Source organism: Gossypium hirsutum, chromosome D06 (assembly GCF_007990345.1).
Source record: "Gossypium hirsutum isolate 1008001.06 chromosome D06, Gossypium_hirsutum_v2.1, whole genome shotgun sequence".
Taxonomy (NCBI): domain Eukaryota; kingdom Viridiplantae; phylum Streptophyta; class Magnoliopsida; order Malvales; family Malvaceae; genus Gossypium; species Gossypium hirsutum.
The window spans coordinates 63,797,829-63,942,007 of record NC_053442.1 but is presented as its reverse complement, the minus strand read 5'-3'; the positions used below and the strand labels follow the sequence as shown (position 1 = coordinate 63,942,007).

At 31.1% G+C, this 144,179-nt stretch overlaps 6 protein-coding genes across 19 annotated transcripts in view; all 6 read left to right on the top strand.

Moving 5' to 3' along the window:
* LOC121218634 (uncharacterized) overlaps nt 1–2,997 on the top strand; it is a 4,122-nt gene extending 1,125 nt beyond the window's left edge. The window contains exons 2-5 of the mRNA XM_041096173.1: nt 1,111–1,193; nt 1,527–1,638; nt 2,397–2,449; nt 2,679–2,997. Of these exons, the coding sequence (XP_040952107.1) occupies nt 1,111–1,193; nt 1,527–1,638; nt 2,397–2,449; nt 2,679–2,825 (395 nt within the window). The 3' untranslated portion in view covers nt 2,826–2,997. The remainder of the gene's footprint in view (nt 1–1,110; nt 1,194–1,526; nt 1,639–2,396; nt 2,450–2,678) is intronic.
* A 35,447-nt stretch (nt 2,998–38,444) lies between these two features.
* Nucleotides 38,445–46,439, top strand: LOC107944512 (lupeol synthase). Of its 2 annotated transcripts, XM_041096165.1 has the most exons (18): nt 38,445–38,764; nt 40,924–41,109; nt 41,221–41,310; nt 41,455–41,652; nt 41,749–41,833; nt 42,275–42,441; nt 42,526–42,714; nt 42,807–42,920; nt 43,477–43,596; nt 43,692–43,814; nt 43,916–44,014; nt 44,246–44,302; nt 44,393–44,439; nt 44,556–44,699; nt 44,789–44,966; nt 45,681–45,761; nt 45,895–45,978; nt 46,088–46,439. In XM_041096165.1, the coding sequence occupies exons 1-18, from the start codon at nt 38,564–38,566 to the stop codon at nt 46,211–46,213; spliced, it is 2,289 nt and encodes a 762-aa protein (XP_040952099.1). In that variant the 5' UTR covers nt 38,445–38,563; the 3' UTR covers nt 46,214–46,439. The 2 variants fall into 2 exon arrangements, with proteins under 2 accessions (XP_040952099.1, XP_040952100.1); XM_041096166.1 differs by lacking the exon at nt 45,681–45,761.
* A 15,334-nt stretch (nt 46,440–61,773) lies between these two features.
* Nucleotides 61,774–66,301, top strand: LOC121218633 (uncharacterized). Of its 8 annotated transcripts, XR_005915154.1 has the most exons (5): nt 61,783–62,215; nt 62,428–62,505; nt 63,475–63,566; nt 64,117–64,284; nt 65,851–66,301. XR_005915154.1 is itself a non-coding variant. In XM_041096172.1 (3 exons), exons 1-3 carry the CDS (start codon nt 62,196–62,198, stop codon nt 66,080–66,082), a joined length of 330 nt encoding a protein of 109 aa, XP_040952106.1. In that variant the 5' UTR covers nt 61,783–62,195; the 3' UTR covers nt 66,083–66,301. The 8 variants fall into 8 exon arrangements, 1 of the variants encoding a protein (XP_040952106.1); XR_005915155.1 differs by lacking the exon at nt 62,428–62,505 and having other exon boundaries at nt 63,481–63,566; XR_005915151.1 differs by lacking the exon at nt 62,428–62,505.
* Nucleotides 66,302–69,528: 3,227 nt separating this feature from the next.
* LOC107962616 (lupeol synthase) lies at nt 69,529–78,338 on the top strand. 4 transcript variants are annotated; one of them, XM_041096163.1, is made up of 19 exons: nt 69,529–69,833; nt 70,045–70,230; nt 70,344–70,356; nt 73,002–73,078; nt 73,206–73,403; nt 73,495–73,579; nt 73,767–73,933; nt 74,015–74,203; nt 74,297–74,410; nt 74,972–75,091; nt 75,173–75,295; nt 75,397–75,495; nt 75,766–75,822; nt 75,910–75,956; nt 76,071–76,214; nt 76,304–76,481; nt 76,942–77,022; nt 77,586–77,669; nt 78,158–78,338. In XM_041096163.1, the coding sequence occupies exons 1-19, from the start codon at nt 69,633–69,635 to the stop codon at nt 78,284–78,286; spliced, it is 2,292 nt and encodes a 763-aa protein (XP_040952097.1). In that variant the 5' UTR covers nt 69,529–69,632; the 3' UTR covers nt 78,287–78,338. The 4 variants fall into 4 exon arrangements, with proteins under 4 accessions (XP_040952097.1, XP_040952098.1, XP_016754573.1 ...); XM_016899084.2 differs by lacking the exons at nt 69,529–69,833; nt 70,045–70,230; nt 70,344–70,356 and adding exons at nt 71,682–72,307; nt 72,705–72,847 and having other exon boundaries at nt 72,955–73,078; XM_016899073.2 differs by lacking the exons at nt 69,529–69,833; nt 70,045–70,230; nt 70,344–70,356 and adding an exon at nt 71,682–72,307 and having other exon boundaries at nt 72,705–73,078.
* A 20,940-nt stretch (nt 78,339–99,278) lies between these two features.
* On the top strand, nt 99,279–105,976 carry LOC107962417 (beta-amyrin synthase). 2 transcript variants are annotated; one of them, XM_041096167.1, is made up of 17 exons: nt 99,279–99,612; nt 99,701–99,976; nt 100,085–100,282; nt 100,655–100,739; nt 100,812–100,978; nt 101,072–101,260; nt 101,348–101,461; nt 101,595–101,714; nt 101,843–101,965; nt 102,257–102,355; nt 103,536–103,592; nt 103,685–103,731; nt 103,854–103,997; nt 104,659–104,836; nt 104,995–105,075; nt 105,200–105,283; nt 105,710–105,976. In XM_041096167.1, the coding sequence occupies exons 1-17, from the start codon at nt 99,412–99,414 to the stop codon at nt 105,833–105,835; spliced, it is 2,289 nt and encodes a 762-aa protein (XP_040952101.1). In that variant the 5' UTR covers nt 99,279–99,411; the 3' UTR covers nt 105,836–105,976. The 2 variants fall into 2 exon arrangements, with proteins under 2 accessions (XP_040952101.1, XP_040952103.1); XM_041096169.1 differs by lacking the exon at nt 100,655–100,739 and having other exon boundaries at nt 99,350–99,612; nt 100,907–100,978.
* Nucleotides 105,977–125,939: 19,963 nt separating this feature from the next.
* On the top strand, nt 125,940–132,889 carry LOC107962416 (lupeol synthase). 2 transcript variants are annotated; one of them, XM_041096170.1, is made up of 16 exons: nt 125,940–126,165; nt 126,254–126,529; nt 126,629–126,826; nt 127,491–127,562; nt 127,644–127,832; nt 127,920–128,033; nt 128,163–128,282; nt 128,431–128,553; nt 128,832–128,930; nt 130,436–130,492; nt 130,585–130,631; nt 130,752–130,895; nt 131,547–131,723; nt 131,882–131,962; nt 132,087–132,170; nt 132,656–132,889. In XM_041096170.1, exons 1-14 carry the CDS (start codon nt 125,965–125,967, stop codon nt 131,919–131,921), a joined length of 1,857 nt encoding a protein of 618 aa, XP_040952104.1. In that variant the 5' UTR covers nt 125,940–125,964; the 3' UTR covers nt 131,922–131,962; nt 132,087–132,170; nt 132,656–132,889. The 2 variants fall into 2 exon arrangements, with proteins under 2 accessions (XP_040952104.1, XP_040952105.1); XM_041096171.1 differs by lacking the exon at nt 127,644–127,832.
* The last annotated feature ends 11,290 nt before the right edge of the window (nt 132,890–144,179 follow it).

Genomic DNA, 144,179 nt, shown 5'->3' with positions numbered 1-144,179 from the left:
CAATGACTATTAGGTCAAAGTGATAAAGCACCAAGCTTGACTGTGAATTATGTGAATGATTGTCATAAGCTTGAAGTCTGAGTTCTGTTATGAAATAGGGTTAAAAGAATCTTATAATTCCGTAGTCGGTGGCAATTAGGCGAAAAAGGGAACTTGCTAAGTTCGATTGTCAATAATGTGAATGAATGTCAGACTGGAAGTCTGGGATTTGTTATGAAATGGGAGTAGAAAAGAGCATAAGTGGTAAAGCCCCTTTCTTGAATTAAAAGTTCCTAGTGCAGAGAACTCAAAGATGATTCTTGGTGATTTTTAGTTATGAAGCAGACACTAACTCTGTAGACGGTTTTTGTTTTTTTTAAAGGATAAAAACCTATCTGGTTTCACTAACCAAAGTTATTCTATGGTTTTAAACCAGAAGCTGTGGCAACAGTTTCATTGCAACGAGAAACCTTGAGCACAGTGTTTCGAGTTTCTTTCATGTGTGTTTATTTCTTTGGGGGTTCAAAACTAAAAGATATAATGGCAAATCAAATCATCGATATGGTTAAATCAATGGGATTTATTCTACTCTAAGTTCATTTTCTGGTGTGAAATCTGAGTGAAGGAGATAATTTTGTACAATTTAGGAAATTCAGTTCAAGTGTCTTATTGTCTTAAATTTACTGGTTTCTTTCTGAAGGAAAAATCACTTTATATATGCGGTTAAACCACTATTTGGGGCCTGAACTTGGCAACTTTTCTCACATTGGGGTTAGAACTATTTTTTGTCCAAATTAGTCCTTGAACTTGACAATTATTTCCACATTGGGGCCTGAACTTTAGGGTTTTCAAGGGTTAACTTGGACAAAAAAACGTTGAAGCCCATATGTGGAAACAATTGCCAAGTTTGGGGCCTAACTTGGACAAAAAAAAGTTCCAGCCCTAATGTGGGAAAAGTGATTTAACCCTAAATATGCTCTAGTTTTCTGAAGATTTTGTTTTCTCTGGACTGTGGAGTCCGAGATTCAGTGATTGAATATTGCTAGCACTGAGTGGATCGTATCTGACATCCTCTGTGCTCTGAAAGACGACATGTCTAATATCATATAATACGATGATCTCTTGTTTCAGCCCAGAAAGTTGATATATTGGACCTCTTTGGTAGAACTCCAGAGTTTATGTTGCACCCTCCAAAGGAACAGTTAGTTGAAAAGGCAAGTTTAGTCCCTTCTCTTTCCTCCTATGCACATTTCTTGTCGATAGAATTGGAAATATGAAACTTAAGTACTATTTGATGCTTGCTTTCTTTTTTATGCGAACATTTTTTATTCGATACACTTTTCTAAAGTTTTAAGGTGGTTGCCTGCTTCTTGTTCGTTCTGTCTTTTATTTTCTGTTATCATTTAGATGATTGTAGTGATTGACCTCTAAGCAAGACTGTTTTATCAGTTGACCTACCACTATGTTACTAAGATTTAATAGTTTTATTTGTTTCATTCATTAAAACCCAGTATTTAAGCTCTAATACTCTTATAATGCTTTTGCAGTATTTCCATCCAGATAACATGTCTTCTGCTGAAAAAATGAAAATCGAGCTTGCAAAAGTTAGAGATGAGTTTAAGATGTCAGAATCAGATTGTGGATCTGCAAGTGTTCAAGGTAAAGTATTCTAAATATTTTTAATGGTATATTTATCCATCCACGCATGAAGCATTCCCCGATTGTTCCTGTTCCATAGACTATATAACCTTCATTTTTCACTTGCATGCTTGTGGCTAGTATGTACTATTTTACTATGCTACTTGGACTCGGGTGTGAGTGTCAGATACAGGTATGTATTCGACATGTCTATAGTTAGACTCCCAAGGTTTCCATATATTTGGAGGGTCTTAGAGGTCATATCCCCATATCCATGTGTCGGACATGGGTATTTCAAGAAAAATGGAGTGCCAGAGCAACATAGCTATTTTCTAAGTTAAAAAAGCTCTTGTTTATTGTATCTCAAATTGTCCCATTGTAATATTAAATGATGGATAATAAGATAAATTGAAAATAACTTAACATACATATGCTAAGCAAAAAGATATCATCTGGAATGCAAAATTGAATGTTCCGAAAGGATCTTTTTGGAACGGTAGTGTAGACCATGGTTGCTAAGAAGATGGAGAATTTTTGAAATGCTAATGTACATTTGGCAAGTATCATTCAGTATTTTCTCTAGAAGAAAAACTTGGTGTTATTATGAATTTTCATGTGTGATTAGCATTGTTTTTAGATAATTCGTTTCTGTATGGGTAAAGAGTGCAAGATACATGATCATTTTTTGTGTTTTTAGTTTGTCGGTTATTATTACATTAACAGTCATTAATGATCCTTTTGTTTTCGGGCCATAATGCCTTTTGCTTGTTTTCCTGCAGTGGCACAACTCACTACCAAGATCAAACATCTATCATCAGTTCTGCATAAAAAGGTGACATTACAAATGAGATTTTCATTATATACTTGGATGCTTTCATTGCAGTAGCATGTCATTTGATATTATTTACTTGCACTTTTTGTGATTAAAATCAGAATGGATTACGATATGGTTGTGATATTGGTATCCTAGGCATGACAATTGTTCTGGTCTTCACCGACCTATGCCCGATGGGTGATACATTAGGTATATAATATTTAACTTTTGAGTCATTCTTGTTTAGGATAAGCATTCTCGAAAAGGTCTTCTAGCAATGGTGCAGAAGAGGAAGAAGTTGTTGAAGTATCTCCGAAGAACCGACTGGGATTCATACTGTTTGGTTCTGTTGAAGCTTGGTCTCAGGGATACTGCAGATTCGAAGAACTACTAGAACTGGTAAGCTAATGTGGTAGTACATAACCCTGCAACCTGTTTTTTTGAAATTGAAAGAGGTTGCTGGTTCAACTTTGAATGTGTTGTTTTTGTTCCAAAAAAATATTGAATAGAGAAAAATGTGGGAGAAATTGTTTTATTATTTTTCATTAATAAATTCTAGAATCTAATCTATATATAAAAAAAAAATCCCCGAGTGAGAGGAAGATCTCAAGTTGGTGAGTTTTGTTTTAAGGCTTAAGCTGAAGCTATGGGTTGTTTTGAGTATGCATGGAACAACGTGATAACATGCATCTGTTTTCCTTTGAGTTGGCACTTGGGCTTTGATACTATGCATGGAATGAGAAAAAGGGTTATCAAAAACAAGGAAAAAGCTCTTGATCCATCCAAATACGGAACCAACCAAAGAAGATGAGGCAGTGCTACATTTTCAGATTTTAACAAACCTTCTCTTCTTATCTTTCTTTGCTCTTAAAATTTGTTTACTTAGGATAGGTAGAGGTAGATACAGATCTAACTTAATCTTCAAGTGAATGGGAGGACCAACTCTTTTGTATATACATACATTTAGAAAGAAATATATATATTTTTGAACAAATTGAATATAAAGTTAAGCAACATGCAATAGACTTTTGATCCATAAAAGGCTAATTCTTTTAAAGTTTATGACTATTCTTCGTAATAATATTGTCATCAAGTTTTTATTAAAGTTGGATGTATTTTACCATTAGTTACTATACTCAACACTTGTTGGAATGGATCTAACTACTTTAGAGTCAAATATATATATAGCAGAGTAATAGTCATATATATATAAAGCAGAGTAAAAATAATTAGGTTAGGTAGATAAAATTTAACTTTCACAAATTTCATAGCGGTGGCAGAGCAGTGTAGTATACATAAAAGAAGGATATAAAACTAGTGTTATTATAGGATTTAGTGATCATTTCAATTTATAAAACCAAACAAGAAAAGCAATGTGAGAATTATAAAATCCAAAATCCAAGCCAAACAAAAGTATAAACACATCTAAATCTTGGAATTTAATTTGGGGCTTAACTAAAATTTTAAAATATATTTAGAGTTTTAGTGAAAGTTTTGGAATTTCTAATTAAATTTTTTTAAAAAATTTAAAATATAGGGATACAATTTTGTCCAAGTCTACTTATATTTATAAACGGTTAATTCAAGTTCGTTATTATTTTTAAAAAAAATAAAAAAAAATATTTATGTTACTTTTAATTTGGTATTTAATATTTTTTTATATTTTTTATCATTAAAATTATTGAATAAATAAATAAACATATTTTGTAATGCTTACATTATAATGGTATATATTATTTTAGAATTAAATTTTATATGATATAAATTACATAATATATAAAATAAAATAAAATAAAATAAAATAGTATATTTCAATATTAAAAAAGGGTCGGGTTGGAATGAGCTCTAGCATTAAATATTGGAATCTAAGCTTGACTCGTATTTTTAATCAAACTCAGTTTTTAATTTTAATGATTTTGTCCTGACTCTCTTAAATATCATCAAACTTATTTTTTTAATTTTAATATTTTTGTCCAAACTCTCTTAAATATCAAGTCCAACTTCTAATTTAGATGAATAACGAACAATTAACCCTATGAAATTTACTATACATGTAAATTTAGATAAGAGTTGAATGTCAAATTAACTTTCCCACTAAAAGTTAATCAAAGTTTTCATTCTGTGCATTCGATTTGTATTTAATTATTGTATTTCATTCCCAATAATAAATAAGGTTCAATTTTGTTATTAGTCTTTATATTTTATAAAACTTATGTATTTAATTATTGTATTTTAATTTGACTAAATTTAGTCTCCGTACTTTTCAAATTAGTTAATTTTAGTCTAGACCCAAACAATAGAAGTTAAATGTTTTTGGTTAAATTCAATTATTAATCTTGTACTATGCGTACAATTCTAGATTTAGTCCATATTCTCCAATTAGATTATTCTAAGTACTTATATCACCAAAATTTTGAAATTTCAATCTTGACAGTAATGATTGTCATTAATCCATTAACTGAATTTTTAGAGAGTAATTTGTGAAAAAAACATCCTGGCATGGCATTACACATTTGGTAATATGTTTCCCACATCAGATTTTGGAAATGACAAAACTTAACTGAATGAATTTAATAGTTATCATTAGGTGAGGACCGAAATTTTTAATTTTAAAAAAATTCAAGGACTAAAAATGGTAAATTAAAGTATAGGGATTAAATCCACAAATTTCACAAAGTACAGGGACTGATGATAGAATTTAACCTATAATCTATTACCAAAAAGAATATCAATATAATCAATTTTATTAGTATATTGGGGATATAAGCATCAAAGCTAATTATAGGCTAATAATGAATATAAATATAATCTCTTTCATTAGTATATTGTATATGAATATACAACCCAACATTTGATTCAATATTTACCATAGTTCGAAGTTTATACGATCAATACATAAGGTTGGCATGTTTAGTAACTCACCTAGTTATATCACTAATCTTTTAGACAAATCTTTTAAAGAATTAGAGGTTCTAGTATATTGCGATGTGTAATTTGATCGAAATTATTATTTTACAAATTAAGAATGAGAAATTGTCATTCCATTTAATCGAGTTGAGATGCTCTGAATCTGACATATCTTTTGAGATAAAAAGGAAATTGATCTATGATCGAGTAAGTAAAAATAAATAACTAAGAAATTTTAATTGTATTAAAACTCTAATGCATTGTATTTTGCCTGTATTAAAACTCTAATGCATTGTATTTTGCCTAACTCCATGAATGGCTTGTAACCGTTTTTTGTTTCCAGGAGGCAAGCATTCTTCCTCGATGTAACAGTTAATAGAGGAAAGAGGGAATGCATGTTTTCTATTATTGAATGAATCAATATTCTTATTCTCTTCTTCTTAATTCTTCATTTCTGGGAATTAGTTTCTACCACCCTCCCCATAGCTATGGCACTCCTTCTTGCCACATCCAAACTCAGATCCCTCGCCAACCCTTCACTCCTCCACCTTTTCTCCACTTCTTTAAATGACCCGAACAACCAAAACGTCACCACGAACGACGACCACTCTTCCAATGTCAAAATCGACCAACGCTAACAAAGACCTAGAAACCCCACAAATCCTTCGATTCCCAATTCCAAACCTATGTCAGGAAGCGCTTCCTTACTGAAAATCAGTAAGAATCTCTCCGAGTTCCACCGACGTTTCCCGGTGCTATCTCCTTCTGAATCTATCCCTACACCATCACAATCACAACCACCTATTTTGTTGCAAGAATTATACAAACGAAATGCCTTAGCAAAACAAGGGGAGTCCAACGAAAGTCCTGATGGTTTTGGTACTCTTGGGAAAGGGTCGATGGAAAATATAAAGAAAAACATATATCAGGATTCAAGGGAGACCTTGCACAGGTTGAAGATGTCTCAAGATGAAGATGAAGAACATAAAAATAAATCAGGTAACTTTTCGACTTAACAGTTGACATCAGGTATCTTGTGTTTGTTTTAATGACTATTAGGTCAAAGTGATAAAGCACCAAGTTCAATTGTGAATAATGTGAATGAATGTCATAAGCTTAAAGTTTGAGTTTTGTTATGAAATGGGGTTAAAAGAATCTTATAATTCGGTATTCAGTGGTAATTAGGTGAAAAAGGGAACTTGCTAAGTTCGATTGTCAATAATGTGAAGGAATGTTAGACTGGAAGTCAGGGATTTGTTATGAAATGAGAGTAAAAAAGAGCATAAATGGTAAAACCCCTTTCTTGAATTAAAAGTTCCTGGTGCAGAGGACTCAAAGGTGATTCTTGGTTATTTTTAGTCATGAGGTAGCAAAGAACTTGACAATTGTTTCCATAGTCTGAAGTTTAGGTTTTCAAGGGTTAATTTGGTCGAAAATAAGTTGAAGTATTGGCAATCATCCATATTTATGGAAAGTCAAAGATATGGGTATCAATTAATGGAAAGTCAAAGATATGGGTATCAAAAATTGGAAAGTAAAAGATATGGGTATCGAGATATTGGCATAAGAAATCTGAGATATTTGCAATATTTGGTCTCTAATTGTAAAGTGACTTTGCAAATTGATCCCTGAACCTTAACTATAAATAGGTATAACCATATCTCATTCTGTATCTCATATTTGCCATTCTCTACTTAAGGCATTATTCTCTCTCTCTCTCTCTCTCTCTCTTTGTAAATTCTCACTTGTATTTTGGAGTAAAATATATTTGGTAGTGCCCGAGGACGTAGGAAAAATTGTTAAACCTCATTAAATTCTTGTGTTCTTTATTATATTATTTTGCATGAATTGTGAGTGTGATTGTAGTGATTTATTAAATTACGATTGAGGGATATTCTAGCTAGGAAAGACCTGATACTTAAGCGATCCTTGTGATCCACCTCTCTTTTCTGGGAATTGAACTTAGTGTGATTTTTTAGTACAATAATTTTACTTTTTTACACTCTTTCGCATAATAATTGGTATCAGAGCTAGATTCGTACTTGGGGAATACGATCGTTCACGGTACTGTTCACATACAATAGTTGGGATTGAGGAGAAAAATGGAAAATGTATCGTCATTAGCAAAGACTACTGTGACCACTGCAAAATTTGAAGTAGAGAAATTTGATGGTACCAATAATTTTGGTATGTGGCAATGTGAGATCTTGGATGTCTTATGTCAGCAAGAGCTAGATATAGCCCTTGAAGAAAAACCTGTCAAGATGGATGATAAGGAGTAGGCTAAGATCAATAGATAGACATGTGGAACAATTCGCCTAAGTTTGGCTAAAGAGCAGAAGTACTCTGTCATGAGGGAGACATCAGCGAAGAAGTTGTGGAATACACTGGAAGAAAAGTTTTTAACAAAATGTCTTGAAAATAGGCTTTATATAAAAAATAAACTTTATCGATTCACGTATGCACCCGATACGTCGATGAATGACCATGTGAACTCATTCAATAAAATTTTAGTAGACTTGCTAAATTTGGATTAGAAATTTGAAGATGAAGACAAGGCATTACTGTTATTGAATTCTCTTCCTGATGAATATGATCATCTTACCACCACATTGCTTCATGGGAAGGATACAATCACATTTGATGCAGTCTGTAGTGCGTTGTATAGATCTGAGACTCGAAAGAAAGATAAAAAAGATCACACAGATACAACTACAGAAGTCTTAATAGTAAGAGGTCGTTCACACAGCAACAAATCTGGTAGAAGGAGTAAGTCCAAAAAGAGACATGCCAAAGATGAATGTGCTTTTTGTCGTGAGAAAGGGCATTGGAAAAAGAATTGTCCTAAGTTACAAAAGGGCAAGGCTATTTCTGATGAATGTATAGCGGAGCATGATGAAGAGTAAGACTTTAGCTTGGTTGGCATGGCAATGGCATGTCATACAGATGAGTGGATTTTGGATTCGGGATGTACTTACCATATGTGTCTTAATAAGGATTGATTTTCTAGTCTTAAAGAACTAGCAGGTGGAGTTGTTTTTATGGGCAATGACAGCGCTTGTAAGACAATGTGAGTAGGTACAATCCAATTGAAGAATCACGACGGCTCAATTCAAGTCTTGACAGATGTTCGCTACATACCTAGCTTGAAGAAAAATCTCATCTCATTAGGGGTCCTAGAATCTAAAGGGCTCACAATCACTTTGAGAGATGGATTACTAAAGGTAGTAGCTAGGGTATTGACGGTGATGAAAGGCACAAGAAAGAATAACCTGTACTATTTAAATGAAAGTACAGTTATTGGATCAACATCAACAACTTCTGCGAAAGATGCAGATTCAGAGGCTACCAGGTTATGGTGAAGCAAGGCTTGTTGAAAGGTGCAAATTCTTACAAATTGGAATTCTATGAACATTGTGTTCTGGGCAAGCAGAGGAGGATAAAATTTGGTTCAGCAATTCACAATACAAAAGGAATTCTGGACTACATTCACAGTGATGTGTGGGGACCTACTAAAGTGGCTTCTTTGGGAGGTATGCACTATTTTGCTACTTTTGTTGATGATTATTCAAGAAAAGTATGAGTGTATCTAATGAAAAGAAAAACTAAAGTTTTGGATGCAATTCTGAAATGGAAGAAGATGGTGGAGACCCACACTGGTCGAAAAGTCAAACGACTTCGACCAGACAATGGTACTGAGTACAAGAATGATCAATTTCTACAAGTATGTCAAGATGAGGGCATTGTGCGACACTTCACTGTTTGAGATACACCACAACAGAATGGGGTGGCAGAACGTATGAATCGGACTATATTGGAAAAAGTTCGATTTATGTTGTCCAGTGCTGGATTGGGCAAGACATTTTGGGTTGAGGCAGTTACATATGCGTGCCATCTAATTAACCGGTTGCCATCAGCTACAAAAAATGGAAAACTCTTATGGAGAGGTGGGCTGGTAAACCTGCTACTGATTATGATTCTTTACATGTTTTTGGTTCCACTGCATATTATCATGTAAAAGAATCTAAGTTAGACCCAAGAGTAAAGAAAACATTATTCATGGGTATAACTGGTGGAGTAAAAGGATACCGTCTCTAGTGTCTTGATACAAGGAAGATTGTTTTCAGTAGAGATGTGACTTTTGATGAATCAGCCATGATAAAGAACAAGAATTCATTAAAGGATAACAAAACCAGTGGCACTTTGCAGCAGGTGGAGCTTGAAAAGGTTAATGATGATCCAGCTAATATTGAAGGAACAAATGATGAAGAAGTTTCGACCCAAGAACTTCTACAACAACATGATTCAATTGCATATAGAAGGCCAAGAAGAGAGATTTGTATGCCTGCTCGCTTTGATGATATGGTGGCCTATGCACTTCCAATTGCAGATGATGATGTTCCTTCTACTTACACAGAAGCAAGAAGTAACCCTGATGGTGTAAAGTGGAAGCAAGCTATGAATGAAGAAATACAGTCTCTTCAAAAAAATAGGACTTGAGAGTTGGTGACACTACCCAAAGGAAAGAAGGCAATTGGATGCAAATGGGTGTATGCAAAGAAGGAAGGATTTTCTGGTAAAAATGAAGTTCGATACAAGGCTAGATTAGTAGCAAAAGGTTACGCTCAGAAAGAAGGAATAGTGTAAGAAGGAATAGTGTAACACCCCCTAACCCCAAACTGTCACCGAAATAGGGTTACGAGGCATTACCGGACCTATCAGACAACTTACGAATAATTCACAATTAAAATAACATTCATAGTATAATTTAATAACAAAATCCATATAATGGACTCTCGAAGTCCAAAACATATATATAAAAAAAACGGAACTTGTTCGAGTATTCCAAAATTTTTTATTATTTTTTTTGAAAAATTTTGACAGCATTTCTGCTTATTTTTACATAAAACCCCCTGCAAATTTAAAACAAAAAACAACCAATACCAATGTTTCAATCAAAGATTTTATTCCTTAGAACACTACTAAATCATGCTAAATAAATTAATTTACTACTTTAATTATATAGGTTTAAGTTAATATGAAAAAAAAAACAAACTAATTCATATCTTTCAATCCATTTCAAGATTTAATACCAAGTTTACTAATTTATAACTTTAAACTATATTTATCATAAAAAAAGATTGTAACCATTTACTTACAACCAAGATCATTTAACATTTATATTTACATATATATATATACATAAATATATGACTCGTGTACAGTCACCTAGTACATGCCACTTAAACAAAAGGAAGAAATACATCACCAAACTTTTCTTGTTGGAGTCGAGATCTTTCTGGATGCTGAATTGAACTTTGAACTCTAATGACCTGCACACGGAAACAACCGTACGCTGAGTATTTCATACTTAATGGTATTACTATAAATTAAACTATTTAATAATAATAAAATTTCAAATATCGACCATAATCTTTATAAATCACTTAAACTAAATATACATATTTATATATCACTTCATAAATCTTAAATTCATATATATATACATTTTTTTACATACTAATTCAATTTATAATTTAACTCATACATTCGTTTCCGTACTTTTCAATAGTGTCAAATCAACCAATCTCATTTTCAAATTTTCATTTAAGTTATTTACCCTATTAACAAGGCTCGGACTTTGATAGATACATGGATTCCATCCAAACACACCGGAATATCCAACCTAAACACACCCGGAATAATATAAATCCTCCATAACACACTAGTATATCATATCCTCCCAAACACACCAATAAGGCATTAAATGCCTCTTCGGATAAACAGAACCATATAATAACATTATCGTCTTCTCGGTCGAACTACAAATCTCCTCATCATATCACAAATCTGATGGCATGCCATTTGTATCCAATCTAGTCCGATAAGTTAATAGGGTATTATTTTACTTTTCAAATTTCAAATTCATTTCCACAACAATTTCAAATATTCAATCAATTCAAAACATCTATTATTTTAATTCACATATAATTCAATATTCACACATATTCTTACTTAATTTCAAATGTTATTACTTACCTTACCTTAAATGTCCCATGAATACAATTTCAATATAGCATTTATTAAATAGATTAAGTTATAGCAATACAAACCTGGAATACGCGTTTACTCCTCAACGATCTTTTCTTTTCCATTGGATGCCGATGCCTCGTTTTCCTTGTTAGCTACGAAAATGATAATTATTTTCACTATTAATTACAACATTAAAAAAATAATAATTAAATTTTATTCAATTCCTACTTATTCTCAATTTAATTCTAACTAAGCTTACTTACTTTTCTATCTTAATTCATACTTCTTTTCTACTTAATTTCTTGACATAATTAACTCAACTATTCAATATTCATAATTAAACCCTAATTTAAGGCTTTTTATAACTTAATCCCAACTATGTAAAACTTATAACTTAGTTTACAATTCAATCTTTTTATCTATTCTAACTAGAAATTCTATCAACTAAACCCCTAATTTAACAACTTGTTCAGCATGAATCATGTTTAAAAACCTATGAACTTCCATAACCTCCACTTAATTTCAATAAAACTTTGTTTTAAAGTTTCTAAAACATCAAAATTAAGAGAAAATGGCTAAATTTAGCTTACCAATTAAACTTGAAGCTTTAAAATCTCAATTTTCCCCCTTTCTTTTCTTTCCCCTTTTTCTTCCCTTGTTTTCGTCTCTTTCTCTGTTTCTTTTCTGTTCTTCTTTTGTTTCTTTTTCTTTTGTTTTACTTACTTACTTTATTTCTTTTATTTTAACTAATAATATCAATAATATATTATTATAAAAAAATCTTTTACTTATTATTTAAGCATATATTTATTTTTATTACAAGTGTACCTATATAATTATTACTATTACACTTGTCTTTAATCTTTACCATACATTTGTCATCTATTTAGTTTATATAATATAATATAATATAATATAATATAATATAATATATAAAACATAAAAATCTAAGATTTTTATCACTTATGCCGCCTCATTCCTTGTTAATGGCTTAATTGTCATTTTAATCCTTTTTATTTTCTATTAATCTATAATTCAAATTTTACCCCTAATTCAATTTAGTCCTTTTTCCTAATTTCTCTTAATTAAACTAAATTCACCCAATTAATACCTAATTAAGCACTCAACTAAACTCATAATTACTTCAAATAAATTTTTTTATGACTCAGTTTACTAAGACGGAGGCTCAATAATTTACTTTTTTGATGCTTGTGAATTTTAGGTCATTACAAATAGACTACAATGAAGTGTTTGCTCCAGTTGTGAAGCATTCGTTTATTCGGATTTTGCTAGCCTTGGTTGCGCAATATGATCTTGAACTAGTTCAGCTCGATGTGAAAACTGTATTTTTACACGATGATTTGGAAAAGGAAATCTATATGACTCAGCCAGATGGATTCAAGGTTGCTGATAAAGAAAAATGATTTTGCAAGCTGACAAATTCGTTTTATGGATTGAAACAATCTTCGAGGCAGCGGTACAAGCGATTTGATTAGTTCATGAAAGGGCAAAGGTACACAATAAGTAAATTTTATCATTGCATGTATTTTCGGAAGCTACAAGAAGGATTTTTCGTATACTTACTCTTATATGTTGATGATATGTTGATAGCATTTAAGAGTAAAGTTGAAATTGAAAGATTGAAGACTCAACTCAACCTTGAGCTTGAGATGAAAGATCTAGGTGAAGCTAAGAAGATCCTTGGCATGAAAATATGTAGGGATAGAGCTCATGGCAGAGTTAGTTTGTCTTAGAAGCAATATTTGAAGAAGGTACTACAGAAGTTTGGTATGAACGAGCAGACAAAAGCTGTAAGTACCTTGTTGGCTTCTCATTTTAATCTTTCTGCACAACTATCTCCTTCGACGAATACGAAACAAGAATACATGTTACAAGTTTCGTATTCTAATGGAATAGGTAGCTTGATGTATGCAATGGTGTGTACAAGACCTAACATTTCACAGGCAGTTAGTATAGTGAGCAGGTATATGCATAATCCTAGAAAAGGACATTGGCAAGCTGTGAAATAGATTCTACGATATATTCAGAAGACCATGGATATTGGATTATCGTTCAAGTAGGATATTACACTTGGTAAATGTGTTATTGGGTATGTTGATTCTGATTATGCCAGTGATTTGGACAAACGAAAATCAACCACTGGTTATGTGTTTACACTTGCTGGAGGACCAATAAGTTGGAAGTCTACACTGCAGTTTATAGTTGCGTTGTCAACCACAGAAGCTGAATACATGGCTGTAACAGAGGCTGTAAAGGAAGCTATTTGGTTACAAGGTATGGTTAAAACCTTGGGATTGGCTCAAGAGCATATTAACATATATTGTGATAGTTAAAGTGCTATTCATTTAGCAAAGAATCAAGTCTATTCACCTTCAGAAGATTAAGACTGCAGATAATCCCGCAGATATGATGAACAAAGTGGTAACAACAATCAAGTTCGAACATTGTTTGAACTTGATCAATATTCTGCATGTTTAATAGTTGAAGAAGGCACTATCAAGTGTTGTTGACAAAGGCAGAGAGAATTTTGTAAAGATAAGATTATTCGAATCAAATCTTCAAGGTGGAGATTATTGGCAATCATCCATATTTATGGAAAGTCAAAGATATGGGTATCAAATAATAGAAAGTCAAAGATATGGGTATCAAAATTTGGAAAGTCAAAGATATGGGTATCGAGATATTGGCATAAGAAATCTGAGATATTTGCAATATTTGGTCCCTAATTGTAAAGTGCCTTTGTAAGTTGATCCCTGAACCTCAACTATAAATAGACATAACCATCTCTCATTCTATATCTCATATTTGCCATTCTCTACTTAAGGCATTGTTCTCTCTTTCTCTCTCTCTTTGTAAATTCTCACTTGTATTTTGGAGTGAAATATATTTGGTAGTGCCCGAGGACGTAGGCAAAATTGTTAAACCTCGTTAAATTATTTTGTTCTTTATTATATTATTTTGCATGAATTGTGAGTGTGATTGTAGTGATTTATTGTGCTATTAAATTACGATTGAGGGATATTCTAGCTAGGAAATACCTGGTACTTAAGCGATCCTTGTGATCCACCTCTCTTTCCTGGGAATTGAACTTAGTGTGATTTTTTAGTACAATAATTTTACTCTTTTACACGCTTCCTCACAACATGAAGCGTAGAAACAATTGTCAAATTCAGATTTTCTTTTCTCTGGACTGTGGAGTTAGAGATTCAGTGATTGAATATTGTTAGCTCTGAGTGGATCATGTCTAACATCCTTTATGCGTTGAAAGACGACACGTCTAATATCATATAATACAATGATCTCTTGTTGTTTCATCAGATCCAATCCATAATTATAAATAGAGTCATGAATACTAAACACTAATCAGCCATTTCATATTAGCATAAATTCTAATATCTATCTATACCTATATACTATGCATGGAACAACGTGATAACATGCATCTGTTTACCTTTATACATGCCCAATATTTTTCCTTTGAGTTGGCAGCACTTAGGTTTTTGACAGTATGGAAACTATCATAAACAAGGAAAAAGCAATAAGCCGCTGTTGATCCATCCAAATAGGCAACCAAAGAAGCAATCAATGTAGACGAGGATGTGTGTGATTGAATACTTGGAAGCTTTTCCAGTTAGGGTTTAGATGCTACATTTTCAAATTTTGAGGTATGCCATCTTTCATATCTTTGTTTGCTCTTAAAACTTGATTACTTGTTATATATCGACCCATCAATTGCTTCATCTCTAAAAATCTAGGATAATGATTTTATGAAAATTTAGATTTTTTAAAATTTTAGAGATTTATGAAAATTTACAAAAAAAAAATGAAGAATCTAATTAAAATTTTTAAATTTTCAATAATAAATTTAAAAAAATTGAAGATTTAATTAAATTTAAAAAATTAAAGGTATAACTAAATTTTTCAAAAGTTTTGAGGCTGTCTAGAGGCCAATAATGAAACAAAGATAATCTTTAAGTTCTTTTATTCAGATAATTTATAATATGAAATGAGGATAACCTTTAAGTTCTTTTATTCAAAGGCCAAGGCACGTCAGGCCTCGGGACAAAAGGCGCTGACGAGGCAGTGGTGCACATGGGATTAGGGTTTTAGTTTTATTGAAAATGTTTAAGCGTTTTGGGGCACTAGGCCTTTAATTTTGGGTTAGGGTTTTTGTTTTGGGATTAATATGTAATTGGACTTTGGGACTGTTAATTTGTATTTTTATTTTTATTCTTGTTTTTTGGTTTCTGTTTAGAGCCCAAAAAAATTGGACCTTTACAGTTGCCCCTCTTTGCTCGTTGTCGTGCAACGGGAATGGAGCAAAGACTTTAAAAAAGACCAATTTTGTCTGGTCCTGTCGAATTTCAAATTTTTTGGTGCTTCTCTTCTTTAAGTAGCCTCGTTCTAATCCATTGCAACTTCAGAGGTATAGGAATTGTAGTTTCAATCTACTCCACTGCTACTTTAGGGAGATAAGACTTGTAACTTCAATCTGCTCCATTGCAACTTCAAGGAGATAAGATTTATAACTTGTATCTTTAATTTGTTCCACTTCAACTTCACGGAAATAAGACTTGTAGCTTTAATCTACTCCACTGAAACTTCAGAGAAATAAGATTTGTAACTTGTAGCTTTAATCTGTTCCACTACAACTTCAGGTCTAGTGCATAATGACACATTAGAATTGGAATAGATAAATGGAGTAAAACATAATTTAAACAAATACACATATCTATATTATTAAAATATTTATATTTTATATATAAAATTTTTATTAAATATTGTTGTTATCGTAAGTTGCTTGTTTGCTTAAAATAACAAATGCAATGGAAGTGTTAGACTATAGTGACCACTGCTGCTTAACACTGCAAAAAACTATGCAAACAAAACAAAAATAAACCAAGGTTTGTTTACATAGTTCGGTTTACTTATGTTTGCGGAGCCTAATTCAGTGAGTAATTCCACTATCTTTTATCACAAATACAATAAGTCACTTATATTCAAAGTCTTGTGAGGTGGGATCTGTTTCTCATCTTATTCTACCATCCTTAACAAATCAGGAGATAGGTTATAATCTCGATCACCTTCAAAGTCCTGAGGTTCCTCTGCTTAAAAGGAGACTCTGAATCAGCGGCAGCGTTGTTTGTATCATTGATATCTGGAGACTCTAAATTAGTTCTAAAAATTATAGGGATCTATTCCGCAGTCCAATTGTTTAGAACACTTCTGGGGATGTAAGGACAAATGCTCGATAGGTTTTCTTCTTCAATTTCTTCTTCAGATATGGCATTGATGCTCAAGTTTGCTAATATTCCTTCCGTAGGTTCTTTTTCTAACATCCTTCAGTGAGGATAAATGGTTTCTCCTGTCACAAATGTTTTAGATATATGGGGAAAAATCATCGGTTCCCATTTGATCTCTCCCCTACTTAGTCGCGCTCTTCTTCTTTCTTGCTTCTTCTCCAGCTCCTCCTTCTTTTGTCTCGCATCTGGCTTGTACCCTAAGCCGAAGCGGTCTTATTTGTCCATCAGCATTGGTGCCTTAACTCTTCCTTGAAGGTATTTTCTGCGTCTTCTTCCAGGTAAGACTCCTTTCCCAACCGTCAACTATAAGCTCATCCTCGTGGTTCTGAATATTTTTGGCACTAGGATCTTGTTTCCTTCAACAATGAAAGTTGTATTAACAAATTCCAATGATCGAAAGGAACATTCTATTGCCTCTTCATCCGCCTATGTATAGTGCATCACTAGTTACGGATGTAATGATATCCTCTTCAGCGTTTATTATTACCAGTCGACCCTCTGTTACTAGTTTTAGTTTTTGGTGCAACGATAACGGCACTGCCCCAACTGGATGAATCCGAGGCCTACCCAACAAGCAGTTATAAGAGGGTTTTGATATCTATTACCAAAAAATCTACCTCATATGTGTTTGGACCAATTAATAAAGGTATTTTATTCCTCCCCATCACCCTCCTTTCTGTACCATTGAATGCTCTCACTATATTTTGGCACGTCTTCATGTGAGAGCTATCCACTGACAATCTATTCAGTGTGGATAGAGACAAGATGTTCAACGCAGATTCACTGTCGATTAAAACTCTTGGCAATGTATATCCTTTGTAGCAGGTAGTGATATGTAGAGCCTTCGTGGATCCTATGCCCCCTGGAGGTATTTCATCATTATTGAAAAAGATGAAATTGTCGGCACTCAGATTGCTAATTAAACGGTCTAGCTTGTTTATAGAGATATCATTAGCGACATAAGTTTCATTTAACACCTTCATCAATGCATCGTAAGTTTCATTTAACACCTTCATCAATGCGCTACGATGTGTCTCTAAGCTCAAGAAAAAAGCTAGTCCTAATATACGAGCTGGTTGTTTGTGTAGCTGTTCTACAACACTATACTTGCTATGCTTCAAGAACTTCAAGAATTCTTCAGCCTCATTCTCAGTTACTAGCTCATTAACAGGTGATTCATGTCTAGCTGTTGATCCATCCAAATAGGCAGCCAAAAAAGCAATCAAAGTAGATGAGGATGTGTGTGATTGAATGTGGGGAAGCTTTTCCAGTTAGGGTTTAGATGCTACATTTTTAGATTTTAAGGTATGTCGTCTCTTCGTATCTTTCTTTGCTCTTAAAACTTGATTACTTTTTATATATCGGCCCATCAATTGCTTCATCTCTAAAGTCTAGGATACTGATTTTATGAAAATTTAGATTTTTTTTTAAATTTTAGAGATTTACGAAAATTTACAAAAAAATGAAGAATCTAATTAAAATTTTTAAATGTTCAATAATAAATTTAAAAAAAAATGAAGATTTAATTAAATTAAAAAAAGTAAAGGTATAATTTAAATTTTCAAAAGTTTTTAAGGCCAATATTGAAACAAAGAAAATCTATAAATTCTTTTATTCAAATAATTTATAAAATGAAATGAGGATAACATTATTCAAATAATGTATGGGCAAAGTCAGAAATTCAGTGTTGGGACCAATATAAAAATTTAAAATATTAAATAATGCGATTTAGATAAGAGTTTGAATGGGAAATGTATGAATTCGTAATTAATATGGGTAGTTATATATATCCATCATCTTCCACTTTTCTCTCAATTCTTCCATTTCATACTTTTCTTATCTGTTAGGGTTTTATTTTATTTGATTTAAAGAGGTTTCACGTTGGAGTTGATTTAAACTCATATGAAAGCTTTGAAAATGGTAGAAGTGAGGTGATTATAGCCCACATGGTTTCCTTTGAAAGCCTCGGTGATGTTAGTAGTTGTAGTGTTTAATGTTTTTTAGTTTTGTTTCGGGGAAGATTCAGAAGAGGATGGGGTAATCTATCATCTATCGATTTAGGTTACGTTTGTTTTAGAGTAGATCATGGCCGTGTCGGACCGAAAAAAAAAATTTAGATCTATTTTTTAGATCTAGGTTCAACTTGAAAAATGAACTTAAAATTTTGCTCAAATTAACCTAGATAGAAATATTAAAACTTGAGTCTTGCTCGCCTGTATTAAAATTTTTATATTATTATTTTTATATAAAAATAAATTTTAAAAAAATATAAAACATCAAATATACTATAAACATTAAAATAAATGTTTCTAAACAAGTTGAAAATAAATCAAAAAAAATTTATACTTAAATAACACTAGGATAGCCGTAAGTTAGCATGCAAATGTCTTTAAAATAGTAGCAAAATTAACAATAAAACATGAGTTATATAATATCCAAACAACAACAACAAGATAGTAACAATATAATAGCAAAATAACAACAAAAGTGTGGCAAAACAAGAGTTTTTTTTCGGGCTAGGCCCGAGCCAAAAAACTTACCCGAAGCTTGATGTATTTGAAAACGGGTCTTGTTTTTTTTTTGTCTCTGCCCATTTTCTAAGCCTATTGTTTTGCCCAAACTCTCACTTTTCGTGCCGGCCGAGTGGCCCGACTCATGACCAAGTCTAGTGCATAATGACACATTAGAATTGGAATAGCTAAATGAAGCAAAGTATAATTTAAACAAATACTCATATCTATATTATTAAAATATTTATATTTTATATATGAATTTTTTATTAAATATTGTTGTTACCGTAAGTTGCTTGTTTGCTTAAAATAACAAATGCAATGGAAGTGTTAGACTGTAGTGACCACTGCTGCTTAACACTGCAAAAAACTATGCAAACAAAAAAAAAATAACACTAAGGTTTGTTTACATAATTCAGTTTCCCTATGTTTGCGGAGCCTAATTCAATGAGTAATTCCACTATCTTTTATCACGAATACAATAAGTCACTTACATTCAAAGTCCTGTGAGGTAGGATCTGTTTCTCATTTTGTTCTACCATCCTTAACAAATCAGGAGATAGGTTATAATCTCGATCACCTTTAAAGTCCTAAGGTTCCTCTGGACACATATCCTGCTCAAAAGGAGACTCTGAGTTAGTGGCAGCGTTTCTTGTATCATCGTTAAAAATTACAATCCGTGGTTATGGCTTTTATAGGCATATATTACATATTAATTATTTTTTATATTTTTTTCTTGTTGCTTCTGTTGTTTCCACTGTTTTCGCTCTCTGTCCTTTTTGTTCTCTCTTTGTAGGTACCCATGGCAAGGTCAACGGCGTTGGAAAGCTGTGCCTTGTCATTTCGGTGAAAGGGCAGACGAGGTGTCAGACCTTGGGCGTCGAGTTCTCTGACGAGGCGGAAGCGGCGGTGTGGGTACCCTAGGGCTTTAGCGTTTCTAAAAACTTTAGGTTAGTTGGGCTTGGGATTGTGTAACACTGGGTTTGAGTTTTGTATTTAGGCCATTATTTTGTAAATGGACTTGGACTTTTTAATTTTTTGGTTTTTTATTTTGTTTATTTATTTCTTTAAGTTCTTTTACTGGAAATTCGTAAGAATCTTTAAGTTCTTTTATTCAGATAATTTATAAAATGAAATGAGGATAACATTAAAACAAAAGAAATTGAATAAAAGTAAAATAGAGCTTAATATATATGAAAGCTTTGTAAAAAGCCACATGAGTTTATTATTTATCAAGTTTAGCAAATGACTGATACAAAAATAATAGATAAATATTCCTATTGGTGGGATATATGCATCATAATTACTTATAGGCCAATAATGAATATTTATCTAACTACTTTGATACATTGTTTTAGATTACAAGATTGAAATCAAAAGATTGTTGTTTTTTTTGTAATCTTTAAAATATAACCTAATTCATATCTAATATTTATGGGCAAAACCAGAAATTCAGTGTTGGGGACCAATATAAAAATTTAAATATTAAAGGGGTGAAAGATAAAAATTTTGTTCTACAAAATGCTTAAATTGAATATTAAAGAATTGGAGAATGATTAAAACTCAAAATATTCCATTTAAGTTTAACCAAGGGGCAAGGGCCTGCTATGCCTATGCTAATATTATTTTTAAAATTTATGGATTCCATTTAATATAAAAAAGTCTTTATGTGTCCAAATCTAGCTCTACTTGAAATATTGGGTTTAAATTTTGTTTAAGTTTAGTTATATTTGTAAATAGTTAACTCGAGTTCGTTTTAAGTTTATTCATTATTTTTTTAAAAGTATTTAAAAAATATTTTATGCTATTTTTAATTTGATATTTAATATTTTTTTAAATTTTTATTTCATTAATAAACAATTTACATTATAGTAGTATATATTATTTTAGAATGAAATTTTATGTGATATAAATTACATAATATATAAAATAAGATATTTCGATATTAAAAATGGGTCGGTTGGAATGAACTCTAGCATTAAATATTAGAATCCAAGCTTGACCCGTAGTTTTGAACAAGCTTAAATTTTTTTATTATCAAAACTCATTTTTTTGACACAATTTAGGCATAATCTCTCCCCAACCCCCCATAAATAGGAGGATAATGCGCTTTAGCACATTTGAACCCATGTCTCGAGCTAAGGCTCAATCGACTATTAAACTCATTTTTTTGGTGAATTACAATAACAGGGCAAAACTCAAACAACATATGCAACTTGTGTGATTTGGACTTAGGACACACCTGGAACAGTGAACACCCTTAACCATCAGGTCATGATATTCCTATCAAACTCATTTTTTAAGTTTACCATTATTTTACTAACTCTCTTAAATATGAAATCTAACTTCTAACGAACACTTAATCGGTGGAATTTACTATAAATGTAAATTTAGATAAGAGTTGAATGGCAGATGTATGAATTTGACAAATCCTTTGTAATTAATATGGGTAGTTATATATATCCAGCATCTTCACTTTCCTCTCAATTATTCCATTTGGTACTTTTCGTATCTGTTAGGGTTTTATTTTATTTTATTTCTTTTGTTTTTATTTGATTTGATAATTCGTGAAATTTAAAGAGGTTTCACATTGGAATTGATTTAAACTCATATGAAAGCTTTGAAAATGGTAGAAGTGAGGTGATTATAGCCCACATGGTTTCCTTTGAAAGCCGCGGTGATATTAGTAGTTGTAGTGTTTAATGTTTTTTAGTTTTGTTTCGGGAAAGATTCAGAAGAGGTTAATCTATCATCTATCGATTTAGGTTACGTTTGTTTTAGAGTAGATCATGGCGGTGTCGGACCGAAAAAAATTTAGACCTATTTTTTAGACTTAGGTTTAACTTGAAAAATAAATTTAAAATTTTGCCTAAATTTAACCCAGATCGTGGTTTTGGATACTTTTGGCACTGAGATCTTGTTTCTTTCAACAATGAAAGTTGTATTAATAAATTCCAGTGATCGAAAGGAACATTCTATTGCCTCTTCATCCTCTCCTATGTATGGTGCATCACTAATTACGGATGTAATGATATCCTTTTCAACGTTTATTGTTACTAGTCGACCCTCTGTTACTAGTTTTAGTTTTTGGTGCAATGACGATGACATTGCCTTAGCCGAATGAATCCAAGGCCTACCCAACAAGCAGTTATAAGAGGGTTTTGATATCTATTACCATAAAATCTACCTCATATGTGTTCGGACCAATTAATAGAGGTATTTCAATCCTCTCCATCACCCTCCTTTCTGTACCATCAAATGTTCTCAATATATTTTGGCACGTCTTCATATGAGAGCTGTCGAAACCATTTTCTGATAAAACGAAAATTTAGTTGTCGACTTTAAAAAACAAATACTGGAGTCGCCACCGATCCTTTATTGAGGTGTGATCGGCTCACCTTAAAAACGATTCTGGTCTACGAAATTTGATAAAATGGGTTCGGGAGTCAGTTATGCACGAGGAAGGGTTAGCACCCTCGTAACTCCCAAAAATCGGTACCAAATTGATTATTTGATGTCTTAATGTCGAGGGTTAAAAAGATTTTTAAAATTCAAATGATGAAACTTGAAAAGGATAATCAATTGTTCAAGTCATGCGAAGAAATTGAGAACCAATACGTTAGGGTACAATTTCTCAAAATCCCCGAATTTTGAATATCACTTTTACTTTATAAGTAAATCTTCATTTCGAGGAAGCAATTATGTCATGCCCAATACGTTAGGACATAACAAATTAAGTTCCCAAAAATGATTTTTACATATATATTTTAAATAACGAATATTCTCGGTTATTTGGAATTAACAAAGAAAATCGGAACCCAATACGTTAGGGCTCAATTTTCCTCGAAAATCCCTAACTTTGAATATCGTTTTTATTTTAAAAACCTTTGAATCATAAAAAATGATTTTAATGTTTTGACAAAATCAAAATGTATTTGAAAAATATGTTAAAAATGTAAATGCGATATGAAACAAATATTTTAATTTTAATTATATGTATACATAAGTATGATATATGAATGAATTTTGCAAATATGTATATGTACTAATATGCATATACGCCTATATAAGTAAGCATAATAATAATACAATAATTAAACTAATAATAATGCAATAATAATAATAATATAAACAGTATTAACAATATAATAAAAAACTAAAAAACAAATTAAGGATTAAGTTAAAAAAACAAACAGAATTTGAGAGCTAAATTTGAAAATCAAAATAAGAGAGGGAGTAATTTAAACACGCGCAACTAGGGGGAGGACCAAAAAACAATTTACCCAAACCACTCAAAGCATTGTGCAACATTGGATTAAATCAAAACATTAACAATGCTTCATGGAAAACTCTGAAAAGATAAAAAAGGAAAACAGTGATTTTGAAAACCATAAAAAAATAAAGGGCCTAAATTATAAATAACCCATCAACTTAAAATCAAATAAAAAACCCCCTTTTTAAGCCCTAAAAACCATTTTCTTTCTTTCTTTGCTATTGCGCCGTAATGCTCTCCCTCTAAAAACTCCTCCCCTGCTCTGATGGCGACAAAACAAAGGAGCTTCAACGACGCCACACCGATACGTTTCCTTTACTCTCTTCCTTTATTCTTTTTTTTTGTTTTTTGTTTTTAGAAACGAAAGAAAAACAAAAATAAAATGAAAATAGTAAAAGAACAAAAGAGAAAAAAAAACAAGAAGCCCTCACCTCCCAAATCTGTTTTTTCCTCTTGTATTTTCTTTTTAATTTTTCAATCAAAATTTTGCTAACCCCTGTTACAGAAATCGACTAGCTTTTTATAGCCAAAACCATTTACAAATTGCTGTATGTATATCCTATTAGTGCTGTTCGTCGCTTCTTTGTTGCAGGTACGTGCATGTGTGGGAGTTGCTACGACGTGGGGCGTTGTTGCGAGGGAAGAACGTGGGCAGTTGCGACGCCGGCTTGCTAACTGCTAGGGTTTCTGATTTTGTTTTGTTTGGGCCACTCTGTAATTGGGTTAAAAAATGGGCTTATAATTCGGTTATTGGGTCAGGGTGTTATTGGGTTTAAAACTGGGTCTGTAATTTATTGTATTTTTATTTTAAGGTTTATGCATTTGGGCCCGGGCTAAAATGGCCTATTACAAGAGCTATCTACTGGCAATCTATTCAATGTGGATAAAGGTAAGACGTTCAATGCAGATCCATTGTCGATTAACACTTCTAGCAATGTATATCCTTTGCAGCGGGTAGGATGTGTAGAGCCTTCGAGGATTCCATGCCCTCTGGAGGTATTTCATCATCATTGAAAAAGATGAAATTGTCGACATTCAGATTTTTAATCAAACGGTCTAGCTTGTTTACAGAGATATCATTAACGACATAAGTTTCATTTAACACCATCAACGCGCTATGATGTGTCTCTGAGCTCAAGAGCAAAGCTAGCCCTGATATACGAGTTGGTTATTTGTGTAGTTGTTCTACAACACTATATTTGCTATGTTTCAAGAACTTCAAGAATTCTTTAGCCTCATTCTTAGTTACTAGCTCATTAACAAGTGATTCACATCTAGCCGTTTTTTCTTTCTTATGCTCAATTGCTAGAGTTTTTTCCTTAATGGGCTTGGTTCTCGCACTTGCAGGGTCATAGCGTCTTCCACTGCGCGTGAAGAAACCAATATCCTGGCCCACTTTTGAAGTGCCAACCGAGTTCTCCTCTCTTAGGGTCATCATGTTACAATCATAATTCTACGGTACCCTTTTGCTATCCTTGTAGGGAAAAACCACTGGTTTCTGAATTATAACTCTTGGCGCAGCTTCTGTTCCCGCTTCAATATTTCTTGGTCATGAAATAATCACCACTAGGTGGTTGACCTTGTAGACCTTCTCCGTTGATCCTTTTTCTGACGCGCAAACATCTCCTCCTTCCAACCCTTTGACACCTTCAAAGAATTCCAATTCTTTGTTATCCATCAGACTTTGTACTAGAGCTCTGAACTCAACGCACTCTTAGATTTCATTACCTTCTTTAATGTGGAACTTACAGTGGCTTCTCACTCCTTTGGGCATCCCTTCTGAATCTTGAATGATTAATCCCATGTCTATCATTTTTTGCTAAATTCATTTTAGTAGGGATTTCACTTTTGCAACATCAGTTTTGGTACTCTTTCTTCCACTCTCAATTATCGTGTTTACCTCTTGGTCAAAATGACTGGGTAACGGATTTTCTACCACATTAGGTCTTGAAGGATCATCGAACCTTACAATCTCTATCTTGATGAACCTCTCAATCAACTTTTTGAATGCAGTGCGTTCTCAATTGAGTGTCCCATTATTCTTGCGTGGTACTCACATTGAGCATTCGCATCATACCATTTTGGGAACAGAGGTTGCATGGATTTTAAGTAAAACGGGGATACCACATGCTCGTTGAACAAAATCTGGTATAACTCTCTACATATCATCGGGATGGGTGTGAATTAGAGTTTTTCCTTGTTTGGCCTTGAGTTAGATTCTTGCCTCGAAGGGCCTTGATGGCTGGTTATCACGGTCTTTGGTTGACCTGCAGTGACCGATTTTGAATAGCTTTTATTATACACACTCGCGGTGTTTACTTCATTTTCTTTCTTTTTTTGGGGCAGACTTTTTAGCATTTTCCCACTCTTTACTACATTAACAATCATTTCTCCGGATATTACTATATCTAAGAAGCTCTTGGTAACACTTCCCAGCATATGGTTAATGAACGGAGCTTTCAGAGTGTTTATGAAAAGCATTGTTGTCTCATTCTCCAAAAGAGGTGGCTGAACTTGCGTTGCCACCTCTCTCCATCTCTGAGTGTATTGCCTAAAGTTTTCACTTTGTTTCTTCTTCATGTTTTGCAGCGTAATTCTATCGGGTGTCATGTCGGTTACATGGCTGTATTGTTTCATGAAAGCTTGTGCCAAGTCTTTCCATGAGTTGATTTTGGCATGGCTTAGCTGATTGTACCATTTGGTAACTGACCCGATCAAACTATCCTGGAAGCAGTGGATTAACAATTGTTCGTTATTGATGCATCCCGTCACTAGTCACCGGGTCGAGCTCTGCTGTTCTCGGTGGCTGAAATCCTCAAAATGATTCCCCCTTTGATCGTTTCAGCTCCTAGAATCCAAATCTGGGGTCGATATTTCCCAAAAAATTCACTGAATCGTAAAAATCCCAAAAGAAACCTTTCGGTTTATGAGTTTCGAAAACCTTTTCATTAGAAAAGGAGTCATCTTACATCGGAGATGAAGACCTCATAGCGACGACGAACAAGTAAAAGGTTCTATTTTTTATTCTATTTTTTGAATGTAAAAAAAATGAATCACCTTTTTCTTTTAACTTTTTTGTTCTTTGTATTTTCTCTGTTCTTTGATTGCTTTGTGAAAAAATTACAATCCGTGGTTATGGCTTTTATAGCCATTATTACATATCAATTATTTTTTTTTATATTTTTTCTTGTTGCTTCTGCTGTTTCCACAGTTTTCGCTCTTTATCCTTTTCGTTCTCTCTTTGTAGGTACCCATGGCAAGGTCAACGGCGCTAGAAAGTTGTGCCTTGCCATTTTGGTGAAAGGGCAGATGAGGTATCAGACCTCGGGCATCAAGTTCACCGACGAGGCGGAAGCAGCGGTATGAGTACCCTAGGGCTTTAGGGTTTCTAAAAACTTTAGGTTAGTTGGGCTTGGGCTTATGTAACATTGGGTTTGGGTTAGAGTTTTGTATTTGGGTCGTTATTTTGTAAATGAACTTGGACTTTTTTATTTTTTGGTTTTTTATTTTGTTTATTTATTTCTTGGTTTTGGGCTGGATGAAATTGGGCCCTTACAACTATCATCCATTAATTGAATTTTTAGTGAGTAATTTATAAAAATAACAAGTTGAAATGACATTACACATATAATAATATGTTTCCTATATCAGATTTTGGAAATAGAAAGACTTAACTGAATGAATTTAATAGTTATCGTTTGGTGAGGACTGGAATTTTAAATTCTGTAAAATTCAAAGACGAAAAATGATAAATTAAAATATTAAAATTAAATCTACAACTTTCACAAAGTACATAGACTGATGACAGAATTTAACCTATCATCTATTACCAAAAAGAATATCAATATAATCAATTTTATTAGTATATTGGGAATATAAGCATCAAAACTAATTATAGGCTAATAATGAATATAAATATAATCTCTTTCATTAGTATATTGGATATGAATATACAAGATGTTCATCACAGTTCTAAGTTGGTAAGATGAATTCGAAAATTTTACATGTAATTTATATTATATATCTTTAGTGAATTTTTTAATTATGTAATCGTGATTAAAAAAGTGTCATATCTAATTTAAATTTTTTTCTTTCTTAATTACGGCTAGTATTATTTTAGTAATATCATATATAAATGTGAATTTATGTATTCAGTTGAGTTATAAATGTATAAAGTTGGCCCTATTAACAGGCATTTTGACACGTGGTTCAGTTGTAATTAATATAGGCAGTACATCGCATTCAACCAATTAAGGCTCATTAATAAGATTGTGGGTAGGGTTGTTTGAATTTATGCCAAATTATGGTTCTGATAATTTTATTATTTTAGTAATATTATACATAAAATTTGTAGATCACATCGACTATAAATGTGAGTTTATGTATTCAGTTGAGTGTCAATGTTTAAAACTATGCATTTGACAAATGTTTCAATTGTCATTAATATAGGTAGTACATCAGTTTCAACCAATGTAATCAAACTTAATGTTGATGCTAAATTATGATTTTGATATTTTTATTATTTTTTGTTATGAATATTTTATTATTAGGTGGATATTTATCGAGATCAAGATAAATTTGGTGTACATTAAAACTCTAATATTCATTAAGAGTAGACTTCTTATGTCCATATATAATAACTTTGGAAAACCATAGTCTATGTCCCTATTGATGAGGAATCTCTTATTTTTGATTATTTTATTCTCTTTGTTATATATTTCATAACACATTATCAACACAATTTTTTCCTTCTTAATTGTTTCCCTACCCCAAACAAAATTATGAAGCTAGAATCGAACCAAGCCTTAAAAGATTAAAGCTCCTTCCTTAACCATTCAAATATTTTTATTATTTGATTAACTTGTTTTATTTCTATCTTTTTGAGAATACTGAAAAATTCTATTTCAATATTGATTTTAATAATTGATATTAGATTTATCGAGTAAAATTTAGATTAATAGGGAGCTTCGATGTATTTTTTTAGGTCTAGGACTTCAACTATTTAGCTACATCAAAATTATATTAATAAAATTCATAATTGGTAATTAAAATTTTCTTTTTTGAGATTATATTTTGATGGACAATATTGGATTGAATAGGATATGGTCTACCTATAATGGAGTATAACCTAAACCCATTAAAATTATTAAAAAGGAATTACCAAAAAATTATCAATCCATTCGTAGTTTATATATATATATATATATATAAAAGTTTTTTCCCCCTATAAAAACAACTACTTCTATAATTTAAAAATGGCATTCTACCATTAAAAAAATGGCATTTGGCCATTTGAGCAAAAATAGGGCTTTTTCTTTGTTATCATACTTGATGATATTTCGTCATTGATGAAATTAATAGCACTCGAATATTAAGAGAAATAAGTTTTTTTTTAGATAATGCAAAACTTTTAAAGAGAACGATAAGAGTTTTCAAGGATAGATATAAATTATCTTAGCAATGTGATATAAAAGATCATTGGTCACATACCCGTCGTATGTCTAAATAATTCGTTTTTATTAATATTCTTTAAAGGAAAAAAATATGTCTTGTTGGCAATGTAGCAATGAATAGAGGAAAAAAAATATTTTTGCTGATTTTTAGCTTTACTTTATAGAAAAATAATTAGATTATAACTTTTATGTAAACTTAAATATAAATTTAAATTTTGCTTAGGTTAAGGCTATCGAATAGAGGAAAAAAAACTTTGAGAGAGCATAAATTTGTTGAAGTTAAGAACATATATGTGTGCATTATTTTTGTGAGCAATCAAGAGAGTCTCTTGGATTGCAAAACTAAGTTTTTGTGGAGGAAGCTTAGTGGGAGAGTGATCTAGTCTTTGTACAACAGTATGGTCTCTAAATTAGTGAGAGCTAGACCGATGTTAGGATTTAAATAATTAGTTGTACTATGAGAAGGGTAGTGAATCATTGCTCTGGGTAAGGCTCCACAGACGTAGGGTCCGTTTGTTTACATGTAAAAGGTTTTACGGAAAATATTTTATGCATTTTCCTGTGTTTGTTTCACAGAAAACAGCTTGGTCAACAGAAAATGACTTACAGGTCAACGGAAAATAAGTCTTTTTCCTTGTAAAATGACTTACCCTTTTGAAAAGCGTAAGTCATTTTCCGGAAAAGAGCTACTCAATAGATAATTTTACTTTTATATAAAAATTAACTTAAATCAAGTTTAATATTATTATATTGATAATAATTTTATTTTTATTTTTAAAAATATTTAAAATATTAATATAAATATTATATTTTTAATATTATTAAACATACGTATTTAATTATTTACATTTAGTCATATAATAAATTATTAATATAATTAATATAATTTATTATTTTTAATAAATGATTTGATATTTAAATTTTATTTTAATATTAAATTTTAAAAATAATAATTTTAAATAATATTATTCACATATTATTGAAAATATCAATATTAATATTTTAATACTAAATATTTATTACAATTATAAATATATTAATAATAAATGTTTTATAGTATAAATGTTAAAATATGTCACAAGTCTATATACTCTTCATAAATTTGCAATTTAGTTTCTGTACTTTTATTTTCAAGAATTTAGTCTCTTTACTTTCCAGATTTGAAAATCAAGTCCAACTGCTGACATTGTTGATTTTTTTTTGTCAATTTTGTTAATGTCACATTTTTAAATAAAAAAAATACTTAGTTGGTAGTCATGTAACTAAAAAATAATCGTTGCAATGAACCTAAATTTAACAAAATATTTTTAATATATGTAAAAACAATGTAAAATATAAAATTATAGATATAAAATGAACTCAATTAAACAATGAAAAATAAAAAAAATCTCAAATGTATGTTTATTTAATTGAAAACGACTTTTATGAAATATTTTTAAAGAACCTGCCAAACAAAAGAAAATATTTTACACAGATTCATCCAAACACCAGAAATATTAGCTTTTCCAGAAAAGTAAGTCATTTTTCAGAAATCATTTTCCGAAAGTCATTTTTAGTGAAACAAACGGAGCCGTAAACTGAGGTCAAACTACATAAACAATCTTGGTGTTCATCTTTATTTTTTTTTTGCACTTTTGATTTCGTGGTTGAAATTGTGGCCACAATTCCAAACATCATTTTAGCCACAATTTCAATTTGCTAAGTAAGTAATCCCCTCGTTTCTACATAAAACATTATTTAAATAATATCAATAATTTATAAATTTAAATATTTAAAATATTTAAATCACACACTCTGCTATATATGAGTTTTATAAAAGTAATAAAATTTAACAATAAAAAAATAACGTCATATCAATGTATCTAAATTTAATTTTATAAAACTATTAAATATTTAAAATTTCTAAATAATATTGTTTCAAAGTTATATATTATTTATAAATTTAGAATAATTAATTTTATTATTAATTAAAATTATATAGGTGAAGATATGCATAACAAGAACTGTTATTTAAATATAAAATTAAAATTGAATTTTAAATAATAATAAATCAAATCTTAATTCTAATTAATAAATTATGTAGAGGTTGATTTTAAATAATAATAGTATTTTAATTAATTAAATATAAATATATATTTTTTGCTTATTATTTTAATTTTAATTAGAGATGGAAGTATTGAGGAAAGAAGCTCTTATGTTTTGGGATATTTGTAGATTTAATTGTTTAATTGTTTTCCTTTTCAATTTAGCCCTACCTTTTATTTAAAATTCACTTGGTAGTTACATGATAATAATAAAAATAATGTTGCAAATACTAATTAGGATTATTTTTGAAAAACCACTCATTTGAACTTGTCATGACAAAGTAATTTTTTTGTTGAAATAATAATATTAAAAAAAATTGATCTTAACATTTTGATTGAAATAATTAATATTTTTAACTATTAAGATTAACTAATGACATTATAAAAGTAAAGGGATCAAATTAAAATATATAGATTAAATCTCAAGTTTCAGTATAGTATAAAGGCTAAAATTAAAATTTGACCATTATCTTATAATGTAACAAAAGCAACGCAAACTTAAAAGAATTGGGAAGCCGTGTCAGTCTAGACTCTTAGAGCATTGAAATCATATATACTAACATGACATTTTAATCGAAAAGTTAATAATATTAACTACTTGGACAAATTAATAAAATTATTAGAAAAAAATATTGGGACTAAATTATGTTAGAAAGTAAAGCATAGAGATTAAATATAAAATTTAAGAATGTAGAGAGACCATAATTAAAATTTAACCAAAAAAAATCATGATAGGTGAAGGACATGAACCTTCCTTTTATGGATAATAGTATAATTGCCCCACTTTAGGTGGGAAATTTATTATAAAATTTTTCTTTTAATACAAATTTAATAACAAGTTTATTACAAAAATTGGAGATATTATAATTTAAAATTGTAAATTTAGTTTTAAATATTAAATTAATAATTTTTTTCAATTATTATCATTCTATAATTCATAAATTTTATCTCTTTCTTTTTTCCCAAAAAATATACTTTATTTTGATCTAATAAAATAGATTCATTAGTCAAAGACATGGACCCAACAGAAAATGCTAAATGCTTCAGATAGAGAAAGGGGTGTGCATAATTCGGGTAAAATCGAAAAAATTCGGTTAACCGATCGAATTCAGTTAATTAGTCGGTTAACCGAATTTTTTTGGTTTAACCAAAAAATTAATAAATAAAATTATCCAACCCAACCCAATAAAACTAAAACTAAATTCTACCCAATTACCAACCCAATAAAAATAAAACTAAAGTCTAACTCTAAGTCTCTACCCAATTACACATTTTTTTTTTAGGTTTAATGCAAATGGAGATTTTTTGGTGAGAAGAAATGGATATAAATGGAGAATATTAAAGACTTACATTTCAATTATGTGTTGATTTCAAGAATTATGTAATATTTTTAATTATGTAGTTATTCAATTCGGGTAATTCAAGTAATTCGGTTAATTCAGTTAATTTTTAACCAAAAATAAAAACCATACAATTTTCAGTTAATTCGGTTAACTGACCTAATTAACTGAAAAAATTTCGGTTTGACTAATGTTTTTTTAAAAAAATTCGGTTCGGTTAACGGTTAAAAATTTTAGAAGGTCGGTTAATTTGGTTATAGTTATTTCGAGTTAGTTAACCGGTCGGTTAATCGAATGCACACCCCTAGATAGAGACCTGATCACATAAATAACAAAACAGGAGGGACCCTATGTCGAAACTCTTTTTTTATTGACTTATTTAAAAACGAAAGTGGGAGTCGTCACCAATCCTTTTTTATGTGAGTTGTGATCGAATCATCTCGTAATTTGATCGTTTTAATAAAAGGTTTAATTTGCTAAAAAATGAGTTTTGGTCTACAAAATTTAGAAAATGGGTTCGATAGTCAGTTATGCGCGAGGAAGGATTGACACCCTCATGACGCCCAAAATTGGTACCTAGTTGATTACTTGATGTCTTATTGTCGAGAATTAAAAATTTGAAGAGAATTTAAAAACATGATCCTACTTTGCATAACGTTGCTCTTAATTAAAATCACTTGAATAAATCTAAATGTGTGTAAGAGGCCCTCTTATCTCGAGGTAACAAAAATGTCATATCCCGTAAGTTAGGACACATCATCTTAAATCCTCGAAAATAAGCTTGCTCTTTATTTAATTACTATTTAAATCTCATGTGTTTTAATTTTAAAAGGGATGTCCGGTTATCTAGGTTCAAGGAGAAAGTTCGAACCCTGTAAGTTAGGACAAGACTTCTCAAATCTCCAAATACGGGACATTGCTTTAATTTTAAAATTTCCTTTATTAAGTAATAACAAATGTTTGTACTTTTTGAATTAGTTAATTTTAGTGTTTGTAGTTTTCAAAATTTGAAATTTTAGCCTAGACCCAAACAATAGAAGTTAAATATGTTTGGCTAAATTCAATTGTTAATCTTGTACTGTATATAGGTCTAGATTTAGTCCATATATTAGATTATTCTAAGTCCCTATATCATCAAAATTTAAAATTTCAACCCTGGCACAAATGACTATCATCCATTAATTGAATTTTTAGTGAGCAATTTGTAAAAATAACAAGTTGACACGGCATTACACATATGATATCATGTTTCCCACATCAGATTTTTGGAAATAGAAAAACTTAAGTGCATGAATTTAATAGTTATCATTTGATGAGGATTGAAATTTTAAATTTTATAAAATTCAAAGACTAAAAATGATAAATTAAATTACAAGAATTAAATCCACGACTTTCACAAAGTACATGTACTGATGACAAGATTTAACTTATAACCTATTACCAAAAATATTATATATTCAGTTGAGTGATAAATGTATAAAGTTGGCCCTATTAATGGTCATCTGACAACTGCTTCAATTGTTATTAATATAGGTAGTACATCACATTCAACTAATGTAATGAAAGTGAAGGTTGATAGTTCAGTTCAAGGCTCATTGAGTGTATTGTTGGTAAGGTTGTTTGAATTTATGCCAAATTATGGTTTTGATATTATTATTTTTAATTTAATTTGATATAAATTTATCTTATGTTATGAATATTTTATTATTAAGTGGATGTTGATCAAAATCAAGATAAGTTTGATATATATGAAAACTCTAATGTTCATTAAGAGTAGAATTCTACGTAATTTATACTTCTTATATCTATAAATATAGACTTTGGAGAAGTATTATATACATCCCTATTGATAAATAAAATTATATTCTCTTTTACTCTCCTATTTTTGATTATTTTACTCTCTTTATTATTTATTTCATAATACATTATTAGTAGTTTTCGTCTACACTTTTTATTCTTAATTATTTCCCTAAACCCAAACAATGTTATGAAAAAATGTTCCATAACCCAGCTAGAATCGAATCCAAGCCTTAAAATATACTAAATGTTTTTATGTAAAGAAATCTATAAATCCAATAGCTGCTATAGAGAAGAAAAAAAAAGCAATGCTGGTGGGAAAGATTCAAACCAAAACCTTTAATGCTCCTAACACGAGTCTATTTTAGTATATTATTAAATTTTGGTTTAGGAATTTTATTGACTTCAATTTATTTAAGGTACAAGTTTAATCATTTTAAAATTAGTGGTGTTAAAAAATAGGTATTGGAATTTTGTTTTCATAAATCGAGTTTGTAAATATTTTTATTAAATATTTGCGGAGTTATGGTTTTGGTGAATTAAGTTTTTAAATTGATAATTTTACCAAATTAAGATACAAAGACTAAATTGTAAAAGTAGTAAAAGTTAATCGCTGTAAATTTTTAATTAATTGAAGGATGAATTGACCAATTAAACCTTCTTTAAAATGTTAAACGGTGGTGGATGACACTTAACATCCACCAAGTTTGTTAATTAGGTTTATGTTTAGTTAAATAATTGCTAATTGAATTAATTATAACTTAAACTAAATATATAAGTTAAAAATTAGAAGAAAACAATCATTCTTTCATCTTTTCCTCTCAAAACCCGAATGTAAGAAAGGAGAAAATCCTTCGTCACGTTCAAGCTTTGGTCCCTGGTAAGCCATTTCAAGTTTGTTTCTTGTAATTTTTATATTTTTGAGGTTTAGGGTGCTTGATTTAGTTAGCTCGTATATCAATTTGTGAAACTGTTAAAGTTTTCAAAAGTTTTCATTGTTAATTCTTGAAGCTTTTGGTGCTAAATTGTTATATTTTAGCTTAGATATGAAAATGACTAATTTATAAGGCGAGAATTGTTACTTTTGAACATAGGGACTAAAGTGTAATAAAATCAAAATTGGCATGAAATTTCTCTAAATATGGATATTAAAGAGTTGTAGAAGGATGTAATTGAGATTGATTTTGAAAAAAAAACTCAAATTTGTAAATTATGAAAATTTCAATTTTAGGGACTAAATTGAATAAAATACAAACTTTAGGGAACCTTTATCTATCGAGGAAAAGAGAAAATTACTGATTTGTCCTTGTAGTTCAACTTGCTGCTGATTTTCAGGTAAATTCATGTGGTACAAACATATTTAATTTGTTATATAATTGAATTATGTATGTATGAATGTTTAATTATACTCTGAAATCTTTATGATTTAGTAACAAAAGGTGAGATTACTTGATGTCTTAGTGTCGAGAATTGAAAATTTGAAGAGAATTTAAAAACATGATCCTACTTTGTATAACGTTGCTCTTAATTAAAATCACTTGAATAAATCTAAACGTGTGTAAGAGACCCTCTTATCTCGAGGTAACAAAAATGTCATATCCCGTAAGTTAGGACATAGCATCTCGAATCCTCAAAAATAAGCTTGCTCTTTATTTAATTACTATTTAAATCTCATGTGTTTTAATTTTAAAAGGGATGTCCGGTTATCTAGGTTCAAGGAGAAAGTCGAACCCCGTAAGTTAGGGCATGACTTCTCAAATCTCCAAATACGGGACATTGCCTTAATTTTAAAATTTCCTTTATTAAGTAATAACAAATGTAACATTTAAAACAATGTATATTTATCTTACTTGGGGTATAGTATAAAGACGACCAATTATACTTAAACATAACGTATAATGTAGTGATGATGAGATAATATAGAATGACAATATGGGTATGATATATAACAAATAAATAAGAGAATGATATAATAGTACTAATGTAACTATAATAATCATAATAATATTAATTATCAAATCATAATAATGATAAAATAAATAAGGTAATTTAAAACAAATAAAATGAAAGATGTATGAGAATATGTATAAATAAATAACGAGCGAAAAATGAACTAAATGAGTGAAAAATGTACAAGTATGAACAACATCAATTTTAAGAAAAATAAGAAGTAAGACAATAATAAATGAGTAAATAATAGTAAAAAAAATTGCATGAAAAGCTGAATTTGCAATAAAAAATAAATAAGTAAATAATAATAAAAAATTTCATGAAAAACTAAAATTAAATAAATGAGGGACTGAATTGAAATTTAAATAAAATTACAAGTATAAAACATAATAAATAAAATAAATTAAATAGTAAAACAAAATAAAGGACCAAAACGAAATGAGCGAAAAGGATAAGGGACTAATTGGGAAAATATCCCAAACCCTACCAAACGTGCCGTTCCCTTTGGCAAATCAAGGGACTAAATTAAAAATGAAATAAAATTAAATGGTCCAATCTAAAAGAAAAAAAAGAATTAGGACCAGATTGAAAATGATTCCAAAAGCGTAGATACCAGGGACATAAATAAACTAATGCCAAGAAAACACTTGGATATTAGGACAAATCGGGTAAGGTCTCCGGGTTGGCTTCAAAACGACACCATTTAGGATGTCTATTTCCCATAAATTGTCCAAGGACCAAAATAAAAATAAAATAAAATTAAGTGGTCAAATTTAAAAAATAAAAGAATAAAATAGGGCCTAATTGAAACTCACTGTAAAATCGGAAGGACCCATAGAGCAATTAGACCCCTATGTAAAAAACGTGCGGATCTTGCATGGTTCGGGTCGGGTCTCGGGTCGGCGATCGGGTCGTATCAAAACGACGTCATTTTGGTACTTATGAACATTGGCCAAAACGACGTCGTTTTGCCTCACCTATATATGTCGAAAAACCTAAAAAAAAGCATTATATTTTTGTTTTTTTTTTAAAAAAAACTGAGAGCTCTTTCATTCTCTCTCGTCTTTTCCTACCTTCAGCCCAGACACTGGTGAGCCTCCGTCGTGACTTTGTTGTGGTGAGAAAATGAAAATGTTTTTAGTCCTTTTTAAATTTTTTAAAAACCTCGATCTAAACCAAACATATTTTTTTGAAATCGAAAAAAAAGAAAAAGAAACGCGAAGGAAAACCTTCAGTCTTGCCACGTTCCAAACCCTTGTCAGAACCCTAATGGGTTCTGAGATATTCGAAGTGCTGGAGGTTGTCCTGGATAGCGGCGGAAGGTGGAATGACAAGTGAGAACCCTTCCTCTCCCTCTTTTTTTTTTATGTATTTATTACATCTTTTCAAACCAAAAAAAAAGACTACATTTATGTTTTTTAAAAATCTTGTTTTTATTTCTTTCCCTGTTTTTTTTTGTATCCGATCGTTTCTTCTTTCTTTTACATTGATCGTCATGGCTTTTATAGCCATAATATTTACATTGTTCACTGTTTATTATTTCTGCTTTACTACTGTTTCTCTGCTGCCATCTCTTTGTTGTTTCTGTCTCTTCTTCGTCCTTTTTTGCAGGTACTGGCGCGCGGTCAACGGAGAGGAAAGAGGCCTGCTCTGGCCATTTTGGTGAAACGGCGGCCAAGGCGCATCAGGCCTCGGGACGAGAAGCACTGACGCGGCAGCGGCGCACATGGGATTAGTGTTTTAGTTTTACTGAAAAATATTTAAGCGTTCCGGGCCACTAGGCTTGTAATTTTGGGTTACGATTGTTGTTTTAGGCTTGATATGTAATTGGACTTTGGGACTGATAATTTGTATTTGTATTTTTATTTTTTAGTTTTTGTTTAGGGCCTAGATAAAATTGGGCCCTTACACCCTAATCCTAGAATTAGTCTCTTATTCATTTCTCCCCAAATGACACTACAATTTCCACACCATGCCTTATGCATGGACCCTCTTTATTTTTAATGTTAAAATAATAATTTTCATTCACAAGATTAAGTGCTATAGTAGAGTACATTTCATTTCTCCCCAAATGACACTACAATTTCCACACCATGCCTTATGCATGGAGTACCCTCTTTATTTTTAATGTTAAAATAATAATTTTCATTCACAAGATTAAGTGCTATAGTAGAGTACATTGTATTATCAATAAGAGATGTAAATTCAACTTCGAAGACTAACGGATATGACTAATACCAAAAGAAAATTCTTAAAAAATATTATTATTAGACCATAAAAGTCTCCAGCTTAAATTTTGCCCTTCATTTAATAATGTTAATAGTAGTAGTTGTCTTTACGTCTATATAAGTGGGAGGTTTTTAGTAACCATATTTTCATTCCTATTTTCTCCATTTATCAATGAAACTCAAAATTATTTAGTGATAAGCTGATCACTATCACTTACAATTCAAGAAAGAAAATGTGGAGGCTTAAGATAGGGGAAGGTGGCAACGATCCTTACCTTCACAGTACCAACAATTTTCTGGGAAGACAAACATGGAAGTTTGATCCAAATGCAGGCACAGATGAAGAACGAGCTGAGGTTGAAGAAGCTCGTCTTAACTTCTACAAAAATCGGTTCAATGTTCAGCCTAGTTCTGATCTCCTATGGCAATTGCAGGTATATCATTTTGCCTGGATATAACACTAAAATAATATGAAAGTAGGATTAAGTTGTTAAAATAATAATTCGGTGTTTCTAATTGATTTTGTTAAAAGAGTTATTGAAGTGATACTATTTCATCAAACATTCTTTTGAACTGGAAAAGTTATAGGTATGTTTGGTGAAGATGAAAATTGATATTTAATTTCAATTAAAGCATTTTCTGTTTTTACTTTAAAATTTGGAATTCGATGAAATATTTATTTTTAAGTCTGAGTTCGATTTTAAATATAATTGAATTATTCAAATTCAATAAATTTGTTTATCAAATTTCGTCAAACTTGATAATTTTTATATCTATTCAAGATCGATGGATTTATAACACGTATTATTCGATAAACATCGGGAATTTAACTTACAAATATGTTGCAGGAAAATTAGTTAATGTTGCAACACGTTTCATCTGTATGATAATACTATGGTGCTGAACAAAACACTAACACTCATCGTCTTCACTGGTCAGAGAGGCTGCATTTTTATATTTTATGAGATTTTTGTGAACTGTACAATCTGTCTTTTGGGTTGATGGGGACAGTGACGGATGAGGAAGATATGTCGGAGGCTTGATTAGGGTTTTATTCTGGACAGGAAAGGGAGGCTTAAATGCACTGGAAAGTTTTCTTTGAAAAGACAAAACAATTAAATTCATAAAAGCAAAAATAAACAAATAGAGGAACATTTGAATTTTCTGCGAGAATAATCAGCACAATTAAATTATATCTAAATTGCCTTGGTTAATTATTTATTTATATTAATTTATAAAATAAAAAATTAAAGTTTAAAATATATTTTATTTCAAATTTTTATATGCTTTTTATATTTGGAATTTAGTCTTTCTTTTTTAGGAATATAATTCTTTACTTTTTGGATTTAAAATTTGAGGTTCAATTGTTTCCACCATTAAATTTCTTTTATAAATACTGATTAGAATTTTTCTTAAAAACATCCATTCAAATTCATTATGATAATTTTTTTTTTGTTGGACTCGTGTTCGTAAGAAAAAAATGATGGCAGTATTTTGATTGAAATAGTTAATAGCATTAATTATTTAGACTAATTAATGACATCATAAAAATAGAAGGACCAGATTATATCAAAAATTAAAATATATAGACTAAATCTTGAGTTTTAGTATAGTTTGTCGGCCAAAATTGAAATTTGGCCATTGTTTTATATTGTAACCTAGAAGAAATAAGAAGTCATTTCATTCTTTAGTACTTCTAGAATATTTAAATGATATATAATAACATAATATTTTAATCAAAAAATTAAAATATTAATTATTTGGACTAACTAATAATATTATAAAAATAAAGTCATTAAATTATGTTACAAATTAAATTATAAAAATTATAATATAAAACTAAAACTAGAAAAGAACTTCATGATGGGTGTGCCACTTGTCGACAAAGGACAAGAGGAAGTTCTTCTTGGCCTTCCTTTTATATAAAGGTATATAGATAAGACATTAATCTATTTTTCTGACCCATTCATGCTCTGTTTTTTAATTATAAAATATTTAGGATGGGATGAGATAACACGGTTTGGATTCGTGTCAAATAGGTGTTTGACAAGAGTTTTAATTAACATTATGTATAAGTTAAGATAATAGTTAGTGCTTTTCTTAACTTATATATTTTTATAGATATAATCAACATTATAGTATTGGGTAATTATTTGATACGCATGTGATGAACATTTTTAATTCCCCATGTGGAGTTGAGACTTTGTCACACGTTTAATCTATTTATTTACTTTTTTAAGTACAATTTAAAGACACATAACAAAATTTTAATCCCGCTTGTGAAGTTAAAAATTTTCGTCTCTAGTTTACCAAATAATTACTTGTATAGATTTATATTGAAAACTAATTATAAGTTAAATGTCTAATTGAAAATACATCTCGATCGGTTTGTCTAAACTTAGGGGCTAGGCTTTGAGAAATCTTGAGAATACTTGGGATAATTTGATTAAAAAAATCAGTTATAGAAATTATGATATATATAATAGTAAAATGTATCTTTCTTTTCATTTTCTCAATCAATTTACATACTAAAAATTGGATGAAAAATACCTAGAAAGACTCGTTATAGCTAAATCATGTATGTTGAATGCAGTTTCTAAGAGAAAAAAAGATGAAACAAACCATTCCCCAACCGAAGATAGAGGATGGAGAAGAAGTGACATATGAAGCTACAACTGCAGCAGTGAAGAGAAGTGTGCACCTATTTTCAGCTCTACAATCAATACATGGCCATTGGCCAGCTGAGAATGCTGGCCCCATGTTTTATTTTCCTCCTTTGGTCATTCCTCTTATTCCTTTCCCTTTATTCATATTATATATATATATTATTTCTAATTTTCCTTGCATAAAATCACAAATTTTTATGCAAATCTTATCCTAATCTTTGCAGGTCATGTCATTATATATCACAGGACATCTCAATACTATATTCTCTGCAGAACATCGCAAAGAAATTCTCCGTTACATTTATTGTCATCAGGTTATAAATTTGATCTTGTTTTTTCTAAGTAAACAAAGGGTGTCTTTGTTCTTCATTTGAGTATATATAACATATGGTTAGGTGTATACGCATTAAACTGTGGACAAGTATTAATAAATATTAAAATTTGGATTTGAATGGCAGAATGAGGATGGAGGATGGGGATTATACATAGGGGGTCACAGCACCATGTTTTGCACAGCTCTCAACTACATCTGTATGCGATTATTGGGAGTAGGACCTGATGGTGGCCTCAATAATGCTTGTGAGAGAGGCCGAAAATGGATTCTTGATCGTGGGGGTGTCACTACTATTTCTTCTTGGGGGAAGACTTGGCTTTCAGTATGTCATCTTTCTTCTTTTACAACAATATTTACTATCAAACTTAATTCTTTTTATATTATATATATTTGATACTTCTATTTAATTTGGTTGTAGATACTGGGTGTTTACGAATGGTCAGGCTGCCATCCAATGCCTCCGGAGTTTTGGCTCTTTCCTTCTTATTTTCCCGTTCATCCAGGTTTACAATGTTTATTTGTTTGTGATCAATTCAAAATATGTATAATATATATTGACTGTTAGGCAAGAACCTAGGGGTGGTATGGCCTAGGTCCCTAAAATAGAATATTTTGGTCTTTTAAAATTTTAAATTAATAAAGGTAAAATTTCACTTTACCTTCCCTAAAAATGATAAAATTTTGATTTAATCTTTTAAAAATTACAGTTTTACTATTATAAAAATTACAATTTAATTTCGGCCTCCTAAAAATAATTTTTAGATTTGCCCCTGTTGACTGTATATTGCTTAAGTGAATTAAATTATTTTGAGTATTAAAATGATAGATTTTGAATAATTTCAATATTGATTTATTTTAAATTTAATCGTTTAGATATTAAATCAGAATGCAAGATAAGATACGTTGAGTTTATCATACGTCTTAATGATGATATTCTAATGCAGCAAAGATGTTTTGTTACTGTCGATTAACGTACATGCCAATGTCGTATTTGTATGGAAGAAAATTTGTGGGTCCAATTACACCTCTAATTTCACAATTAAGAGAAGAACTCCACATTGAACCATATAATGAAATCGATTGGAGTACAAAGCGACATTTATGTGCAAAGGTAAAATTTATAATCATAATGTTTGACACAATATTTATAGTTAAAATGTAAATGAAGAAAAAATGTTGTATACATTGCATGCAGGAAGATCTTCATTACCCTCATACATGGCTTCAAATATTGCTTTGGGATAGCCTTTACATATTTTCAGAGCCTCTCCTTAATTGTTGGCCCTTTAATAAGTTAAGAGAAAAAGCTCTTAAAGTAACAATGGATCTCATTCATTATGAAGATGAAAGCAGTCAATATATTACTGTTGGATGTGTGGAAAAGGTAACCCAATTCAATTAGAGTTGATTTTGAATATTATATATATAGTGCTTGCTAATTATTAACTAATTAAAATTTGATAATACATTGGGCAGCCTTTATGTATGCTAGCTTGTTGGGTTGAAGATCCAAATGGAATTCCCTTTAAGAAGCATCTTTCTAGGGTTGATGACTATGTTTGGGTTGGAGAAGATGGAATAAAGATGCAGGTTTGCTAATTATAAAAGCACTATAAATGCTGAATTAATTAAAATTTCAATATTTAATTAATTTCTCTCCAAAAATAATTAAAGTAATTTAGTCCCTATCAATTTCGAGAATCAACAATTAAGGATAATTAATCACAATATTAATATTTTTTTCAATTGTACATATTTTTGTTGGCATAATGACAACTTTAGCTTTTAAAATTGAGCAATTTTTGAAAGGGAGCAACTAAGAAAAATTTATTATGGCGTCAATGTTTCCAGTCAATTGTACATAATTCTAATCGGTATGATAACAAGTTTAGCCCTCGAAGTTTATATATTCGGCATAAAATATTGTCCGAATGTGTAAATGTTATGGGCTAAATTTGTTATTATACCAGTAAAATATATGTACAATTGACGAAAAATATTAAAGTTGTGATTAATTATCCTTAGTTGCTCATTTTCGAAATTGATCAAACTTAATTTACTTTAAATTTCTTTTTTTAAAAAGGGATCAATTTGCTCAATATATAGACTTCTTTTTACCGTATATTTTCAATATTTCACTATGCAGAGCTTTGGAAGTCAAGTTTGGGATGCTAGTCTGGTTCTCCAAGCTTTGCTTGCTAGCAATTTATCTAATGAAATTGGACCTACATTGATGAAGGGGCACAATTTCTTAAAAAACTCACAGGTTTAATGTTTAGGGTTTCTTTTTCACCTCTATTTTAATTTCTCCAATCTTCTGCTTAGAATTGACGGTTGAAAGATTTGGTTGAATATTTTAAGGTTAGGGATGATCCTCCGGGATATTTTAAAAAAATGTTTAGACATATTTCTAAAGGATCATGGACGTTCTCTGACCGCGATCATGGATGGCAAGTTTCTGATTGTACTGCAGAAAGTTTAAAGGTAATTTTATTTTAGTTACAATTAAACACAATGCATTTTGATTTTGAAACAAATTTGCAATTGGAAATTATTGCTTAAAAAACAGTTAAATGTTTTTGCAGTGTTGCCTATCTTTTTCAATGATGGCACCTGAAATGGTTGGTGAGAAAATGGAAAGAGAGCATGTCTATGATGCTGTCAATGTTCTTCTATCTTTACAGGTATAGATTGTAATACCAATAGGGACTTTAGCGGAACCAAAAAAATGAATAATAATTTTTGTAGGGGAAGGTATAATTTTAGAATTAAATAATAAATTATTATGATTTGATAAAATTTAAAGAATCTCTATGGTAAATTTACCATTTTCTGATGTCAAGCCTTCTCTTAATTTGTCCTTATATGATGAATATCTTGGTCTTAAGTATATTCTATGATACAAATTATTGCAGAGCAAAAATGGTGGTTTCTCAGCTTGGGAGCCAGCAGGAGGTGGATTCTGGTGGGAGGTAATAACTATTTCAATTTTTGGATTAGTCTTTATATATATGTCATTACATTTGCTATCAATAACTTTTCACCTTCAATTATCTTTTTAGTGGCTAAATCCAGTCGAGTTTCTAGAGGATCTAGTTAAAGAATATGAGTAAGAAGCTCACCTTTTCCGTTAATAAATTTCATTAATTATCTAATGTAAAAGAAACCAATTTATAAAATTATATATTAATGAAAGGAGAGAAAAAAAACAAACGTAAACTCCAGGTATGTAGAGTGCACTTCATCTTCAATCCAGGCACTAGTTCTTTTCAAGAAACTATACCCAGGGCATAGAGAACAAGAGATTGAAAATTGCATCAGAAAAGCTGCAAAGTACATTGAAGATATACGATATCCCGATGGTTCTTGGTAAGGACTTAATAAGGCCTTTTCATTTCTTCAAAACATGAAATTTGATGGGATGGATATATAATTCCTATATATATGTGTGTGTGTAGGTATGGAAATTGGGGAATTTGCTTCTTTTATGGGACATGGTTTGCACTCTTAGGTCTTAAAGCTGCTGGGAAGAACTTCGAAAATTGCTTGGCCATTCGGAAAGGAGTTGATTTTTTGCTTAGAACCCAAAGAGAAGATGGTGGTTGGGGAGAGAGTTACCTTTCTTGTCCCAAAAAGGTAATTAATATTTAAAGAAGGTTTTCTTTTCTTCATTTAATTGAAAGGATGGTATAATATAAGATTATAAATGAATTTAAATTTTTGTTTAATCTATATATGAAATTTTAAGTATGATTTACTTTCCACCAATTATTAACGCAGATATTAATATAGTATAATTTTACACATACAAATAAATAAATTTATTCAGAATGAAAATAATTGAATCTATTTCATGTGCATTAAATCAAAATTAATATACAATTTTAAGATTTATATCTGCTGAGGGTGGACCGGCTCATTTGGGAGAAATTTTCAAAGTGTCGTCACTTGAATAGCTGACCAAACCACCAACAATTGAAGGTTTTGTCTCCGGAAAGAGTTTTATCTCGCGTGTTCTTCTGAGAGCTAGCATACCTTGAGAGTCTGGTTCGCAGAGCAGGGAGCACCTCGTTTGTACATGAGCGCACAGCCACTCACTAAGTGAATGCTTTCAACTCTGTGAACCAGGCCCTCAAGACATATTAAGTCTCAATAGTACGAGAGACAAAAACCTTCTCTAAGAGACAATACCATTGAAAGTAGAATTAATTACATAACTTTCAAAATAATCGACTCACCCTCATCAATATCTTATCTAAATCACACATTATCTCATATCGCACTTAATTCTCTCCGTAAATGACATATAGAATTATAAATACTTTTATTTTTGTTGGTTTTTGATGAAAGGTATATACACCCATTGAGGAAAAAGAATCGAATTTAGTAAGTACTGCACAAGCAATGATGAGTTTAATTGTTAGTGGCCAGGTATGCTTTACATATAATTAACAATGATTTTATGACTTAATGTACCCAAAAACAAAGATTCTATATATTTTAAAATTATTGGTGTGTTGATTTCCTTAATCACTATAAGATATATGCATATGCTACTAAATAGGCTGAGAGGGATCCTACACCTCTACATCGAGCTGCAAAATTGTTGATAAATTCTCAGTTGCCAAACGGTGGTTTTCCTCAGCAGGTAACTTTTTATATTTGTATATATATCATTAGAAAAAAGGAAAGGAAAAGAAATATTTAACTATATATATACTAATTTTGTGGTTTTTGGAACAAATGAAAAATGGCAGGGACTGGCTGGTGTCTTCATGAGGAACTGTATGTTACACTATGCAATATATAGAAATGTTTTTCCACTGTGGGCGCTTGCTGAGTATCGGGACCATGTTTGGCCTTCAAAATATATATGCTTTTGAATTATAAGAATGGATCAGAGAATTATATACAATAGATTGGTTAACCTACGATCTGAGTAAAAATAATGATGTAATAAGTTTATTGAAATCTGGCATAAAAATCAGATGTAGCTTCGGTTGGAATCTAAGGTTGAAGGGTAGATGTTATAGTATCTTGGATTCAAACTTCAATATATGTATGTATTTTTCTGAATTTTATGTAAAAAGTAAAAATACTCTTAAATAATTACTTTGAAAAATAATAATTTTTTAATAATTTAACAACTTAAGACTTGATTAATAAGGGGTGGAGAGAAGGAAGAAGGAAGAGGGAAGAAAAGAAAAATTCCCTATTCGTTGTTTTAGTTTTTAAAAATTATAAGCTATGAATATAATTAACTGCATTTTGTACTCTATTAGACATTGACTTTTGATTTATTCTTTAAGGGGCTTATTTAAATAAATTGATAAAGTTTGAGGGTCTTTTTTAATAATTTTATTTTATTTAGTGAATATCTATAATTTAGTTTTTATATTTCCTATAATTTTATAAGATCATAAAATGTTAAATGTCAATTAAGTTATGTATTTTTTAAGTGTTAAAATACAATTTCATTGTTATTTTTTTATAATTTTTAAAAGATTAAATTAAAATTTTATCATCTTTAAATAGTCAAATTTATAATTTTATAAAATATAAAAGTCCAATGTGATAAATTTTTCGAAGTGGCCCTACCAGCTTTGGTGCTACCCCTAGATGTAGTAGATATGATAAGATGGTAATTTTTTCAACACAAAACCTTAGCCAATTGCTCCTTCAAATTGTTAGCCATTTACTATTTGCTAAAATCTTCTTATTCAACATGTGTGGTGCACCCAAAACAGTTTAGGTATAGCTAAAAGATTTTTTGTTTTCGGGTCAACTCAATTCAAATAATAGAAAGAAGGTTTTTCAATTAAAGTTTAACTAAAAAAAAAAGAGTAAACTGCCTAAATAGTCTACCAAGTTTTAAAGCACTCCAGTTTTGGTCACCTCAATTCTTTTTATTGTTTTAGTCACTCTTGTTAGTGTTGCGGAAGCGACGATAATATTAATAACAATATTATCAGAAATATTTAGATAATTATTATGCCAACAATTATACTAAGAAAATTCCCAGTTAAATTGGAGGGGTCACAATGGTCCCGCTTAAAACCCAACAACTAGACAGAATTCACTTAGATATTTATAGCAATAATAACTAAATAAATATAACCAACATAAAGCTATTAAATAAAAGCAAACAAATAAGAAATAAAATACCAGAGTTTTAACAAGGTTCGGCCAATTTAGGTTACGTCCTCGGACACTACCAAATTAATATTTCCTCTAGAAATATTACAAAGGAGAAGATTTTGGGATGATACAACCAAAGGGGAGGGGTTCTATATATAACAAACCAAACCCCCTCCATTTCTATCTTTTCCTAATGTGGGATATTGCCAATATTCAACAAATCTCCACCTTGGTGATATTCCACATCTTCGAACATCTTCTCATAACACAAACTTCAATAGTGTCTTCAAATTTGCGCCAACGACGCCATATCAAATGTGTCGGACATTGATCAAGTCTAAACAATGTTCAAACTTGGCCCTTGTAACCACCTTAGTCAGCATATCTGCAGGATTCTCCGTAGTGTGAATCTTTTGGAGAAGTATCTCCTCTTCTTCGAGAATTTCCCGCACAAAGTGATAGCGAACGTCTATGTGCTTCGTTCATGCATGAAAAACTTGATTCTTTGCTAAATGAATAGCACTCTGACTGTCAGAATATACCTTAAGTTGTTTCTGACCAACTTCCAAGTCTTTAAGCAATCCATGAAGCCAAATTGCTTCCTTCACAGCCTCTGTAATTGCCATATACTCTGCCTCTGTTGTAGACAAAGCCACCGTGGACTGTAAGGTAGATTTCCAACTAACTGGCTCTTTCGCTAAAGTAAACAAATAGCCAGTTGTAGACCGTCGCTTATCCAAATCACCTGCATAATTAGAATCACAATATCCAACTATGCATTGACCAAATGATTCATCCTGCTCGAATGCCAATCCGACATCTATGGTATTTTGGAGATACCGCAGAATCCATTTCACAGCTTGCCAATGACCCCTGCCCGGATCATGCATGTACCTGCTAACAACACTAACAGCCTGTGAAATATCTGGTCTCGTACATACCATTGCATACATCAAGCTTCCAACTGCATTTGCATATGGGACTTTTGCCATGTACTCTCGTTCTTCCTTAGTCGTTGGAGATAACTGGTTACTTAGTTTAAAATGAGAAGCAACTGGGGTACTTACAGGTTTTGTACCTTCAGACATACCGAAACGTTGTAGTACATTCTCCAAATACTGTTTTTGTGACAGCCAAAGTTTGCCCCTCTTTCTATCCCGAGTTATTTCCATGCCTAGAATCTTCTTAGCTTCTCCTAAATCCTTCATCTCAAACTCTTTACTCAACTGAGCCTTCAGTCTATCAATCTCCATTTGGCTCTTTGCTGCAATCAGCATATCATCAACATACAAGAGTAAGTAGATGTAGGAACTATCTTGAAGCTTGCGCAAATACACACAATGATCGTATTTGCTTCTTTTGTACTTCTGGTCCTTCATGAACCTGTCAAATCGTTTGTACCATTGTCTCGGAGATTGTTTCAATCCGTACAACGATTTGCTAAGTTTACACACCCAATTTTCTTTACCAGCAACCCTGTATCCATCTGGCTGAGTCATATAGATTTCCTCCTTCAAATCACCGTGTAGAAACGCGGTCTTCACATCAAGTTGAGCTAGCTCCAAATTCAACTGCGCTACCAAGGCCAACAAAATTCTAATGGAGGAATGTTTAACAACTGGAGAAAATACCTCATTATAGTCAATTCCCTCCTTCTGAGCGTAGCCTTTAGCCACTAACCTTGCCTTGTAACGAACATCTTCTTTGTCGGGAAATCCTTCTTTCTTTGCAAATACCCATTTGCAACCAATCGCCTTCTTCCCTTTTGGTAGTTGTGCCAACTTCCACGTCTTGTTTTTCTCTAGAGATTGCATTTCCTCTTCCATTGCACCTAACCATCTATTATTCTCTAAACTCTGAATGGCTTCGGTGTAAGTGGATGGAATATTATCAACAACTGGAAGTGCATAAGCTACCATGTCAGTGAAACGAGCTGGTTTCTGAATTTCTCGTCTCTGCCTTCTGACTGCAATTGGCTCTGATTGCTGTTGAGGTTCTTGGGTAGAAACCTCTTCCTCATCTGACTCTGCATCTGCCAATGAAGAATCACTAGTGGTACCTTCTGCTGGAATTACCACACTCTGCTCAAACTCCACCTGCTGCGGAGTACACTCCACCTGCTGCGAAGTACTACTCACTCCTTCTGGATTTACCTTATTCAACATGGCAGATTCATGAAAGGTAACATCCCTACTGATTATCGTCTTCTTTGCCTCTAGACACCACAAACGATATCCCTTAACACCAGCATTGAAGCCCATGAATAGAGCCTTCTTTGCTCTTGGATCTAACTTTGATTCTTTCACATGATAATATGCAATAGAACCAAAAATGCGCAAGGTGTCATAATCAGTAGCAGGTTTTCCATACCATTTCTCCAAAGGAGTCTTGCCATTTATAGCAGATGATGGCAAATGATTGATGAGATGTTGAGCGTACGTCACAGCCTCAGTCCAAAACTTTCTATCTAATCCAGCATTAGATAACATACATCGAACTTTCTCCACAAGCGTTCGATTCATACGCTCTGCCACCCCATTCTGTTGCGGTGTTCCACCTACGGTGAAGTGCCTTACTATGCCACAATCTTGGTATATCTTCAGGAAAGGATCGCTTTTATATTCTCCACCGTTGTCTGATCGGAGAACCTTAATCTTCCTTCCTGTCTGATTTTCAACTTTAGTTTTCCACTTAAGGAAAACTTCAAGCACCTCATCTTTGTTCTTCATAGGGAACACCCAAACTCGTCTGGAAAAATCATCAATAAAGGTGACAAAATAACGTCTTCCTCCAAGTGATGGAGTCTTGGACGGTCCCCATACATCAGAATGCACATAATCCAGAATACCTTTAGTATTGTGAATCCCAGTGCCAAATTTCACCCTTCGTTGTTTTCCCAGAACACAATGCTCGCAAAATTCAAGTTTGCAAGTCTTTGTACCTTTCAATAATCCTTGCTTGGCTAGAGTTTGCAAGGATTTTTCACCAGCATGGCCCAAACGCATATGCCACAGCTGTGTTGCCTCAGCGTCCTTCTTGGTACTCGTAATTGCTGCTGCTGTTGTCCCGACCACTGTACTACCTTGGTAGTAATACAGATTGTTCTTTCTTATGCCTTTCAACATCACCAATGCTCCTGAAGTTGCTTTAAGAACTCCATCTCGTATTGTCACAACTAGGCCTTTAGATTCTAACGACCCCAAAGAGATGAGATTCTTCTTCAACTTTGGGACATATCGTACATCCCGTAAAATTCTAGTAGATCCATCATGACTCCTCAGTTTAATTGAACCTATCCCGGCTATTTTACATGTGTTATCATTACCCATGTAAACAACCCCTTCATCTAGTTTTTGAAATTCAAAGAACCATTCCCGAATGGGACACATATGATAGGAACAACCAGAATCCATGATCCACTCATCTGCATATAATGTTGAAGATGTCATACTAAGAGAAAAGTCTGACTCTGCTTCACTATTGCATTCTGCAACATTTGCATCTTGCGGAGTCTTCCCTTTTTTCTTCAATTTTGGACAATCTTTCTTCCAATGTCCTTTTTCTTTGCAAAAAGAACATTCATCTTTGGCAACAGCTCGACCTTTGGACTTTCTTCTCTTCCCCTTAGACTGACTTTGCTGACGACCTCTTGTTACCAATGCTTCCACTGCTGCTTCACCTGAACCTTTCAACTTATCCTTTCGGCGTAGTTCATAGCTATACAATGCAGCAGTTACTTCATTGAAAGTTACTTCCGATTTTCCATGAAGTAGAGTAGTTTCAAGGTACTCAAACTCCTCAGGAAGCGATCCCAACAACATTAACGCCAAGTCTTCGTCTTCAAAAGTCACATCCAAATTCAACAAATCAGCCACCAGCTGATTAAAATTGGTAATGTGCTCGTTCATCGTGGTACCAGGAACATAACTGAAACGAAACAGTCTTTTCTTCATATGTAACTTATTTTGACTGTTCTTCTTCAGAAATTTCTCCTCCAATGCTTTCCACAATTTACTTGCAGAAGTCTCTTTACTGAATGTATACTTCTGCTCTCTGGAAAGACATGATCGAATTGTACCACATGCCAATCGGTTGATGGTCTTTCATTCTTTATCATCAACCCCTTCTGGTTTTTCTTCCTCAATGGAAATATCTAGACCCTGTTGAAAGAGGGCATCTAGAAGCTCACTTTGCCACATGCCGAAATGACCTGTTCCATCAAAAATTTCCACTACAAATCTCGTATTTGCAGTTCCAATCCTCGGCAAAATGTACGAAGTGGAAGTTGTTGATATGGATGGTTTTTCTTCTGTCATTTTTGCCATAGCTTCTATTTAATAGCCACCAAATGCGGAATACCCACAAGCTTTCGGAAATGTTTCTGATGTGTAAGATCAGACTAAGCTACAAACACAGAGCATACTACAAAACCTTGGCTCGGATACCAATTGTTGCGGAAGCGACGATAATATTAATAACAATATTATCAGAAATATTTAGATAATTATTATGCCAACAATTATACTAAGAAAATTCCCAGTTAAATTGGAGGGGTCACAATGGTCCCGCTTAAAACCCAACAACTAGACAGAACTCACTTAGATATTTATAGCAATAATAACTAAATAAATATAACCAACATAAAGCTATTAAATAAAAGCAAACAAATAAGAAATAAAATACCAGGGTTTTAACGAGGTTCGGCCAATTTAGCTTACGTCCTCGGACACTACCAAATTAATATTTCCTCTAGAAATATTACAAAGGAGAAGATTTTGGGATGATACAACCAAAGGGGGAGGGGTTCTATATATAACAAACCAAACCCCCTCCATTTCTATCTTTTCCTAATGTGGGATATTGCCAATATTCAACAGTTAGATCAATTGTAATTTGCAGCCACTCCATTAAAATACTTTTGGTCAAAAGATGAATTGCTAGTATAATAACAAAATTAAAGTTTACACATTTTGTTAATTTAGTCTTGATTTTAAAAAAATTCAACAATTTTGACCCTTAACGCTTACCCATTTTGTCATTTAGGTTTTGATTCTAAAAATTAAAAAGATTAAAAAGAATTAAAAAAATTTAATATATATAATTCAAAAGTTATTAAAATTTATAAAAAACCTAAAATATTCAAAAAAATGTTCTAAAAATTACTTAAAATTGTTAATGTTGAGGCAAAATAAGTTGAGAGTTGCTGAGTGGCGCTTGACAGAGCCAATTGCAGACTGCTACTGAGGTGGTTTAAAAACTTGTCATATTTGGTTTGATAATTTAATGAAGAAAATCTTTGAACCTAGTTATATTCAGCATTTTTGAAGATATTATGGTCCATCTAAGGAAAACCAATCCTAGGCATTTGGAGGTTGGATTGGATTCAAGTGAATCAAATCAACCCTTGAAACATGGAGGATCGATGAAGACCTTGTAGTTGTTACGGAAACCAGATCTTCGATTGATTGTACTTTAATTATTGAGATTGTGATAGCAATTCCAAGGAATTACTTTGTATTCACTTAAATTCTATGTTAGCAAGCTGAATCTGATATATACTTTGAGGCTTGTATAGGTTTTGTAAGAGAGCTTATTGAGTGCATTATAATTTGTTCATTGAGGAATGGCTTTGTGAGAGAGTGCAAATTGAATTGTAAACATTGTTAATTGTTTACTACCCAAGTTCTTAGGGGGAGGATCTGGAGATGAGTATTCTAGTCTTTAGGTACAAATATGAGATCTCTATACTTTGGAAGTGATAGAGTGTGAATCACTTGTTGTATTTATGATAAAAGATAGCGAAGTTACTCATTGAACTAGGCTCCGCAGACATAGAGAAATTGAATTGTGTAAACAAACTTCTGTATTGTTTCTGTTTTGTTTGCACAATTTTCTCAACACTAAAAATTTCTATCTTCCCTCCCCTAAAACTAATCAAAAAAAATTTCTCCCTCCCCTTCATCCTTCAACATAATAAAATTGTAAAAAAAAAAATTTCTTCGCCTTACACTGATCTTTCATCAAGGGCATGGGTATGTATAGCATTTTAGTGCCGCCAATGTTAATGCCACCACAAAGAAAAAAATCAAATAATAGGAAAAAATTTATACGAGTGACATCAATGCCTATGGAACCACAAAAAAAAAATCAATTCCCCCATTTGACATTGGTCACACCATTCCCTATGGCACCACCAAAAATATTAAGTATTCTCTGACACGCGTGATGCAAATGGCTATGGCACCACAAAAAAAATTCAAATTTGGTGACACCAATGGCTATGGCGCCACCTATTAAAAAAATAATTTTTTTTCTATTCTCCCCTCAAATTATAGGTATTTTGGACACGTACAAATATTGGTGCAGTCAATAACAATGACGACACCCAAAAATATAACTTTTTAATTCTTGCCGCCAATGATTGAATGAAAATGACAGATGATAACGCCAATGGCAATGACATTACCGAAAATTTAACCTATAATATATTTAATTAGTATATTGGGGATATATGCATCGAAATAATAATCTCTTTCATTAGTATATCATTATTATATTGGACATTAATATAGAACCCAACGTTTGTTTCATTGGTTAAAGACGTTGACCACAGTTCTAGGTTCGTAGGATGAATTCGAAAATTTTACCCGTGTGGTTGTATATGAGAGTGCATCCGTAAGTGTGAAATTTTTTAGATTGTATTGTATAAAAAATAAATATTAACATAACTTCTTTGGTATATATTTAGGCTCCGTTTGTTTGCCAGTAAAATGTTTTTCGGAAAATGATTTCTAGAAAATGATTTACTTTTCTAGTGTTTGAATGAATTTGTGTTGTTTGGCAGATTTCTTGAAAATATTTTCCAGAAAAACTGTTTTTACATATATTAATAAATTTAATATACATATTAATAAAAATATATTTTAAATTATTTTTATATATATTGCAATGATTTATTTATAAATAAATAAATCAAATTAAATATATAATAATACTCAATTATTAAGCTAGAATATTAATCATCATTAATTGAAAACAACCAAAGTCAAATAAATCATTTGTAATTGTGTTATAAAAAAACAAAAAAACAAGAATCGAATAATTATAAATTAGCTTCCAAACCACAATTAATACTAGAAATTAATATTACCCAAATGCATAATTAAGTAGTACACCACATAATAACAACAACATTGTTTACATCACATAAAAGTATCAATATCTTCAACCTTGAGAAAATTTTTGAAGCCAAATTTTTTTATACTTCTTACTTTTAACTAAAAAAGCTACTGTCATAATTAATGAGAAATAAGAGACCAAACTTTCCTCAAGAGATTTCGGTGGAGAAAGATGAATAACTAATTATGTTTAATATTATAATTTTTTACATTTTAATCCAACATAATTAATGAAAATTCAATGGTCATATTTTCTCAAAGTTTCAATAGTGGCAATCAACCAATCATTTCATGGCAATCCACTAAACTAAATTTAATAATGGTTTATTAATCCTTGGCTTAATTGCACAATAAGGGCTTGCATAAAGTTTTAACCAAATCTCCTCATTTAATTAACCTTACAATTTACTCCCTGTATTATTTGTATAATAACTTAATCAATATAATTACTAACTAATTTCATTTCTCACTCCCATATTCCACTCATGATGTTCTCGTTTCAACTTTTTAGATGACTCGAATTAATAAATTTAATCTTAAAATTGATTATTTCGACATCAACGGAAATTGAGTCTTTAAACAAGATGAATGGTTTTGACTTTCTAATCATTGTAGTTAGGCTAATGTCTTCAAGTTCAATCCTCGTTCTTCATATTGAAAGAACTTATGTAATTGTGTTCAAGTTAAGCTAATGTGTTCAAGTTTGACTTTCTAATGTGTATTGAAAATATTTCCTTTTAATTGATTGTTAATAACACTCTTTACTTAAACCAGCATAGAATTAGAGCACGTTTTCGCTCCTTAGCTACAGAAGTACTGCATGCAGCAAGTCAAATTCAAAATATATTCATCTCTTCCCCTCATATATGAGGATCAATTACTACATTTAAAATAAACAATCTACTATAATAGTTTACTCAAGGCACTTGCCAGTAAAACCCATATGAATGTAAAATCATGATTGAACCACCAATTCAATTTACCTCTCATGCATCAAAACAAAAATTGCTACTAACGCTATTTGCCCATCTTTGCAGCACAAATTTAATAAAACAAGCATATCAGAATCAGAATCATGAATCAGAGATTGATAAAGTTAGAAATCAAGGTTGTGTGGGAAAACCTTTTACAACCATATCATTAACACATTATGACTTAAGATAGAATCATAGTTCAAAAAAGTTAGCCCAATAAATAAATTTCAGCAAAATAACCAAACTCGAGCAGAAGAACACTGCCATTTGTTTTACTATACCTCCAGCTGAGCAACAGACTAAAAAGATATATAATATATATCAATAAATTAAAATTTTATTTATATATCAGTATATATGTCAATGCTATGCCTTGTGTTATTGCTATAAGATGAAAATGGCTTATGGCTTATGGTGACGTCGAATACTCATTAGAAAATGCATTTCATTATTGACATTATGCCGATTTAATCCATTATTAAATTCTCAAGTTGTAAACATAAGTACATGCGTAAACCTCAAATAATATACGTATGTTTACTTAATAATTTATAATGTCGTTGATGGGTGATGTTAAACATTCGCATGGGGTTGTAATTCTTATTTAATACACAAAAATAATATATACATACGAGAGGTGCTAATTGATTCTAAAAATTCTAAATAATATCAATCTCACTGAGATTGATTCCTTACTCTGTTGATTCCTTTTCGATGTTCTCTATATATTTCTTTTGTTTCCTCCCAATTTTGTCTGCTCCTCACACATTATTATCAGTCAATTTCAGATTTTCCCAATAGTCTATCTCTTCTCCTTACTTATCTTACATCACTTGTTTTGAAACACACAACATTTTGCAAAGCTAAAGCCTTATCCTACATCACTCGTTTTGAAACAAAAAATTGCTGCAAAGCTAAAGTATGCAATAGGTGACAACTCAATTTTCGCCTAGGTACTGAACAAATGCACAACTTTAGACAACAGCAGACAGGTGAAGTTACAATGCCTAGAAATTCACATCATGGAAATTCACAGTATGTAATAGGTGACAACTCGATTTTCTGCGCTCTTGTGTTCCTAGCATTTTTTATCATGGCACAAGGATACGAATAATTGAATTCAACTTCACTTTCCTTACTTCAATTAAATCCAAGCCAAGATTGAATCAAACGGGAAAAAAACCAATATTATTTCAGTTAAATTCCTCAATGTTTCTTCATTTTTTTGACTAACAAAATCCAGTTTCATCAAATGAAATGCTCCATTTAACACAGTAAAGCCAGTTTAAGCTCAAAAATTACCAGTTCAATCCTACTTCATTCATCGAACCTCAGCAATTGAACAAAATAAAAAATAAAACTGAAATAAAAACTCAATTAAAGAAACAAAGAAATAGATCAAGAAAGTAGAAAAAAGAAAAAGAAAAAGAAAACCCTAGAGCTTCCAATCAAGAATGTGAGTAGAAATCTACTTTCGATGAATCGCGAGAACAGGTGACGAACAAGGCTGTAATTTTTTAGCAAGCTAATTAGATTGTTTAAAATTAGGGACACGATCAAACAGATTAGGGAAGAAGATCTAGCAAACCTAAGACCAAAATCTATTCATGCAGGAGCATTTTGCTTGACACCTTTGCAACAAATTAACAAGATCCTTCAATATAAAACATACAGGAGCAAAAACAGCAGAGGAGGAGAGGCACACCCAAGAACAAATCACGATCAACAAAAACAATAGACAGAGAAAAGGAGAACAGAACCTGTTGATAACCCAAGAAGAAGAAGCACACCGATGAGGAGGAGAGGTTGACTTAATGAGGATATTTACTGGAAATCCGTAAGGATCTTTAAGTTCTTTTATTCAGATAATTTATAAAATGAAATGAGGATAACATTAGAACAAAAGAAATTGAATAAAAGTAAAATAGAGCTTAATATATATATGAAAGCTTTGTAAGAAACCACATGAGTTTATTATTTATCAAGTTTAGCAAATGACTGATACAAAAATAATAGATAAGTATTCCTATTGGTGGGATATATGCATCATAATTAATTATAGGCCAATAATGAATATTTATCTAACTACTTTGATACATTGTTTTAAATTACAAGATTGAAATCAAAAGATTGTTGTTTTTTTTTGTAATTTTTAAAATATAACCTAATTCATATCTAATATTTATGGGCAAAACCAGAAATTCAGTGTTGGGGACCAATATAAAAATTTAATTATTAAAGGGTTCAAAGATAAAAATTTTGTATATGAATTTTATTAAAATACTCATATCTATATTATTAAAATATTTATATTTTATATATGAATTTTTTTATTAAATATTGTTCTTACCGAAAGTTGCTTGTTTGCTTAAAATAACAAATGCACTGGAAGTGTTAGACTGTAGTGACCACTGCTGCTTAACACCGCAAAAAATTATGCAAACAAAACAAAAATAACACTAAGGTTTGTTTACATAGTTCAGTTTCCCTATGTTTGCGGAGCCTAATTCAGTGAGTAATTCCACTATTTTTTATCACGAATACAATAAGTCACTCACACTCAAAGTCCTGTGAGGTAGGATCTGTTTCTTATTTTGTTCTATCATCCTTAACAAATCAGGAGGTAGGTTATAATCTCGATCACCTTTAGAGTCCTAGGGTTCCTCTGGACACATATCCTGCTCAAAAGGAGACTCTGAGTCAACGGCAGCGTTTCTTGTATCATTGTTAAAAATTACAATCCGTGGTTATGACTTTTATAGGCATATATTACATATTAATTATTTTTTTATATTTTTTCTCGTTGCTTTTGCTGTTTCCACTGTTTTCCCTCTCTGTCCTTTTCGTTCTCTCTTTGTAAGTACCCATGGCAAGGTCAACGGCATTGGAAAGCTGTGCCTTGCCATTTCGATGAAAGGGCAGACGAGGTGTCAGACCTCGGGCGTCGAGTTCGCTGACGAGGCGGAAGCGACGGTGTGGGTACCCTAGGGCTTTAGGGTTTCTAAAACCTTTAAGTTAGTTGGGCTTGGGATTGTGTAACACTGGGTTTGGGTTTTGTATTTGGGCCATTATTTTGTAAATGGACTTGGACTTTTTAATTTTTGGTTTTTAATTTTGTTTATTTATTTCTTGGTTTTGGGCTGGACGAAATTGAGCCCTTACGACTATCATTCATTAGCTGAATTTTTAGTGAGTAATTTATAAAAATAACAAGTTGAAATGACATTACACATATAATAATATGTTTCATACATCAGATTTTAGAAATAGAAAAACTTAACTGAATGAATTTAATAGTTATCGTTTGGTGATGACTGAAATTTTAAATTCTGCAAAATTCAAAGACGTACGAAAAGTGATAAATTAAAATATAAAAATTAAATCTACAACTTTCACAAAGTACATAGACTGATGACAGAATTTAACCTATAATCTATTGCCAAAAGAAAATCAATATAATCTATTTAATTAGTATATTGAGGATATATGCATCGAAGCTAATTATAGGCGGAAAATGAATATAAATATAATCTCTTTCATTAGTATATTGGATATGAATATACAAGATGTTCATCACAGTTCTAAGTTGGTAAGATGAATTCGAAAATTTTACATGTAATTTATATTATATATCTTTAGTGAATTTTTTAATTATATAATCGTGATTAAAAAAGTGTCATATCTAATTAAAATTTTTTTCTTTCTTAATTACGGCTAGTATTATTTTAGTAATATCATATATAAATGTGAATTTATGTACTCAGTTGAGTTATAAATGTATAAAGTTGGCCCTATTAACAGGCATTTGACACGTGGTTCAGTTGTAATTAATATAGGCAGTACATCGCATTCAACCAATTAAGGCTCATTAATAAGATTGTCGGTAGGGTTGTTTGAATTTATGCCAAATTATGGTTCTGATAATTTTAGTAATATTATATATAGAATTTGTAGATCACATCGACTATAAATGTGAGGTTATGTATTCAGTTGAGTTTCAATGTATAAAATTATGGGCATTTGACAAATGCTTCAATTGTCATTAATATTGGTAGTACATCAGTTTCAACCAATGTAATCAAACTTAATGTTGATGCTAACTTATGATTTTGATATTTTTATTATTTTTTATTGATATTTTTGTTATGAATATCTTATTATTAGGTGGATGTTTATCGAGATCAAGATAAATAGTTTGCACTCTCTCAAAGCATTCTTGTGTCAATTTAGAGTTCTGATTTTTATGTTGATTTATGCATCGAAACTAATTATAGGCCAATAATGAATAACAATATAATCTAGGTTAAAATTTACTATTAGTTCCTGTATTTTGCGAAAGTTCTATATTTAGTTCCTATATTTTAATTTGATCAAATTTAGTTTCTATACTTTTCAAATTAATTAATTTTAGTCCCTATACTTTTTAAATTTTGAAATTTGTCTAGACCCAAACAATAGAAGTTAAATATACTAATCTTGTACTAATCTTGTACTATGCATACAGGTTTAAATTTAGGACCATCAAAACACTATCTAAATTAATTTAGGACCAAAACTGGATAGGACAGTATGGTCGTTTTAAAACACCATCAAAATCGGACCAAATCGGGTGGTAGTGAAAGTCATCGTCACAGATGACTAGTCAATGACCATCATCACCAGAAATCAAATCAGGGATGGTCAGTTTTTGTTATATGGGTTGGTGTGTCGAGCAAAGCTCGAGGGCGGTTCATATGGATGGGTGGAAAACTAAAGCATTTGATAAGTGATAAAAGTAACATGTTTTAATCTCATTCTTAATGCGTTTTTGGATGATTATTTATGCAAAATGGTGAATTTTATGCTCCTAATCCTTTAAATTCATGTTTCTATACTTAGGAGAGCATTTGAGAGCAAAAAGAGCAAAAAGAGCAAAAATTAGATAATCAGAGTAGATTTTAGGAGCCACAAGGGCTGGGTCTTCCCACACGAGCTGGACACACAACTGTGTGAACCACACGGACTGCCACACGGCCATGTGTCAGACCGTGTTGATTTCACGATTCGCATTCCAAACACGCAGAAAAATGTAATTTTTAGGCTTTTTGGGCATTCTAAGACCTATAAATACCAAATAGAATAACAGAATAGGGAGCTATCAGAGAGCATTGAAGAAAACAACTCGAAGAACACCATTGAAGCCAACTCTGAAGCAGATTTCATCAAGATTGAAGACTTCTTTTTAATTTCCTTGAAGTTCTTTAAGAGTTTTTTTTATCTCTTGTGATTATACTGACTTTGAGATGTTTTTTATTTATAATTATGAGTTAATTCTCTAGATACCTAGGGGAGATGAACCCTATAATGAATTCTATTATTTGAATTCTATTATTTGATTTCTATTTTACACGATAAATACTTGGATCTTGTTCTCAGTTATATGTGCTTATCTCTTGTGTTAATTTTCCTGAATATTAATTCATTTTAAATGTGCTTAAATCAGAGGAGCAAAATTTCAAAATTTGAAATTTCAGATCAGGATCAACAGAATTTTCATAAAAGATCTTCCTGACCCAATCACAAACCGCTCCCCCAATAATATCTCACTACTTTTGGAAGAAAAGGGCATGAAAACTATCGCTACCTGGTACTTTAAGAGGTGCCATATCAAAGAACATCTTTAATCTCCACATTCGACCCCGGTTTTTTCAAAAAAAAAAACAAATATCAACTGGATCAAGCTGAGGAAACCGCTAGAAGGTAAATTACCAAAGGCGTAGGAATATCTCTATACAATCATTGAATTTATGTTATTCAGTTGAGTGACAAATGTATAAAGTTGGCCCATCATTATTATAGGTAGAACATCACATGATCATCTAATGTTAACGGTTCAATTCAAGGCTCATTAATAAGATTGTCGGTAGGGTTGTTTGAATTTACGCGAAATTATGGTTTTGATATTATTATTATGCTTCACTTTAATTTTTGTATTTAAATTTGATATAAAATTATTTTTATTATAAATATTTTATTATTAAATGAATGTTTATTAAAATAAAAAATAGTTTGATATACATTAAAATTAATGTTTATTAAGAGTAAAATTCTATGTAATTTATAAATTTATGTCTATAAATATATATATTTTGGAGAACCATTAAATATATCTGTATTGATGAATAAAAATTGGTTCTCTTTTCCTCTCTTTTTTCTTCTTAGTTATTTTCCATTGTCCCCAAACAAACTTTTTCCTCTTCTTAATTATTTCCTTAGCCCCAAAGAAAATTATGAAAAAAGTTCCATAACCAAGCATTAAAAATTAAAGCTCCTTCCTTAAGCATTCAAATATTTTTATTATTTTATGTAAAGAAATCTGTAAATGATGCTGTTGCATAGAAGAGAAAGAAACCAATGCTGGTGGGAAGATTCAAACCCAAAACCTCTAATGCTCCAAGCACCTTATACCACTTGATTACTCCAACACTTTGATGCCTTATGCACAAAGATTTTATAAAACCCTATTGATATATGATCAAATTTATTCATTTGAGGATTGAAAATCAGATCTATTCTCTGGGATCTTAAATTGCCGGATGGCAAGATTTGCAGGAAGGTTTGTTTGTTTGTTTTTTTAATATTTCATATCTAGATTAATTTTAATTTTAATTTTAATTCATGATTAATTATGAATTATTTGATTAATTTATTTTATTCCCATCTTTTTGAGGACGGTGAAAGATTCTATCTTAGTGTTGTTTTTGATCATTGATATTAGATTTATCGAGTAAAATTTAGATTGGTAAGGAACTCCATTTTTTATTTTAGGTCTTGGGCTTCAAACATTCAGCTACATCAATTTTTCACATATATTTTTACATCGTATTATAATCAGATTCATAATTGGTAAGTTTGTAATTTTATTAGAATTTTCTTTTTGAGATTATATTTTAATTGGAAATATTAAATCGAATCGGATCTCATCTACCTATAATGGTTTAGAACCTAAACCCATTAAAGGTATTAAAAAGTAGTTACCAAATAGTGGTAGTTAAAATATAAAGAAGTTTTTTTCTTATAAAAACAACTGCTTTGATAGATTAAAAAAATTTGGCATTTGGCCGTTGAACAAAAGTTGGTTTTTGCCATTGCTATTTATTTGAAGTGGTTTACATATTTGATGATATTTCATCATTGATGAAATTGATGGCACTCGAATATTAAGAAATATATCTCTTAGATAATGCAATACTTTCAATGAGAACGATGAGAGTCTTTTCTTTTCTGGAATGAGCATAAAAACTAGATGTCCAAAGCTTAGGCGGAGCAATGGTACGTAAATAAACATAGATAAACATAGTATCCAATACATTAAGGTTTAACCTATTAACTAACACATTCAAACTTATATAAACATACAAAGATTATTCCTAATCAAAGGATAAAACTTAACTTTTAAAACTTTATAGGTTATAATGTCAAAAGTATCAAATATTAATTTAAAAACATGCTAACTAATCTAGGTACATGCCATATGACCCAAAACACTTGTATACATACAAAATAGCAAAGAGGTGACTTATGAGATGAGTGGGAGAAATTGGATGCTTGACCTTGAGTCTCCTTGATGAGTGCTAAAAGTAGCATGTTTTATCTCATTCTTAATGTGATTTTTGGACGATTATTTGGTTTAAATGGTGAATTTTATGCTTGTAAGTGCCATAGAAAATCATCATTGAAGCATTAATCATTCTATCAATTACTTGTGCAAGTACCATTAAATTTTCTCCTATAGTAAGTGAGTTTGTTTTTATTATTCTTTTTGTTAGTTGTGGGTTAAAAATGTTCCGTATGATTAATTGTTTGAGTTTCTAGGTGAAGTTGGCGAGGCAATTAATTTTTCGGTGACCTAGAATCGTTGGTGGGCTGCTATTTCTTGAAGATAAGGAGTCAATTTGGGGTTTTAGGTTGAAATTCTTCGTTTAAACTTTATGTTGGATATATCAATTTTTGTGAATTTGGTTTGGGAATCATCTCAATTGGAGATTTAATTGTCGTTTCTAGGTTTGAGAAGTCTCATGGTTGCATTTGCATCATAATCATATCAAGCGTGTAATGAAAACCCTAAAAATTGCAAATTACTGAAAACCGAAAAATTGGACTATCAACGCCACACGGGCGTGTGGGTCCAAATTCTAAAATTTTTCCCGGAGGTTGTAGTTGCCATGCGAATTGAATATAGCCCTTTTGTAGGGTCTGCATGGTATAATTTTGCCTATAAACCATGATTTCTGTTACTCTATTACTATTTAATATGACTAGTAAACACATAGGTAGTATGTTATATGTGATAGCATGATCTGTTATATGCTAAGTATGATATGAATATGATATGAAAAACATGTATGTCATACACTATGTGATATCTGTCTAGTTTTGCATATGCATTGTGGTGGGAAATTTGTTTATGGAGGAAATGCTGGCAGTTTAATTTATCTGTTTAATTTGATGGTGTAGCCATGTGTATCTGTATTTGGAGGGTATATCGCTTATTGATCTGGCAACTAAACTGCAAGTACTCTGAAAAGTGTCATATAGACACTAATTGGTGTGTAGGGCTGGTTGGGTATTTAATACCCTAATTGGTATGAAGGGATGGTCAGAGATGGTGTGTAGCGGATGGAGGTAGGAGTTTAATCTGTATCTGATATGCATATGTTTTTGTTTATGAAATTCGTCTTATTGGTACCAGAACACATGTCTGAAATGGTATTTGCTGTTTAAATTATAGTAAGTTCCACACTGAGCTTGTAAGCTCATTCTCTATTTGTTTGATTCTTAGGTAACCCTCAGACATAGGACAGATCAGAGTGATCGGAGCTCGGTTTTACATATTTGCATTACATTTCCTTAAATTTTGTCTAGATTAATCTATTTTTGTTTCATTGGATTATTTTGGACTTTTGAGACTGTATTTAGATTTGGACTTTTAATTTCTGTTTTAAACCGTTTTATCGTTTTAAAATTATAATTAGTCTATTAGCAAAACATTGGATTTTCAAAATCAAACTACATTTTCAAAATTGAATTTAACTAAGAGTTTCACTACAAACGTAAGTGTTTTTAAGGTATAAATTTAATTGACAAGATTAATGAATTGAGTAAGAAAGATATTTTCTTTTAAAATAAATCAAAATTACTTTTATCAAAAGCTAGTGCTATTTCTACAAGCCTAACTAATTTTTGGATTTTCAAATTGAATCATGGTAACTTTTTTAGATCTGTGCGTAATGTTTAGGTCGGGTTTAGGGTGTTAGAATTAACTCATTAGTCCTCATGTCATCGATATCTTTGGCCTCCTCAATGTCTGATAATTTGATTAAGGGGGAGATACCTAGGGGAATAATATGTAATTATGATTGTTTTATTTTTCTTGTATATGTTTTGTTCAGAAATTTCCAAAAGGGGAGAGTGTTGACATATTTAAAGACAAGATTAATTCTATTGTTGTTTTTGTGGTTGAAACAGTTGTCACAACCTTAGGCACTATTTCATTGCCCTACTTGCCTATTTGAAGAGTTAACAAATTGTAGAACAAAAGCATTGGGCTAATTATTATGAAAATATTTGGACGAGTAAAACCCAACGCATGAAGACCACTTGAGTTAAAATTGAAGACTTGAAGATTGGTTTATTACAGATTAAGTCAGGTTACTTGCGGAATAAGTAAAGTCACATTCTATAGTTTAGGACATTATATTACATCAATACTCTTATTGAAGTATAATATTATACTGGTTTTTAGCCTTACTTTATAGAAAAACAATTAAAATATAATCTTATGTAAACAAAACTTAAGTACTACATAAACTTAAGTTTTGCTTAGAATAAGGGTATCTGATAGGGAAAAAAAACTTTAAGAGAGCACAAATTTGTTCATGTTAGAAATATTTATGTGTGCATTGTTTTTGTGAGGAATCAAGATAGTCTCTCGGATTGCAAAACTAAGTTTTCGAGGGGGAAGCTTAGTGGGAGAGTGATCTAGTTTTTGTACAACGGTGAGGTCACTAAATTGGTAAGTGTTAGACTAGTGTTAGGACTTAAATCATTGGTTATACTATGAGAAAGATAGTGGATCATTGCTAATAAGTGATAAAAGTAAAATATTCTTAATGTGTTTTTGGATGATTATTTACTCAAATTGGTGAATTTTATGCTCATAATCCTTTGAATTCATGTTTCTATACTTAGGAGAGCATTTGGAAGCAAAAGAAGCGAAAAACAAGCGAAAATTGGACAAATGGAGCTTATTTCAAGAGCCACACAACCTGGGCTTTCCCACATGGGTTGGACACATGGCCGTGTGAGCCATTCAGATGTGCCAGACCGTGTCAATTTCGCGACTTGCATCCCAAACACGCGGAAAATTGTAATTTTTAGGCTTTCTGGGCATTCTAAAGAATATAAATATCAAATAGAATAAGAGAATAGGGAGTCATCAGAGAATATCGAAGAAAACAACTCGAAGAACTCTATGGGAGCCAACACTGAAGCGAATTTCCAATCAAGACTAAAGACCTCCTTTTAATTTCTCTTGAAGTTTTTATGAGTTTCTTTATTTCTTATGATTATTCTGACTTTGAGATGTTTTTATTCACAATTATGAACTAATTCCCTAGATACCTAGGGAGGATGAACCCTATGATGAATTCTATGATTTAATTTCTGTTTTATGCGATAAATATTTGATTCTTGTTCTTAGTTATGTGCGCTTATCTCTTGTTTGAATATTTTCGGGATATTAATTCATGTTTAATGTGTTTAATCGGAGGAGCAAAAGTCTCTATTTAAGAGTAGATCTAGCATAATTGAGTGGAGTTGCATGCAATCTTAGAAATAGGACGACATAAATCTACCGGATTAGAGTCAAATCTAATTGGGGAATCCATAGATCGAGTTAATTCGAAAATAAGAGTTTTAATTAGAAAGAATTTTCAATTAATCAACCTAGAGTCAATTGCTCTTACTCTCGAAAGAGATATTAGCATAATTTAGAGATTTCTACGGATCAAGATACCAAGTGAATAAATCGTTTAAATTAGATTCATAATAATAGATGAAGTCTAGGTGGATTCTTTCCTAGGTATTATTTCTCTCATTGGTTATTATTCGATTATTTTCCTGATTCACTCTCTGTTGAGTTATTTAGTTAGGTTAATTTACTAAATCTTAGTTTAAAACAATCACTCCAATTTGTCGGCTGAATATTAGGAAAACAGTAATTACTAATACTTTTAGTCCTTGTGGATACGATACATTTACTCACCATAGTTCTACTATTTATCGATAGGTGCATTTGCCTTTGTCGTATTTTTAGTTAGTCACGTGAACATACATCAATTGCTCTAGGGAAGACCCCACAGACATAGACTCAGGTCGAACTGTGTAAACAATCTTGGTGTTCATCTTTACTTTTTTTGCACTTCTCGTTTTGTGATTAAAGGTTTTGTGATTGAAACTGTGGCTACAATTTCAAGTAACATTTTAGTCACATTTTTTGTTTGCTAAACAAGTAAACCCCTAGTTTCTACATAATACATTATTTAAATAATATTAATAAATTATAAATTTAAATATTTCAAATACTTAAATTACACACTCTACTGTGAACGAGTTTTATAAAAGTAATAAAATTTTAACAATAAAAATAATGCCATATTATTTCGTCTTAATCTCTACAACAATCGGTTCAATCTTCAGCCTAGTTCTGATCTTCTGTGGCAATTGCCTTGATAGGATAAAAAGTATTAAAATTTAATCCTGAAGAAAATATAGTTATTGAAGTGATACTATTTCAACAAACTTTCTTTTCACAAAGTTATAGATATGTTTGGTGAAGAAGAAAATTGATATTCAATTTCTTAATTTTATGATTTCAATTAAAATATTATTTGTTTTTAACTCAAAGTAACTTTGGTTAAATATTTATTTTTAAACTTGAGTTCAGCTTTAATATAATTAAACTATTTGAGCTTAAATTAAAATTTTATTAAACTTGTTTATCAAGTTTCGTACTTTAGTTTGAATTCGGTTAAATTTTTGTGAATTCGACTAAATTTGTATTTATTCAAGTTTGATGAATTTATCATGTGTATTACTGGATTATAATGCGTTGATCATTTTGACTTTTTAATAATAAGGTTTTTTATAAAAAAATGTTACAATTTTATTATTTATGAATCAAATGATGATATATTGTTTAAAAAATGATTAGAATATCAATTTTTAGTCCGTTAATGATACATAATTTTTTTTTGAAAAATCTCACTATAGTTTATGATCATATTTATTTTTTTGACATAATGTCTAGAATTATCCATAGTCTCTCTGCAGCCCATAAATAAGAGGATAATACACTCCAATGTACTTAAACTCACGTCCTCCTGCATTCACAACAATACTCATACCAATTAAGTTAAAACTCAATCGACATGATATATAAAATTAAACATTATTGATAAATTAAATAATAATTTTTTAAAATTTATAAATATAAATATAATTATAAGTAATATATATTCGAATAAACTATAATAATAATCAAATATTGAAGAGCGCAATGGTATGTATTAATATCTAGAGTATATTTAAAATTAAATAAAAATAAATCTAAAGAAAAATTAAAGTCCAAAGATAACTTAGATATAATTTATTGAGAATAAAAACGGAACATCAAACACGAAAGTCTGGAAATGGTGAATAATACCAAAACCTTGGAAAAAGTTCCAGAAAATTATTGCTAGCTGTAAACTGCAGGAGGATTAAAAGGAATGCAATGCACTGAAAAGTTTTCTTTGAAAAGCAAAAACAATCATCAAATCCAACAAAAATAAACAAAATAGAAGAACATCTGCACTTCCTGCGAGAATTATCAACACAATTAAAATAGATTTTATATGATATTAATTTATTCTAAATTAAAATAACTAGTATAGCTATGTGTCATGTTTCGTGTTGTTATATATATCTAAAATAAAAATTTGAAAGTTCAAATATATTTTAAATTTGTATACATTTTTTATATTCGAAATTTAGTCACTGTTTTGTTTTTTTAAGAATATAGTCTTTTATTTTTTGGATTTAAAATTTGAGATTCATTTGTTACCACTGTTAAAATTATTCTACTAAATTTTTTAGCGTGATATCTTAAAATTAAAAAAAATTCACTCGATAATTATATAACAATAAAAATAATGTTAAAAATATTGATCAGAACTTTTATTAAAAACATTCATTCGAACTCGTTATAATATCTAATTTTTTCTGCACTTTTGGTTTTGTGGTTTAAACTATGGTTACAATTTCAAGTACCATTTTAACCATATTTTTTGTTTTCTAACCTAATAAACTCCTCGTTGTTACATAATACATTATTTGAATAATATCAATAAATTATAAATTTAAATATTTAAAATACATAAATTACACACTCTACTGTGCACGAATTTCATAAAAGTAATAAAAATTTAGCAATAAAAAATAATGCCATACTAATTGTTCTAAATTTAATTTTTATAAAATATTAAAAATTTTAAATTTTTAAATAAGATTATTTGAAAGATATATATTATTTATAAATTTAAAATAATTAATTTTATTATTAATTAAAATTATGTAGGTGAAGATATCAATGACAAAAATTGTTATTTAAGTATAAAATTAAACCAAAATTTTAAATAATAATAATTTAAATCAAATATTAATTTTGATTAATAAATTATGTAGGGGTTGATTTTAAATAATAATAGTATTTTAAATAATTAAATATAAATATAAATATAAATATAAATGGTTGTATTCAATAATGGCAAGTAGCTAGCAGTTGTCAAAGTCTATATATAAGCGGGAGGTTTTTATCATAAAATGGTAACCATATTTTCATTCCTATTTTCTACATTTAACTACGACCCACTAAATTATCACTTACAGTTCCATTCTTGAATTGGTAGTGAAAGAATAAACAAAGGAAGAAAATGTGGAGGCTTAAGATAGGGGAAGGTGGCAATGATCCTTACCTTCAGAGTACCAATAATTTTCTGGGAAGACAAACATGGGAGTTTGATCCAAATGCAGGCACAGATGAAGAACGAGCTGAGATTGAAGAAGCTCGTCTTAACTTCTACAACAATCGGTTCAATGTTCAGCCTAGTTCTGATCTTCTCTGGCGATTGCAGGTATATCATTTTGCCATGATATAACAATAAATTAATATAAAAATAGGATTAATCTTGAAGAAATATAGTTATCTCCTTGAGGCGATACAATTATATATATAATGGTAAAATGTATCTTTCTTTTTATCTTCTCAATCAATTCACATACTAAAACTTGGATGAAAATACCTAGAAAGACTCGTTATAGCTAAATTATGTTTGTTGTATGCAGTTTCTAAAAGAGAAAAAGATGAAACAAACCATTCCCCAACCGAAAATAGAGGATGGTGAAGAAGTGACACATGAAGCTACAACAGCAGCAGTGAACAGAAGTGTGCACTTATTTTCAACTCTACAATCAATACATGGCCACTGGCCAGCTGAGAATTCTGGCCCTATGTTTTTTTCTGCTCCTTTGGTCATTCCTCTTATTCCTTTCCATTTATTCATGTTATATCTATATATATTTCTTCTAATTTCCCTTGCAGAAGATCACAAATTTTTATGCAAATCTTATCCTCATCTTTGCAGGTCATGTCTTTATATATCATGTTGACACCATTTTTTGGATGAAAACGGGGTCAACTCGGATTTTGAAAATAAAACGAAAAATGGGAGTCGCCACCAATCTTTTTTCATGAGGTGTGATCGGGTCACCTCGTAAAATGGTTGTTTTTAATAAACGATTTAGATTTTATTAAAACAACGATTTTTGTCTACGAAATTCAGAAAAATGGGTTCGGGAGTCGGTTACGCACGAGGAAGGATTTGCACCCTCGATACGCCCAAAATTGGTACCTAGTTGATTAATCAGTGTCTTAGTGTCGAAAATTAAAAATTTGAAGAGTTTTAAAAAATACGATCCTTAAAAGAAACTCTGATAACGTGAATTGAAATATAAGATTCTCTTGTTCCGAAAGAATATCACATCCAGCACGTTAGGACACGATACTCTATACCATCGAAACCAAGATCACCTTATAGTTTATTGAAGCCATACTTTGAAGCTTTAAGAGGATATGTGGCTATTTAGTCGAACGAGAAATCGAAACCCAGCACGTTAGGGCACATTTTCTCGATTTTCCAAACGCGAAATATTGCCTCATTTAGAAAAATTTTTCTTTTTGATGTTTAGTGTCAATGCTTGACAAGACAATAACGACTACGACAAGGTGAGCAAAGTAAAATGAGTAACAACAGTACAATAGGCAAAATGAAATGACGAGGCGATTACAAAGCATACAAATAAATAAATAGAACTAACATTTTAGAAAAAGCACAAGTGTACATGAATAAATAAACAAACAACAAATAACAATGATGACAAATAAATACAATTATGTAAAAATGTATATGCATATATAATTTTAAGCCATAAAATAAGAAATGCATATAAATTATAGAATATGAAAACATAGATAAATATATACATATATAAAAAATCGGTAAGTATTATAAAAATAAAAATAAAAATGTAAATATGTGTTTATATATATTTACAAATCGTGATAATATAAAATATATGTATGTGAATTATAAAATATGTGAAATATACAAAAAGCATTTTAAGAATATAAAGAATATATATAAGTATGTATATGATGTAAAATATGCATAAATATATGTAAGTATATAAGAATTATGAAATATGAAAAATATATTTAAGTATGTATAAGTACGTATATCTACATATATATGAATTAAGATGTATGTATTTATGCCTATATCTATGTATACATAAAAATATGAAATATAAAAATATAAAAAGTATATTTATAATAAATGAAAAGTATGTACATATACAGTAAGCATAGATTATAACGGTTAATTATTTTTATGACTCGGTTTTGTGGTCCCGAAACCACTTTGCGACTAGGGCCAAATTAGGCTGTCACAAGCAGATTATACAAATAAAAGACTAGATTAAAATTAAACCTAAAATAAAAGGAATAATTTACAAATAAGATAGTTTTAAAAAAAATTAAAAAAAATAAAAAGTGCAAAGTATATAAATGTATAGGGACAAGGACTGAAAATAATCCAGGTCCCAAAACGCTGCACCTTGGAGTGGACTAAAATGAAACGGTGTACAAATTTTTGGGGAAAAATTAAAATAAAACACATGGATGCCAATGGGGGTCTGCTGAAATGTGGTGCAAAAAGTGAGGGATTAATCATGGAAATTTCCCATTTGACATACAAATGCACAATTGGGTCATGGCATGGGTCAACACGTGGTCCCCACCCTTAACCACCACTGTTTCAATTTATTTCAAAATGGCAGGAAATTGAATGGCAATTGGCCATTTCTTCAAGCCACAACAATTAAGGCAAAAAACCTAATACCTTATACTTTCCCCTTATTCTGCCGATTCTCTCCCCTCCCAAACACTAAGTTACACATTCAGGCCTGGGGAATTATTTTTCAGCCTTGAAATCTCTTCTTGGCTTCGATTCAAACAAATCAAAAAGGAGATTTATGGTGTATTTGCCAGGTATGAACTTCTTTCTTCTCTTTTTATTTGCTTTCAAACATAAAAACGAAACCCAAAAGAATGAAGAACCAAAAAAAAGTATACAGAGATTTAAATCGAAAATCACCTTCTCCAAAAAATTGCTTTTGAACTCTCTTATTCAATATGAGTATGTAGTATCTCTAAAACCCCCCGAAATACAATCGATTCTCCCCTCCAAAATACAATCTGTTTCCCCTCAAATCCCTCATCCAAAATATAATCTGTTTTCCCCTCCTTTGAAATATCAAAAATCCTCCCCCTTTACAAAATGATAGATTTCGGCTTTTAAAGCCAATATATTTTTTTCGTTCCTTTTGTTTATTACTTCCCCATCATTCGCATGCTTTCTTTGCTGTTGTGTTTGTTCTTGTTGCAGGTGGTGGGCACGGTGGAGTGTCAGACGCGTGGGGCGTGGTGGCCAAGGCTGAGGGGCATGATGGCCGACATGGTGGCATGGAGAGCTGGAGGTGTGGCAGATGAGGAGGCCAGCGGCACACATGCTTAGGGGAGGCAAATAGGGTTTGCTTCTGCCGAAAATGTTAAAGTCATATGGGCTAGGGTTTTTTAATTTTGGGCCCATTTGTGATTGGGTTATTATTTGTATTTTATGGACTATTTGTGTTTAGATTTTGGGCTTCCGAGTTTTGGGCCCCGGGCAAAATTGGGTTTCTACATATCACAGGGAATCTCAATACCATATTCTCATCAGAACATCGCAAAGAAATTCTCCGTTATATTTACTGCCATCAGGTTATAAATTTGATTTTGTTTTTCCTAAATAAACTAAGGGTATCTTTGTTTTTCATTTGAGTATATATGACATATGATTAGGTGTATATAGTATTAATAAATATTAGAACTTGGATTTGCATGGCAGAATGAGGATGGAGGATGGGGATTATACATAGGGGGTCACAGCACAATGTTTTGCACAGCTCTCAACTACATTTGTATGCGTTTATTGGGAGTAGGACCTGATGGTGGCCTCAATAATGCTTGTGAGAGAGGCCGAAAATGGATTCTTGATCGTGGGGGTGTCACTACCATTTCTTCTTGGGGGAAGACTTGGCTTTCAGTATGTCATCTTTTTTTTTTTACAACAATATTTACCATCAAACTTAATTCTTTTTATATTAAATATGTATTTCTATTTAATTTGGTTGTAGATACTCGGTGTTTATGAATGGTCAGGTTGCCAACCAATGCCTCCAGAATTTTGGCTCTTTCCTTCTTATTTTCCCATTCATCCAGGTTTGCAATATTTATTTGTTTGTGGTTAATTCAAAATATGTATTATTTTGTGTATTAAAATTTTAGAATTCGGATAATTTTAATATTGAATCATTTTGAACTTTATCATTTAGATATTAAATCGGAATACAACATAAGATATGCAAAGTTAATTGTATATATTAACGATGATGATATTCTAATGCAGCAAAGATGTTTTGTTACTGTCGATTAACGTACATGCCAATGTCGTATTTGTACGGAAGAAAATTTGTGGGTCCAATCACACCTCTAATTTCACAATTAAGAGAAGAACTCCACATTGAACCATATAATGAAATCGATTGGAGTGCAAAGCGGCATTTATGTGCGAAGGTAAAATTTATAATCATAATGTATGCCACAATATTTATAGTTAAAATGTAAATGAAAAAATGTTTTATACATGGCATGCAGGAAGATCTTTATTACCCTCATACACGGCTTCAAATATTGCTCTGGGATAGTCTTTACATATTTTCAGAGCCTCTCCTTAATTGTTGGCCCTTTAATAAGTTACGAGAAAAAGCTCTTAAAGTAACAATGGATCTCATTCATTATGAAGATGAAAGCAGTCAATATATTACTATTGGATGTGTGGAAAAGGTAACCCAATTCAATTAGAATTGATTTTGAATATTATATATATAGTGCTTGCTAATTATTTAACTAATTAAAATTTGATAATACATTGGGCAGCCTTTATGTATGCTAGCTTGTTGGGTTGAAGATCCAAATGGAATTCACTTTAAGAAGCATCTTTCTAGGGTTGATGACTATATTTGGGTTGGAGAAGATGGAATAAAGATGCAGGTTTGCTAATTATAAAAACACTACAAATGTTTAATTAATTAAACTTTCAATTTCGATATTGAATTAATTAAAGTAATTTAATCTTTATCAATTTTGAGAATCAACAACTAAAAACAATTGATCACAATATCAACATTTTTGATAATTGTACATATTTTTGTTGGTATAATAACAATTTTAACCTTTAAAATTGAGTAATTTTTGAAAGTGAGCAACTAAGGAAAACTAATCATGGCATTAATGTTTCCTGTCAATTGTACATAATTTTGATCAGTATTATAACAAATTGAGTCCTCAAAGTTTATATATTTTACATAAAATGTCGTTAAAATGTGTAAATGTTGCGGGATAAATTTGTTATTATATCAGTAAAATATATGTAGAATTGACGAAAAACATTAACGTTATGATTAATTATCCTTACTTGCTCATTTTCGAAATTGATCAAATTTAATTTGCTTTGATATATTTTTTTTAAAAATGATCAATTTATTCAATATCAAAATTAAAAGAAACCATAGAGATCTTTTGACTGTATATTTTCAATATTTCACCATGCAGAGCTTTGGTAGTCAAGTTTGGGATGCTAGTTTTATTCTCCAAGCTTTGCTTGCTAGCAATTTATCTAATGAAATTGGACCTACATTGATGAAGGGGCACAATTTCTTAAAGAACTCACAGGTTTAATGTTTTGGTTTCTTAATTACTTCTATTTTACTTTCTCCAATCTTCTGCTTAGAGTTGATGGTTGAAAATTTTAAGGTTAGGGATAATCCTCCGGGAGACTTTAAAAAAATGTTTAGACACATTTCTAAAGGATCATGGACATTCTCTGATCGTGATCATGGATGGCAACTTTCTGATTGTACTGCAGAAAGTTTAAAGGTAATTTTGTTTTAGTTACAATTAAACACAATGCATTTTGATTTTGAAACAAATTTGCAATTGGAAATTATTGCTTTAAAAACAGTTAAATGTTTTTGCAGTGTTGCCTATATTTTTCAATGATGGCACCGGAAATGGTTGGTGAGAAAATGGAAAGAGAGCATGTCTATGATGCTGTCAATGTTCTTCTATCTTTACAGGTATAGATTGTAATACCAATAGGGACTTTAGCGGAACCAAAAAAATGAATAATAATTTTTGTAGAGGAAGGTATAATTTTAGAATTAAATAATAAATTATTATGATTTGATAAATTTTAAAGAATCTCTATGGTAAATTTACCATTTTCTGAGGTCAAGCCTTCTCTGAATACCAATAATTAATTCATACCAATGTCAAATTATTTTAATTTGTCCTTATATGATGAATATCTTGGTCTTAAGTATATTCTATGATACAAATGATTGCAGAGCAAAAATGGTGGTTTCTCAGCTTGGGAGCCAGCAGGAGGTGGATTCTGGTGGGAGGTAATAACTATTTCAATATTTGGATTAGTCTTTATATATATATGCATACATATATCAATAACTTTTCACCTTAAATTATCTTTTTAGTGGCTGAATCCAGTCGAGTTTCTAGAGGATATAGTTAAAGAACATGAGTAAGAGGCTTATCTTTTCCCTTAATAAATTTCATTAATTATTTAATGTAAAAGAAACCAATTTATAAAATTATATATTAATGAATGGAGAAAAGAAACAAATGTAAACTCCAGGTATGTGGAGTGCTCTTCATCTTCAATCCAGGCACTAGTTCTTTTCAACAAATTATACCCAGGGCATAGAGAACAAGAGATTGAAATTTGCATCAGAAAAGCTGCAAAGTACATTGAAGATATGCAATATCCTGATGGTTCTTGGTAAGGACTTAATAAGGCCTTTTCATTTCTTCAAAACATGAAATTTGATGGAATGGATATATAATTCCTATATATATGTGTGTGTTTAGGTATGGAAGTTGGGGAATTTGCTTCTTTTATGGGACATGGTTTGCACTATCAGGTCTTAAAGCTGCCGGTAGAAACTTCAAAAATTGTTTGGCTATTAGGAAAGGAGTTGATTTTTTGCTTAAAACCCAAAGAGAAGATGGTGGTTGGGGAGAGAGTCACCTTTCTTCTCCCAAAAAGGTAATTAATATTCAATATAAATTTCCTTTTGTTCATATGGTTAAATTATATATTAGTCCCTGTATTTGTATAAAATTTGAGATTTCATCCTCTTACTTTTACAATTTAAAATCCTACTCCAATAATTATCGTTATTGCCAATTTATACCAAAATTTGTCAATTTAACATGTTTATTTTCTGTAAACCATATGCCATATCATTGAGGATAGACTAATCAAAATTTCGAGTTGACAAATTTTGATAGAAAATACTTGTGATTTTAATGATTAGACTGAAATATTTTTCTGACTTAACTAGACCGAAATTTTTAAATAAAAAAATTGAGATTTAATTTGTCGCATTTTAAATACAGAGACTAAACCTCAAATTTTGTCAAAATATAGGGACCAACAATATATTTTTACTATCATATATATATTTAATTATATAAATACTTTTTTTTGTCCTTGTTGATAAAAGGTATACACACCCATCGAAGGAAAAGAATCGAACTTGGTAAATACTGCACAGGCTTTGATGGGTTTAATTATTAGTGGTCAGGTATGCTTTACTTTCAATTGTCTATTTATCTTATAATCCTAATATGCCCAAATAAAGAAAGGCTTAACACCGAGTTTAGTCCTTAATCTTTACATTATTTTTAATTTGGTTATTATTATTTAATTAAATTTGGCCTCAATCTTTTAAAATAAAAGTCGAATTTGACCATCAACATTTCAAAAAAAATTAAATTGTTATTTTTTTAACGAAAAAATTAACTAAAATATTAAATTTTTAAACATGAAAACTAGCATTACAATCCGCATATACTCCATGCTATTTAAAAGAAAATGAACTTTTTATATACTTTTTTGAATTTAGAATTTTTTTTATCTTTTCAAATATTTTTATAAATTTTAAATTATTTGTTGACGTGACATATAAGATAAATAATGTTATGTTAACACGAAATACATGTGAACTGCCATGTCAATATTGTTAACAAATTAATGTTTGAAGGTAAAATTTTGCATTATTCCAAAACTATATATATTCTAAACTTAAATTTATTGCTATGTTGATTTTCTTTATCACTATACATATATCCGTATGTTACTAAATAGGCTGAGAGGGATCCTACACCTTTGCATCGAGCTGCAAAATTGTTGATAAATTCTCAGTTACCAAATGGTGATTTTCCCCAGCAGGTAAGTTTCTTTATGTATATACATGCATCATTAAGAGAAAAGGGAAAGGAAAAGGGGTAAAAGTACTAATTATGCTATTTATTAAGAGTCAGATTATATTTTATTTTTTTATTCAAAAAATGGATAAGTTAGTCTCTATATGTTAGATCAAAGAGCAAAATAATTTTTTTGTTAAAAATTTCATCTATTTCTATTTTTAAATACTGGTCCCTGTACATTAGAATGAGATACATGTGACGTGCCATATTTGTCTAGTTATTCTATCAGTCACATAAGTTTTTAACGGTAGAATTAGATGAAAATTTTAACAAAAAGGAACAATTTGTTCTTTAATCTAGTATATAAGAATTAATTTGTCTATTTTTTAAATAATAGAGTAAAATATAATTTAACTCCTAATACAAATATTTTCATAATACTTTTACCGAGAGAAAGATATATATATTATAATATTTTTGTGATGATGTAATTTTTGGATCAAATGGCAGGGACTGGGTGGATCTTTCTTTAAGAATTGTATGCTACACTTTCCATTGTATAGGAACTTTTTCCCACTGTGGGCTTTGGCTGAGTATTGCAATTATGTTTGGCCATCAAAATATGTATCTTTAGAATAAAACAATTTATCTATAAGAAATTATATATAATAAAATCGGTGAATATTTGATATATTTGACAGTATATTCTTTTATAAGTAATTTTAAAATCTTGGCATGTATCTTTCTCTTTTTTAAATGTTTATTTTTTAATATTTTACTATACTCTATAGAACATTTGTCAACTTCCAACTTTACTTGTGGAGTCTAAAAGCTCCACTATAATATATCAAATAATTTCTCTAATAAAATAGTGCAATATATATATATATATATATTATATTGTCATTATATTTTAGTTTATTTGATCTTTGATTTTTTATAAATATAAATTTCCTTTTAAAGATATATATCGATTCTTTTATTAATTTATGTTTTTTTTCCTCAAAGTGGTTGAACTATAATGTTAAACCAATTCAATCAAAAAGTGAATGTTCAACCTGTTCAACCTTCGATTCAATTATTAGTATCTTTTATGATTGTTTTACGATCTATATTTGAGATTTGTGTTTATTTCTCTTATTATTATCAATTGAATTATTTAGTTTGTTTAAACTAGGTCCTCTTATTAACACCCACAATAATAGGTGAAAGGAAAAATAGAAGTAAAAAGATGGCTAAAAAAGAGAGAGAGTAAGTGACATTAGTGTTGTGTGCAATGTTAGGAGACATCGTTAAGAGGGAAAGTCATAAAATTTGAAATGATTAACCTTCATGGACCTATATAAATATGAATGATACATTTAATTATAGGATAGTGATGAATTTTAAGGTAATTTATTTGAAGTATTGGTAGTGAAATTTTTTAATTGTAATTAAGAAATTGTTCTGTGTCAAATTTTATTTTTTATTTTTAATTACAACCTAACCTTTTTTTTGGCCATCAAACAATTCATTCTTTCATTGCAAAAACAAATCATACAAATATACACTTGTACATCATCATGAAACACCTATACCAAGACAAAATAACAAGCATTTAACCAAGAGGTAGGAGGATTGATCTTCACCCATGTGAATGGAACACAATTCATGACCAGTCGTTTACCTCTTCGGAGAGTAGTCGCGACGAGAGGATTTTTCGAGGCTGGAAGCCAATCACCTTCAAATCAAATTAAAATGAACTCGCTGAAAATGCTCTCGACTCTAACATGCCACTCAAAGTCTACCTTCACCTACGCACAAAAACAAACATATTCACATACTAAGCATTGAAAACTCACTGGTGCTAACATAATTTAAATTCAACGCATTATTAAATTAACCCATAAAGCATAATAAAATGACACATAATTAAGTCGAACATACTAGAATATGCACAAGAGTTGGGCGGGCATAAATGCACCGATAACCACAACCACACTAGTATACCGCTCGTACTCCTAGGGTATTTGAGCTAGTGATATGTTCTCGACCGCTAGGGTATTAAAGAACTATCAAATGATAATTTGCGCTCAGCACTAAAGCTCCCACCAACATGACAAACCCTATGGAATGCCTATCGGATTCGAACAGATTGGTTTAATAAAATTATTCATAAATTACATTAATACCTTTTATATATTGTCCTCAATAGTTTTTTCATGTAAAGCAAAATGGAAGCAAATATTAGCTCACTGGTTATCTAATGTTTAACTAATACTAAGCGGTATTACATGGTCGAATATAGAAAGAAAATTTAGGTAAGTAAAAGCTCAAGTTCAAATAGATAAGGAACTGAAAGCTGGTACATTGGGTATACGACTTTTGCGGTATGTAGCATCATTCACAATAGTGAAATTCATAGTCCAAGACATGAGAAAATAATATTCTCTCATTAGTATTACATGATAGATGAAAAGTAAACATGTCCATGGTTTGTTCATCTTTGTGATAAATGACTTGATTACTATTTGATAGTAATTGACTTTTCATGAAGGAAGATGTAATTGTTACCACGAGATAAAATAGAATCATATTGGGAGAGCAAATTTATCCCAAAAAGATTAAAGATATCCTATGAGGGTAACACACTTTTAACAAGGTCATTAGATGAGTATGATTGAGTTACTTTCGTAATGGTATGTCATTAGGGAGAGCTTAGTCAAGATACTATAATAGAACGAATCCATGACTAAATGATCCTAAATTGTCTTTCTGTATCCGACCACGTAATACCGTTTAGTGTTTGTTTAAACATTAGACAACCAATGAGCAAATATTTGCTTTGCTTGCAAAAACCACATGGGGACATTATACAAAGTATAATAATGTAATCCATGAATTATTTTATTAATCAATCTATTAGAAAAATTTACAAGTTTACTAGTACCCTTGTCTCAAGACAAATGTCACTAGTCTTGAGAACTAGATGAGTTTGTCTCGAGACCAAATTGACATGTCTTGAGAAATTAAGCAATTGAATTCATAATAAGGTAGGTTTTTGTTCTAACGGTCTTGAGACATGCTCTTATTATCTTATTACTTAATGGTCAAATGGCCTAAAATGCACATTTTCATTCATTCAACCTCATTTAATTGTACCTAAAACATATCCAGATATTACGTCAATGTTAAATCACAAATTAACACATGTAAAAACAATCAACCACCATCAAATTATAGTATCCAATGCATTAAGGTTTAACCTATCAACTAACACATTCAAACTTATATAAATAAACGTAGATAATCACTAATCAAAGGATAAAACTTAACTTTTAAAACTTTGTAGGTTATAATGCCAAAAGCATCAAATATTAACTTAACAACATACTAACTAACCTCGGTAAATGCTATATGACCCAAATTAGTTATATACATACAAAATAGCAAAGAGGTGACCACTTAGATGAGTGAGAGAAATTGGATGCTTGACTTCGAGTCTACTAAGTTCTTGTTTGAGATATACGCACGGAAACAACAAAACTATATGTTGAGCAATACGGTTCAGTGGTGCTAACATGATTCAAAAAAGTAATCATTTATAACAAAAATAAACATATAAATTTAATATGAAATCCAACCATAACTTAAATCATGTTTACATTTTTTGTCTCATGCTTTTAATATCCTGCTTTCATGCTTACATTCATATTTTGCCCAAAAATGATATTAACACATTTTGTGTTTGCACAAGCTCGGCTTGATTCAAAAAGTAGGTCTAAAATGTGTCCAAGCCCACCCATGTTTTTTCAAATATCTAGCCCAAGCCATTTAAGCCCGCCCATATTATTTTTTTAATAATTAATAATTAATAATTTTTTATATTTTATTTATCAAAATTTTATATATAATTATCTTAATATTTTTAAATGTTTACTTTATAGTAGTATTATATATTAATATATATATTTAATTCGTATGTTTTATAAATTTAATAATATATAAAAAAAGTATAATGTGAAATATTACAAACTTAAAAAACGGATTGAGTCGTGCTCAAGCCTTAAATGTTCAAGCCTAAACTCAGACCATATTTAAATAGGCCTAATTTTTTAGCAAGAATCGTAAAAGATTGATTAATCGAACGTAAGATTAGCATTGGATAGGAATTCTACAAATATTCGGTGTAGTAGGCCAATTTTGGCCCACTAATACCAAACCCCATACCCCCACTACAACAGCCCCATACCTCCACTACAACAGTCCCATACCGTCTGACACCCCCACCACCAACACCGGCCATACCCTGCAAACACAAACAACAAAAAAGGCAGCCACAACAGAGGAATAAGAGCATTTTTTATTGTTATTGTAATCGATTATAAAACCGAAGGGAGAAATTTTGAAAAAGAGGACGGATTGTATTTTGGAAAAGGGGGGGTTTTTATTTTTTTTACAAAAAGAAAGATTGTAACACAGGTATTAGAAATCAAAACGCACACAAGCAAATCTAAGAAAGATTGGAAACTAAAAGGTGTTCTTGGTTCTTTTTTTATTTTTATTTAGTTTTTTTCTTTTGTATTTTCTTTTATTTTTTTCTTTCTCTTCGCGAATCTGTTTAAGCAAAAACTAAAAGGAAGGAAAATGGCTCACCTGAATCCCTTTGAGCTCGCGTCGGAGTGATTTCTCCGTCGTTGTAATCGAGTTCGGCAAAGGGACAAAGAACTCTTTTTTTTCTCGTTCTTTGTTTGCTGAAAGTTTAGCCTTCAAAAGAGGCTTTGAAGACAGAGCGTAAAAGCTCATCCTCCGCAACATCGGTCACCGGCCATGGCAGCGTGCAGGCGAGCAGGGAATGGCCTTGTCGGCTGAAAAGAAGGAGAAGAGATAGAGGAGTCTGAAAGTGCTAGGTTTAGAAAAAAAAATAAAAAAAAGGAAATAAAGGCATGGATGGTTTCAAAATAAAAGTATGATTTAAATAATAAAACTAAAACAATACCGTTTGGGTAAAGGAAAGAGCCTATGCGCCTAAAATGGGTTATTTTTGTGGCCAATCCTTCTCTTTTGCGCTGCTATTGGATTAGGCCCCTGTTCTTCTTTTTATTGTTTTTAATTTGGCCGCATAATTTTCTCCTAATTACATTTGAGTCCCTGTTGAAATAATGCGCATAAAGGTTGGGATTATTTCCCTTTTAGTCCCTCCATGTTATTCACGTGTTCTAGTAGGTCCTCCCCTTTCCTTTTTTTTTGTTTCGAATCTATCCCCTAACTCTTGTTTTAAATTCAATTTGGCCCCATTTCTTTTTTTTTTATTTTATTATTTTCGCCTCAAATTTCTGTCTAGAGTTCAAATTAGCCCCTTTTCGTCCTTTTCTTTTGTATTTTCTTTTATTATTTAACATTATGGTATTATAATTGTATTTTATTTTCTTGCATATTATTTACTATTATTATTATCACTTTCATTCCATTATTATTATTGCTATTGCTATTTTTTTGTTGTTTATATTTTTATTTATATTATTGTTAGTATCATTATTATTATTATTATTATCTCCATTACTATTATTATTATTATTATTATTATTATTATTCTCTTGTTATATTACTATTCTTGTTATATTATCACTATTTTTCTTACTATTATTATTACTACAACTATTATTACTATGATTATATTTTCTTTTTATACCCATTTGCTTATTACCTCATTGATTTTATATCATTACTATTATAATAATTATTATCATTACTTTTCATCGTTATATATATATTTTCTTTTCTCTGTTTTATTACTATTATTAATATCATTATTAATATTATTTTTATTTCTATTTTTATTTTTATTAACACATTTTTTACCATATTATTATTTCCTTTTTTTATACATATCATTATCGATATTAACATATACTATTATTATTAATGTACTATTATTTTCTATTTATTACTATTATATTTATTACTATTATTAATATATATATATTTTTCTTTAGTGCTATCACTATTATTATATTATTTGTCTTATTAATGTACTGTTACTATTTCCCACTTAGCTATTATTACTATTATTATTTTTACTATTATAATTATTATTATTCTTTTATTATTCTCTTACATTGCTTGTTTGTCTTACTCCTCTATTTCTGATCTCATCATTCTTATTATGCATTTATTTTTATTCTGTTATGTTCATTGATATCGAAATTCATATTTGTTTGCTCATTTTTCGCTATTCCACTTTACCACGAATTTATATTAATTACCCAACGAAAATAATTCTTTCGTAAAAGCAATATTTCACGTTTGGAAAGTTCGAGAAAACGTGCCCTAACGTGCTGGGTTTCGATTCCTCGTTCGACCAAATGGCCAAATACCCTTTTAAACTTTCAATAATAAAGGTAATATTTCGTATTTAGAAAAATCGAGAAAACGTGCCCTAACGTGCTGGGTTTCGATTTCTCGTTCGACTAAATAGCCAAATATCCTCTTAAATCTTCAAAGTATGGTTTCATTAAACTATAAGATGATCTTGGTTTCGATGGTTTAGAGTATCGTGTCCTAACGTGCTGGATGTGATATTCCTTCGGAACAAGAGAATCTTATATTTCAATTCACATTATCAGAATTTCTTTTAAGGATCGTATTTTTTTTAAACTCTTCAAATTTTTAATTTTCGACACTAAGACACTAATTAATCAACTAGGTACCAATTTTGGGCGCATCGAGGGTGCTAATCCTTCCTCGTGCGTAACCGACTCCCGAACCCATTTTTCTGAATTTCGTAGACAAAAATCGTTGTTTTAATAAAATCTAAATCGTTTATTAAAAACAACCGTTTTATGAGGTGACCCGATCACACCTCATCAAAAAAGATTGGTGGCGACTCCTATTTTTCGTTTTATTTTCAAAATCTAAGTCGACCCCGTTTTCATCCAAAAAATGGTGTCAACAGATTGGCGACTCCACTGGGGATTATAAGAGAGTCAAGCCACGTGTTGATTATTTCTTGTCTTTTTGTTGAAAGTGGAAAATTCGATTTAAATTTACGATCCTCTCATTGCATCTCTTTTTGTTTTGAGTTATATTTTTTTATCATGTTCTGTATTTTATTTTATACCTCTGCACATTGCATTGCATGACCGTTGGTCACACCTTTTAAGTGGGAGTGAGAAACTACGCCTTCGTGAGGTTTTCACCTCCGCATGGGATAGTGAATCGCTTCCGGGATACATCTGTACCTATGTCTTCGTGAGATTTTCATCTTCGCATGGCCATAGGGAAATGTATTCCCCTGAACTGAACTCGGTCCATATGAGCCTATAATGGGTGAGGATCGAGGAATCTGCTGGTTCAGGTACCCTTACTTTAGAACCAAAGCTCATGTAGTGAACCTTAGGAGCCCACCCTAGGTAGAACCACTTCGAACCCCTAGTATTCACCCAAATAGGTGTTCTATTTATTCTTGCTTGCTTTTGCTTTGTACTAACATGTTTTCTTTTTGTTATGATTGCATTGCATTTTCATCATAAAAAGAGGTGTTGATTCACGTTCAATTGCTAAATAGAGAGCTTGTCATAAGAAAATGGGTTTCTTGATAGAGTGGATGACGATACGGTTGTCCTAATACGGTCCGAGAAGATATAACAAAAGAAGGATGATAGTTCAGTAGAGGACTATACGACTTTGCCTCGTTGCCTGAAGACTCAAGATGACAAGGATTATTCGAGAGCTGCTCAATTTTTTTTAAAGAGAAGCCAACGAGCATCACGAGGTTGAGTGAGCAACGAGTCACGGCCCGGATCAAGTAAAAGAAGATAGAAGAGACGTCCCTTTTGAAGAGTTTGTGAGACTTATCTTAACACTCGAATGAAGAAGAGGATCGAAGGACTCCGCCTATGAGGGCGAAACTGTATATATATATCCGCTTTATGTAAAGAGATTTGTTTTCTAATAAGGTTGTTCTAATAGAATTGAACCAAGAATCAACGTCTCTTTTTGCATTCATTTCATACATTTGCATTACATTGCATCATATGCATTAGATTTTCACGAAATGGCCCTAATTAAGTAAAATTATTTCAGTTACCCTGGAAACCAACAAAAATCTAATCAAATATCACTACGGTACTCGTCGCCAAACAAAAGCAATGGATCAAAGGTTGGAAAGATTGGAACAGTTGCAACGAGAGATGCAAGATCAGATGCATAAACGACTGGAAAAAATCCAACAGGATATGTTAGAATCCCAGAACACTGCGATGAACCAATTAAAGCAATTATTGGCTGGAGGGAATAACAAAGGAAAAGACCCCGTAGTTGATGCTGGGGAGGATCACGATGACCCTGTTTATCCTTCAGGTTTCACCCCAACTAACATCCAAGCACAACCAGAGGTGTACCCACAAAGGGTACCGGTTACCATTGGACCTCAGTATCTGGCTGGTACCTCGGTACCAGTGCACTTTCAAGTAGGCTCGGGTTCTAATCCCGGGGACAACCCCACCAATCCGGTGGTCCCTAATCTCGATGATATGGCGGAAATAGAAAAGGCAAGAATGGATCTGCCAAAACAACTTGAGGATCGATGTAGATGGCTAGAGGAAAAATTCAGAGTCATGGAGAACATCGACTATCATTGCGGGGTTGACGCCAAGGATCTGAGTTTGGTCCCTGATTTAGTACTCCCACCTAAGTTCAAAATGCCGGAATTTGAAAAATATAATGGGACTAGTTGTCCTGAAGCTCATGTAACTATGTTCTGTCGAAGAATGACAGGATATGTCAACAATGATCAGCTATTAATCCACTGCTTCTAGGACAGTTTGATCGAATCTGCAGCCAAATGGTACAACCAACTGAGTCGTGCTAAAGTTAGTTCATGGAGAGACTTGGCGCAAGCTTTTATGAAGCAATACAGTCATGTGACAGATATGACACCCGATAGAATCACATTGCAGAACATGGAAAAGAAGCAAAGTGAGAGCTTTAGGCTATATGCCCAAAGATGGAGAGAGGTCGCGACACAGGTCCAGCCGCCTCTTTTAGAGAAAGAAACCACGATGCTTTTCATCAACACTCTGAAAGCACCGTTCATTAACCACATGTTAGGAAGTGCTACCATGAGCTTCTCAGATGTAGTGATGTCTGGTGAAATGATTGAAAATGCAATAAGAAGTGGGAAGATAGATGCGGAAGAAGGCATCAAGAGATCAACCCCAAAGCACAAAGACAATGAGGTGAACAACACGAGTACATATAGCAAGGGTTATTCAAAACCAATTACGGTGAATCAGCCAAGAAAAATGGTCGCTAACCAACAAGGCTCATTGAGACAAGAACCTGGAGTGAAACCAGGTACTGAGAACCTTCAGTTCACACCAATTCCAATGTCGTATGAAGAGTTGTATCAAAATTTATTCGATGCGCATGTTGTTTCCCCTTCCTACTCAAAACCCCACAACCTCCATATCCAAAGTGGTATAATGTGAACACACACTGTGACTACCACGCAGGAATTACGGGGCACTCAATAGAGAATTGCATCACCTTCAAAAACTAGTTGAAAAACTCATCAACATGGGTATTGTCAAGTTGGGTGACTCATCTACTGCAGAAAATCTGCTACCCAATCATGATTGACAATAAGGTGAATACGATGTATGAATAGATATTGGGAAGTGTTCACATCAATGACATGCATGAAGATACAACTGAAGAGGGAACTTTGTCAGATGTCTGCCCTCATAAACTTGGAAGTGTTCTAAATAAATCAGACTGTAAAAGAAGTCTCTGTAGTATTTAGAGCCTACTTAGAGTAATATTCAGAACAAACTTGTTGCTTTTAGCCTGAAGCAATATGAATTTTTTTTTTGTGAAATAGGCTCATGTCTGAACGTCGTTATTTTAATGAAATGCATCTTTGCGATCATTTTTGAGCTAATATTCTTTCATTCTTTATGAATAATTATTTTTAATCTTTCATTCTTTCTTCCAAATCATTCATTCATTCATAATCATACTGTACATATAATTATTCTTAAATTCATACATTCTTTGTATATTCTTTTGCACCAACAACAGGTCCCTGAATATCAACGACATGAATGACACTACTACAGACTCAGAATCTCCTTTTGAGCGAGACATGTGTTTAGAGGAATATCATGACTTCGAAGATGACATAGATTGTGGCCTATCTTCGTACTTATTGAGGAGGGTAGAACAAGGTGAAAACAGATTCCACCTTACGAAAAATCAATGGAGTCCATGTGGGGCATGAAGGTTGTTAGGTCGATCTCGCCAAAAAAAAGTCTGGCGGTCATCAGTTTATCTTCACGGGAAGAAGCTGCTTTGTATGCTAATGTCACGAAGTCGACAGCAAATTTTTTGAAAAATCACGTCAGCTTGAAAAGTCGAAAAGGATCATATTTGACAATGCACTAAATTTGAACATGAGCACAATATCAGAAGTTTGCAGTCTGTTCAAGATTAACACCATATCGCCAAAAAAAACACTCTCAGGGCAACGCCCTCTTTTTGGGCTTATCGCGATTTCACCTATTGAGGTCGAGATTTCCTTCTCTTTGAGTCTTTGGATCCAATCCTGGTTGAAGAGGAATGTTCAAAATATCTATCATGGTCAAATATACCAAAAGCAAATGGTATGAGTTCACCAAAACAAGGTTTGCTCCAGAGAATTCTACAAAGGGGACCCGATATCAAAGAAGATCCTTCCCATACAAAGGGGACTTCAGAAGAAAGTGGATGCCAAGCCAGAAGAACCTTATATGGAAGGCTTTATCTGGGAGAGTGTAGGTATTGACCAAGATAGATGGCAAGAACTTGCCTAATCTTGAGAATTTTGATTCAAGGAACAAATACTTCACTTAAAAAAAAAGAAGAGAAAATTAATGAAAAAGAAGAAAAGAAAAATGAGTGAAAAAAGGAGAGGCCATGGTGAAAACCCGCAAAGGGCGCCTTGAGACCAAAGGGGCTTGAGTTGAAAACCCAAAAAAAAGGGCGACTCAAATTTTGGATCAAATTGGGGCATGAGGCGATCATAGCAGCTCAAATTTTGATCAAATCAGGGCATGTAATGATCTTGCTATACCTGATTCAACCGGAAAGGTAGGTAGCATCTTGGGGCATCGACAAAGTCTTGTAGATCTCCTAAACACATGTCAAACACAAGATGGTCTTTCAAAGAGTTGGTACAGAGAAGTTCAAGCTACGATATCTGGGGCATCTTGTCCTCATACTATTTTTTTTCTTGGAATACTTCATTCTTTTTCAAGATACGTGTTCCCAATTAATTCCCCTTTTATTCTTGCTATCCTTGATAGTTTATTCATTTTGAGCTATGCTCTCAAATCAATTCTATTTTATCTATCGTCATGATCTTTTGCAAGCATGTTGCATTGGAATAATGATTAATGGACTAATAAAACTTTCACGAAGGAAGTTTTGCGTATTACTCTGGAAAGTTTCTAAATAATATAGGAGCCTGAAGCAGGACAATTGTTTAGAACACTCCAAATTTAAAGGTTGGAAATTTGGGAAGGAACAGTCTAAATTTAGACTTTCTCTTTGGATTTTTGTTGTCAAATGCATTGATTGACAAGACGCCATGTTGGTAACAAAGCTTGAATAAACAAGAAAGTGATGATCTTCAGGCAATAGGAAGAGGTTACCTCGGGAAGGAGAGCCCTTGTTTGCGCATGAGTCTTTGGTACGACACCTTGGGAACGATGTAAGGGACCAGAAGGATTTAAATCTTATACCCTTGAATTACGATAGGAGAAGATTAAAAAAAAGCCATATCTTTCCACCCTTGGGTTACAGTAGGAGATTGATGTTACAAATTTTATGTCACAATGGATTGAACTACGATGTTCACAGTGGGGGCAATCAGATTACGTGTTTCTTTGGAAATGCCGGCTGGTCAAGAAGGCGTTGCGACACGTTAGTGACATAAGCTTTTGAGCGATGATAACCTAAGCATTAAGGAATCATTTTCATGACATTCTGCATTCATTCAAATACCATTCACACATGTCTAGTTAGGAGCATTTGATTTATTTTGATCATGCCATCCTAATCATTAGGCATAATTAGGTTCATTATACAGATCATGTTCCCTAGAGAACAGATCAGTAAAAATTGAAGATAAACCTTGCCTCTCTCGTTTGTAGTAGAGCTGGTTGAAGATATCAGATATTGCCTTCCTGTATTTGGCAGCGAAGCAGATCAAAGATGGCAGATTTTACCTCCCTGACTACAGTGGAGTACATTGAAGCCGATAACTCTATCTCCCTGCATCTGGCAGTGGAATAGATTGAAGATCAAATATGACAGATTTTACCTCCCTGACTACAGTGGAGTACATTGAAGCCGATAACTCTATCTCCCTGTATCTGGCAGTGGAATAGATTGAATATTGCAGATCTTGCCTTCCTGTATTCGGCAGCGAAGCAGATCGAAGATGACGGATTTTACCTCCCTGACTACAGTGGAGTACATTGAAGCCGATAACTCTATCTCCCTGTATCTGGCAGTGGAATAGATTGAAGATTGCAGATCTTGCCTTCCTGTATTTGGCAGCGAAGCAGATCGAAGATGGCAGATTTTACCTCCCTGACTACAGTGGAATACATTGAAGCCGATAACTCTATCTCACTGTATCTGGCAGTAGAATAGATTGAAGATTGCAGATCTTGCCTTCCTGTATTAGGCAGCGAAGTAGATTGAAGATGGCAGATTTTACCTCCCTGTGACTACAGTGGAGTACATTGAAACCGATAACTCTATCTCCCTGTATCTGGCAGTGGAATAGATTAAAGATTGCAGATCTTGCCTTCTTGTATTAGGTAGGAAGTAGACCGAAGAAAGCAGATCTTGTCTTCATGTATTGGCGTGAAGTAGATCAAAGATAACAGGTCCGGTCTTCCTATATTGGTAGGAAGTGGATCGACGACGCAGATCTTGTCTTCCCATACTGGTGGCGAATTAGATCGAAGAAAGCAGATCTTTTTTTCATATATTGATGTGAAATAGATCGAAGATAGCAGATCCTGCCTTCCTATATTGGTAGGAAGTGGATTGAAAACAGACTCTATCTCCCTGTATTTAGCAGTGGAATAGATTGCAGGTCGAAGACGGCAGACTTTACCTCCCTGACTACAGTGGAGTACGTTGAAGTCGATAACTCTATCTCCCTGTATTGGGCAGTGGAATAGATTGAAGATTGCAGATCTTGCCTTCCTGTATTCGGCAACGAAATAGATCGAAGATAGCAGATCCTGCCTCCCTATATTGGTAGGAAGTGGATTGAAAAACAGACTCTATCTCCCTGTATTTGGAAGTGGAACAGATTGAAGATCAAAGATGGCAGATTTTACCTCCCTGACTACAATGGAGTACATTGAAGCCAATGACTCTATCTCCCTGCATTTGGCAGTGGAATAGATTGAAGATTTCAGGTCTTATCTCCCTAAGTAGTAGTGGAGCAGATCACACCCAGTCTTATCTCCCTAAATAGTAGTGGAGCAGACTAAAAACACAAATCTCACCCCATGGAGTCGTAGCAGAGTAGATTGAAGCTACAAGGCGTATCTGAAGTTGCAGTAGAGGGGATCGAAGCAACAAGATGCGGCAGGTTGGAATAAGGCTACTTGAAGAAGATGAGCACCAAAAAGTCAAGACTCGGCAAGACCGGGCAAAATTGGCCCTTTTGATGTCTTTGCTCTATTCTCGTTACACGAAAATGAGCAAAGAGGGGCAGCTGTAGTAGGCCAATTTTGGCCCACTAATACCAAACCCCATACCCCCACTACAACAGCCCCATACCTCCACTACAACAGTCCCATACCGTCTGACACCCCCACCACCAACACCGGCCATACCCTGCAAACACAAACAACAAAAAAGGCAGCCACAACAGAGGAATAAGAGCATTTTTTATTGTTATTGTAATCGATTATAAAACCGAAGGGAGAAATTTTGAAAAAGAGGACGGATTGTATTTTGGAAAAGGGGGGGTTTTTATTTTTTTTACAAAAAGAAAGATTGTAACACAGGTATTAGAAATCAAAACGCACACAAGCAAATCTAAGAAAGATTGGAAACTAAAAGGTGTTCTTGGTTCTTTTTTTATTTTTATTTAGTTTTTTTCTTTTGTATTTTCTTTTATTTTTTTCTTTCTCTTCGCGAATCTGTTTAAGCAAAAACTAAAAGGAAAGAAAATGGCTCACCTGAATCCCTTTGAGCTCGCGTCGGAGTGATTTCTCCGTCGTTGTAATCGAGTTCGGCAAAGGGACAAAGAACTCTTTTTTTTCTCGTTCTTTGTTTGCTGAAAGTTTAGCCTTCAAAAGAGGCTTTGAAGACAGAGCGTAAAAGCTCATCCTCCGCAACATCGGTCACCGGCCATGGCAGCGTGCAGGCGAGCAGGGAATGGCCTTGTCGGCTGAAAAGAAGGAGAAGAGATAGAGGAGTCTGAAAGTGCTAGGTTTAGAAAAAAAATAAAAAAAAAGGAAATAAAGGCATGGATGGTTTCAAAATAAAAGTATGATTTAAATAATAAAACTAAAACAATACCGTTTGGGTAAAGGAAAAGAGCCTATGCGCCTAAAATGGGTTATTTTTGTGGCCAATCCTTCTCTTTTGCGCTGCTATTGGATTAGGCCCCTGTTCTTCTTTTTATTGTTTTTAATTTGGCCGCATAATTTTCTCCTAATTACATTTGAGTCCCTGTTGAAATAATGCGCATAAAGGTTGGGATTATTTCCCTTTTAGTCCCTCCATGTTATTCACGTGTTCTAGTAGGTCCTCCCCTTTCCTTTTTTTTTTGTTTCGAATCTATCCCCTAACTCTTGTTTTAAATTCAATTTGGCCCCATTTCTTTTTTTATTTTATTATTTTCGCCTCAAATTTCTGTCTAGAGTTCAAATTAGCCCCTTTTCGTCCTTTTCTTTTGTATTTTCTTTTATTATTTAACATTATGGTATTATAATTGTATTTTATTTTCTTGCATATTATTTACTATTATTATTATCACTTTCATTCCATTATTATTATTGCTATTGCTATTTTTTTGTTGTTTATATTTTTATTTATATTATTGTTAGTATCATTATTATTATTATTATTATCTCCATTACTATTATTATTATTATTATTATTATTCTCTTGTTATATTACTATTCTTGTTATATTATCACTATTTTTCTTACTATTATTATTACTACAACTATTATTACTATGATTATATTTTCTTTTTATACCCATTTGCTTATTACCTCATTGATTTTATATCATTACTATTATAATAATTATTATCATTACTTTTCATCGTTATATATATATTTTCTTTTCTCTGTTTTATTACTATTATTAATATCATTATTAATATTATTTTTATTTCTATTTTTATTTTTATTAACACATTTTTTACCATATTATTATTTCCTTTTTTATACATATCATTATCGATATTAACATATACTATTATTATTAATGTACTATTATTTTCTATTTATTACTATTATATTTATTACTATTATTAATATATATATTTTTTTCTTTAGTGCTATCACTATTATTATATTATTTGTCTTATTAATGTACTGTTACTATTTCCCACTTAGCTATTATTACTATTATTATTTTTACTATTATAATTATTATTATTCTTTTATTATTCTCTTACATTGCTTGTTTGTCTTACTCCTCTATTTCTGATCTCATCATTCTTATTATGCATTTATTTTTATTCTGTTATGTTCATTGATATCGAAATTCATATTTGTTTGCTCATTTTTCGCTATTCCACTTTACCACGAATTTATATTAATTACCCAACGAAAATAATTCTTTCGTAAAAGCAATATTTCACGTTTGGAAAGTTCGAGAAAACGTGCCCTAACGTGCTGGGTTTCGATTCCTCGTTCGACCAAATGGCCAAATACCCTTTTAAACTTTCAATAATAAAGGTAATATTTCGTATTTAGAAAAATCGAGAAAACGTGCCCTAACGTGCTGGGTTTCGATTTCTCGTTCGACTAAATAGCCAAATATCCTCTTAAATCTTCAAAGTATGGTTTCATTAAACTATAAGATGATCTTGGTTTCGATGGTTTAGAGTATCGTGTCCTAACGTGCTGGATGTGATATTCCTTCGGAACAAGAGAATCTTATATTTCAATTCACATTATCAGAGTTTCTTTTAAGGATCGTATTTTTTTTAAACTCTTCAAATTTTTAATTTTCGACACTAAGACACTAATTAATCAACTAGGTACCAATTTTGGGCGCATCGAGGGTGCTAATCCTTCCTCGTGCGTAACCGACTCCCGAACCCATTTTTCTGAATTTCGTAGACAAAAATCGTTGTTTTAATAAAATCTAAATCGTTTATTAAAAACAACCGTTTTATGAGGTGACCCGATCACACCTCATCAAAAAAGATTGGTGGCGACTCCTATTTTTCGTTTTATTTTCAAAATTTAAGTCGACCCCGTTTTCATCCAAAAAATGGTGTCAACATTCGGGATTTAAGCATCAAAACGAGATTTACTTACCTTTTCTTGGTAAAGATTTGGGATCCCACTTGAGAAGTTAAAAATTTCCACCGCCAGTTTACCAAATATTTACTCGTATATGTTTAAACTGAAAACTAATTATAAGTTAATATCTAATTGAAAATACATCGAATTAATTAATAAAATTTTATGAAATTTTTATTAATTAATACAATATAATAAAAATGATTTTAATTATATTTTTTGTGAAAATAATTAAATTAGTTTATTAGATAATTTAAAAGTATTAGGATTTTGAATTTTTTTACTCTATTTCATTTTAAAAAAAAGGTTGATAACATCATGATAAGTGCTAACATGTTTTAACTTCATTTTTAATACGTTTTTGAGTGATTATTTGATGTTAATTGTGAATTTTATACTCATAATCACTTAAATTCATGTTTTAATGCTTAATAGAGCACTTGAGAGTAAAACAAACAAAATTCGAAGTGTCAGATCAAGCTACAGGAGCCACATAGGCTGAACATTCCACACGGCAAGATAGGAGTGAATTGTCATAGAATATTTAAGAAAACAACTTGGAAAACACCATTGAAGCCAATTTTGAAGCAGATTTCCGTCAAGATTGAAGATTCCCAATTGATTTTTAAGGAAGTTATCATGAGTTTCTTTATTTCTTTTGGTTATACTAAATCTTGGATGTTTCTATTTTCAAGCATGAACTAATTTTCTAAATAATTAGGGGAGATGAACCCTATGATGGATTCTGTCGTTTGATTTTTATTTTACGCAATAAATATTTAGTTTATTGTTCTAAATTATGTGTGTTTAATTCTTGGTTTGATATTTCTAGATTATTAATCTATATTTCATGTGCTTAAATCAGTGATTGAATAGCCCCTGTTTAAGAGTAGATGTTGTATAGTTGAGTGGAGTTGCATGCAATCTTAGAAATATGATGACATAAATCTACCGAATTAGAGTCAAATCTAATAGGGAAATCCATAACATGAGTTAATGTGATAATAGGGTTTTAATTAGAAAGAAATTTCAATTAATCAACCTAGAGTCAATTACTTTTATGCTAAAAAAAATTAGCATAATTTAGGGATTTTTACGGATTAAGCTACTAAGTAAAAAAATTGTGTAATTTAGGGATTGACTCGAGCTCAAGCCTTCAATGTTCAAACCCGAAATCAGACCATATTTAAATAAGCGTAATATTTTTTACTTAAATTCTATCAAATTTCAAACCAACCTTTAGGCAGCCTAGTATATACCGTCCCCTTAAAATTTATCTTTCATATTTAATAATCATATTTAATAATGACAATTAGTGATTGTGGTGTAAAGTCTTATATTTTATCTTTCATGTACTAATGGCAACTAGTGGTTGTGGAGTAAAGTCTATAAGATGAGGGCTTTGTTTATGAATAGGAAGAAAATGTGGAGGCTTAAGATAGGGGAAGGTGGCAATGATCCCTAATTACGGATTGAACACGCAATTATTAATTTCAACTTAAAAATCGAACTTTTTAATATAGTTGAAATCCAGTTCATTGCATTAGCTATGCGGTAATTTAATTATACAAATAGTACTAATTATTTCACATACTCGAACATAAACATTATCAAAGCAAAATAGAATCCATTTTTTTATTTACCTCTCTTAGAACCCTAATATCCAAAATTCCTCTATTTTACTACAATCCCGCTCAAATCTATATATGATTTTATAGCTATACTTTACGAACCTCAAATTATCAAAAAAACACCATTTTTTTTCTAAAACTCATCATGGTTTTAGTTTATAATTTCTAATAGCTTTCTAATATATATATTGTCGAAACCATTTTTTTTTAAAACGGGGTCGACTTGAATTTTGAAAATGAAAACGAATATAGGAGTCGCCACCAATCCTTTTTATTTAAGTGTGATCGGATCACCTCATAATTAAATCATTTTAGTAAAAATTTAAATTTACTAAAACGATAATTTTTTGTCTTATAAAATCCAGAAAACGGGTTTTGAAGTCGGTTACGTACGAGGAAGGGTTAGCACCCTCGACGTGCCCAAAATTGGTACCTTGTTGATTAATTAGTGTCTTAATATAAAAAATGTGCAAAGATTTTAAAATACGATCCTTGTATTAAAAAAAACTTGTATAAAATAAGTTACCGTTAAGACCCTCTCATTTCGGAGAGAGAAAATATCATACCCAATGATTTAGGGCATGATATTTCACCTCCTCAAAAATGAGCTTGTCCTAAAAAAACTCATGCAATAAAATTTAAAAGGATATGACATTGTTTAAGTCAGATGAAGAAATCGTAGCCTAATACGTTAGGGCACAATTTCTCAAAATCCCAAACATTGAATATTGCCTTTATTATTTTTTTAGAAAAATCATGATCTCGAGAAAACATGTCATATCCAATGTGTTAGGACACAACGTATCAAATTCCCGATAATGAGCTTTTTATTTATGTGTTTTGATTAAAGAATATTCTCGATTTTGAATTTTTTTGACTCTATTTCATTTAAAAAAAAAGTTTGATAACATCATGATAAGTGCTAACATGATTTAACCTTATTTTTAATGCATTTTTGAGTGAGTATTTGATGTTAATTGTGAATTTTATACTCATAATCACTTAAATTCATGTTTTAATGCTTAATGGAGCACTTGAGTGTAAAACAAGCAAAAATCAGAGTGTCAGATCAAGCTACAGGAGCCACATAGGCTGAACCATTCCACATGGCAAAATAGGATTGAATCGTCATAGAATATTGAAGAAAATAACTTGAAAAACACCACTGAAGCCAATTTTGAAGCAGATTTCCGTCAAGATTGAAGATTCTCAATTGATTTTTAAGGAAGTTATCATGAGTTTCTTTATTTCTTTTGGTTATACTAAATCATGGATGTTTCCATTTTCAAGCATGAACTAATTTTCTAAATAACTAGGGGAGATGAACCCTATGATGGATTCTGTCGTTTGACTTTTATTTTACGTAATAAATATTTAGTTTCTTGTTTTAAATTATGTGTGTTTAATTCTTGGTTTGATATTTCTAGATTATTAATTTATATTTGATGTGCTTAAATCGGTGGTTGAATAGACCCTGTTTAAGAGTAGATCTTGTATAGTTGAGTGGAGTTGCATGTCATCCTAAAAATAGGATGACATAAATCTACCGAATTAGAGTCAAATCTAATAGGGAAATCCATAACATGAGTTAATGCGATAATAGGGTTTTAATTAGAAAGAAATTTTAATTAATCAACCTAGAGTCAATTGCTTTTATGCTCAAAAGAGAAATTAGCATAATTTAAGAATTTTTACGGATTAATGTATTAAGTAAAGAAATTGTGTAATTTAGGGATTGACTTGAGCTCAAGCTTTCAATGTTCAAACCCGAAATCAGACCATATTTAAATAAACCTAATATTTTTACTTAAATTCTATCAAATTTCAAACTTAGGCAGCCTAGTATATACCCTCCCCTTAAAATTTATCTTTCATATTTAATAATCATATTTAATAATGACAATTAGTGATTGTGGTGTAAAGTCTTATATTTTATCTTTCATGTACTAATGGCAACTAGTGGTTGTGGAGTAAAGCCTATAAGATGAGGACTCAGTTTATGAATAGGAAGAAAATGTGGAGGCTTAAGATAGGGGAAGGTGGCAATGATCCCTAATTGCAGATTCAACACGCAATTATCCAATTCAAAATTTCAGCTAATTTGACTCACTAATTTCAACTTAAAAATCGAACTTTTTAATATAGTTGAAATCCAGTTCATTGCATTAGCTATGCGGTAATTTAATTATACAAATAGTACTAATTATTTCACATACTCGAACATAAACATTATCAAAGCAAAATAGAATCCATTTTTTTATTTACCTCTCTTAAAACCCTAATATCCAAAATTCCTCTATTTTACTACAATCCCGCTCAAATCTATATATGATTTTATAGCTATACTTTACGAACCTCAAATTATCAAAAAAACACCATTTTTTTTCTAAAACTCATCATGGTTTTAGTTTATAATTTCTAATAGCTTTCTAATATATATATATATATATGATATTTTTCAATGTAAGGGTAGCATTAGATATATTGGGAACAATTCTCACAGGTCCTTATCACAATAAATGATAGTGATGGTTATTGTAAAATTGGGTTCTGAGATGATGATGGACATGATAGACTATTTGAGACTTGATTTTTTCTACATCGCTGATGTGGTAGGTTTCTTGGGGGCTCTTAGAAGTAGTTTCTTATTGATCGAAGTTCATCATCAGGTTGGCTTGATGATAGTGGGGCTCGAATACAATTTTCAATGTTTTGATCGAGGTCTTGCATTTTTTATTTGTTTTTGAATGCTTTAGTGTTGTGAGTACCGCCAGTTTGTCTTTCTCATCTTTTGGAATTATTTTTCATATCATTTGTGCATAAGTTTGTAGCTTATTATTTATCATTTGTACTATGTACTATGTCTTTATATATTTATTATTCACTTTTTCTATTAATAATAATATTTTCTTAATAAAAAATTATTTCAAGTTATGATTTTACTATGAAATATGATTATTCTCACAATAAGTCCTTAGCAATTTATTTATTTGGATTTTCAAAGTCCTTCCCCTAGAGGTGTTACGGGTCGGGTTGGACTTAATATTAACACAATTTAAGCTTTCATAAGCCCAGTTCGACAAAAAATATGTGCCTAAATCTTGCCCAAGTTGACAAATATTTTGCAAATAAATAACTGAAGCCCATTTAGGCCCCAAATAATATTTTAAAAATATTAAAATTTTATTTAATATTTAATAATCTAATTTTTTTATTTATGAAAATTTTATATATAATTATCTTAATATTTTTTAATGCTTACATTATAGTAGTGTTATATATTAATACAGATTTAATTCTTATATATTATATATTATATATTATATAAAAATAATATAATATAAAATATTATAAACTTAAAAAACAGATCTAACCGAACTCATGCCTTGAATGTTTAAGCTCAAACTCAAAACATATTTTAAATGGATCTAATTTTTTGCCAAAACTCATTTTTAGAACTAATGTCTTTACACGAGCTACCGTCTACCCCTCCCCCTTAAATATTATCTTTCATTTAATAATAGCAACTAATGCTATTGGTGTAAAGTCTGTATAAGATGATGACTTTGTTCATGAAAATTTAAGGAAGAAAATGTGGAGGCTTAAGATAGGGGAAGGTGGCAATGATCCCTACCTTTACAGTACCAACAATTTTCTGGGAAGGCAAACGTGGGAGTTCGATCCAAATGCAGGCATAGCTGAAGAACGAGCTGAGGTTGAAGAAGCTCGTCTTAATTTCTACAACAATCGGTACAATGTTCAACCCAGTTCTGATCTCCTCTGGCAAATGCAGGTACATCATTTTCCTGAATGTAACATTTTATAATATAAAAGAATTAAATAGACTTATTTATCATTATTTATATATTTGATGAATGCAGTTTCTAAGAGAGAAGAAGATGCAACAAACCATTCCCCAACCAAAGATAGAGGATGGTGAAGAAGTGACATATGAAGTTACAACTGCAGCAGTGAAGAGAAGTGTCCACTTGTTTTCAGCTCTACAATCAAAACATGGCCATTGGCCAGCTGAGAATTCTGGCCCCATGTTTTGTTTTCCTCCTTTGGTCATGTCTCTATATATCACAGGTCATCTCAATACTATATTCTCTCCAGAGCATCGCAAAGAAATTCTCCGTTATATTTACTATCATCAGGTAATAAATATAAATATAAATATAAATATAAATATAAATATAAATATATATGTATTGAACGGTGGATTGATAATAATAATAAAAAGAAAGTTTGTTTTGGCATGGCAGAACGAGGATGGAGGATGGGGATTATACATAGGGGGTCAGAGTACAATGTTTTGCACAGCTCTCAACTACATTTGTATGCGTTTACTGGGAGTAGGACCTGATGGTGGCCTTAATAATGCTTGCGACAGAGCTCGAAAGTGGATTCTCGATCGTGGGGGTGTCACTACCATTTCCTCTTGGGGCAAGACTTGGCTTTCAGTATGTTGTCTTCCTTTTATTTACCATAAAACTTAATTTTCAAAACTTAACCTATGATATAAAACTCAATAAATTAAGATTTATCATATCAATATTGATATGTTAAAATCTTCAAACTTTCGAAATTAATAGACAAATATTTTTTGTTTTGAATATGAGAGGTAAAAAAAATTAGACCATAACTTTAATATATAACTTTTACACATTAACATTAATTTTTAATTAATCCATGATCAATCGTAAATTAGTTACATCACTACCTACATATATGCCCAATTTATTTTAACCATATTATATCAGTTCTAATTTCAACTAAATAAAATTACTACTTATTTTATGTGTATATATATATATTAATTTTGTTGTACGTAGATATTGGGTGTTTATGAATGGTCAGGCTGCCACCCAATGCCTCCGGAGTTTTGGCTCTTTCCTACTTATTTTCCCATTAATCCAGGTTTGTAACAAACCATATAAATGATTTGTCTATATATATATGTATATTAATGATGAAGATATTGCAACACAGCAAAGATGCTTTGTTATTGCCGATTGACTTACCTGCCAATGTCCTATTTGTATGGAAGAAAATTTGTGGGTCCAATCACACCTCTGATTTTACAGTTAAGACAAGAACTCCACACTGAACCATATAATGAAATCCATTGGAGCAAAAAGAGGCATTTATGTGCAAAGGTAATCATAATCTATATATGTTTGATACAATATTTATATCTTTTTCCTTAACTAGAAAATGTGAAAGCAGAATGTTTCATTCATTGCATGCAGGAAGATCTCCACTATCCTCATACATTGCTTCAAATATTGCTTTGGGATAGTCTCCACTTATTTTCAGAGCCTTTCCTTAATTGTTGGCCCTTTAATAAATTGAGGAAAAAATCTCTTAAAGTAGCAATGGATATCATTCACTATGAAGATGAAAGCAGTCGCTATATTACCATTGGATGTGTGGAAAAGGTAATACAATTAAAGTATAAATAATTTTGAATAATATTTGTCAACATATAATGCTTGCTAATACACTTGATATAATACATTGGGCAGCCTCTATGTATGCTTGCTTGTTGGGTTGAAGATCCAAATGGAATTTATTTTAAGAAGCATCTTGCTAGGATTGATGACTATGTGTGGGTTGGAGAAGATGGAATAAAGATGCAGGTTTGTTTATTATTAAATACTAGAATTGTTGAATTAGTTAAACTTTCATTAAATTATTGACTTTGATTGTTCATTACTATTTTAGCTAATTAGTTTATGCTCTCCTTTTTTTTTTCAATATTTCACCATGAAGGGCTTTGGAAGTCAAGTTTGGGATACTAATTTCCTTCTCCAAGCTTTGCTTGCTAGTAATTTATACGATGAAATTGGACTAACTCTGATGAAGGGGCACAATTTCTTAAAGAACTCACAGGTTGTCTGAAACTTAAATTTAAAACCCTAAACATTATATATAGTTTCTTAACGATTTTCATTTCCACCACACAACACAAAGTTGTGATTAATTTTACCAATTTGCTCGAAATTGGTTGAAATTTTAAGGTTAGGGATAATCCTTCAGGAGACTTTAAAAGAATGTTTAGACATATTTCTAAAGGATCATGGACATTCTCTGATCGAGATCATGGATGGCAAGTTTCTGATTGTACTGCAGAAAGTTTGAAGGTAAATTTTGTTTCATTCAATTAAATAAGTGGTGTTCATAAACTCAGTTATATTCACGTTGGTTCATTTACCTAACACTATCTGAAAAATAAATCTGGTTAAGTTCAAACATTCAATGTTGGATCTTAAAATACTCATTTTTTCTACACATTTAATATTATTTTTCAAATATTAATGAACTTTCATGTTTAGACGAATGACTTAATCACAAGTCTAAATTCAGTACAACATTTCAAATTTTAAAGATCCGCAATAGGAATTATTGCTTAAAATATGTTCCTTACCTTGCAGTGTTGTGTAAATTTTGCATTGATGGCACCAGAAATGGTTGGTAATAAAATGGAAGACGAGCAATTTTATGATGCTGTCAATGTTCTTCTATCTTTACAGGTACAATATATAGAATGTCTACGTTAAAAAGGATTATTAATTGCGTAAAGGTTCAAATCTCATTATATATAATTTTTTTATTGATTTTAGTAAAAATATAAAAAGATAAAAAGTATCATTGTAATAATATAATTTATTTGTATTTGGAAGAGTACTTTCATAATTTCTTGGTGATTGTTGACCTGTCACACCTAATCAATGAAGAGTTTAAATATAAGTATACATATACAAACAATGAGGGTGAAATAATGTGTAAAAAAATTGAAATGTGTAAAAACATTAAAATAAAAATTGGATTTGATGTGGGAAAGAATTTTTTTATAGATTTTGGTAGCATGAGTTCAATTCTCACCTTATGCAATATTTTTACTAATTTTATTAAAAATACCCTCATAATAATATAATTTATTTATGGGTAAACTACATAAATGATTACCCTATTATTAGAAACTTTTTTTATTAGGCCACCAACTTTAAAAAATTACAAAATGGTCACCCGACTTATCAAAAAAATTTTAACGCGTGGAATAAAATTAATGGTTGAGTCAACATGTCATTAAGGGCGGGTTTGGATAGGCGATTGGGTGCGGTGCGGTGCGTTTAGCTTACTTTTTGTCTCACGCTACAATATCTAATCTCACCGCCACCGTTGTTTTTACACTAGCCGCAGGTAAACGCACTGCTCATCCAAACCCACCCTAAGTTAACAACCTTGTCAGCCGAGTGTTAGTATTTAACGGTTTTAGACTCTCTCTCTCTTTTTTTTTTCTATAAATTGGGTGATCATTTTGTAACTTTTTAAAGTCGGTGACTTAACAAAAAAGTTTCTAATAGTTGGGTGACCATTTACATAACTTACTTAACAAAATTGGTAACCGGTTGACCTGTGACACAAAGTCAATTAAGATAGAAATATAGACATAGAAAATCTTTAAAAATATATGTTGAATTTCAAATTATTTTTATTTCCATGGAGGAAAAATTTATATCTAGAATGCCTTAAATTGTCCTTATATTATAATTTTTTTATTTGCCAACAAATTTTTGTATTGTATGGGATTAACACTTGAACTTAATCTTTAGGATCCTATGTTCGTTCCTCAATTATCAAATGTACTCTAAAAATCTAAATAAATAAACATATTGGTTTAAGTATAATTTATTTTACAAATGATTGCAGAGTAAAAATGGTGGTTATACAGTTTGGGAACCAGCAGGAGGTGCATTCTGGTGGGAGGTAATATTTCAATATTTGTACTTGCCTTCGATATTATATAATTTCCAATGAAATTAATAAAGCATTTTTTTCACCTTAACTTATCCTTTTAGTGGTTGAATCCAATTGAGTTTCTTGAGGATCTGACCATAGAATATGAGTAAGATTCCTATGCTTTTTATTTTATTTTATTATAATTAATTTAATTAATTATACACTGTTATGGAAAACTGGTTTATAAAGTTTACACTAATGAGAAGGAAAAATAATTGTAAAATCCAGGCATGTAGAGTGCACTTCATCATCAATCCAGGCACTAGCTATTTTCAAGAAACTATACCCAGGGCATAGAAAAATAGAGATTGAAAATTGCATCAGAAAAGCTGCAAAGTTCATTGAAGATGTACAATACCCTGATGGTTCTTGGTAATGGCCCTTATGAATTCCTCAACAAATAATTTAATCAGGTTTCACCAATTCCTACAAATGCATGTATATATATACTATATATAAAACTCTTTTAGAGAATTATTAAAGTATGATTTTATTTGGAAAGTAAGTTATATGATTTTGTTGGTGTTTTTTATTTTTTATATTTTTATGAATTAATAAAAATTAATGAAACTTTTTATTTTATCATCTGAACTAAAACAATTTTAATTATTATATGAAACTTTACTGAATTGGTGTTATTCATCAATCAAGTCCCAACTCAGTTAAGGAATTACCAAAAACTACCACTTTGCGTTTTAAGTACTAGTTCCCACACCAATATGCAAGTGATAGAATTTTTAGTATCAATAATGTTATTGCGTGAGTTGGTGTAACTTAACGCCAACTCAAAATGGATGACAACACCATGATAACAACTGTATTCATTTAATATTTTTATATGATGTACTTTTGTATTTAAATTTCGTTTTACTCACAATTTAATCTATTTTTTTATATCTTATATATTTCATTTATTATTATTAATTAGTTTCAAACCATACATTTTATTATTTTCTGTATGTTATTTTTAAACACATTTTTACTTTCTAAATATATGATTTTCATTCTAATAAAATTTCATATAAATGTATAGGTATGGAAGTTGGGGAATTTGCTTCTTTTATGGGACATGGTTTGCACTATTAGGTCTTAAGGCTGCAGGAAAGAACTTCAAAAATTGCTTGGCTATTAGGAAAGGAGTTGAGTTTTTGCTTAAAACCCAAAGAGAAGATGGTGGTTGGGGGGAGAGCTATCTTTCTTGTCCTACAAGGGTAATTAATATTTAATATAGCTTCTTCATTTTATTTTAGAGGATAAATCTAAAATATTAATTTGTGTAAATTTGAAATTTACCCTTTGGAATCATGAATCTCTTCGGAAACAATATATATGTAATTATGAATAGTTTTATTTGCCTTGTTGATAAAAGGTATATACGCCCATCGAAGGAAAAGAATCGAATTTGGTAAATACTGCACAGGCTTTGATGGGTTTAATTATTGGCGGCCAGGTATGCTTTACTTGCAATTAACAATGATTTTATAATTTTAATGTACCCAAATTAACAAATAAACTATATATATATTGTATTCTAAAATGATTGCTATACGTTGATTTCTTAATCCCCACAATAGGCTGAGAGGGATCCTACACCTTTGCATCGAGCTGCAAAATTGTTGATAAATTCTCAGTTGCCAAACGGTGATTTTCCCCAGCAGGTAATTCTTTTCCATGTATATATTATAGGTAAAAGTGTTAATGAGGCTTCTATATTAGAAGTTAGATTGTATTTTGTTTCATTTACTTAAAAATTAGGTAAATTGATTTTTATACATTAAATTAAAGAGTAAATTGGTCAATTCTATTAAAAATTTCATCCATTAAAAATTGTTGTAGCTGATAAAATAACATAATGACCAATTTTAAACAGTGAAGATATATGAAATTTTTAACACAATGATCAATTTGCTCTTTAATGTAATGTACATGAACCAATTTACTCATTTTTTCAAAAATACAATTTGACTCTTAGTGTAAAGGACTCCATGATACTTTTATCATATATTATTAAGAGAATGGGAAAATGAAAAAGAAAAAGAAAAGAAAATTTATATGTTATTTTTTTTTATGATGGAATTCGGCAGGGACTGGCTGCAGTTTTCATGAGGAACTGTATGCTACACTTTGCATTATATAGGAGTATTTTCCCTCTGTGGGCTCTGGCTGAGTATCGCAATCATGTTTGGCCTTCAAAACATGTATGCTGTTGAATAATCAAAAATGATCTATTGGAGGATTATATATAATAAAATCATGTCTCTCTCTCCATATATTAGTTGCATCTTGATATTTACAATCAACTTTTTCCTTTACCCTTTGCCATCGGGCAACAATGAATAACTTTTGATCCACTATGATGATCTTTTTACATAATTTTTCCTAGTTTTCAAATGTTCAATTGTGGTTTTTGGAATCAAGTAGATTTAGCTTTTCTTTACAACTTTTTCTTTCAATTAAATGCCAAATAAATCAAAGATAAAGTAAGACAATATAAAACTATAATCTTATTTTTCTTTATAAATATTTGAAATTTCTTTAATCAAAATATAGGGTCATCAACAGCAATGTAAGAAGAATTATAAAATTTAAACAACTTAGAAGAGTTATGACAGCCGAAGAAAATGGGATTAAGATGAAATTTAATGTTAGTTGCAACTCCCTCTAAAATTGGGTTGTTGTGCAACTTAAAGATGTTGACATTTTTTTATTGAAAAATTTTGGATATTATCTTACTCTATATTGAGTAGGGAGAGCAAAACTTGATTCGATTAGAAAAAATTGAAAAAAAAATTCAATTTTAAGTTAATCAAATCGAAAATATAAATGTAACACCCCAAATTTAGGGGTTTGGGCTAACATTTCAAAATTTGTCAAATAGTTTTTAATTGAAATGCCTGTTCATGTCTCAAACCCCACTCTTTGCATATTTTTTTCTCTTTATTTTTGAAGCAATTAAGGATGGGAGCCAACTTAAGGCCAGTTCTTCATTGCTTAAAAAAAGCACTTCTGACTCCAAAAGCATTTTTGAAAGAAAAGTTGTGAAGAACAAGCTGCTTTTGGCTAAAATTTTTAGCTTTTCAGGAGTGCTTTTTGAAAAGGAGAAGCTAAAAATTTTAGCTTCTCCTCTCACAAAAGCACTTTTTGTGCTTAATTATTTTTTCACCCCTCCAATAACATAGTATTTTCCTTTTTTTTCTTGGTGCTTCATTACAAATGTGTTAAAATCATTAATTAAAAATAAAAAATATTTTTTAAAATACTAATTACAAATATTTAGTGGTTATATTTAAATATTTAAAATATAGTTTATATATTCTAATTAAATTTTATAAATAATTAATATTTATTGCTTAAAAATATTTAAAATTTATATTTCATATATTAAAATATTAACAACAAGTTATAATAATTTTTTATATTCTTACTAAAATATAATAATATTAACTAATTTCAATATTATTTAAATGCATATTTGTTACTTGATAAAAACATGTCTAAAATGGACATTTTATTTCTCAAAATCACTTTTTGACAACAATGCTAAACAATCAAATTTTAAACCAAATTTTTCAAAAGCATTCTCCAAAGTACTTTTCTACATCACTTTTCAAAAGCACTTTTCAAAAGCAATAAAAAACTGGCCCTTAGTATAAGAATTTAACTTGGTAGAAAAAGAACATGATATGGGCACTAACCTAGTGTAACAGGCCTGATTTGCCCAGCCCGTTAGACAACAAAAAAACATTTATAAATAATAAAAATACCAAATAGTCCAGGCCCATTTACTATAAACCCAAACTAAACTGTCCTAGCCCAATACAACCCCAGCCCACTACATTTTCAGAAAACAAAAAACCCTAGCCCCCTAAGCCTTCAGTCGCCGCACATCAGCCACGCACGCCTCCGTACTGCCACCTCCGAACACAGCTCCATACGGCCCTCGTACATGCAAAATAAACAGCACACAAAAGCAGACAAACGACAAAAAATAAGAAAATAACAGTTGTAATATGCGGCTATAAAAAGCCTTAAAAAACAGTGATGTAGGGACTTTTTTTTACACGATACGAATACAAAAAAAAATCAAAGAAACAATGAACTTTTTTGCAGAGGTAGTCTCCGATTCTTCTTGTTTTTGATTTTATTCTTGTTGATTTCATCTTTTAAACAAAAAGGGGAAGAGACAATAAAAAAACATACCTTTTTGTTCGCGTTTAGCACCGTCGTGGGTGAGGTTTGTCGTTTCCGATGAAAAACAAAGTTTTAGGGTCGTGGAGTCAAAAACCCCCCAAAAAATTGAGCTTTTTTACTTTTCGGCAACCGCAAACAGCAGCACCATCACTGACAACCAGTGACCGCCACAGTGGTCCGGTGCCAGAGCCACGGCCGGATTCTGGAAAGGGGGCGGGATTTTTGAGAGCATTTCTGATTCTTTTTTAGTGAAAAGGGCTGAAATGAAGTTTTTTTAAATTTTTTTTTTTTGCTTAAGTAGCATTATCAAAACGGTGCCGTTTCATTAGGCCCCCCAAACGCCCAAAACAGCGTCGTTTTGGGGGGCCAAACCTGCAACCCGACCCACTCCAACCTCAGGATCCATGTGTTTTTTCTGGAAGGGTCTATCTGCGTGTTAGACCCTTCTACATTTTTCAGTTGTTTTAATCCAGTCCTTTTTATTTTCTAATTTATACTTCAAAATTTATTTCACTTTCAATTAGCTCCTAGCAAAATGGCGCGTTTTAGAGGGCGGGGATATTTCCCCAGTTGGTCCCTCTGAGTTATTCGCGCCTTTCAAATGGGCCCTCTACTTTATTTTCATTCTCGATTTTTACCTAGATTTTCGATTAAACTTCAATTTAGTCCTTTTGCGTTTATTTTATTATAATTTTAGCCCCTCTTGTATTCATAAACTTATTTTATTAGGATTTGGACTCTTAATTTTATCTCAATGTCAATTTAATCCCCTTTTATCTCTGTTAGGTTTTTTTGTTGTTGTTGTGTCTTATTTATTTTATTTATTTCTTACCATTTTTTTATTTTGGTTTTTTGTATTTAACGATGCTTTTATTTTATTTATTTTATTCTTGAACTTCCTTATTATTATTATTATTATTACTATTATTATTATTTCATTTATTCACATATTTTATTCTAAATTGTGTCTTTAAATTTCATTTATATTGTAATTCAGTTCTTTATTTTCAATATTGGTATAAACTATTTTTTCCTACATTATTTATGTATTTATTTGTTTTTTAGTTGGTATTGTCCTTTTATGTGCATGCTTTAGCATTATTACCATTGTCATTATTTATTTTATTTATCTGTTGGTTATCACATTAACGTTAAAGTAGTGTACATTATATGATTATCGTAAATTGTTTTTATTATATTCATTATTGTTATTTATTAATGCAACATTTCATTCATGTATTATTTTAAATATTACAGATTTTAACCTAAATTTGTAAAAAATATAAAAATTAGAAAAAAAAGTAATATTTCGCATTTTGGGATTCGAAAAGGTCATCCCTAACTTACGGGGTTTCAATTTTTCCGATAAATCCAAATATATGAATCATTTTTCAAAAACACATTTTCAAAATTATCTCGGGAATTAAAAAATTATTTTCCAACTTACGGAATATGATTTCTTTTCTAAACTGAGATAATAAAAATTTTCTAAAAATAAATAAAATTTTCGATGTTTATTCTCGTTTCGAGATTTAAGATTATATCCTAACTCACGGGATATAATGACGTGAAATACGCCTTTTTCTAAAAAAATTAATTAAGCGATTTTAATAAAAGGATTGTATTTTTAGTCTATTCAAAAATTTCAACTTTCGACATTAAGACATTAATTAATCAATTAGGTACCAATTTTGGGTGTGACGAGGGTGCTAATCCTTCCTCGCACGTAATCGACTCCCGAATCCATTTTTCTCGAATTTCGTAGACCAAAATCATTATTTTAGTAAAATCAAAACATTTTATTAAAACGATTAAATTGCAAGGTGATCCGATCACACCTTAAAAATTATCGGTGGCAACTCCCATTTTTTCATTTTTATTTTCAAAATAAAAGTCGACCTTTTTTTATTTTAAAAAACAGCTTCGATAGATTGGCGACTCCACTGGGGAACAAATAAGAGAGTCAAGCCGCAAATTGATTATTTTTTGCCTTTTCATCAAAAATTGAAAATCCGATTTAAATATACGATCCTTTCATTGCATTTCATCTGTCATTTGCGTGGTCTTTGTCATAATTTGTTTTATTGGTATGAGCCCTTTTAATATATCTCTGCATATTGCATTGCATGATGCTCGTTTATACCCTTTTAAGTGAGAGTGAGAAACTATTCCTTCGTGAGGTCTTCACCTCCTTGCAGGATACTGTATTGTTTTCGGGATACATCTCTACCTATGTCTTCGTGAGATTTTCATCTCCATGCAGCCATAGGGAAATGTATTCCCTTGAACTGAACTCGGTCCATATGAGCCTATAATGGGTGAGGATCGAGGAATCTGGTAGTTCAGGTACCCTTGCTTTAGAACCAAACCACATATAATGAGACCAAAGAGCCTACCCTAGGTAGAACCATGCCAAACCCTAGTGGTTACTCGAATAAGTACTTTATTTACTATTTCTCATATACTTTAAATTCTAGCTTTGTGTATGACCCTGACCTACTGTGTTTTGTTTTGAATTTGATTGCATGGCATTTTCATCATAAAAGGGCGTTGATTCACATTCAGTATCTAAATAGAGAGCTTATAATAGAAAATGGATTTTTTGATAAAGTGGGGGATAATGCGGCCATCCAAATTTGGTCCGAGAAGATGCAACAAGAGAAAGGTGATAGTCTTACGGAGGGGTATGTGTCGGAGTTGTGAGACTTCACTCGCATCAGTGTGACTCAGAATAATCTCCAAGATTTGAAAGAAATATGGGGTCAGTGGGATGATGAGATCAATCAACTATTCTATTGTCATTATGGTGATTTGCCCTATCTGCTAGATATCAAGGTGGACGAGCACCTATTCTGAGCTCTTGCCCAGTATTAGAACCCTGCCTATCATTTCTTTACTTTTGAAAAAGTGGATTTGGTACCCACCATGGAAGAGTACACTACTTTACTCTGCTGTCTGAAGGTTCAAGCCGACAAAGCCTATTCGAGAGCTAGTGGACATCAAGCCTTTTTACAATTGCTTATTAGAGAGGCCTTGAATCCACTCAGTAGGGGCAGTACTATCATCATTGCACCAAAAGCTAAAGTTGGTAACGAAGGAACAACTGGTAATGATAAATGCGAAAGAAGACATTATTGCATCTGTTACCAGTGATGCGTCATACATAGATGCAGATGATGAAGTGATAGAATGTTCCTTTCGATCGCTAGAATTTGTGAATGCAACCTTCATCGTCGAAGGAAACAAGATCCCAATGTACAAAATATCCAAAGCTATGAGGATGAGCCTACGACTGATGGTAGAAAAAGTAGCGTTGTCGGGAAGAGGACTTGAGAAATACTTCCAAGGAAGAGTCGATGTACCAATCTTGACGGACAAATGGGATCACTTTTGCTTAAGGTATAAGCCAGACGCGAAGTAAAAAGAGGAGTTGGAGAAGAAGCGAGAGAGAAAAATAGCACGATTAAGCAGGGCAAAGGTCAAATGGGAACCAATGACCTTTCCCCATATGTCAAGAACATTTGTGTCAGAAGGAATTTTTCACCCTGAACGAAAGATGACAAGAAAAGAAAATGCTGAAGAAATGATGGGAAATCTAAACATCAACGCCATATCTGAAGAGGGAATTTTGGAAGGAAATTTATCGAGCATTCGCCCATATGTACCTGGAAGTGTTCTGAACAATTGGACTGTGGAAGAGATTCTTGTAGTTTTTAGAGCTAATTCAGAGTAATGTTCAAAACACACTTGTTACTCTAAGCCTAGGAGTAATAAGAATCCTTTTGTGAAATAGGCATATGCCTAACATCTTTATTTCAATAAAATGTATCTTTGCGTATCATTTTGAGAAAATATTCTTTTATTCTTTCATTTCATTCATAATCATACCATATAGATAGTTATTCTTAGATTCTTTTCTTCTTTGGATCTTCCTTTGTTCCTATAATAGGTCTCTAGATATCAATGATATAAGTGATGCTGCTACTGACTCAGAATCTCCTTTTGAGTGAGATATGTGTCTAGAGGAACCTTAGGACTTTAGAGATGACAAAGATTATAACCTATCTCTTGATTTGTTAAGGATGGTAGAACAAGAGGAGAAACATATTCTACCTCACAAAGAGTTAGTAGAAATTGTGAACTTAGGAGACGGACAAGAAAAGAAAGAAGTGAAGATCAGAGCTTGCATTACCACAGAGACAAAGCGGCACCTCATTGAGTTACTACAAAAATTTAAAAATGTCTTTGCATGGTGGTATCAAAACATGTCTGGTCTAAGTACTGATATCGTGGTACACTGGCTCCCCATAAAGGCAGAGGGCAAGCCAGTTGAACAGAAGCTCTGAAAGATGAGACCCAATGTTGTGATAAAAATAGAAGAAGAAGTTAAGAAGCAATTTGATGCTGGTTTCTTACAAGTGGTTAAATACTCAGAATGGGTAGCCAATATTGTCTCTGTCCCTAAAAAAGATAGAAAAGTACAAATGTGCGTAGACTACAAAGACTTAAACAAGGCTAGCCCAAAAGACAATTTCCCATTACCTCACATCGATGCCTTAGTAGATAATACGGTAGGTTTATCACTGTTCTCCTTCATGGATGGCTTCTCAGGATACAACAAGATAAAGATGCATCCTGAAGACATGGAGAAGACCACATTTGTAGCCATGTGGGGAACATTCTGCTATAAAGTAATACCATTTGGACTGAAAAACGCGGAAGTGACATATCAGAGAGTTATGGTAACCCTGTTCTATGATACGACGCAGAAAGAAATCGAAGTTTATGTCAACGATATGATTGCCAAATCCTGAACGAAAAAGGAGCATGTACAAGTTTTGAGGAAATTGTTATTGAGATTGAGAAAATTCCAACTAAAGCTCAATCCAGCAAAATGTACCTTCGAGGCTAAGTCAGGAAAAATGCTAGGATTTATAGTCAACGAAAAGGGATCGAAATCGACCCAGATAAAGTCAAAGCTATACAGGAGTTGTCTCCACCATGCACTCAAAAAGAAGTTTGAGGTTTCCTAGGAAAAATAAATTACATTGCCTGGTTCATTTCACAACTGACCTAGAAATGTGACCCCATATTCTATCTTCTCAAGAAAAGTAATCCAGGCGTATTGGATGATGAATGCCAGAAAACTTTTGACAAGGTTAAACAATACCTGTCCAATGCCCCAGTGCTGACGCAACCTAGTCCAGATAAGCCACTGATATTGTATTTGGTAGTATTTCAAAATTCTATGGGATGTGTTCTTGGCCAATGCGATGAGTCAAGAAGGAAAGAAAGGGCGATATACTACCTCAGTAAGAAGTTCACTAAATGTGAGACAAGGTACTCACCGATTGAAAAATTATGTTGTGCCTTAATCTGGATAACTTGAAGACTGAGACACTACATGTTGTACCACACAACTTGGCTCATCTCAAAACTGGACCCTCTAAAGTACATGATGGAGTCGACTACTTTGAATGGAAGGATGGCCCGATGGCAAATTCTGTTTTTCAAATTTGATATAGTCTATGTGAATCAGAAAGCTATAAAAAAGAGTGCAATAGCAGATTTTCTAGCCAGTAGAGCTTTAGAGGATTACTAGCCCTTGAACTTTAATTTCCCAAACAAGGATCTAGTGTATGTTGCCACCACTGAAGAAGACTCTCAAGAAAACCATCCTTGGAAACTAAACTTCGACAGAACCTCAAACGCTATGGGTAACGGAATTGGAGTAGTCTTGGTATCCCTAAATGGAGATCATTATCCATTTACTAGTAAATTGGATTTTGATTACACAAATAACATGGTGGAATACGATGCATGCATCATGGGTATCTGTGAAGCCATAGAACGCAAGATCAAAATACTGGAGGTATATGGGGATTCTGCGCTAGTGATCTATCAACTTAAAGGTGAATGGGAGACAAGAGATCCCAAGTTGATCGATTATCAAAGGTTGGTCCTTGAATTAATTAAAAAGTATGATGATATCACCTTCTGCTACATCCCGCGAGAAGAAAATCAAATGGATGACACCCTAGCAACTTTAGCTTCCTTGGTTAAGGTGAACAAACAAGAAGATGTGAAACTTATCCAGATGAGTATTTATGAGGCTTCAGCTCATTGTCACAACATCAAAGAAGAAGAAAAGGATGATCAGTCTTGGTACCGTGACATATTGTGATATGTAAAAAATCGTGAATATCCTGACCAAGCAACCAAGAATGATAAAAGAACATTGAGAAGGCTAGCCAGTGATTGCGTCTTAGATGGGGAGATCCTATACAAAAGAAGAAAGGATCAAGTGCTACTAAGATGTGTAGATGGTGTCGAGGATAAGAAAATCTTAGAAGAAGTCTATGAGGGTGTTTGTGGAATGCATGCTAATGGGTTTACGATGGCTAGGCAAATCAAGAGATTCGGGTATTATTGGTCCACAATGGAAGGGGATTGCATCAGTTATGCTAAGAAGTGCCATAAGTGTCAAATTTATGGGGACAAGATTCATGTGCCTCATTCACCTCTTCATGTTCTGACTCCTCCATGACCTTTCTCTATGTGGGGCATAGATGTCATTGGGCCGATCTCACTAAAAGCTTTTAACGGGCATCGATTACTTCACCAAGTGGGTAAAGGCTACTTCATACGCTAATGTTATAAAGTCGACAGTCAACAAGTTCTTAAAGAAGGAGATCATATGTAGGTATGGCATGCCAGAAAGAATCATATAGGACAATACATTGAAATTGAACAACAGTACGATAGCAGAGGTCTGTAGTAAATTCAAAATTAAACACCACAACTCATCACCATATCGCGCAAAAGTGAATGGTGGAGTTGAGGCAGCTAATAAGAATATCAAGAGGATTGTAGGAAAAATGACTGAAACTTAAAGAGATTGGTATAAGAAGTTACCATTTGCTCTTTATGCTTATTGAACATTGGTCAGGACCTCTATCAGGGTAACTCCCTTCTCCTTAGTTTATGGAATGGAAGCAGTTTTACCCATTGAAGTTGAGATTCCTTCCTTTTGAGTCTTGCCGGAGCTGAAGTTGGATGAAGCTAAATGGGTCTAATCTTGATATGATCAGTTAAATTTGATTGAAGAAAAGAGGTTGAAAGTTATCTGTCATGGTCAAATATACCAAAAACGAATGATGCAAGCTTACAACAAAAAGATTTGCCCTAGGGAATTCCATGAGGGGGACTTGTTATTGAAGAATATCATTCCCATACAAAAATACTTCAGAGGAAAATGGATGCCAAACTGGGAATGACCTTATGTGGTAAAGAAGGCCTTTTCTAGAGGAGCATTGATATTGACCGAGATGGATGGCAAGAACCTACCGAATCCAATGGATTCAAATTCAGTCAAGAAGTACTTCACCTAAAAAAAAAGGGGAGAGGCCAAGGCAAAAACTCGTAAAGAGCGCCTTGAGACCAAAGGGGTTTTGAATTGAAAACCCCTGAAAGGGCAATTCAAATTTTGATCAAAGATGAGGCACGTGGTAGTCTTGCTTTCTCTAAATTAACAAGAATGAGAGATGCTACATCCTGAGGCATCAACAAAGTGCTCTAGATTCCCCAAACACATGTTGAACTCAAAATGGTCTTCAAGAAATTCGGGCAAAGAAGCTCATGCTGCAATATTTGGGGCACCTATTTTCTTCTTACTCATTTTGCATTTCAACAATGTTTACTTTCTTTGATTAATTTATTCTTCTCAAATTTTGTTCCTGATAAATTTTAGTTCTGTCTAACATTATGATCTTTTTTTAGCATTTTGCGTTGAAATAATGATTAATATGCTAATAATACTTTTATAAAAGGGTTTTGCATATTGCTCTGAAAAGTTTCCTAAATAGTACAAGAACCTGAAACAGGATCATTGGTTAGGACTAGCCAAATTTAAGAGTTGGAAACATATGGGGAAGAATAGCCAAAATTACGATTATTTTTTCGGTTTCCTATCAAAGATACCAGCTGAGCAAGAAGGCAGTGTAATACGTTAGTGATAAAACCTCGATGAACAACGAGCAATGTCAACCCAAACATTAAAAAAGGATCATCCTCGAAAAATGACATTCTGCATTCATCATGCATACACATCTAGTTAGGAGCATTTGATTCATTCTGATTATAACATCCTAATCATTTGCCACGAAATACGCCCACGAAATGAATTTTACAGGTCATGTTACCCAGAGAATGGTATAACAAATCAATGAAGTTACTCATACTCCTAAAGTTGCAGTGGGATGGATTGAAGATAGCAAATCTTATCTCCCTGAAGTTGCAGTGGAACAGATTAAAGGTAGCAAATCTTATCTCCCTGAAGTTGCAGAAGAGCAGATTGAAGCTACAAATCATATCTCCTTGAAGTTGCAGTAGAGCAGATTGAAGATAGTGAATCTTATCTTCCTGAAGTTGCAGTGGAGCAAATTGAAGATAGCAAATCTTTTTTCCCTGAAGTTGTAGTGGAACAGATTAAAACTACAAGTTACAAATCTTATCTCCTTCAAGTTACAGTGGACAGATTGAAGATGCAAATCTTATTTCCCTGAAGTTGCAGTAGAACAGATTAAAGCTACAAGCCACAAATCTTATCTCCCTGAAGTTGTAATGGAACAGATTAAAGCTACAAATCTTATTTCCCTGAAATTTCAGTGGAACAGATAGAAGCTACAAGTTACAAGTCTTATCTCCCTGAAATTGTAGTGGAGAAGATTGAAGCAACAAATCCTATACCTATGAAGTTGCAGTGGGTTAGAATGAAGCTACTTAAAGAAGAGAAGCACCAAAGAAGTCAAAATTCGGCAAGACCAGACAAAATTGGTCCTTCTTAAAGTCTTTGCTCCATTCTCGTTACACAATGACGAGCAAAGAGGGGCAGCTGTAAGGGCCCAATTTTGTCGGCCTAAACAAAAACAGAAATAATAAAAAATAAAAATTTTTCAAACCCAATTACGAAGTCCAAAATACAACAGTCCAATTACAATACAAACCTATTATGTTACAAGCCCAAATGGCCCAAACAACACAAACCCTAAGGCCTAACAACCTAAACTACTTTCAGAAAAAAAGAAACCATAACCGCACCGCCCCTAACTCCCCTAAGTCTGCCACCTCTGTCAACATTACTCTCTACTTGCATCGCCACCTGCAAAGACCAAAAGCAGAAGTGACAGTGACAGCAAATATACAAAAATAGATATAAACTTTGTAATATGGCTATATAAGCTAGAAAAAACGATTGTAGTTTCTCTCCTCCGGGGATTTTTTCTTGAATGCAAAAAAAAAATCGATTCAAGTATACGAATGAACAAAAAGTAACTAAGCAAATTGGAGAACAAAAGTTAGAAACGTGCAAAGGTCATTTTATTTTCTTTATTTTCCTGCTTTCGAAACTATTTATATTCGAAAAAAATTTCTATTTTCCTTTTGTTTTTTTAAAAAAACTGTATATATATATCAAATATATAATAAAAGCGGAGGAAAATAAACTTACCTTGGGGCGTCCGACCACCGTCCACGGTAGTCCCTTTCGCCGGATTCTGGGTTTCGGCCAAAGGGAGAGGGGAGAGCTTTCCCAATATTTTTTTTTTGAAATCAATGGCTATATGATATTTTTTTTGTCAAAAACTTAATTTATATGGGCCCCCCAAAACGACGTCGTCTTGAGACTGGCCTCAAACACCCAAAACGACATCATTTTGGAGACCGACCCGACCCTAGCAAGGATCCGGGTGTTTTTTAAAGGGGGTCTAACTACCGCTTTGATCCTTTCGCTTTTTAACTGTTTTTCAATCCAGTCATATTTCCTTTTTTTCCTTTTTTTAATTTTACCATTTAATTTTTATTTTGTTTCATTTTAGTCCCTTATGGAACGATGCGTTTTGGGACTGAGTATATTTTCCTATTTGGTCCCTATCTTTTTTCTTGTGTTACAATTTAGTCCCTTATTTTATTTTTCTCCCGATTTCTCCACTAAAATTTTACTTAAGTTTCAATTTAATCCTTCTAATATTTATGCACTTATTTTATTATAATTTAGACTTTTAATTTCATTTCAATGTCAATTTAATTCTTATTTACTTAATTTTGACCCTATCTAGGTTATTTATTTTTATGTATTATTTATTTATTTTATTTATTTACTTATTATTTCCTTTTTATTTAAAATTGGTTTGTTTTTGTATTTATTATGCATTTTTATTTATTATTTATTTTTATCTCTTTTTCATTTGCCTTTATTATCGTTATTATTTATTTATTATTTTCTTATATATTTTCAAAAATTAGATTATTTATGTTTTACTTGCACATTTATTGTTCGTATTATTATTATCAAACGTTCATATTTTATTATGCGTATTATTATCATGCTATTATTACTACAAATTGGTATCGCATTGTCATTTACTAGCATAACACTTTTATTTTCTGTATACCACCATTTTTTTATATCTACACTTCTATTTAATTTTATCATGGTTGCAATCATGTCACGAACCATGTTCAAATACATTTATTCGTTTCTGTACTATACCCGAATAAATTAAATACACGTTATTTCAAATGTTATGTTTGTTTTGGCACGACGCATAAAAAAGAAAATTTTTAAATCGTGGCAATGTTCATTATTTTCAAAATTAGAAAAGTCATGTTCCTAACTTACAGAATATGGCTTCCTTCTAAAACCAAAATACACGAATATCTACTTTAAAATAAATAAAAAAAAGTGAGATTTAAGTAGCGATCAATTAGCGTTTATTCTCATTTTCGAGGATTTAAGGCGTCGTGTCCTAACTTACGGGACATGATCCTAGCTTCTTGATTAACTTGAAGTAAGCCCCTTTTCGTGAAAATTAATTTAGTTAAGTAATGTCTTAATAATTTATCATATTTTAAAATATCTTCAAATTTCCAATTTTTGACACTAAAGACATTAAATAATCAATTAGGTACCAATTTTGGGCGTAACAATGGTGCTAATCCTTCCTCGTGTGTAATCGACTCCCGAACCCATTTTTTGGATTTTTGTAGACCGAAAAATATTGTTTTAATAAATCAAACCTCTTACTAAAATGATCAAATTATGAGGTGACCTGATCACGCCTCTTAAAAGTGATTGGTGGCGACTCCATTTTCGTTTTTTTATTATAAAAAGTCAATTTCAAAAAAAAGGTCTCGACATAAAATATGAGTATTCTTGCAAGAAGTCCTTAGCTATTTATTTAATTGGACTTTAAAAGTCTTTTCATAGAGGTGTTCATGAGTCGAACTTAAGTATAATATTAATATACTTTATGCTTACACATGTTCAGTCCTGCTCGAAATACGAGCTTAAATATGAGTTATCTATCTATTATTATCACTAGTTAACCTACATCCCCATTTAATATGAGTTGTTGATTATATTTTAATGTCTTTTTTAAAAAATCTAAAATGATAAGGAGTTGTCTATCTATTATTATCACTAGTTGACCTACAATCCCCATTTAATATGAGTTGTTATTGATTATATTTTAGCCCCTACTAGTATATATCTTTAGTAATCACCATCCTCTTTCTTAGTATTCACTTCACTTTCATCTATCTTTACACTTAAATATGTTGTTTCAAAATCTTAATACACTTTGTCATTTTTGTATATTTTACAATTTTGTCCTTTTCAATATGAAATTTATTTATTTTACTACATAATCACTTTAAATCAATTCTCTTCCGTGTAGCAATTCTTTTGAATAATTTTTCTAATTTTTTTTAATATTTGTAGTCACTTCTAAATATCTTGCAATCTAGTCATTAACATTATAAAAATTCAATAATTATTATAATTATCCTTCTAACTTCACTTTTCATTCAATTTGACTATCTCATAACACTTTAATCAAATAGTTAATGATAATATCTTACTTCACATATCAGATTTTTATGCATTTCACTTTACTTCTCTTATTTAAATTTTAAATTTTGCAAGTTTACAATTTAGTCTTTAGCATCATAAAAATTTATTATTTACTATAATTTCACTTTGTAATTAATTCACTAACACTTAATATTCATTTAAGCTCTCTATCATAATACTTTATTTCACACATAAAATTTTGTACATTTTACAATTTAATCTTTTTTACTGTAACATCCCAAAAATCGGGTTAGAAGAAATTGGTTTTTAAAACCAAAAGAGGTCATCCCTCTATTTGAGTTTAGACTTTGGAAATTTTTGACAAGTAAATTGATCCGGTTTAGTGGTTAAGTGTTCTTGGTATGGGCGTAAGGTTTTGGGTTTGAATCCTATTTCTGGAAATTTTGTCATTTTGCTTAAACCCTTACCTCTAAATGTTGGTTTATCAGTTAAACTCAGTCAATTGATGTCAAGAATGAGTTTGCTGATTCAATGGTTAAGTAACTGTCTATGTCTGTGGTCCTATGTTCAAATCTTGGCATGTGTATTAGGGAATGTTTTATTTTTTGCATTTGGTTGTGTGGTAGTTAGTTTGGTTGGTTATTTAAAACCTTCTAGAAACCTCCAATGAGGTTTTGCATCTTTTTGTTCGTTTCTTTTCCTGCCATGTTTCTTCTGACATTCATTTCCCTGATATCTGGTTATTCATTTTGGTTTCTTCCTTTCAAAGTGACATTTTCTTTTGTTACGTTACATTGCGCTGATTCTGTACGCGATCTGACTTATCTTTCTTGTTCAATTTGTTGGTCGGTAAGTTCGATTTAAAGTTTTGGTGTCAAAAGTTCTTCGAGTTAATTTCAAATTTGGATGTTAGTTTTTAGCGATTTGACTGTGAGCTAATCGTTTGTTGGGCAATTGCTTGTCGTTTAAAGACGAGAACTCATCCTTATTGTTCTACTTCGAATTTGTATCAAGTGGGTATCGAAAACCCCTTCTTCTTCGAATTTTAATCGTCAAAAAATGGGACAGTCGATGCCACACGGCCGTGTGGCAAGTCGTGTAACTCACTGTTCATAAAAATTGTAGGCACACAGGCGTGCGCCCAGCCCGTATATTATTTATCATTTCTACTATATTTTATGTTTTTTTGTATTTTTTATTATTCATGATTTCTGTAAATAATAATATTTTTTAATAAAAATTAATTTCAACTTATGATTATACTATAAAATATGAGTTTTCTTGCAAGAAGTCCTTAGCTATTTATTTGGACATTAAAAGTCTTCTCGTAAAGGTGTTCTTGAGTCATGCTTAAGTATGATATTAATACACTTTATGCTTGCACATGTTCAGTCACTAGAAATATGGACTTAAATATGAGCTTAAATATGAGTTATCTATCTATTATTATCACTAGTTAACCTACATCCCCATTTAATATGAGTTGTTGATTATATTTTAATGTCTCTTTTAAAAAATCTAAAATGATAAGGAGTTGTCTATCTATTATTATCACTAGTTGACCTACATTCCCCATTTAATATGAGTTGTGCTTGATTATATTTTAGCCCTTACTAGCATATATCTTCATTAATCACTATCCTCTTTCTTAGTATTCACTTCACTTCCATCTACCTTTACACATGAATAATTTGTTTCAAAATCTTAATACAATTTGCCACTTTTGTATATTTTACAATTTGATCCTTTTCAATATGATATTTATTTATTTTACTACATAATCACTTTAAACCAATTCTCTTCCATGTAGCAATTCATTTGAATAATTCTTTCTAATCTTTTTAATGTTTGTAGTTACTTCTAGGTATCTTGCAATCTAGCCATTAACATTACAAAAATTCAATAATTATTATAATTATCCTTCTAACTTCACTTTTCATTCAATTTGACTATCTCATAACACTTTAATCAAATAGTTCATGATAATATCTTACTTCACATATCAGATTTTTATGCACTTCACTTTACTTCTCTTATTTAAATTTTAAAATTTTCAAGTTTACAATTTAGTCTTTAGCATCATAAAAATTTATTATTTACTATAATTTCACTTTGTAATTAATTCACTAACACTTAACATTCATTTAAGCTCTCTATCATAATACTTTATTCCACACATAAAATTTTGTACATTTTACAATTTAGTATTTTTTTAACTATTATTTCAATATATCAAATCAGTTCATCACATAATTACAATTCAAACTTTATCTTTCACTACTTAGTAAAAATTTGCGTACATAATATTAACATGTTTTAATTCAAATTAACTATTCTAACAATATTAATAATTAAATTAAAATTAAACCAAAGTAAAATTATTGAAGTACTTACCTTTTTTTGTTAGAATTTCACTATCTTTCTTCCTTACTTTGTCATCTTCTTCACTTTGTTTCCAACACTTCCATAATTTCTTCTCTTTTTTTCTACTTAATGAACACATCAAATACATAATTAAAACTCACACTAAAATTAATTTCTTACGTCTCTACTTTAATTAAACATAAATTCTATAAGAAATACTTGAATTTTTTATATTGTCTCCTTAATCTCTTCACCTTTCCACAAATTTCTCCACTTCCATTTCCAATTTCTTTGTTCCAAGATGTTATTCTAACTCTCTAGTGTCTCCACTTCAGTTTTCCTTTTTGGTGGCTATGGAAATTTTCAAGATTTTCGGGTGAAAAAGGTGAATTTTGATGGAAAAAGACTAAATTGTAAAGAAATCAAAATTTTCTTTCTTTCTCTCTTTCATGGACATTAGAAGGATGGTGAAAGTATGAAGAAATTTCTTCATCTTTCTTTCTTTTTATACTAATTTTAATTAAACAAAATATAAATAAATATCTATAATAAAATAATAATAAAATATTCAACCAATCATATTTCAACATTTTTCTTTCTTAATTATTACACCATATAATTATTTAATTTAGGTAATTACCATTTTATCCTTTTTATTTATTCAAAATTATATCCTTGAATCACTACTCACTTTTAGTAAAATTGAAATTTAGTCCCACTTATTTTTGCACTTATTCAATTTTGTCATTGCGCACCAATCCTACGTTATATTTTCATTTTTGAACCTTCAACTTCTCATATTTATGCTTTAGCCCCTCAAATTTCAAATAATTATACTTGAACCTCAAAACTTTTTACATATTTACAATTTAATCCTTACTTTACTTTAGTATACCTCAACATACTTCTCAACCTTCTCTTTTATCACTTTCATTTCCTTATTTTACTTTATCGAGAAATCAATTGTACTCCATCTCGATTTATTATTATTTTCACAGTATAACAGTTTCAAAGGTGTTACAAATTATGTAAATAGAAAATATTTTCTCGTGGGATATGATACCATTTGAGAGAATGGTGTCAGACACAAACACCATAGGCAACTCATAAACTCTTTAATTCGAGATATTTAAAGTTTCGTAATGTGGTTAACATTTAACTCTTTAATTTGAGAATTAAATGAAAACATTTAAGACATTTAACTCTTATAATATTACTTCGAAATAGAGTTGTTGTTCATTATATTTTAATGTCTCTTTTAAAAAATCTAAAATGATAAGGACAATTGTTTATCTATTATTATCACTAGTTGACCTATATCCCCCATTTAATGAGTTGTTGATTATATTTTAAGTCTCTTTTAATAAATCTAAATGGTAAAGGTAGTTGTTTATTTATTATTATCACTGTTGAAGTTTTGGGCCAAAAAAATAGAGTAATAAATTACATTAAAATATCCTTCAAGCGTTTGTACTTTTCATTATTTAGAATTTTTTATTATTATTTTTATTGAAATATTTAAATTTAATTATTAGCACTATTAAAATTTTCTGTTAAATTTGTTGTTCTGACATTTGAAATCAAGAAAAAGCTTTCTTTAATATTTATATAACAAAAAATGTAATATTATAATAACTTAAATTTAACAAAGATTGTTAACGATTCTTAAAAATTCATATAACTATTTTTAATTAAAATAAAGTATTAAAACTAATTAATGTTATTATAAAAATTGAGGTATCAAATTATATCAAAAGATTATTAAATCTCAAATTTATGCGTGGAGATTATAATTGAAACTTGATTATTATTACTATTATATCATTTAAAAAATGATATAACGATAAATTTAACCTTTAACATATAAAAGTTTTGTCAATTTGTCTCTTAAACTTTTTTCTTGAGTTCAATTTGGCCATTAACCTTTAAAAAGGAAGTTGGATTTGACCATCAATATTTCAAAAAGAGTCAAATTGATTTTTTTAACGAAAATATTGACAAAAATGTTAATTTTAAACACGACAACCTGAATGACATACACACGTAATTCATGAAACTTTTTTCTTTGAATTCAATTTTTTTTGAAATTTTCATGTTTAAATATTTTATAATTTTTAAATTATTTATTAACGTGACATATAAGATAAATTGTGTCATGTTAACATAAAGTATACGTGAATTACCATCAAATTGCTACACCAACATCATAAAAAGATATTAATGTTTTATTTAATATTTCCATTAAAAAATAATTTAATTTTTTTAAAAATATTAATTACTGAATTTAATTGATAATATTGCCAAACTAATTAAAAAATAAAAGTTAAATTGATAGAAGTATAATTATCCAAATGCTAAAAAAGAAAGAAAATATTTAGACACGTCTTAGATAATCGTTCATTTATGTACCTAGATTATTGATCAACCATCAAATCTAATTAATTGAGTGAGATGTTTTTTAATGACACTTGGGTGTAGTTGTAGAAAAAGAAAATGATTGTGCTTTTCTAGAAGTATTCTTTAATTTTTAATTTCAGTTTACATAATTGTGATTTTTATCCACACTTTTTCGATATTTTTCTACTCTATTTTCTCTAAAACTTATCATGGTTTAAGTTCTAATTTATAATTTCTAACGACTTTCTGGTATATATATAATATTTTCCAATATAAGGGTCACACTAGATATATTAGAAATAATTCGTGAAGATTTTTATCACGATAAAACAGAATAATGATTTTAAAATTACGTTTCGAGATAATGACGAGAAGGATAGATCATTTGAAATTTGACTTTTTATGTATCATTGGTGTGGTAGATTTCTTGAGGCTCTTGAAAGTGGTTTTTTAGTTGACCGGAGTTTATCATTAGGTTGGTTTGATGACAATGGGTTGGAATACAATTTTTAATAGTGTGGTCAATGTAATGCATCTCTTGTTTATTTTTGAATGCTTCTAATGTTGCAAGTACCATCAATTTGTCTTTCTCATCTTTTAGAATTATTTTGCAAACAAACCATTTGTGCATCAGTTGCATATATTATTTATCATTTGTACTATATTCTATATCTTTGTATTTTTATTATTCAAGACTTTTGTCAATAGTAATATTTTCTTAATAAAAATTAGTTTCAAGTTATGATTTTACTATAAAATATGAGTATTCTTGCAAGAAGACTTTAGCTATTTATTTATTTGGACTTTAAAAGTCCTCGCTATAGAGGTGTTCATGGGTCGGGGTTAAGTATGATATTAATACGTTTTATGCTTGCATATGTTCAGTCCTGCATGAAATATGGGCTTAAATTTTTGTTTCAGCCCGTCCATATTTTGTAAATAGCTAACCTAAGCCTATTTAAGCCTGCACATATTATTTTAAAAAAAGATTAAATTAAATTTAATATATAATTATTTTAATATTTTTTAATGTTTACATTATAATAGTATTATATATATATCGGTTGTCTAGTAGTATAATATATTAATATAGAGTTAGTTCTTATGTGTTATAAATTACATAATATGTTATTTAATCAAAATAACATAATATAAAATATTATAAACTTAAAAATTAGATCGAGTCAAGCACGAACCTTTAATGTTCAAACTCAAGTTCAGACCATATTTTAAATAGACCTATTTTTTTTGTTCAAATCTATTTTTAGACCTACTTTATTTTATTTTGTTCAAATTTATTTTATTTTATTTCAAATCTATTTATTTTTAGACCATATTTTAAATAGATCTATTTTTTTTGTTCAAATTTTAAGTGTGCTTATGGGTGATCCAGCCCATTAATAGTTCCACCCCTCCCTCTTAAATTTTATCTTTCATTTAATAATGGCAAGTAGTGGTTGTAGTGTAAAGTCTTTATAAGATGAGGACTTTGTTCGTGAAAAATTAAGAAAGAAAATGTGGAGGCTTAAGATAGGGGAAGGTGGCAATGATCCCTACCTTTACAGTACCAACAATTTTCTGGGAAGACAAACGTGGGAGTTCGATCCAAGAGCAGGTACAGCTGAAGAACGAGCTGAGGTTGAAGAAGCTCGTCTTAACTTCTACAACAATCGGTACAATGTTCAGCCCAGTTCTGATCTCCTCTGGCAAATGCAGGTACATCATTTGCCTTAATATAACACTTTATAATATAAAAGAATTAAATAGACTTATTTATCATTATTTATATGTTTGATGAATGCAGTTTCTAAGAGAGAAGAAGACGCAACAAACCATTCCCCAACCAAAGATAGAGGATGGTGAAGAAGTGACATATGAAGTTACTACTGCAGCAGTGAAGAGAGATGTCCACTTGTTTTCAGCACTACAATCAAGACATGGCCATTGGCCAGCTGAAAATTCTGGCCCCATGTATTATATTCCTCCTTTGGTCATGTCTCTCTATATCACAGGACATCTCAATACTATATTCTCTAGAGAGCATCGCAAAGAAATTCTCCGTTATATTTACTGCCATCAGGTAATAAATTTATATATGTATGTGTATAAGTTTAGCTATATATGTATTAAACGGTGGATTGATAATACTTAATAAAGAAAGTTGGTTTTGGCGTGGCAGAACGAGGATGGAGGATGGGGATTATCCATAGGGGTTCACAGTACAATGTTTTGCACAACTCTCAATTACATTTGTATGCGTTTATTGGGAGTAGGACCTGATGGTGGCCTTAACAATGCTTGCGAGAGAGCTCGAAAGTGGATTCTCGATCGTGGGGGTGTCACTACCATTTCCTCTTGGGGCAAGACTTGGCTTTCAGTATGTCGTCTTTCTTTTATTTACTAGAAAACTTAATCTTCACAAATCAATGAATGAATGATATAAAATTTAATAAACTAATATCTATTATATCAGATTGTTCAGAATAAAAATTAGATGCGAAAACATACCTAAATTTACTCATATGTTAAAATCTTCAAGATTTTCAAATGACAAACAAATAAATATTTTAGAGAAGATCCCATTTTTTATTTTTTGATGATAGGAAGTTAGAAAAATAGTGTATGTTTAATTTGAGACCATAACTTTAATATATAACTTTTACACATTAACCTTAATTTCTAATTAACCCATGATCAATCATAAATTAATTATATCACTGTCTACAAATATAAGCATAGTTTACTTTAACTATATTAGATCACTTTTAATTTGAACTAAATACAATTACAACTTAATATAACCCAACAATTTATATATATATATATTAATTCTGTTGTACGTAGATATTGGGTGTTTATGAATGGTCAGACTGCCACCCAATGCTTTTTTTTTATTCCGTATATATGTATATATATATGTGACTGAAAAAGGATACTGCAATGCAGCAAAGATGCTTTGTTATTGCCGATTAACTTACCTGCCAATGTCATATTTGTACGGAAGAAAATTCGTGGGTCCAATCACACCTCTGATTTTACAGTTAAGACAAGAACTCCACACTGAACCATATGATGAAATCGATTGGAGCAAAAAGAGGCATTTATGTGCAAAGGTAATTATAATCTATATATGTTTGATACAATATTTATATCTAGAAAATGAGAAAGAAGAATGTTTTATTCATTGCATGCAGGAAGATCTCCACTATCCTCATACATTGCTTCAAATATTGCTTTGGGATAGTCTCTACTTATTTTCAGAACCTCTCCTTAATCGTTGGCCCTTTAATAAATTGAGAAAAAAAGCTCTTAAAGTAGCAATGGATCTCATTCACTATGAAGATGAAAACAGTCGCTATATTACCATTGGATGTGTGGAAAAAGTAATACAATTGAAGTATAAATAATTTTGAATAATATTTGGCAACATATAATGCTTGCTAATACACTTGATATAATACATTGGGCAGCCTCTATGTATGCTTGCTTGTTGGGTTGAAGATCCAAATGGAATTTATTTTAAGAAGCATCTTGCCAGGGTTGTTGACTGTTTGTGGGTTGGAGAAGATGGAATGAAGCTGCAGGTTTGTTAATTATAAAGCACTAAAATTGTTGAATTAGTTAAACATTCATTAAATTATTGACTTTGATTGTTGATTACTATTTTAGCTAATTAGTTTATGCTCTCTTTTTTTCAATATTTCACATTGAAGGGTGTTGCAAGTCAAAGTTGGGATGCTAGTCTCCTTCTCCAAGCGTTGCTTGCTACCAATTTATATGATGAAATTGGACCAACTCTGATGAAGGGGCATAATTTCTTAAAGAACTCACAGGTTGTATGAACCTTAGATTCAAAACTCTAAATATTATATATAATTTCTTAACTACTTTAATTTCTTTTTCACCACACAGCACAAAGTTGTGATTAATTTCACCAATATTCTCGAAATTGATAGTTCAAATATTGGTTGAAATTTTAAGGTTAGGGATAATCCTCCAGGAGACTTTAAAAGAATGTTTAGACACATTTCTAAAGGATCATGGACATTCGCTGATCAAGACCATGGATGGCAAGTTTCTGATTGTACTGCAGAAAGTTTGAAGGTAAATTTTGTTTCATTCAATTAAATAAGAAGTGTTCATGAAGTTGGTTATATTCAAATTGGTTCATATGTGGTAGCTAAGTTGAGTTCAAACCTTTAATGTTAGATCCTAAAATACTCATTTTTTTCAACACAATTAATATTATTTTTCAAATATTATTAATGAATTTTCATGTTTAGACAAATGACTTAATCAGAAGTCTAAATTAATCACAACATTTCAAGTTTTAATAATCCGCAATAGGAATTATTGCTTAAAATATGGTCCTTACTTTGCAGTGTTGTGTAAATTTTGCATTCATGGCACCAGAAATGGTTGGTGAGAAAATGGAAGAAGGGCAATTTTATGATGCTGTCAATGTTCTTTTATCCTTACAGGTACCATATATAGAATGTCTAAGTTGAAAATAACATTAATTGCAATTAGGAAATATTAGCAAATTATAAATATTGCTAGCACGTGTTTAAATCTCATCATATGTAATTTTTTATTAGTTTTATTGAAAGTATAAAAAAGATAAAAGTACCCTCGTAATAATATAATTTATTTATATATGAAAGAGTATTTTCATAATTTTCTTAACCTAGTTGGTGACTGGTTGACCTGTGATACCTACTCAATTAAGAGTTTAAATATAAGTATAGATATACAAACAATGAGGGTGAAATAATGTGTAACAAAATTGAAATGTGTAAAAACATTAGAATAAGACACGGGTTGATGTAGGAAAGAAAAAATTAATAGAAATTAATGGCATAAGTTCAGATCTCATCAAATGTAATTTTTATTGATTTTATTAAACATATAGAAAGACAAAAATACCTTCATAATAGTATAATTTATTTATGGGTAAACTATATAAATGGTCACAGACTATTAGAAACTTTTTTGTTAGTGTGATTCACGAGCCTCTCCTAATTGTACACCAAAACCATCAATTAAAACGATTCTTACAAACACAAACACTTCCAAACCTTCCACAAGAAACAAGAACAACATCTTTTTATTTTTTGTGAATTACAAACAACGACTAGCATGACTCGAATTTAAGTAACACCTAAAGTAATAAACAGAAGCTATTTTCGAAGAACTTACCGTATTAAACAGACGTACCTTAATCAAATAGTCCAGCAACACACAAAGGCAGCAAGAAGATGAAACAAGAAGGAAGGAAAAGTGATAGTAGAAGGAAAACCAAAAGATGGAACGGTCACAAAATTGAAAAAAAAAAAAACTGAACGTGAAAAGAGGGAGAGAGAGTGAGAAACATGAGAGAGTGGTGAAATTTTGGGGAAAATTTTCCAATTTAATTTTTTTTAAAAAACCGTCTTAACCTAATTCATTTTATGACAACTTATCAGATTATTTAGAATTCAAATTTCATTCAACCTCTACCACATGGGCGGCACAGATTGGGAATTAGTAAAATATGTATATTTTTCACTCACAAGGATTTTAATACAAGACCTTTGGGCCGACAAACTTATCAATTGAGCGAAAATAATTTTTAATTTTAATATCCAAAGATAGAAGTTGGAACAAAAAAAAATCAAAGGAAAGGATTTGAACCCAAAATCACTCCCCCATAGCCACAACAATTAACCACTTAACAATTCAAAAACAAGAATTTTGGAGTGTTACATGTTAATTTGTGAGACCAATTCAATTAAGATAGAAGTATAGATATAGAAAATATTAAAAAAATATATGTTGAATTTCAAATTATTTATATTTCCATGGAGGTAAAATTTAAATCTAGAATGGTTTAAATTGTCCTTATTGTTATTTGCCAACAAATTTTTGTATTGTATGGGATTAACACATCAATTTAATCTTAGTATCCCTATGCTTTAAGTATAATCTATTTTAGAAATGATTGCAGAGTAAAAATGGTGGTTATCCAGCTTGGGAACCAGCAGGAGGTGCATTCTGGTGGGAGGTAATATTTCAATATTTGTACTTGTCTTCGATATTATATAATTTCCTATGAATTTAATAAACCATTTTTTCACCTTAAAATTATCCTTTTAGTGGTTGAATCCAATTGAGTTTCTTGAGGATCTGACCAAAGAATATGAGTAAGTTTCCTATGCTTATTTTATTTTAATTAATTTCATTAATTATAATTATACACTGTTATGGAAAACTGGTTTATAAAGTTTACACTAATGAGAAGGAAAAATAATTGTAAAATCCAGGCATGTAGAGTGCACTTCATCGTCAATCCAGGCACTAGCTATTTTCAAGAAACTATACCCAGGGCATAGAAAAATAGAGATTGAAAATTGCATCAGAAAAGCTGCAAAGTTCATTGAAGATGTACAATACCCTGATGGTTCTTGGTAATGGCCCTTATGAATTCCTCAACAAATAATTTAATCAGGTTTCACCAATTCCTACAAATGCATGTATATATATACTATTTATAAAACTCTGTTAATTATTAAAGTATGATTTTATTTGGAAAGTAAGTTATATGATTTTGTTGGTGTTTTTTATTTTTTATATTTTTATGAATTAATAAAAATTAATGAAACTTTTTATTTTATCATCTGAACTAAAACAATTTTAATTATTATATGAAACTTTACTGAATTGGTGTTATTTATCAATCAAGTCCCAACTCAGTTAAGGAATTACCAAAAACTACCACTTTGCGTTTTAAGTACTAGTTCCCACACCAATATGCAAGTGATAGAATTTTTAGTATCAATAATGTTATTGCGTGAGTTGGTGTAACTCAACGCCAACTCAAAATGGATGACAACACCATGATAACAACTGTATTCATTTAATATTTTTATATGATGTACTTTTGTATTTAAATTTCGTTTTACTCACAATTTAATCTATTTTTTTATATCTTATATGTTTCATTTGTTATTATTAATTAGTTTCAAACTATGCATTTTATTATTTTTTGTATGTTATTTTTAAACACATTTTTACTTTCTAAATATATGATTTTGATAAAATTTCATATAAATGTATAGGTATGGAAGTTGGGGAATTTGCTTCTTTTATGGGACATGGTTTGCACTATCAGGGCTTAAGGCTGCAGGAAAGAACTTCAAAAATTGCTTGGCTATTAGGAAAGGAGTTGAGTTTTTGCTTAAAACCCAAAGAGAAGATGGTGGTTGGGGGAGAGCTATCTTTCTTGTCCTACAAGGGTAATTAATATTTAATATAGCTTCTTCATTTTATTTTAGAGGATAAATCTAAAATATTAATTTGTGTAAATTTGAAATTTACCCTTTGGAATCATGAATCTCTTCGGAAACAATATATATGTAATTATGAATAGTTTTATTTGCCTTGTTGATAAAAGGTATATACGCCCATCGAAGGAAAAGAATCGAATTTGGTAAATACTGCACAGGCTTTGATGGGTTTAATTATTGGCGGCCAGGTATGCTTTACTTGCAATTAACAATGATTTTATAATTTTAATGTACCCAAATTAACAAATAAACTATATATTTATTGTATTCTAAAATGATTGCTATACGTTGATTTCTTAATCCCCACAATAGGCTGAGAGGGATCCTACACCTTTGCATCGAGCTGCAAAATTGTTGATAAATTCTCAGTTGCCAAACGGTGATTTTCCCCAGCAGGTAATTCTTTTCCATGTATATATTATAGGTAAAAGTATTATATAAGAAGGCCTATGTATTAGAAGTCAGATTAAAATTTTGTCTCATTTACTCAAAAATAGGTAAATTAATCCATATATATTAGATTAAAGAGTAAATTGATCCTTTTTGTTAAAAATTTTATCCATTTCTAGTGTTAAAAATTATTGTAGCTGATAGAATAACCAGGTAGTTACACGTGATATGTCACGTGTACCTTATGCTAACGTACAATGACCAATTTTTAACAAGTAGAAATAGATAGAATATTTAACAAAATGATTGATTTGCTCTTTTACGTAATGTACATGGATCAATTTGTCTATTTTTTCAAAAATACAATCTAGCTCTTAGTATAAAGACCTCTATGATACTTTTATCATATATTATACCATTAAGAGAAAGGGAAAATGAAAAAGGAAAGAAAATTTATATGTTAATTTTTTTATTATTATGGAATTTGGCAGGGACTGACTGCAGTTTTCATGAGGAACTGTATGCTACACTTTGCATTATATAGGAGTATTTTCCCTCTGTGGGCTCTGGCTGAGTATCGCAATCATGTTTGGCCTTCCAAACATGTATGCTTTTGAATAATAAAAAATGATCTATTGGAGGATTATATATAATAAACTCATGTCTCTCTATATTATAGTTGCATAACTTTTGCCATTGGGCATCAATGAATAACTTTTGATCCACTATGATGATCTTTTTACTTAACTTTTCTAGTTTTCAAATGTTGAATTGTCGTTTTTGGAATAAATAAAATAAATAAATAAATGATCTTTACAACTTTTTATTTTAATTAAATGCCAGATAAAGCAAAGACAAAGTAACACAATATAAAAACCATGATCTTATTTTTCTCTATAAATATCTTAAATTTTTTTAGTCAAAATATAGGGTCAACAACAAGAATATAAAAAGAATTGTCAAATCCAAACAACTTACAAGTTAGTTGCATTTCATCTTAATGTTAGTTGCATCTAGCTCTAGAATTGGGTTGTTGTGCTATGTTGACATTTTTTTATTAAATTTTTTTGGATATTGTCTTACATTATATTGAGTAGAGGTGAGTAAAACTCGATTCTATTCAAAAAATTGAAAAAAAATCAATTTTCGAGTTAAGCGAATCAAATTACTTGAAATTATTCGAGTCAACTCTATTAAGTAATTCGAGTTTCGAGTTTGGGTCTAATTGAACTAGACCTGTCCATGAGCCGGATCACCCAGCCTGAAGGCCTACCCAAAATGTGGGAGGGTTCAGGCAAAAATATAGGCCTGAAAAATGGGCTTGGGAACAAAAAACATGTTTAGAAGATGGATCGGGCCTCGGGTAATTTTTTTCCCGAGCCTGGACCAAATTTGCAAAAAAGAAAAAATTGTTGTTTTGCTATTATTTTCCTACTGTTTTGCTATCATTTCACTATTATGTGCTACCATTTTTTTTAATTCGGATATTGTATAACTCTTATTTTATTGTTAATTTTGCTACTATTTTAAAGGCATTTGCTTTTTAAGTTATACCTATTTTAGTGCTATTTAAGTATAAAGACTTTTTTTAAAATTTATTTACAATTTGTTTGGGAAATATTTATTTTAATATTTTTAGTGTTTTTGATGTATTATATTTTTTAAAAATATATATATAAAAATGATATAAAAATTTTAAAACCGGCAAGCCAAGCTGGGCCCGAGTTTTAGCATTTTTATCCGGACAATTTTAGGCCCATTTTTTTTGCCCAGGCCTAAAATTTTGTTAGGCTTGAACCTGACCCGGCCCATGGTCACCTCTAAGTTGAACTTTACAATTCGAATAACAGATTGGTGTGAATACCCCTTTGGTCCCTGTCAATTTTGAAAATGAACAAATTGGTTTCTCTCAACAAAATTTTTTTAAAAAAAATTCAAAATAATTATAAAAATTCCAAAATTTATATTTCTAAAAAAGTATAAAAATTTTAATTTTTTTAAAGAATATATAAAGAAAGTTAAAAGTTTAAAATTTTCTAAAATAATAATTTTGGGACATAAATAAATTAATTAAATATTCAAGTTTATCATACTAAAGTATCTTATTTTTTATTTTATTTTTTTGAAAAGTTTTCAAATATATATGGTTTCAATTTTATGTGCTCTAACATATAATTAGTTATATTGTAACAAGATTTTAATTTGACATGTTTACTTTTTTAAGTTAACTCGAAAAATTTCACTTGATTCGACTCGAATTTCATTTTACTCAACTCAATTCAAAAAAAATTAAATCGAGTTAGGATGATAAAATAGGACTCGCCAACTCGATTAACTCAAAATATTTTCACTTTATTCGATTGAACACTCACCCCTAATATTGAAGATGTTAGCAGTAATTTATTGGATGAACATGTGAACAAAATCTTGGATTCTTTGAAGACTTTTGACGTGATAAGTTTCCTTAATTGAAGAGATCCGTTTTTTTAAAAAAGTTATTCCTAGAACATCTCTATTATTTGTTTTCATATTGACGACTTACTAAAGCTTAATTCAAGGAGATTTAAGTTCACTGATTGAAGTTTTGACAAGCCAGTATATGACTATTTAAAAAAGGCTTGTTTATTATTTACGTACGAGATTGAGAGCTCATATCTTATTCATTGCGAGAAACTTGTGTTAATGCAGATATTTTTGTAAACAAACGATTATTTCTGTTCAGTTTGTAACTAAGCTTTCAAAATGAAATCTTAGTGGAGAGATTGATTTAGTTAATGTATAAAAATGAGGTTGCAACTTAATGAGTGAGAAGTTGTGTCACATCCCAAAAACCGGGTTAGTAGAAATTGGGTTAGTGAACCGATAGAGTGGTCATGCCCTATTTTTAAATAAATATTGTGAAATTTTGGAAAGTGAATTTATCTAGTTTAGTGGTTAAGTGTAGTGTTTGTGTGTGAGAGGTCTTGTGTTCAAATTTGTTCCCTTGAATTTTTATTAATTTTTGTTCCAACTCTTGACTTAGAACATCTCACTTATCTTTTAATTTTGAGTGTTAGTTAATAAGGATGAGTTTGCTGGTTTAGTGGTAAGGTTTTAGCTTACCTAGAAGTCATATGTTTGGATATTTTGCATGCGGAGAGAAAATATTTTTGCTATTCCCTGTTTGTGCAGTCTATGTGGTCAGAATTTGAGTTAAATTCAAATTTTGGAAATCTAATAGGATTTGGATAAATAAGCTTTTGTTTTTATTTTTTAAAAAATATTTTGCCTTATCCCCCAAAATTCTCTCCCTCAACTGTCCATTCTTTCTCACTTTTCCCCTCCACTTTCATGTTAGTTTTGTTTCCAAGGTACATGGCCGTGTGGGGGGGGGGGCGTGTGGTCCACATGTCCGTGTGGGAGGCCGTGTGACTATTTCTAGATACGATTTGCCAGAATTCACTTGTAAAGGAACACACACCTTTCGTCAGGAGTCCAATTAAAGTTCCTTACGCCTGATTAGGATCTGATAGTCCTAAATTAGGTCCTTCAAATGACATTTATACACGAGTTAATGATTTATTTCAATATTTATCAAGATTATCGAAAGTTTCGGGAAGAATCGTAAAAGATTATTAATCGAACGTAAGATTAGCACTGGATAGGAATTCTACAAAGATTTGAGATCTAAGCATTGGAACGAGATTTACTTACCTTTTCTTGGTAAAGATTTGGGATCCCGTTTGTGAAGTTAAAATTTTGTACCGCCAATTTACCAAATAATTACTCATATATGTTTATACTAAAAACTATTTACAAGTTAATATCTAATCGAAAATACATCAAATTAATTAATAAAATTTTATCAATTTTTTTAATTAATACAATATAATAAAAATGATTTTAATTATATTTTTTTGAAAATAATTAAATTAGTTTATTAGATAACATCATGTGCATAGCACATGCCATCGAAACTACTAAATAATTTAATAGTATTAGCATTTTGAATTTTTTTCCTCTATTTCATTTAAAAAAAAGTTTGATAACATCATGATAAGTGCTAAAAATAATATATTTTAACCACATTTTTAATATGTTTTTGGGTGATTATTTGATGTTAATTGTGAACTTTATACTCAATCATTTAAATTCATGTTTTAATGCTTAATAGAGCACTTGGGAGAAAAATGAGTGAAAAACGAGCAAAAATCGGAGTGTCGGATCAAGCTGCAAGAGCCACACGGGCTGAACCATTCCACACGGCCAAACCACATGCGTGTGGTAGATCGTGTCGATTTTGCAGAATTGCACATCGAAGTGCAGAAAATCACGACTTTTAGATTTTTCAGGCATTCTAAGACGTATATATGACAAAAATAATAAGATAGGAGTGAGTCATCATAGAATATTCAAGAAAATAACTTGAAAAACACCATTGGAGCAGATTTCTATCAAGATTGAAGATTCCCAATTGATTTCTAAGGAAGTTATCATGAGTTTCTTTATTTTTTTTGGTTATACTAAGTCTTGGGTGTTTCTATTTTCAAGCATGAACAAATTTTCTAAATACCTAGCATTAACTAATTTTCTAAATACCTAGGAGAGATGAACCTTATGATGGATTTTTTAATTTGATTTTTATTTTACACAATAAATATTTAATTTCTTGTTCTAGATTATGTGTGTTTAATTCTTGGTTTGATATTTCTAGACTATTAATCCATATTTGATGTGCTTAAATCAGTGGTTGAATAGACCCTATTTAAGAGTAGATCTTGTATAGTTGAGCGGAGTTGCATGCGATCCTAGAAATAGGATGACATAAACCTACCAGATTAGAGTCAAATCTAATAGGAAAATCCATAACATGAGTTAATGTTATAATAGGGGTTTTAATTAAAAAGAAATTTCAATTAATAAACCTAGAGTCAGTTGCTTTTATGCTCGAAAGAGATATTAGCATAATTTAGGGATTTTTAAGGATCAATGTACTAAATAAAGAAATTGTTTAATTTAGGGATTGACTCGGGCTTGGGCCTTGAATGTTCAAGCCCGAACCGAGACCATATTTAAATAAGCCTAATTTTTTAACTAAAACCAATTTTTAGGCCTAGTATTTTTACTCATATTCTATCAAATTTCAAATCTACCTTCAAGCCTAACTACTAGCCTAGCCTAGTCTACCCTCCCCTTAAATTTTATCTTTCATATTTAATAATGACAATTAATGATTGTGGTGCGAAGTCTAATATTTTACCTTACATTCAATAATGGTGGTTGTGGTGTAAAGCCTATAAGATGAGGATTTTGTTCATGAATAGGAAGAAAATGTGGAGGCTTAAGATAGGGGAAGGTGGCAATAATCCCTACCTTTACAGTACCAACCATTCTTTTCTATAATGGCAAGTTTTTGATTGTACTGCTTAAAGTTTGAAGGCAAAAATGGGAGTTCGATTCAAATGCAGGCATAGCTGAAGAACGAAATGAGGTTGAAGAAGCTCGTCTTAATTTCTACAGCAATCGGTACAATGTTCAACCCAGTTCTGATCTCCTTTGGCAAGTGCAAGTACATCATTTTCCTGAATGTAACATTTTATAATATAAAAGAATTAAATAGACTTATTTATCATTATTTATATATTTGATGAATGCAGTTTCTAAGAGAGAAGAAGATGCAACAAACCATTCCCCAACCAAAGATAGAGGATGGTGAAGAAGTGACATATGAAGTTACAACTGCAGCAATGAGGAGAAGTGTCCACTTGTTTTTAGCTCGACAATTAAAACATGGCCATTGGCCAACTGAGAATTCTGGCCCCATGTTTTGTTTTCCTCCTTCGATCATGTCTCTATATATCACAGGTCATCTCAATACTATATTCTCTACAGAGCATCGCAAAGAAATTCTCCGTTATATTTACTATCATCAAGTAATAAGTATAAATATATATATGTTAAAATAGAATGTCGGTAATGGAAATATATCACAAAGAAAAAAATAAAGAACACACAGATTTTACGTGGAAACCCTTTCTAGAAAAAAACCACGGGCGGTGAAAAAAAAAATTCACTATGTCGAATTCGAATAATTACAAGAGGAGTAGACTATGTCTATTTATAGGCTTGTAAAACTATATTCTAATAGGAGTGTAGTAAGATTGAAACACCTTATTCTAATCAATATCAAATAGATGAAGTTTAATAAGGTTTAAAAAACCTTATTCTAAAAATAAAATAAAAAGAATATAATTCTATAGGGATTTTACTTTTATTTTATTTTACCACTGTATTTGATTTAAATAAGGATTCGGGTCACTTAATTCTAACAATCTCCACCTTGACACAAATTCTTAAAGAACAAGTTCTTCCTCCCGAACTCTCAACGAACAAGTTCTCCACCTCTTCCATAAAACCCCTTAAGGTTTTAACTTCAACAATGAACACCAACCAAGTCTAAGCTATGCTCAAACTTGGTTATAGGAAGTGACTTAGTCATCATATCTGGAGGATTTTCATGAGTACTAATTTTGCTCACAACAATATCACCACGAGCAATAATATCACGAACAAAATGATACCGAACATCAATGTGTTTTGTTCTCTCATTAAACATTTGATCTTTTATAAGGAAGATGACACTCTGACTGTCACAAAATACTGTATTGGTTTGGAGGTCTTCATCGAGTTCACTAAAGAGTCCTTTTAACCAAATAGCTTCTTTACAAGCCTCAGTAATCGCCATGTACTCAGCTTCAGTGGTAGACAAAGCGACTGTAGTTTACAAAGTGGCTTTCCAACTGATTGTACAACCTTCGAATGTAAAGACATAACCTGTGAGAGATCTTCTTCTATCGAGGTCTCCAACAAATCAGCTTCAACATACCCAATGACGCCATCTCTAGTTCTTCCAAACTATAAGCAAAGATCGGTAGTACCTCGTATGTATCTTAAAACCCACTGAACTACTTTCCAATGTTCTGTAACGGGATTCGCCATGTATCTACTAACTGCACTGACTGCATATGATAAATCTGGATGTGAACAAACCATGGCATACATGAGAGATCCCACTGCACTAAAGTATGGAACATGTGACATGTACTCAATCTCATCATCTGATTGTGGAGACAAAGTCGATGAAAGTCTGAAATGGGCTGCTAAAGGAGTACTAACAGGCTTAGCATTCTGCATATTGAATTTGCAAAGAACTTTCTCAATGTACCCCTTTTGACTTAGGTACAATTTACTTACTTTTCTATCTCTGAGAATCTCCATACCAAGTATATTCTTTACTGGTCCCAAATCTTTCATCTCAAATTCTTCACTTAGTTGGGCTTTGACATTTCTTATCTCTCATTTATCTTTCGTTGCTATCAACATGTCATCAACATAAATGAGTAGATACACAAAAGAACCATCATTATTTTTCTTAAAGTAAACACAACTGTCAAAGCTACTTCTTTTAAAATCATGAGAAGTCATAAAGAAATCAAACCTCTTGTACCACTGTCTTGGTGACTGTTTCAAACCGTAAAGGGACTTTTTCAGCAAGCAAACATAGTCCTCTTTTTCTGAGACTATAAAACCCTCTGGTTGTTGCATGTAAATATCTTTCTCAAGTTCTCTATGTAAAAATTTACATCTAACTGCTCAAGCTCTAAATCATGCATGACCACAATACCAAGCAAAGCTCAAATCGAACTATGCTTCACAACTGGGGAGAACAGATCTGTAAAGTCCACTCCTGAAATTTGACTGTAACCCTTTGCAATATGCCTTGCTTTATATCTGGGTTCTTCAACTCTTGGAGTCCCCTATTTCTTCTTAAACACCCATTTACAACGAATAACCCTTTTACCTTTAGGAAGTTTCACAAAACCTCATGTTTTATTTTTGTGTAGTGATTTCATCTTCTCTTGCATAGCAAACATCCACTTTTCTGAGTCTTAACAACTTATCGCCTCAAAATAATTAGATAGCTCTTGATTTGCATCTATATCTTCAACCACATTTAAGGCATAAACAACTAGATCAGCCTCGACATACTTCTTTGGAGTTTAATTTCTCTTCTAGTTCTATTTTTGGCGATATAGTATTGTGATGAAGAAGCAAATTTATTTTGAATTTTTGTACTGGCTTCAGTAGTCGACTCTATTGTAGATTCTGGATTAATCTGATGCTCCACCTACTTTTGATTTTCTTTATTGGAAGAGTCTTTAAGAGATAAGTTAGGTAGCATAGCAGTTTCATCAAAAACAACATCTCTGCTAATCACAACTTTTCTATTTTCAGGACACCATAACTGATACCCTTTTACACTAGCTTTATAACCAAGAAAAACACATTTAATGGATCTCGGTTCCAATTTTCCATTATCATCATGAGCATTCGCAGGACAACCAAAGATGTACAATACCCCGATGGTTCTTGGTAATGGCCCTTATGAATTCCTCAAAGAAATAATTTCACGAGTTACTCCAAATGCATGTGATAGAATTTTTAGTATCAATAATGCTATTGCGTGAGTTGGTGCAATAAGTTAACTTAACGCCAACTTAAAATGGATGACAACACCATGATAAAAATTGTATTCATTTAATATTTTTATATGATGTACTTTTGCATTTAAAATTTCGTTTTACTCACAATTTAATCTATTTTTAATATCTTATATATTCCATTTGTTATTATTAATTAGTTTCAAACCATATATTTTATTATTTTTTGTATGTTATTTTTAAACACATTTTTACTTTCTAAATATATGATTTTCATTCTGATAAAATTTCATATAAATGTATAGGTATGGAAGTTGGGGAATTTGCTTCTTTTATGGGACATAGTTTGCACTATTAGGTCTTGAGGCTGCAAGAAAGAACTTCAAAAATTACTTGGCTATTAGGAAAGGAGTTGAGTTTTTGCTTAAAACCCAAAAAGAAGATGATGGTTGAAGGGAGAGCTATCTTTCTTGTCCTACAAGGGTAATTAATATTTAATATAGCTTCTTTCTTTTCTTCATTTTATTTTAGAGGATAAATCTAAAATATTAATTTGATTAAGGTATAATTTGATACATTAACTTTAATTTGATATAATATTATAAAATTTTCATTTTGATTAATCAAGTTTCATAAAAGCACAATCACAAATTTAACTCTTAATGTTTATATATTGTTTAATTTGGTCCTTATTATTATTTTTAACTAAATTTGACCATTAACATTCCAAAATTTTTAATTATTTTTAATTGAAATATTGACTAAAACATTATTTTTTTTAATGAAGACATCTCAACCTTGAAATATCTAGATCCCATCCAAAATGAAATTGCAAGTCTGTTGATTTCTCAAACCTGAAAATTGGCAGCTTCGATGAGTGAAATTTAATAAATTTCACCCATTCATACATGTATCATTCCCCCTTTCCCTGAAAAGATTCATCATCGAATCTTTTATTAACAGAGCTCATCGCAAAAGATCAACAAATTCTTGAAAGAATGAAACAAGTCCACTAAACAAATTCAGGTTAAGGTTAGTGAAAACATAATTATTCTTCTCTTTCAGATAGATTCTCTCTTTCTTTATATTCTCTTTTTCAATGTGAATTGAATTCTCTAATTATACTTCATAGAAATTTTCACTCACCAAAGTTAGACCATCAAATTGACTTTTATCGCTCAAGTTCTCTTTTCTCTCAGTCTTTTTCCATGAATCATTCTCATTTCCTTTTAACCCCTCACAGAAATTTTGAATTTTGAATTCATCATAACATAACTCTGTATGAGGAGAATAGTTGTCTAACTCATCCAAATTTGTATACTCTAGGAAACAATTTTCACTATTAACTTTTTCTGGTTCAAAAAGTTCACTATCACTATCATCATAGTTTGCACTATTACTATCATCATAGCTTGCACTATTACTATCAACTTCTTTGACATCAACTTTGAAACAAGGTGCAATGTTAGATTTAGACTCAACAATAGGAACAAAATCACACTTACTGTCTTCACAAATGGTGTCACTCGAAGTTTCTTGCTCATTTATATAATCATCGTCAATGATAGTAGTAGATGAAGACTCCTCAATAGGCTCTGTGTCATACTTACATTCCTTGATTTGCAAGGATGTTTTCTTAAATGAATATGTTGGACATTCAAAGGCTTTGTGATCCTTCGCATTACACCACATGCGCTTGCTAGCTAGTTCTCTTTGTTCGACCATAAGTCGTTTAAGCTCGTAGAAAATGTTATGTTTTTTGTACCAATGTCTTTCTTGACAAGTCCATGAACAATAGAAGGTTGAATGACATTGGAAACAACATGTCCGTGCGGGTTTTTTACAAATATGACATTTATGTCTTTCCCAAGGTTTATCATTGTTAGTTTCCATTTGAGCCAAAGTTTGACTGAAATTTTGTTGAACCACCTCGTGATGAAGGACTTGAGGTTGCAATGTGTCAAACTTATTTTCCAAACGATCTTGCGCCTCTTTGAAATCTTTCCGAAGTTCATCAAACAGTACTGCAAATTGGTCCATGGTAACTGTCGAAACCATTTTTTTGATAAAAGGTCGTCGACTTTAATTTTGAAAATGAAAATGAACACGGGAGTCGTCACTAATATTTTTTTGATGAGGTGTGATCGGGTCACCTCGAAAAGTGATTATTTTTAATAAACGACTTGATTTATTAAAACAACGATTTTGGTCCACGAAATTCAAAAGACGAGTTCAGGATTCAGTTATGTACGAGGAACGATTAGCACCCTCGTAACGCCCAAAATTGGTACCTAGTTGATTAATTAGTGTTTTAATGTCAAAAATTAAAAACTCGAAAAGGATTTAAAATACGACCCCTTTTTATATTGTATTATTTTTAATTAAAATTACTCAAATAAATCAAAATGTGTAAAATGCCTCCTCATCTCGAAGTAACAAAATGTCACATCCCGTAAGTTAGGAAACGATGCCTCGTATTTTGAGAATAAGCTTGCCTTTTATTTTTTTATTTAAACCTCATTTATTTTAATTTTAAAAGGATGTTCAGTTATTTAGGTTCAACGCGAGAAAAATCGAAACTCAGTAAGTTAGGGTACAACTTCTCAAATTTCCAAATACAAAATATTGCCTTTCTTTTTGAAATTTTCTTTTTTACGAATTTGGGAAAAAATTAATGTAATATTAAAATTGATATATTAATAAAATGTCGCATTAATAAATGACAATAATGAAAATAATAAAAACAATTTACAAGAATCATATAACATACACTATTTCAACGTTAATATGAACAATCAAAGATAAATAAAATAAATAATAAAAATGGTAATAATACCAAAGCATGCACATAAAAGGACAATAGCAACTTAAAAACAAAGAAATAAATAAAATAAATACATAAATAATGTAAGAGAAAATAATTTATAAAAGTATTGAAAATAAAGAACCAAATTAAAATATAAATGAAATTTAAAGGTACAATTTAGAATAAAATATATAAATAGATGAAATAAATAATAATATATGTAAAAGTAAAAAATTAATCTAATTTAAAGGAATAAAAAAGGGTAATAAACAAATAGATGAATAGATAATAATGAAATAATAATGAAGGCATAAATAAAATGAATAACTAATGAAAGAAAAATAAAAAATGGAAGAATAATAAGTGAATACAAGGATAAAAATAAATGAATGAATGAATGAATGTAAAAATAAATAAATAAAATAAAGCAAGAGCAGTGTGCATATAAAAGAATAAAAGTTTGAGATTAAGCAAATAAAGGATTAAATTGGAATTAAAATGAAATTTAGAGCCTAAATTATAATAAAATAAATGAATAAACACAAAAAGCACTAGATTGAAACTCGAATGGAATTTAAGGGGCATAAATCGAAATAAAAAATGAGGTAAAGGACCACGTTGAAAAGTGCGAACAACATAGAGGGACTAAAAGGGAAAATAGTTCCACCCTCCAAAACCAGCACTTTACATGGCGCTAAAATGCAATAAGAGCAAAATTCGAGGGCAAAA

Coding starts and splice junctions, on each gene's coding strand:
- LOC107962616 (XM_041096163.1), top strand. CDS start 69,633: ATGTGGAGGCTTAAGATAGGGGAAGGTGGCAATGATCCTTACCTTCAG. Junction 73,404..73,494: donor GGGGGAAGACTTGGCTTTCA/GTATGTCATCTT, acceptor ATTTGGTTGTAG/ATACTCGGTGTTTATGAATG. Junction 74,411..74,971: donor AAGATGGAATAAAGATGCAG/GTTTGCTAATTA, acceptor TTCACCATGCAG/AGCTTTGGTAGTCAAGTTTG.
- LOC107962417 (XM_041096167.1), top strand. CDS start 99,412: ATGTGGAGGCTTAAGATAGGGGAAGGTGGCAATGATCCCTACCTTTAC. Junction 100,283..100,654: donor GGGGCAAGACTTGGCTTTCA/GTATGTTGTCTT, acceptor TGTTGTACGTAG/ATATTGGGTGTTTATGAATG. Junction 103,732..103,853: donor GATCTGACCATAGAATATGA/GTAAGATTCCTA, acceptor TGTAAAATCCAG/GCATGTAGAGTGCACTTCAT.
- LOC107944512 (XM_041096165.1), top strand. CDS start 38,564: ATGTGGAGGCTTAAGATAGGGGAAGGTGGCAACGATCCTTACCTTCAC. Junction 41,653..41,748: donor GGGGGAAGACTTGGCTTTCA/GTATGTCATCTT, acceptor ATTTGGTTGTAG/ATACTGGGTGTTTACGAATG. Junction 43,597..43,691: donor ATTTCTTAAAAAACTCACAG/GTTTAATGTTTA, acceptor GAATATTTTAAG/GTTAGGGATGATCCTCCGGG.
- LOC107962416 (XM_041096170.1), top strand. CDS start 125,965: ATGTGGAGGCTTAAGATAGGGGAAGGTGGCAATGATCCCTACCTTTAC. Junction 128,283..128,430: donor ATTTCTTAAAGAACTCACAG/GTTGTATGAACC, acceptor TGAAATTTTAAG/GTTAGGGATAATCCTCCAGG. Junction 130,632..130,751: donor GATCTGACCAAAGAATATGA/GTAAGTTTCCTA, acceptor TGTAAAATCCAG/GCATGTAGAGTGCACTTCAT.
- LOC121218633 (XM_041096172.1), top strand. CDS start 62,196: ATGGCAAGATTTGCAGGAAG. Junction 62,216..62,427: donor ATGGCAAGATTTGCAGGAAG/GTTTGTTTGTTT, acceptor TTTTTATTTTAG/GTCTTGGGCTTCAAACATTC. Junction 62,506..65,850: donor TATAATCAGATTCATAATTG/GTAAGTTTGTAA, acceptor TTCTATACTTAG/GAGAGCATTTGGAAGCAAAA.